The sequence below is a fragment of the Halichoerus grypus genome, chromosome 14, assembly GCF_964656455.1.
Source record: "Halichoerus grypus chromosome 14, mHalGry1.hap1.1, whole genome shotgun sequence".
Taxonomy (NCBI): domain Eukaryota; kingdom Metazoa; phylum Chordata; class Mammalia; order Carnivora; family Phocidae; genus Halichoerus; species Halichoerus grypus.
In genome coordinates this window covers 16,982,475-17,126,653 of record NC_135725.1, presented here as the reverse complement: position 1 = coordinate 17,126,653, position 144,179 = coordinate 16,982,475, and the positions used below count along the sequence as shown (strand labels likewise).

Here is a 144,179-nt window from a genome sequence, read left to right as displayed (position 1 = left end):
TAGAAACTAAGTTCAACATGAAACACTGGCATTTGAGGAATATGAGGCAAAGGGAAGAGAGAATAGAACGTTCAGGTGTGTAGGTGAAACGGCTCCTGGGTCCTGGTGTGACTTGCCCAGCAGCCCACCATCATTCACTAATTGGCAGAATTTCCTTGTTGGTGTGCTCGCTCCATTGAAAGTCCACTGCGGGAGGCAACCTGCTTGTCAAAGCCTGGCTCCCATGATGCAGTGGTTCTTCACCCTGAACAGCCTTTCTGCCTGGAAACCGGTGAGTGCACCAGGACACTGTACAAAACCAGATCATCAAGCACGGCATTCAGCGAGGCAAAGGATCTTACCTCCATTCAATGGAGCCTTGTTGACAAGCCCCTGCTTTGCTGTTTCAAATGATGGGCAGAAAAACCACCACAGCACAGCTCTGAACACAAAGCTTTTCTTCTTGTAAACACAAATTGAAAGAGTCCATTTCTTAGAAAACTGCTCTGGCAATTTGTATGATATTTCAAAATCAGCGGGTGATTTGTTAGGGAGCAACATTTGCTATTACTTTAATCTATGTTGCATGAAGGTGACTCTTATATTCGACTTTGTACATATTTTTAATTTAATTATACATATGCTTTGACCTTCAGTCCCATATAACTCAACATGTACTTTGGCTTCCAGCCTCATCTACCCAATCGTTTACTCACCCCTTCCATTTGGATGGCCAAAGGGCATCTCAAACTAAATACATCTAAAACCAAACTCTTCCTTCCCCATACACCCCTGTCCCACCCGTCCAGCCAAACCTGTCTTTATCTCACTGATCAGTACCTCCATTCATTCTGTCGCTCAGGCCAGCACCTGTGATCAAGCCTTATACTCTGCATATGACCAATCTTTGTCTGGAAGGATCCTCATCAAGACATCTGCATGCCTTACTCCTCTAGGTCACTCATGTCTCTGGACAAATGTCACCTTATCAGAGAGGCCTTCTGGGACCACCCTATATCCCCTACCTTGTCATTTTTCTCCTCTTTATTTTTTCATAGCATTATCACCATAGGAGAGGTTATGCATTTGTCGATTTACTTCTTGTCCATCTCCTCTTATGAAAATGTAAGCTCTCTGAGGGTAAAGCCATCCTTTGACTCATTGTTATATGCATAACACAGGAGGGTACTTATACATAGTAGGTTCTCAGTGAATATTTGCTGAATCAATTAATGAACAAATAAATAAAATAATTGTTTGCATGTAGATCTAAAAGGTGACTATTCAGGGTGTAGTATTTACCTGTGGACAAATTGAAGCCATGCTTTGAGGAGACACAGTAAATGACATTCAAAGAGCATCTCCTCAGGAGAGTGTTTACATGATGATTTCTTGGGGTGTTTTCTCTCTGGCTATTCTCAGATCTAAAGGAAAAATAGAGAAAAATGTAACATTGTATTTAAGAAACATTTATTGAATATTTGCTCTGTGCATGGTGTTAAGAGGGATATAAATGTAATGCAGACACAGTTCTTTCTTTCAAGGATACTGCAATTTTACATATTACTACAACCCTAAATTATTCCACTGTAGTGAAAAATCCTCAAATGTCTCACTGTTCCATTTAGCAAAAACAAACTATTATTATTATTTTTAAGATTTTATTTATTTATTTGACAGAGAAGGAGAGAGAGAGCACACAAGAGGCAGAGGGAGAGGGAGAAGCAGACTCCCCACCGAGCAGGAAAGCCCGATGAGGGACTCGATCCCAGGATCCTGGGATCATGACCTGAGCCAAAGGCAGATGCTTAGCGACTGAGCCACCCACGCACCCTAGCAAAAACAAATTATAATCAAGTAATTACTTCAGTGTCATATTAAAAAATGAAACCTATACCATAAATAATTCAAACAACACAGAAAAGTATAAAAAAGAAAGCAACAGATCCCTTCGAATACCAACACCACAAATAACCAGTGTTCCTGTGTAAACATCTACAGAGACAGAAGAAATCACAGAAAATGTATAAGAAGAGAGAGGAAAAGAAACTGGTTGATAAAAATGGGATAAGGCTATACATGGAGTTTTGAAAATGAAAAGTGATTCATTTTCCTTGACTCATCAGAATAAAAAGAATATGAGGTAAAACAGAAAGAATTGTTAATTTTTACAAAAAAAAATCTTTCTTCACTACTCTAGGCATTGATTTCTTAAAAATCCTTTTAAGTTAAAAGTCGCATTATGAAGACCACTAAGACGCTGGTTATGTGTGTGTAGCTAATTCATTGCTGACAGTGCCCTGCTAGGAAATAGGGGGTCCATCAGTGCTGCTACCCTCTCCCATCACACCTGCTGTCTGTTGTGTTTTTTCATTTTCAGTTGGTTGTTGGGGGTGGTGGGGAGGGTGGTCAGAGCTTATAACAGTAATTTTCTGTTTCGTGACCATAGTCTTCCCATTATTATTATTCTTAATTCCATATTAAATGGATTCCGTGCTCTTTACAATGACTTCCCGATACCTGGATTCTTTATTTTTTTAAAGTTTTATTTATTTAGGTAATCTCTACACCCCATGTAGGGCTCGAACTCATGACCCTGAGATCAAGAGTGGCGTGCTCTTCTGACTGAGCCAGTCGGGTGCCCCATCCCCCCACCCCCATATCTGAATTCTTTACTCCATCTCATTGGCTGGATTTGAGCATCCAGATTTTTTTTCCCTACTCATGAGTGCTGTTTCTAGACTTCTCTCATATTTGAGAATTCCTTTTGTCTTTGAACTTGAGTGGCAATATGACTGGGCCAGACTTGGATGGGAAACTTTTCTTTCTTGAAGAACTATGTAGTTATTGCTGCACTGTCTCTGATAGTGAGTTCTGCTGTGAGATGTCTAAGGACCACTTGATCTTTTCTCCCTCTTTTTCCTTCAGAGATCTTTCTTCATTTTTTTTTTCTTTTTAATGGAAGGAGCCGAGATGCCCTTCAACAGACGAATGGATAAAGAAGATGTGGCTCGTATATACAATGGAATATTACTCAGCCATCAGAAAGGATGAATACCCACCATTTGCATCGACATGGGTGGAACTGGAGGGGATTATGCTAAATGCAATAAGTCAAGCAGAGAAAGTCAATTATCATATGGTTTCACTTATTTGTGGAACATAAGGAATAGCATGAAGGACATTAGGGGAAGGAAGGGAAAACTGAAGGGGGGTAATTGGAGGGGGAGACGAACCATGAGAGACTACGGACTCTGAGAAACAAACTGAGGGTTCTAGAGGGGAGGGGGGTGGGGGGATGGGTTGGCCCAGTGATGGGTATTAAGGAGGGCACGTATTGCATGGAGCGCTGGGTGTTATATGCAAACAATGAATCATGGAACACTACATCAAAAACTAATGATGGAATGTATGGTGATTAACATAACATAATAAATAAATAAACAAATAAATAAATAAATAAACTTTATGGTTCAGAGGAGTTTGAGGTTCCCAGCAAAATTGAGTGGGAAGTACAGAGGGTTCCCATAAACCCTCTGCCCTAACAGACTCACAGCCTCCCCTTTATCAACATGCCTCACCTGAGTGGTACATTTGTTACAACTGAGGAACCTGCACAGACACACCATTATGACCCAGAGTCCATAGTTTACATTAGGGTTCACTCTTAGTGTTTTACAGTCTATGGGTTTAGACAAATGTGCAATGACATGTATCTACCATTATAGTTTCAAATATATATATATATATATAGTTTCAAAAATACATATATTTTATATATATTATGGGCTTATAAGATTATAACCCATAATATAGCTATATATATATAATATAGCTTATAATATTATAGCCCATATAATAATATTATAAGCCCATAATATATATTTTTATATATAACTATATATAGTTACAGAATAGTTTCCCTACCCTAAAAAGCCTCTGTTCCCTGCCTATTCTTCCCTCCCTCCCCTCTAGCCCCTGGCAACCACTGAACTTTTTACTGGCCCCATAGTTTTGCCTTTTCTGGAATGTCATATATTTGGATTCATACAGTATGCAACCTTTTCAGATTGGCTTTTTTCTTTTAGTAATTACATTTAAGGCTCTTCTAGTCTTGTCATATCTTTTTATTGCAAAATAATGTCTTTCTTCATTTTTAAAATTCAAACAATATAATCAGGAGTATCTGAATGTTATTTTTCTATATGTCTTTTTTTCTTGCTATAAAGTGTGTCCTCTAAATGTTACAGTTGTAATATTTGGCACATGGAAACATAGTAATAAAATAAACTCCTCTAAACTTTCCACCTCTCCAAAGACCAGAAATTTTCCAGAATCACTGCTTTTATCAATATTCTTCTCTGCTGTCACAGCCCATTGTCTATCTTAACAGAGATAAACACCGGCTTGAATTTTGCATTTATCATTCCCTTGCTTTGTATGTAGAAGTTTTACCATATAACCATAAATACATCCCTCTAAACTATATATTGTTTAGTTTGATGTGTGGGTTTTTTGTTTGTTTTATAGAAATGAATTTATGAATTTATAATATATAGTCTTCTAGAACTTGTTTTTTCACTCACTATTATGTTTTTAAGATTCATCCATCTTGTTGCATAATATTCCATTGTGTGAATATCACCTAATTCTCTTCTCCTGAAGAGAGGCACTAAGAAGTTTCCAGTCTGTTCTTTTATAGACAGTGCCACCATGATCACTCTTACTTCTGTCATGATGCACACATTCAAGCTTCTCGGGGACATGTACCTAGGAGGGCAATTGCTGGACGGCAGGCCAATGGAAACATCTATTTTTACAAGATAATGCCAAATCGTTTTGCAAAGGGTGTTGACTAATTTGCATTCCCACCAGCAGTGTACAAAATATATGTTTATCCATATTCCTGCTAACACTTGGTATTTCAGACTTCTTACTTTTTGCAAATTTAGTAGAGGGAAAATCGCACTTCATTGTGGTCTTAGTTTGCATTTTTCTGGGTTACTAATGAGGTTGGGCAAATGTTTGTTGGTCATTCAGTTTTCCTCTGCGAAATACCTGTCATTCACCTATTTTTCTATTTAATTGTTTTTCTTTTTCCTTTTTTTTTTTTAATGTATAGATCTTTTTATATATTGCTTATATTCATTGCAAATATTTTCTTTTTGGGGGGTTAGTCTTTTTACTTTTTTATCATATTATTTGAAAGAAGTTCTTAATTTAATTTTTTTAAAGATTTATTTGAGAGAGAGAGCACTCGAGTGAGTGCGGGGGGCGGGGAGCAGAGGGAGAGAGAGAATCTTAGGCAGACTTTGTGCTGAGTGTGGAACCAGACGAGGGGCTCCATCTCATGATTCATGAGATCATGACCTGAGCTGAAATGATGAGTCTGATGCTTAACCAACTGAGCCACCCAGGCACCCCAAAGTTCTTAATTTTAATATAGGCAAACATCAATCTTCTCTTTGATGTTAGTGCTTTTTGGTTTAAGAAGTTTTTCCCTTATTCCAAAGTCAAACAGATATTCTCCTATATTTTCTTTGAAGTACTTTACAGTTTTTCCTTTCACATATAAGCCTTTAATCCATCTGAATCTTGTATATACATGATCTTGTATGTGGTATGAGGTAGGGACACGATTTTATTCTTTTCCACATAGATAACTGTCTCAGCAACCTTATCAAATAGTATCACTATAATATATCAAGTATTAATAAGTGTGTGTGTGTGTGTCTTCTCTAGGCTTTCTCTTCTGTTTGTAACAGAAGCTACACCAATACCACATGTCATAATTAGTAAAGCTTTATAATAAGTATTGATGTGGGGTGGGGCAAATCCCCCTGCCCTATTGTCTATTCTTGGTTTTTTGTTCTTTGATATACATTTTAGAAACAACTTTTTAAGTGTCTCTAAAAATCCTATTGAGGTTGGTTTTGTTTCTGTTTTTTGTTTACACTGGAATGCATTGAATCCATAGATCAGATTAGGAAGAATTAAAATCTTCTGATATTGGAACTTTTTACTTGTATGCCTGATAAATTTCACAACTTACATCTTCTTTAATGTCTTTTCATAAAGTTTTATAATTTCTTCAAACACATTCTGCACAATTTTGGTTAGATTTCCAAGGATCTTATATGTTTTCATTGCTATTTTAAATGTCATGTAGTTTTTAAAATAACAACGTTTAGCTGGTATTTTAAAAATGCAATTAATGTTTGTATCTTTATCTTACATATTTCCATTTTGCTTTATTCTCTTGTTTATTCTAATAAATAATGTAAATCATTAATCTTTAAATAATGAGTGTCTTATTCCTTAATTTTTTTCTTCTTATAGAAATGATTGGCCTTCAATAAACGTGTGTATGTGGTGATAGTGAGCATCCTTATTTTGGTCTTAATTTTAAAGGGAGTCCTTCTAATATTTTTCCATTAAGAATTAAGTTTTCTCTAGGTATTTGTAAATAATATTTATTAGGTTGAGAATATTTTCTTCTATTCCTAGATTGTTAAGGTATTTTTAACCTGAATAGCTTTTGTATTTTATCAAATGATTTTTCTGCTCTCGTCGGATTGGTATATGGCCTCTCTTCTGTAATTCTTTAATGTGGTAAATTACATTTATAATTTCTCTAATGTGAAACCCCTCTTGTCATTCCTGGGATCAACTCATTTATATATGTGATGTAATAGCTTCTTTAGATGCTGCTGATGTTTGCTTGATATTATTTTGTTTAGGTTTTTTACATCTATTTTTACACACACACACACACACACACACACACACACCACACAAACACTAATATGGTTATAAACAACCTACCAGGCTGTGTTTTACAGACTATGTATTGTTGGGTAACTATAGGATTTGTATGATGACAAAAAGTTAATGATGAAAGTAATAGAGTTGACAGAGTGTCTTTCTATGTTAGAAAAATGCCACTTTAAGACTCTGGTTAGGCAGATAAGGGAAAATCTCTGATTACAGAGTCCATCATGGGCCCTCGACTTACAGCCAGTCCACATGTGTCCAAATAATATCTATATAGCCAAGAAAGAGTAAAAATATTTTCAAAACAGGATAATATTTCTAAGTTTCTGAAATACAACAGTGAACATTATTTTGGGGGAATGGGATGTCCTTGTTCATGGAGTAGAATTTTCCGACTTTAAATAGAATAGCCTGTCTCTCCAAGAATACATTTCACCAAGAGTCCCTAATGCTGTGGTGGAAATTCAAAGGGACAAGATACTTGATTCAGTACTCACTCAATTCAGTATGTCATTTGTTACTACAGTAATTACATTCACTGTCCTCCTTAGAGTCCTTGCCTTCCACACCTTGCCTTAAACATCAGAATTTATATTTATTTTTTAAAATTGATTTTAGACATGAACTACAACAAGAATCATCTCATGTTAAGGTCTTAGTTATAACACTTACTATTACACCAGTCTTTCTTCATTTTTTTCTTTGATTTGATCATCACTTCAGGCCTTGACATAATTGTTCTCTCTGTCATCACTTTTTGTACTATGTTATGACATTCCTTTATAACTTGCTTTCATATACCAAAATATATGCAATGAATCCAAACTCAATACTATAAGATGATAAAGCAACTCCAAAATAGATAAATAAGTAAAAAGCAAAGAAAATATGTAAGGCAGAAAAATAAATACACTTGCAGCCTGCATGGTAAATACAGTCTGAGGACTCAGATTTTTTTACAAGTAACAGTGACCCTGAAATTAGGAAGTGGCAAGAAAAATCAAAAGAGCAAATGGACCATGAAATGTTGTCTCTTACGAAAGGAGAGAATTTCTCACATTAATGTCCCCTCGATGTATTATTTTTATACTTCAGCTCATATGAGAATTAGGGAGGCTAACAAGTGAACTGCTTGCTCCATGATAAAAATAGAAGGGGAGCTGCATGGCAGGAACATGTCTGGGGCTGTTACTCTGATGAAATGACCTAATCCCAGAGATATCAGTGAACATGGAACATGATGAAAATCATTTAAATTCTAGTACCAAAACAAAGGCTAAGAGCTAAAGAGATAAAGAGAAAGCCTTCAAATGAGCTGTAATGTAAGGGTCGATTTTCTTCATTTCTGAGGTATACCATGTGAAGAGACATGCCACATGGCAGGATTTGTCCTGATCGACTGTCATAGGTAATTTATTTTTAAGAGTCTCGCACTGTATCTATTCAAGGATGTGAGTCACTATATGGCAACTCCAGCCCTGGGTGCTAATAACCCACATTTCTGTCACTGATATGTTTTATCAGTCATTTATCCAACACGCTCACTCCTCTCTGACTGAAGGGGAGAACAATGAAGATTATTCCAGGGAGTTACAAGTAAAAAACAAAACAAAACAAACAAACAAAAACCCCACATTGTTTTAAAATACTGAAGGCAGCTTGAGGCATCCAACAGAAAGCTCCCTGAAAGATCATTTACTTTAAAGAACCAGCTCGTGTTGAAGTAGCTTCTTTTACTTTCTGCCCTTCCAGAATAGCTTTGGAGTATTAATAAGACTTCATGGAGAGCCCATGACACTCAACAAAGGAAAGGACTTTCGAAAGAGTCCACACATTTAAATTAACACTGGCCTTCTAACTCCACAAGAAGCCACAGAATTTTAAGTGAGACTTTATCGGTTTGTTCTGTGCCCTGTAAAATTCCCCTGGATTTTAATGAATTATTAGAACTAATAAAACAGTGAAGAGCATATGACCTAGAAAGAATACTGGAAAGTCCACTTTTATATTTCGTATTGGTAATACGCCTTTAGTCACCTCTGTTTTTCATTAATATTTCAGTGAATGCCCCTGAGGACATAGTACAAAGACCAGGGAGAAGATATCCCTACACACTCCTGATTCTATGCCACTAGGTAAGCCATTATCCACCAGGCACAGGCGCCACTCTTAGGCAGATGGGAGAGTGAGGAAAAATCCTGAATTAACTGAGTTAAAATCTGAAGTTACTGAATTATTCCAGAATGGATTAATGTTATTTTTTCCCCATAATCAGACATAATGAAATTTAAGATAGAGATTAAGTTGGGTTATGGAAAAATACGGAACATTCTTTTCTTTCCCACACCTGAGTAAGTGACCACAAAATTAATACCCATCACATTTTTCTTTTGACTTGTATATTGGTTATCTATGGCTGCATGACAAGTTATCTCCCCTCCCCAAGATGGCACCTGAAGACAGCTATAAACATTTACTTCACAGAGTTTCTGTGGCTCAGGAATTCCAGAGTGGTTCAGCTGGATGCTGGCTGGTTCTGGATCAGGGTCTCTCGTGGCTGCTGTAAATACGATGATTGGGATCGCAGTCATCTGAAAGACTGACTGGCATTGAAGGGAATGCTTCCAAGATGGCTCATCCAATCACTGGCCAGTTGGGGCCAGCTGTTGGCAGGATTCAATTCCACACCATGTATATTTTTCATAAAGCTACTGAAGTGTTTGCTGACATGGTGGCTGACTTCCTCGCTAGTGAATAATTGCAGAGAGGGTAAGGTGGAAGCCACAAGTCTTCTACCATCTACCCTCAGAAGTCACACACCATCATTTCTATAGTATTCTGTTGGGTACAACTGGTCCACCCTGCTTAATGGGGCAGGTGGGAACTGGGGGACCCCTCAATTGGGGGACCCCTTAGAAGATGGCTACCACAATGTACAAACTAGAATTACATGTTTAGGAGGCATTTCATCAGTAATTACAGACATGGAAACGGCATTTCAAAGAATGGACGTTCAGATCGGCATACCCAGGCAAACAGTGTGAGAACTCAGTTTTGTATTGTTTTCTTGTTGGCACAACATCACCTGATAAAAATACCAGGATTTTCCATGGTGCACAGCTCCTTTTCTTCCCTCTCCATAGTGTAGTGCAAATGAGATTTTACCAGCCCTTATGTCATGCTTAAGCACAGGTTCCTTGTTAAAAGTCACACCATATATTAGATGGCAGTAATTGGGTCATAGTTCACTAGTGGGTGGGGTCGTTGAAGTTATTTCACTAGTGGGTGGGGTCGCTGAAGTTATTTCATACACATGAAGCATTTCATCTACATTTTGTTGTTACTATAAACAAGAGCCAATAAAATAAGAGGGATGGAAATAAACATCTGAATAAATGAAAACATAAACTAGTCGCAACTGGTTGGCAGTATTATATAGACATCTTTTTTCAAGTAAGGTAAGTGGAAAAGAAAGGTAAAGAAAGATGAATAAACCAAAAATGGACCTTCCATAGGGCCTTCTAGTTTACCCCCTCCATTTTACAGATGAGGAAACAAAGGCCTAGCAAATTTAATTGACTTATCCAAAACCGCACAGTAGATTAGCCAGTTATATATTCAGAGGTGATTTCACAGGCCCGACCTTTTTCCTCTTAATTAATTTTGTATTTATAAAACATCAGATGACAAGTCAAAAGTCCAAAGTTGAGTGAAATCATCAGTTATTTAGGATCACCCAGACAAATAAGAAAAGTGATTGCTTGGTAGATTTCAACTATTCGCAGTTTTTTAGAAACATCAATTTGGTCCAACAGCTTTGTAATGTGTAGATGATGCAAGCCAATGGAATCTTTCTTTCTGACTCCCAAACTTTGAGGTTTTTTGTTTTTTTTTTTTTTAATGAAAGGAACCTTTTGGCACTCTTGGGAAGACACTGTCATGAAAAAATAAATATTTCTGTTTCTTTTTCCTTTTAAAAATAATCTCATTTTTTATATAATTTTGAATATAAAGGATACTTCTTTCATGTAGGAAGCACACTAATCATAGAAGATAATGTTACATTGTGCCAAAATTCTGATCTGATGGAATTGGTATGCTTTAGCTGAATGTCCCTTTTGTTGGTACATTACAAGTATGTTTTAGGAATTGTTTTCCAAACCAGGTGACTCATTGCTTCCAACCAATTCTGCACGGTCTGCTCTTCCTTAGTGTGCAAAACTTTCTGATTGTAACTTTATGTTCATGCCACATTAGCCTAGAAAACGTTCTTCTAAACAAATAATTGCTGTAAAAAGGCAGAAGATGCACTATTCATCCTGGATTCTAGCAAATGAAAATAACTCCTAGTAGTCTGTGGCTTGGTCTAGAAACATGGCCACTGCACAAGGAAACTGAATTAGCATATGCCAAGTGGCAAGTCTTAGTTGCTAGGACAAGGTAGAAGAGGTCCTTAGTTTAACTGAGGAGAAAATGTGAACATTAATGGGCTCTGTAGATGAAGAAATGCAGTGATGAGACACAGGCACCTAAATTTCCTTATAAAATCAAACATTTATTGAGTACCTACCACTGATCATGGGTGATGCTGGTGTTAGGGTTTCAAGGTTGAGTTTGTGTGTTAGGGCTCAAATTCAATTTCTCACCTCTTCAATCCTCCAGGTTGGATGCGAAATGTATTAAACAGAAAGAAAAATGGCCAGATACCTTAGAAAATTCTTGCTAATCAGGGCTCTTTGAGATGAAAAGCAGTAAAGGAGAGGGGCCTTGGCTTCCTTCTACACGGGAGAAGCCCTGGTCCCGCCTGCCTCTCTGAGGTGTGTCAGGAGCACTGCCCAGATAGCCCTACTGTTTGAGAACAGAGAGCCCCGGGGAAGAAGCAGGAAAAAGAATCGTGAACAAGGGGCCTGCCCTGCGAAGACGGCCATCAGAAGCAGAGGAAAGCATTAGTCATTCATGGGTGTTCAGCCATTCTCAATGCAACGACCCCACCCACTAGTGAACTATGACCCAATGAAAGTCAGACTCAGACCAAAAAAAGACAGAGAGAGAGAAAGGGAAACTTTCTGCAAAGGAAGTTCCTTCTGTAAGCCTCCAACTAAGGAAAAGAAGCTGGGGCAGAAATTCTGTTTTCTTTTGAGGTGAAGTCTATGGGAGAAGGAATTTCCTTTCCTATTAGGTACCAACCGGATTCTTAAGGCCTCCACCATTGCCCCCACCATCACCACCATCTAGCCGGATAAATGTCAGCAGCTATTTATCACCCTGGAATCTCAAGTCCCTTCTGCAAAATGTGTCTCCCCACTAGCTGGGGGTAATAAAGACATACTCCCTGTAGGTTTACCCAAGGAATTCTCTGGGCCAATCCTGAGTAGGCCTGGGAGTCTCTTAGAAGTCTCTCACCCGCTAAGGGGTGGGATGCAGTGGAAAGGTCTAGAATTAGTCATGCAGCAGGAAGACAGTGTGCCTGGGGCAAGCTATTGACTTCAGTGGGATCGCTGAAGTCCTCCTAGGATTTCCCCAGGACTGGCTTCTACCCGATCCTTTAAGTACGTTCTAGTTTTCTCAAGTGGGAACCTCTTGTCACCGTGGTGTGACTCCTCTCGTGGCTGGAAGGAAGAACCTGTGTTTCCCTTGCAGTCGCTGATGGGGCCTCGCTGAAAAGACAGTGCTGCCGCTGACTAGGCAGAGCAGCGTGTCTGCCAGGAAATATTACCATCATTCCTTCAGTGTCAGCCCCAAGTTCACCACAGCCCTGGTTTAGTGTCACGTGCACTGTGGGTTAGTTTCTTTTGGGGCCACCTGCACATGGCCCTGTTGGCTCTGGCCCACATGTTTCCAGCTTTCTCCCTGATTTCTATTGCTATTCATGCTATTGAAGTTCTAGCATGCCTCTTGTTTCCACAAAACTGCAGAGTCCGCAAAGGTGATGGGCCCTCACATCATAAACAACCCAACAGCAGTGGTCAGAGAGCGTCAGCAGTGGTTTTATTTAGGCTGTGCCCTCTGCCTGAGTGCAGTGTGGCTAAGACATGTGTGAGGCTCACTCTAAAAAAAAAAAGAAATTGAAGGTTCCTCAAAAAAGTTAAAAATAGAGCTACCCCAGGACCCAGCAGTTGCACTACTGGGTATTTATCCAAAGGATACAAACATAGTGATTCAAAGGGGCACGTGCACCCCAATGTTTATAGCAGCAATGTGCACAATAACCAAACTGTGGAAAGAGCCCAGATGTCCACTGACAGGTGAATGGATAAAGAAGATGTGGTTCATATATACAATGGAATATTACTCAGCCATCAAAAAGAATGAAGTCGTGCCATTTGCAACAACGTGGTTGGAACTAGAGGTTTATTATGCTAAGCAAAATAAGTCAGAGAAACACAACTACCATATGATTTCACTTATATATGGAACCTAAGAAAAAAAAACTGATGAACATTGGGGAAGGGAAGAAAAATTAAAGTAAGATAAAAACAGGGAGGGAGGCAAACCATAAGAGACTCTTTAGCAAACAAACTGAGGGTCGCTGGAGGGGAGGTGGGTGCGGGTGGGGTAACTGGGTGATGGAGATTAAGGAGGGCACCTGATGTAATGAGCCCTGGGTGTTATACGCAACTGACGAATCACTAAGTTCTACCCCTGAAACTAATAATACACAATATGTTAACTAAATTGAATTTAAATTAAAAAATAAAGAATGCAAGCTATTTCCTCTACCAGGAAAGTTCTTGACCCCTCCCAAGAGCAGGTGTACACCTCCTTTCTATTCGGCTCTCCCAAACAAAAATCTTTGTTACTTTCTTTGTAACAAGTACAAATACATATCTCTATTGTTTCACTGATCATACCATATTGTAACTACTGCATTTAAGTCTATCTCTCAATTTTGTTGCAAGGTTCATAAAGGCCAGGACACAATATTAACCATCTTTGTACTATCATGGCAAACAAATGTAAAAGATCATTATATGTCCATCCCAATGTATCATAGTACTTGAGAGACCTTTGACATATCTTAATGTACTAGGCAAGGTGTTAGTTCTAAGACACAGATTTTTTTCCCCCATGTTTTACGTCTTTGAAATGGGTAGCCACCTCCTAATTTCTGTGGGCCAGGAGGCAGTCAGGAAAAAGCAGTCATGGTATATGCTGGTGCATCCAAAATAGTAGGGTGGGTATTAGGGGTTTGGAAAGAATTCATGGAGATGATGGAGGATGGTTTTGAAGAAATGCAACATTACCAACATTTCTGATAACCACAGAATACAACAGTATGTGGAAAATCACAGTATCTGCTGCTTTGGGTAGAAAAGTTTTCAGAAGAAAGAGCATCTAAATGTAAAGAAGTCTTAGGAATACCTTAACCAATTTAATTTGCTTCTGTTCTCCTTTTTACGAATGCACATGAGTACTATATCATAATAAGCTATGTCTAAATAACTCTAAAACAGATTTCACTAAGAAGAAAATGAAAACTCTAAGTGAGAGAAAAATGGTATGTAAATCTAATTGATAGCATTTTTTTTCTTTCTTAGCAATCTATAAAATAATAGTGGTTCCCATAGTCACTGACATTATATTCCATGAAATATGGGGTACTTGCTGTAAAACTAGTGATTTTTCCCCTCTTTTGAGAAACAAATGGCACTAGTAAATTGCAACTGTTACCTCTTTCACTGAAGTAAAGGGACAGGGAGATCTGCATGTACTTTTCTTACCTAAGTTTCACACTGTTGGAATAAACAGAACAGGGGAATGCTTGCAAATTCCCAGGGAGCGTTTCTCTGTTCAGATTGAGGTTTTGTTATTGTTTAATGTTACTGCTGAAGAAAAGAGAGAGACCCATCGAGGGAAGCCACATTAAAAAAGTCAATAGCACTGCGGATTACTGCCATCTTCCACAATCTCCACCCCAAAAGGAAGGCAAACAAAAGGGGACAAAAGGCCCCGATTCTCACCCACCCTAACTTTGAGGCGGATAGGAATTTATTGCGAAAACCCTCTCTTCCCTCAAAAGAAGGTGGTCAGTCCACATCTTAAGTGATGAAAAATAAAAGGAAAATGACAGGAACAGAGGAAAGAGTCTTGTAAGCAGAGAGCTAAACAGTCAAAGAGAAGTAGGAAACCCTTTGGATAATCACAAAGTCTCTGCCGACTCTCTTTATATCCTGAACTTTCCACTTTGCTGCTTATTTTAAGAACCAAAATCAGGCCTCACCCAAGTGGACTCCAACCCTGATATTGTGGTGAGGGCCAAAACCACACACAAAGGTGCCCACACGAGGTGCATCATCCCTACATTTTCTTCAGTGTTCCCCACCCACGTGGGCCCACACACTCCGTGGCTTTCGAATTCTTCCTACCCTCCACTTGCCCTCCAAACAGTGGGAAGCCGGAGGAGGAAGGGCGTAATAACCATGACTCTGCTCCGCGGATTGTGCACTTGACAGCATCGGTCCTGGATATAATGTAGGCAGCACAGAGCCCAGTTACGGCCCATCCAAACAGAGGAAAGATACAAGCAGAAGAAGAAATAAGAGACTACCTCCCGCACCGAGGTGCCCCAGCGTGCAGTCAGAGCAAAGCCTGTAATTCCCGGCAGTATCATTTAAACCCTTGCCTTTTCAAGCTCTCACGGTAGACTGCAAAAATGCTGAGTTACCACCTTTCCCGATGAGTTGTCTTTGGAAATGCTCAGCCTCCTCCACCCAACACTTCTTCAAAAAACACAAAAGGGTTATAGGTTCATCTCCAACTTCTGTATTGGTTCCTACAAGAAAAAAAGAAGAAAAAACCTAGCATTTGTTGTTCGGGGTCCAAAAAATGAAAGCAGAAAAGGAAAAGAAAATATTTGATATTCTAGGAGTGCCAAGTCCCAAAGCTTCAAAATTCCCTCCAACAGCATTCCTCAACATCTGGGATCCCTCTAGCGGGGGGGGGGGGGGGGGGGGGGGGGACTCGGAGCAGGTCCCCGGCTACTGTCTGTAATTGCATAAACATGCAATTTGGTGGTTTTAGAGAGAAGCGGCTATCCATGCCCCTTTTTAGTTGTTTAACGGCTATATCTCTTCTCTAAAAACATGCCAGTTTCGGGGGGGGGAGGGGGGTTGGCCACCACCCTGGGCAGGTTACCCACGGCAGGCAGCCGCTCCGAGCCAAGGGGAGGGCGTGTGGAAGCCGTGAGGTAGCGTCTGGTCTGAAGGAAATGAAATCCTGCATGCCGAGGCCTTATTAAATGCTTAATGCTTGAAAAATCCATAGTCAAGGCAAGTCTTGGGAAGCAGACGGTTTCCCCTTTTGCCGGTCGTGTTAACTTTATGGTTGGAATTTTGAATACAATTTTGACATTTGTGTGGACTTCCAAAAAAAAGAAAAAAAGATAGTGAAGCGTGAAGCCATTTCTTTATTGAAAAAATATGCCCAAGAACAAAACTTCGCAAGTCAGCACTTTGCCAGCGAGAAGGGGCAGCCTGGCCTTCTGGGGCTCTGCATGCCACATGGTCAAGGCTGCAGGAAATAAAAAAGCCAAGCAGCGTAGGGACCGCGGGGCCCGGGGCTTTCCTGCACTGCTCTGACCAAATGGCTCTAGAAATTTCACCACGACACTTGGGGACATCATACTCCTGGTAGCAGCAACACAGCCTCCCGTGTTCCCCAAATTTTACTTAAAAAAAAAAATTTAGGACGCCTGTGTGGCTCAGTGGTTAAGCGTCTGCCTTCGGCTCAGGTCATGATCCCAGAGTCCTGGGGTTGAGCCCCTCATCAGGCTCCCTGCTCAGCGGGGAGTCCGCTTCTCCCTCTCCCTCTGCCTCTCCCCCTGCTCGTGCTCTCTCTCTCTGTATCTCTCTGTCTCAAATGAATAAATAAAATCTTTAAAAATAAATAAAAATAAATAAAATAAAAATATAGATGCATCCCAAATACCCATACTTGATGAATTACAATGTGAGGATATCTCTTGCTCTTCATTTTTCATGAGATTGTGTCTTCCATCAATGTAGCTTTTTCTCTTACCCTGCTTCATTATGATCTTGACACATTCTCTCTGATGTTCATCAGCTTGGTTTTCTTTAAAATTCTTATAGTAATTTTTTTAGGGTTTTCTAGATAGAAATGGCAAAAATCATGATTCTATTTTAAATTGGCCAGTAGAAATCAAATCGCTTTACCTCTGGCCACCCAAGGCTGATCACTCACTGCCAACATGAGGAAAACGACATTACACTGGAAAGATCTCATACCTGGGGTTTAAGGAGATTCTGATCTATTCATTCTAACTTTATGAGCATCCCAAACGCAACCAAGTCTTCAAATCTCTCCAGCTTCCTATTTCCCTTTTTTAATTTTAATTTTTTTTTTTTTTTTTGTAAATGAGGGGAAATCACAATTAGAGATTTCCTTCTTAAACATTCTATTTCTTGTCTGACATTTTCCAGTGTTTTGCTGATATGTATCTAGTCCTTAAGTCTCAAATTGATCAGGGCAACAAGCTTTCCTTAAGGGTAAAGGAAAAGGATGGGCATGATCACCTTGAAATTTGCTAGCTGTAATGGAGTGAATATTTGTGTCCTCCCACAAGTCATATGTTGAAGTCCTAATCTCCAACATGATGGTGTTTGGAGGTGGGGACTTCGAGAAGTAATTCAGTTTAGATGAGGTCATAAGGGTGGATCCCAAGGTAGGATTAGTACCCTTATAAGAAGAGAAAGAGACCAGAGCTCTCTCTCTCTCTACCATGTGGGGACACAGTAAGGAGGTGGAAATCTGCAAAGCAGCATCCAGAACCCAACCATGCTAGCATCCTGATCTTAAACTTCCCAGCCTCCACAACAGTGACAAATGTGTATCTGTATTTAAGCCACCTGATCTATAGTAGTTTGTTAGAGCAGCTCAAGCAAAGACTCTAGCTATTTTCCTCATTTCTCCATAGCAAATAGTTGCTAAACCATACAAAGGTATGGTTTCAACTGATGCCAATTCTTCTTTGTTCCAATTATATAGACCCTTTCAACATTAGCTCCTCAGAAGGGCATACTTCATCCTGAATACACCTCAGGCCTTATTTTTCTACAGGTGCTGGCCACTGGGCACATTTCCAGCCTCTGGGTCCTGCCACTGTCTCGCTGAAAACTAAGACCTTGAGTAGGACTGTGACATCTACCCAAACTCCCCTCAACGAGCAGCCTGAATTCTGGGTGACTGAATGGAGCTGGGCTGTGTGTGAGGACCAAAGCCAAGATGGGACAGTGGACTACAGAGATTGGAACTGAGAGACAAGGGCAAAACTCTTTCCAGGGGTTAGGCCAAGGTCAGGAACCACAAACCTGAGCTTCTTAAGGAGTGGAATAAGGTGGAAATCAAGTATGAGGCAGCATCTATTTTTGTTTTTCTAATTGTTACATTTGTAACTTTGAATATGTGTTTCACCCAACAAATTTGGACTAAGAGCAAATTATGTGCTAAGCATCATTCCAGGTGCCAGCCATAGAACAGTAAAGAGACCTCCCCCCTCCCCAAAAAAATGGTAAAAAGGGAAGAAATAAAAAAAAAAAAGATAAGGGAAGAAATTTTAAAAAAAGATAAGAAAAGAAAGATCCCCGTCCTCACAGAGCTCATATTCTAATATGTTTTCCTAGTTCTGCTTCAACAACCTTGTTAGTGTCTCTAACTCCTTTATTTAACATAAGAATATTGCTGTTCTATTCTTCTTTTATAGTTGTACTTTTATTTTGTACATCATCAGGATTTTTAATGTTTCCAATGGTTTTCAAATATAAATAGGTCTTCCATTCTTTGTCTAAGTAGGTTGATTCTAAAAGTAAAAACCAAAATCTTTAAATGGATTTATGTTATCATAACTATGTAAACACCAATGACTACAGAGCCAAGTGATAGGCTAGAATTATATTTTTTTCTCTTAGAAGTCTAATGGCATAACTCCTGAGCCAACTAAAGGAGAATATTTTTTTAAGTTGTATTTAAATTCCAGTTAACACACAATGTAATATTAGTTACAGGTGTACAATGTAGTGATTCAACAGTTCCATACAACAGCCAGTGCTCCTCACAACAGGTGCACTCCTTCATCCCCATCACCTATTTCACCCATTCTCCACCTCCTCTCCTCTGGTAACCATCAGTTTGTTCTCTATAGTTAAGAGTCTGTTTCTTGATTTGTCTCTCTCGCTCTCTTTTTTTCCCCTTTGCTCCTTAAATTCCACATATGAGTGAAATCATATGGTATTTGTCTTTCTCTGACTTATTTCGCTTAGCATAATACTCTCTAGCTGTATCCATGTCTTTGCAAATGGCAAGATTTCACTCTTTTTATGGCTAAGTAATATTCCTTTATATATATATATATACACACACACACACCACATCTTCTTTATCCATTCATCAATCACTGGACACTTGGGTTGTTTCCATAATTTAGCTACTGTAGATAAAGCTTCTATAAACACAGCGGTGCATGTATCCCTTTTCCTTTGAATTAATGTTTTTGTATTCTTTGGGTAAATACTTAGTAGTGCAATTGCTGGATCATAGGGTAGTTCTGTTTTTAACATTTTGAGGAACCTCCATACTGTCTTCCACAGTGGTGGCACCAGCTTGCATTCCCACCAACACCAACAGTGCATGAGTGTTCCTTTTTCTCTACATCCTCACCAACACCTGTTGTTTCTTGTGTTGTTGATTTTAGCCATTCCAACAGTTGTGAGGTGATAGCTCATTGTAGTTTTGATTTGCATTTTCCTGAGGATAAGTGATGTTGAGCATCTTTTCATGTGTCTGTTGGCCATCTGTATGTGTTCTTTGGAGAAATGTCTGTTCATGTCTTCTACCCATTTTTAATTGGATTATTCATTTTTGGGGTGTTGAACTTAGTAAGTTCTTTATATATTTTGGATACTAACCCTTTATAGGATATGTCATTTGCAAATGTCTTTTAAAGGAGAAAATTTATATTCTAATTGTTTGAGTCAAATGAATGGTCTGTTCTTAAATCAAGACAATTAAATGCTTAAAATTACGACATGCCACACACGCAAAAGAATCATTACACATTTTACTTTATGTTATAATATCTGAACAGTAATTTCTTCCATATGTTTTTGTTTTTCCTGAACTTTCTAATTGCTTTCTTTTTTTCTTGTTGATAGAAGAATGATGCACCTTTACTTTATCCCCAAGTGTACCTAGATTATCAATCATGCTGTCCAGTATATGGAGTTCATCTTTTTCCCCAGAGATGTCTCTTCCTGAACTCTGCATTTTCCTTCTCCAGTCAGGAGTAGTTGCTGCGCAAGCCCATTATATAGATTTTATCCTCATCTCTTCGCTGTCTTCCTGGACCTACTGTTTCTTAAATACTACCTCTTCCTCTTTCTTGATTTTTCACCCTTGTCTTCTTAGAGGTTATCCCTAAATAACTTTATAAGAATGAACCTTAGGAGATCCTGAGATACGTAATTCTAAAAAATGTCTTTTTTTTTTCTTCTGTACTCATTGGACACTTTGACCAAATATAAAATTCTAAGTTAAATAAAGAAGTGAAAAAGTAAAGCTTCACACTAGGGAAAAATAATTGCAATACACATATCTGAAAAAAAAAAAAAAAACAGTATCCAGAATTTATAAAGAACGTCTGAAAACCAATAAGAAAAAGACAAACAACCCACCTTAAAAAAAAATGGGCCAATACTAAATAGGAATTTCACAAAACAAGATGACCAAATGGCTAAGAAGTATGTGAGAAGTTGCTCAATATTGATGCTCATCAGGGAAAATCAAACTCACAGTGAGATATCACTGGACATTGACCAAAATGGCTAAAATTTAAAAGACTGGTAATACCAAGTATTGGCAAAGATCTAGAGCATCTAGAACTTCAGAATATATTGCTGATGAGAGGGTAAAATTTTCTGAAATACTGTATAGCAGTTTCAATTAAACTTAAGCACACACCTACCTATAACCAATCCTGGGTATAAACCCCAAAGAAATGGTCAAATAGTTCACATGAACTTGTATAAGAATGTTTGTAGTAGCTGTATTTATAATAATTTCAAACTAAAACAATGCAATGCCCACCAAAAGGAGAATGGATAAGTAAACCATACCATAATAATACAATGGAATTTAACTCCTCAGAGATAGAAAATAATGAACTTCTGTTATATCCAACAACTTGGATGAATATTAAAACAGTTCTATTGATTAAAAGAAGCTAGACATAACAAGTATATACAATAGGATTAAATTTACATAACTTGCAGGATCAGGGAAAATAAATCTATGGTGATAGAAATCAAATACTGATTATTTGAGGGAGGAGGTGATATGTATTGACTGGGAGGAGCATGAGAGAACTTTCTGGGGGGATATAAATCGTGTATACCTTGATCTGTATGATGACAACACATATAATCATCAGGCTCTATACTTAAGATTTATGCATCTCATCATGGGAATTATATCAGTTTAAAAAAAAAATCGTCTTCTTTCAGTACACTGAAAGTTTTTCCTCATTGACTCCTAACATCCGCAGGTGATGATAGGAATTCTTGTGCTAGTCTGATTCTCATTCCTTTGAAGTCCAAGTTTATTCTCTCTGGAAGCTTAAGAACTTTTCTTTAAACCTCTTGTCCTGAAATTCCATGAGGATGTCTCTAGGTAGGAATCTTCTTTTCCATTCATCCCACTTACCCTTCAGTATGCCTTGTCAATTTAAATACGTGTATCTATCTTTATCTCTGGGACAGTCTTTCTATTAATTTTTGAAAGAATTTTCACTTTCTTGTAAGATCTATGTTCTTGAACCTCCCTGAATCAGAAGACAGACTTCTTAAATGTAGCCTCTCTGTCACTTTCTTTCATTTTTATCTTGTTTTTGTCTTTTTGCTCCATGTGTTGTAGCTTTCCTTTGCATTATCTTCCAGCAATTATACTGAATTTCTGAGCACTCTTACTTATTCTGTGTTCCTGTTGCACAGCAATTTGTTTTTTTGGGACATAGCGTCGTCTCAGATCTCTTTGAGGATACTCAACGGTTTTGTAAAAGCCCCCTCTGTTCTAAATTATGTCTATTGTCTCTGATAGTTGTGGCCTTTGTCTTTCATGTTACTGTTTTCCTCATGTTCTTGATCCTTCTTAGAGGATACAAGTTAATAATGAAGGTGTGTGCTTCTTCCTCCTCTCAGTAAGCAAATATATTTCCTGAAAAAACCTCTTCTTGCCTGGGCATCTTTCTAAATGATCTGTGTCTAAGGGGAGGGCAAGCTGAGAGACCAGCTCTATGGTAAGTGGGCATGGAGCTCCCTGACAGCTCAGGGAATGAGAAACATCTCCTGCTGAGATGTCAACACTCCTGAAAGCTCCTTGCTTTCCCTGGTTTATTTAGTATCTCTAGAGGAGGATCCTAGAGAAGGTCCTAGGCACTGACCTTCATGCAACCTTCCCCTTCTGCTCACCCCTTCATGTGACCAAGCCATTATCCCCTCCAGCCAGGTGGATGCCCTCCTTCACTGCACACCCTCATAGCACACTCTGGGCTATGGTTTTTCTCCTCTGTTTCATTGGTCTACAGGCTTCCAACCACTTCCCATCTTCTAGAAATCTCACCAAGTCTGTCATCTTTTAGTATCTTTCTCCCCATTCTCTTTCCAACCTTAAAAGCTTTTATTGTCATTTAAATGTAGCTTCTAGAGGGAGAAAGGTGAATATGTATGTTCAGTCTATCTTGAATTGAAATGCACATTCTCTCTTTTTCTTGAAATGCACATCCTTTTCCTTTTTTTCCTTAAGTAAATTAATTTAGATAAACCTGATAAGATCAAGAATATTACCAAAAAAGTTGATTTATTAAGGTATCAACTGACCCTTTAGTTCAGGTGGTTCCCACATCTATACTCCCACCATCTTTCCATGTTTCCATGACCTGTCCATCATTCCCACTTTCCTATGCTACTGTTACCTCATTTACATGAGTCCAAGCTCATCTCTACTGACTCCATCTCCATGAAGATCCTCTTCCCCGCCATGACTGGCCCCCTCGGTCTTTCCACAGGTTCCACCCACACCCAATCAGATCAAACACTTCATACAAGTCTTTGACTTTTTTTTTTTAAGTCTTTGACTTTTCAGGGCACCTGGGTGGCTCAGTCATTAAGCATTTGCCTTCAGCTCAGGTCATGATCCCAGGGTCCTGGGATGGAGCCCCACATTGGGCTCCCTGCTCAGCGGGAAGCCTGCTTCTCCCTCTCCCGCTCCCCCTGCTTGTGTTCCCTCTCTCGCTGTGTCTCTCTGTCAAATAAAAAATAAAATCTTAAAAAAAAGTCTTTGACTTTTCTTCACTCTGGCCTTTATAGTCAATGAGTGTTCAAAGCCTCTCAGTTCTTCCTGTCTATTTTATTCTAGTTAGGAGTAAATTTTCTCCTTTCACACGTCTCTGCCCAGAAAATAAAAGGGACTAAAGGTGGTAACAGGGTTCCTGCCAGGGAAAGGAAAAAGGAATCATCGTTCCATACCCAGTGATACCTTTTCCCTCTACATAGATGTACACAATTCATACCTTAGCTGAACAGGAAATGCGTGCTGATTAAACATTAAAAGAAAATAAATGGTGGGGGTGCCTGGGTGGCTCAGTTGGTTAAGCGTCCGACTCTTGATTTTGGCTCAGGTCATGATCTCAGGGTTGTGAGAGAAAGAAGGGAGGGAGGGAGGAAGGGAAGGAAGGAAGGGCAGGAAGGGAAGGAAGGGAAGGGAAGTGAGGGAGGGAGGAAGGGAGGAAGGAAGGAAGGAAGGAAGGCAGACAGACAAAGAAGAAGAGAAGAGAAGAGAAGAGAAAAGAAAAGAAAATGGTGTTTGTCACAGAGAAGAACTTGTAAACGTCTTCTAAGGGTTGACTGTCAAATGCATATATTCTTAGACCTAAAATTAGTTTCGAGTCCAGTAGACCGATTCCAATCCCTCCTACTCTGCAGCCATTCTGATCAAGTCCCAACCCCATCTCATTTGTGTCCTTTCTTTATGTAAATAAGACACCACAAGTGCATACAGTATCTGAATCACATATTAGCCAGACAGACCTGGGAACTGAAATGTATGTGGGTAGAAATCACCCTCAGACTTTCTCAAATGCATTGTGCTCATATAGTTTTAGTGCTGGTCTGATGTTTGCATCATCGGCTGCAATTAGAAGCATTTAAAATTGTTACTGGACTGAAATGTTAATAAACCTGGTTTGGGAGTTTAAGATTGATCTGCTTGAGCTCCTACTCATATCGCTGCTGATATATGATTGTAAGATTGACACTTAGACACTTGAAAAATTCAACTTGCCTTTAAGTTGCTACCTGCATGTCTCTTTTGTAGAAATGAATTGATTAGAGAGCAACCCTGAGGTCTGCTGGGAGAGCTTGGTGGGGTGAGGGTAGGAATGGTGATGGGAGAAAGCGGGTGTTTATATTCAGTAAGGTTTTGATGTCAAACAGAAAGGCAATCACAGATGGTGTCTGATTACTGTTGGATTATTGCCAACCACTCGCAGGTAGCTGCTGCAGAAAAAAAAAAAATGTGGCACCCATGGGAACTTCATTCTCAAGCCCCAGTGCCCTTCAAGGGCTCAGGCTTATGCCCTGTGTCACTGTTGCTGATTATATATATATATATATATATATATATATATAAATTAAAAATATATATATAAAATAAATTTGTATATATACGTGTGTGGGTGCATGTGTGTATCTTTTATAATTCATTTTAAGAACCCCCTTCATACCAAAACTTGAATGTACTGAATAGGTACATTAACCAGAACACATTCCCATTCTATAAGAAGGCTTCATTACACAAAATGACTTTCCAAAGAAGGAAATTTCTCTGTGAATTTAAAATGTGATTTCGATTTCTTTACAATATTAATTTCCCATGCAGCTTTCAGTTAATTCACTCAATCACTCATAAATATTTACAGATGACCGTCCCGTTCACATTTACAAAAACACATCAATTAATGTAGAATAAGACTAATGTGGAAATCAGGACAGGCCAAGGACTTGACTTAACATGGTGTCCCTTTCTTGTCACCTACAAAGGTGACAGTGACTCATTTTTGGTAAGTAAAGTAAAGGGTGCCGATTGGTGATGTTTAAGCTCACTGACAGCCTCATAACTCTGGGTTTGCATCTTGACGATCTGTGATTCTCCAGCTTGGCAACGTCTCCACAATTTCCCTGACAACCTGATGAAAATTGAAAGGACTTAAACAGCTAGTTGTTCGTCCATCCCTGTAACTAAATCAGCAGGTCTCTGTTGGAACCCAGTGGACTTAAATTAAATAGCATCAACCTTACGTGTGTTGGATTTCTTAGACCGTGAAAAGAAAGGGCATTCACTGCAAAAAAGAAATCCAGAGTCCTAAGGTGCTCTCTCTCGAATTCGTGGGAACCATGTCTAAACAAAAATAACAATAGCAAAACTCCCTTTCATTTCTGTGGGAAGAACAACCCCACTGTTACTACAGGTAGGGGAAAATGAACATTAAACCATATAAGATTCTTCTAAAGTGAAGAGCACCAGTCTAGAAACTGAGAGCCAGGACCAGACTGCCTGGGTTTGCATCTTGACTCTGGGTCTTATAAGCAGGTGTGTGTTTTAGGGCAAGTTACTTAACTTTGCTGTGCCTCAGTGTCTTTATCTGTCAAGTGGTGATAAAAATAGTACCTATGTCATTTGGCCGCCTCAGGATTAAATGAGTTAATACCTAAAGCGCTTGGGAGAAAACCTGGCCCAGCAAAAGTACATAGCAGTGTTTGCTACTGGGATTATGATAGGCCAGGTTCTTTATATTCATGATTGCAGTCAATCCCTCCAGGTGGATAGTGGATATTATTATCCTCATTTTCCTGATGAGAAAATGGATCTCCAAGGAGACGAGTAATTTTTCCAAGTCCACACAGTGGGTAAGTGGTTGAGCTGCCATTCATACTCAAGTCTTTGTTGTACTAAAGCCGTCTGTCCCCAGCTGGCTGACTTTCTCACTTTTCAACTAGTTCTCTATCAGAGGGTCCTGGCCAGACTTGGACGGCCGCCTCAAAGATGCCCCATTGGCTCCAGGCCCCTTTACAGCCAGGGAGGATCCAGGGCAGTCACCCAGCTCAGGAGTCACCCAGCTCGGCGGGGGGGAAGGGGGGGGTGGTGCAGGGGGGCGTGCAGCCAGCTCTGCAGGGGAGCGGGGAGCAGATGCAGTGATCACAGAGCTCCCCGTCCCAGACCACTTTCTCTTCCCTAGTATCACACAGGCTCCCCGCCGTGGTTGCCAGTCAGGCTGTGGGATTGGCTTGCTCTTTCCCTTTCAGAATGTTTTCACTTTTTCATATCCTAGTTAATATTTTATTGTTTTTTGCGGATGAAAGGAGAAAAGCTTGTTCTGAAAAATAGATCATTCCTCCTTCCCCAGAAGAGATCCATCCTGGAGCAGTGTTCACAGCCAGCATTTCCAACTTCAAAAATAAATGGTTCTGATATCTTCAGAAACCAGATTTTCATATTTGCTCTCCAAAGAGCGGAGGGTGCATTTTTAATAAATATCGAGTTGTGACAAATCACAGGCTCAAAAATAGCAGAGGCTGGGGGAGCCCCGCAATTTGCCTATATAAACAGGAGTACTGAGGAGGTCTTTTGTAAGGGGCTCAGCTCATTTTCGCTGGGTGACTTCCTTTCCCATGATCAGCTCTGATCTCAGAGAAGGAGATTTGTTTGCAATCTAGATCTGGCAGACTCTGGCACAAACCTACCCAATCTAACCTCAAATCTAAATCAAAGAGGGAGATACTCATCTTCTTAATCATATCACAGTATGTTAAGTATGACATTAACATAGCCTGGACATATTTATTTGTGACCAGACACAGACCTTGGAAGTCCTTCTGGTTTAATATCTTATGCACAGTGACTAAATACAGATTAATTTTTATGACTAAGAGAAGCATATACACCTAACGTCAAAAGCAATCTCTTACTGCAATAGTTAGGGCTGCTTCAGTGGGATCTGGAGCAAGAAGAGCTAGAGGAGTTAAGTTAGCTATAATAGAAACTAAAAGCCAATTTCATTATCTTACCTCTCTGAACTCATCCATTATGCATTTAGTCCACTGTAGGTGATGGGAGCAGACGGTCTCAAAAAGAACCCCTTAGGTAGGTAATTTTTTTTACTGAACTGCTGCTTAAACCTTCGGAACCACAGGTGAAATCCTCTGGGGTCCTCCTTCATGTGGAGGAATGCAAGTGTCTCCATATCCCAAGAATGGATTAAGGAAAAGGGACGTGTGACACACCCACACAGTGTCCATCACAGGGGCTCTGGGTAGGCAGACAACGGGAGAGGTGTGAGGGTGCTGTCCTCCCTCTTGGGGGTATTGTTGATGGAATGTCAAACTCTTTTCCAGCCAGAGAACCTGATGTACAGAAGAATGTGGAACAAGGGTCCTAGTTCAATCCTCTCTGCTCTCCTGCCCCTTACACATTGACTGGTTGGAACTCTGGGTGTATTCCGGGCACATTCCACTGAGGTGCAAAATGCTGGAAGGTCCTTCTTAGTTCCCCAGCCCTGAGAAAGGAGGATGGGCTGGATATTTTCTTTTGACCTTCGAGATCTGCTCTTCAGCTTCTCTCCTCTGCCCTGTATCCTGGAAGATGGACACTGTATGGATTGCATGGATGGGCTTCCTCACCCTCTGGCTTCCAGCTGGGTTCAGTCAATGGGAAGCACCAGGAAGAGAAAAGAACAGAAAATAAGTGAGATTAGGCCCTTTATTTCCTGAACTCTTCTTGGTGGGATCACTACAGTTTGGCTACATCCTTCAACCCTAGGCACAGCTCCTGTCTGCTCCATCTTGTAGGCAGAGAGATTAACCTCAGAAAGAACACCTTCTGAATCTTCCACTATGACCAGAGAAGAGAAAGCAGAGATACATATGGATGCAGTCTTGAGTAGGAGTGGCAGGAAATGGAGAGTTCTCACATGATGGCATCCTCTTACTGCACATGTACAAAGGAAGGACCTAAATGCACTCCTGAAGCACAGGAAGAAAAGGTAGTGGTAGGGAGGGCTGGAGAGCTGTGGAAGAAGTTGGAGAGCATTGACTCAGAAAATGTATACATCTACAGAATCTTTGGAGACTGTATGAAATTAGAGAACAGGAAATTGCAGTGGTGCCAACCTTCACGTGTAGCACAGAGAACTCTATGAATGGGAGCAGAAAAGGCAACTCACTGGAAATCTGTAAAATTAGGAGTCCCCTGGGCACATAGATGAAAGGAGACATCAAAAATTGAAGACTTTGGCAAGAGAGTGACTGAAGAAATTTGCCTCGTGGTCATGATGGGACCAAAGATGATGTGAGGAGGACAGTTGAAGGAACAGGGAGAAGAGATGGCAAAGAAACTGAAGAACAGATGCAGGGAGAAAAAGAGACCGAGGGAACAGGAAGAATATGTGACAGACCGGAAGTGGGAGATTTGGTTAGAGGGAAATCATTTCTGGTGATGACAAGTTTTGGGATATGATCATGGAAATGGGGTGGAGGTCTTTAAACTTGAAAAGTTCACAAAACGTGAAGGGATTTTCATCGAAAATGATAATAAATTAGATCAGAAGACTCAACCCATGCCCAAGTCTTCAGTAACTTTGAACAAATGAGGGGTAGGGGGTTATTGGCAATGAGAGGAGAGGGTGGATGGTATTAACTTCAAATAAACCTGTTTTGTGCATAAAAGGATGGATTAATGATCTCCGTGCAATTGTGGGGAGTAGGAGGATGCCCACACTCCCTCCTGACTCTAAGATATGTGGAGAACGATCAGCTACCACTCAATAAAGCTGCCAGGGAAGCAGCATTTTCAGGGGAGGTCAGGTTGCAACATAGCCAGGATGTGAAAAAATATTTAATGATGAGGTCAAGAAAAGAGAAAAATCCATTTGCTACAAATCTGGGGGACATTACAAAGGATTAGGATAGAGGGGGTTAGGGGAAGTTGGACTGAAAGATGACCAGAACAACATATATTTTGCCAACAGTCTTTGTAGAGGTGCGAGGCATGATGGGTTTGGTTAGGCTTAAGTGGCCCAAATGACCTACTTAGAGCAGTATCCAGGTACTGGAAGAGGGATAGGGAAGAGGGAACATGCCCAGTTTTCTCTGGAAGAATATAGGATTGGTTGACTTTTGAGGAATTCCTAATACCAGTGAGCCTGCAGACATGGGGCTTAACTAATTTCTTAAGTCCTTACCACAGTGGTTCTCAAAATTTTTGGTGATGGGACCCCTTTATACTCTTAACAATTATTGAGTCCCCCAGAGAGTTTTTGTTTTTATGGGATTTATCTGTCTACATTATATCTATTTACATCAGAAATGTAAAATGAAAAATTGTTAAATATTGATTTATTGTGTTATTTTAAAATAACAATAACAAACCCATTTCTTAATACAACTAACATTTTTTTTTTAAATATTTTATTTATTTGACAGAGAGAGGTGCAGCAAGAGAGGGAACACAAGCAGGGGGAGTGGGAGAGGGAGAAGCAGGCTCTCCGCCGAGCAGGGAGCCCGATGCGGGGCTCGATCCCAGGACCCTGGCATCGTGACCTGAGCCGAAGGCAGACGCTTAATGACTAAGCCACCCAGGCGCCCCACAACTAACATTTGTTAATGAAAATTAATTTATTGAGAAAAATGTATTTCAATATGAACCTATGCCTTGTCTAGAGGACATCCTTTCTGCATTATCAAACTCTAAACATTTTTCTTTAAGCTATTTAATAACTGTAAATTATAAATGTAGACATGCAAATTCTGACCTTTTTGATAAGGGCTAGATTGGAAAAAGCTGTCTTGCCTCCATTTACAATTCATTTCAACATATCTTTACTCCATATAAATTTGAGTTTAACTTATGTTTTGAACTGTTTGTCCTATGTGTCTGGCTCCATTGTTGATTAACAAGTAGAATAAGATCTTTAACCTGTGTTCATTTCCACACCTGTATGAAAGTCATGATTTTACTTCACTTTTTTTTGAAAATTATTTTTTATTTTTTGTTTTTTTTAAAGATTTTATTTATTCATTTGAGACACAGAAATAGAGAGCATGAGCAGTGGGAGAGGCAGAGGGAGAGGAAGAAGCAGACTCCCCGCTGAGTCAGGAGCCTGACGTGGGGCTCAATCCCAGGACCCCGGGATCATGACCTGAGCCGAAGGCAGACGCTTAACCATCTGAGCCACCCAGTCGCCCCTGAAACTTATTTTTTAACAAAGTATATTTTCTAAAACAAAAAGAAATTAGTGAGAAGAGTAGAGTTGTTTTATACTTTTGCAAATCTTTTTAATGTCTGGCATAATAGAAGGCAGCTGGTTTCCCAAATCTGCTTCTGCATTCAATCTGCTGTAGATCTGTTGTTTTAGTTGAAGTATGAAGAAAATCTGGCCTCACACGGATATGTAGTTGGAAGAGGAAAGAGTATTTTAATACCTTTTTCAGATAATTGTGGGTATTCTTGTTAATACTCTATCAAAACTCACCAAGTTGTAGTTTTTTAAAGGTTAGTTGCAATGTGGAATCTAAAACCATTTCAATGAACTTTTCTACTCTGTGAAATTAAAAATTCACTTGTCTTTCACTTTGAAAGGATCTTTTACCCATGAATGATTTTCCAACATCATGCATTGGTCATTGAGAAAACACTGGTTTCCTGAGTTCTTCAGATCTTCCAAATGTTGACACATCTCATATAATATTTTAAAAAATCACATTGTTAATATCACCACCATTCTAGAAAAAAAATCCTGGAATACTAGGAATCTGTCAAACTTAAAGGTGAATATGTTTTCCAAAATTCTCATTTTCACTTGCAAGCTTGAATTTTATCATTAGCAAGAAATACAATCAGCGGTTTTCCATAAGAGACAAGCTCACTCACTCATTTTTTAAAAAATGTTTGCCAAATACCCACATAAGTTTCAATAACCACAGCTTGCTCATCAGTCAGGCTTTCAAGTAAAAATGGCATTTCACAGAAAGGGGGGCTACTCCAGCTTACAACTCAAACAGCTGCACAAGTGCTTTCCCTCAAGACAACCATCATACTTCAGTATGCAGCACAAGTACCTTATGTGTACTTCTCATTTTCTCACACAGACTATTAAAAATACTTATACTCAAGGGTTGAGATTTAAAATTAATAATTTTGGGGCACCTGGATGGCTCAGTCGTTAAGCGTCTGCCTTTGGCTCAGGTCATGATCCCAGGGTCCTGGGATGGAGTCCCACATCGGGCTCCCTGTTCAGCGGGAAGCCTGCTTCTCCCTCTCCCACTCCCCCTGCTTGTGTTCCCTCTTCAGCTGTGTTTCTGTCAAATAAATAAAATCTTTAAAAAAAATAATAAAATAAAATAAAATTAATAATTTTTACTGATTCAAAAAGGACCTTCTCAAATGAAATTGGCATTTTCTTCTACAGTGAGGGGGTAGAAGTGAAGAATCCAACAACTGCTAGTTTACTGCTACTCTCTTGGTTCATTGTAAGGCACCATGAAATTTATCCACGATTGCTTTTATATCATTAGTACAAATATCAATATGGTAGATAAGCAAATAATGTCTTAACATTATTATGAAAATAGTTTTTCTCCTGTGGACCCCCTGAGAGAGTATCAGGGACCCCCCCCCCCAAGGAGTCCACAAATCACACTTTGAAAACCATGGCCTTACCAGATGCTCTTGTGTGTCTCCTTTACCAGAGAAACTTGTATTTCTCTGCTGGTGTGTGAGCTGCTTTCATTTCTCTTTCTCTGGGACTTGACATAAAGTATATTATCAATAAATGTTTGTTGGAAGAAATTCACCAGAGTGGAGCCAAAAGACAGAGTGATCAACTGTACCTGAAAGAATTGGGCAAGGTTTGAAGAAGATGACATTAAAATGGGTTTTGAAGGGTGAAAAGGATTTTGACATGTGGATCTTGCAGGGAACAGCACTATGGGTAAAAGGAAGACAATACATATATGAGGATTTTGCCATGTTGAGGTGATTTGACAGAGGAAGACATTGATCATGCTGTTGGAAATGTGGTCCTGGTATTTGACACACATTTGGGTTAGAAGAGAATTGAGAATCATCAAAATATCGGTATCACTTAGAATCATGGCAGTAGATATGATTCCATTGGAAAAGTCTGTGGAGTGAAGGACAATGGAGGATGGGGGGATCTTGGGGAGGGAATGATGAAAACTTTCACAAATCTGCTTTAAAGGTGGTCAGAGAAAAGAAGCCAGAAAAGGTATCTGAGAAAGAATAGCCAGAGATCAGGTTTGGGATTTAGGAAAGTCGTGTCCTGGAATTAAAAGAGGAAAGAGTTTAAGGAATAAAAGTTTAAGAAATAAAAAACTTTTTTCTAGATAGTTCCCCTGAGGCAAGGGAAATAAATAAAAAATAAACTATTGGGACTACATCAAAATAAAAATCTTCTGCACAGCAAAGGAAACAATCAACAAAGCTAAAAGGCAACCTATGGAATGGGAGAAGATATTTGTAAGTGACACATGCAATAAAGGGTTAGCATCCAAAATATATAAATAACTATACAACTGAACACCCCCCCAAAAAATAATCTCATTAAAAAATGGGCAGAAGACATGAACAGACATTTCTCCAAAGAACACAAACAGATGGCCAACAGACACATGAAAAGACATTCAACAGCACTCATCATCAGGGAAATTCAAACCAGGACTATAATGCAATATCACCTCGCACCTGTCAGAATGACTAAAATCAACAACACAAGAAACAACAAATGTTGTCAAGGAGGTGGAGATAAAGGAACATTCATGTACTGTTGCTGGGAATGCAAACTGGTGCAGCCACTCTGGAAAACCGTATGGAGGTTCCTCAAAAAGTTAAAAATAGAACTACCCTAGATTGAGCAATTACACTACAGGGTATTTACCCAAAGAATACAAAAACGCCAATTCAAAGGGACACACGCACCCCTACATTTATAGCAGCATTATTTACAATAGCCAGACTATGGAAGTGGCCCAAGTGTCCACTGACAGATGAATGGATGAAGATGTGATATATATATTGGAAAGTATATATATATATATAAGTGTGTGTATATATATATATATATATATATATATATATATACACACACACACATATAATGGGATATTATTCAGCCATAAAAAAGAATAAAATCTTGCCATTTGCAATGACATGGATGGAACTAGAAAGTATTATGTTAAGCAAAATCAGTTGGTAAGAGAAAGACAAATACCCTATGATTTCACTCATGTGGAATTTAAGAAACAAAACAAATGAGCAAAGGGTAAAAAAAGAAAGAGACAAACCAAAAAATAGACTTGTAACTTTAGGGAACAAACTTAGGTTAGCGGAGGGGAGATAGCTTGGGGGATGGGGGAAATAGGTGATGGGGGTTAAGGAGTGCACTTGTGATGAGCACCGTGATATTTGGAAATATTAAATCACTATGATATACACCTGAAACTAATATTACATTGTATGTTCACCAACTTGAAAATACAATAAAAACTTAAAATTAAATTAAGAAGAATCTGAGGGAAATTAATATTGTAAGCTGTCCATTAGAGTTGGTAATGATGAAATGTTTGGTGGCCTTTGCTTGGATGGTTTCATTAAGTGGTAAGGACAGAACATACAGAGAAGGATCTCTAGAAAAGAAGATGGTGAAATTAAAGAAAGGAGGACATTCTAATGAATGGGTCACATCTCAGTCTTGGAGGAAGGAGGAGGATAGGCTCCAAAGCACAGTGGAAGAAATTAGATTTCTATTAGAGAAATGATACCTTTTCTCTGAGACTGGAGACAAACATAGGGACAGATCGTTAAGTTTACATGTATAAAGAAAGTTGAAAATTTTCACACCTAGCATCCTCTATTCTCTCTATGAAAAAGAAAGCAATTTTTCTTTTGAGAATGAAAGTAATTGGGCAAAGAAAGTATTCTAGCCAGTGTATCCAGCACACAGAGCCTAGAGCAAAAGCTTCTTTTCTAATACTTGACTGGGGGTGGTGGTGGCACAATTCCAAGGAGGTGGGAGGGAGGGGAAAGGGAAGCGAGACAGGGATGGAGTAAGAACAAGTATGAGAAGGCATGTTACTGAGATGATTGCTGCTTGCTATCAAGTGCAACTGATTATGTGACACCAGAGGTCCATCTGCAGAAGGCCATGTGCAATACTGCACTACAGTCCAGGAAAGGAATGAGAACAGAGAGAGAAGAATTTCTTCCAGTAGCTCCTATCTCCATTGATCAGAGTTTTGCCCCAGGGAGTGTGAACTCCCCTGCACTACTGTTCATGAATATCTAGATGCCTACCAGGTCTCCAGAGAAGCCCCAGGGCAGGATGTGAGTTACTGCGACCATATGAAGATGGCAGGTGAAGCATTACTTGGAAAGAGTCCATAATAAAGCAGATCTTTGCATGGCATCTGGGGCAAAACTAATGGTTGAGGGCCCACACGAAAGGTAAGGCCAGGAAGTTCTGGCATTTTGTGTAAAAGTTGTCTGAAGCAGGAAGTTAACATAATGCTAAGACTTTAAAAGTCAACAGCTCCTCAAGAACGAGAATTTTTTTAGTAGCACTGAAGGCATATTGGATACCAACATTCATACAAGCAATAATTTTGCAAGGCTATGTTACTTTCTCCAACAACATTCAATGGCCCCAATATAAGAGGAATATAAATGCATTGTAAAGTTTAGACTGAGGATTTCTGGGATAGGATTAGTAGAAAGTGAAAAGAGGTAAGGTTGTGGGTGAGTAATGAACTGAAGTGACCAATCATAAATTTGGACATGGTGAAGAAAGAATCATATTTAAGGATAGGCCAAAAAGGTCAGAGAAAGGGATTGGAATTCCTAACATATTTGGAATCTGGTGTGGTGGGAATGAAAGAATAAACATGGAAGGATATGAAATTGAGATCACAGAACAGCCTATTGGAATTGGCTGTTTTGGAAGGGGGATATTTTGGCAAAATGAAGAACCATTCTTGAGTCCTGGGAATGAATTCATCAAGTTGAATTGGGATGAAAATTCCATTTGACTTCATGTCAAAGATCTTGGATGTATCAACCCCATGGAAGTGTCTCAGGATAATAAGAGAAGAGGAAGTGAAATGAAGAAAAGATGCCAGATGCCAAAGTTATCGATGAATGTAGGAAAGTGAACTAGAGGTTGGTAGACCTAGTGACAAGAAGGACTAGGACGTAGCATTCATTCATTCTATGGTCTAGCAGTACTGAGTATCAACAGCTTGCTGGGCACTGTCCTAGGTTCTCTGTCCTAGGTTCTAAGATCACAAAGATGAGCAAGATAGTCCCACAGTCTAATAAGGAGACAAACAGGAAAACCAACATGATTAACACAATAAGGTATGTGTTTTAATGAAGTTACGTACACCATGCTCAGGAAGTCATAGCAGCTGACACTGAAATTAAATTTTGAAAACTGATTTAGAGTTTTGTAAATGAAAAGAGAAGGAAAGGAATTCAAAGTAGAAGGAAGAAGATAGTCATAGCCACTCACTGAGAGATTCAGCAGAAAGAGACAAAGAACTATAGATGAACTTGATCTTTCTGAGGACTTTTAAAATATATTTAGTATGTGTTGTATAGAAATTCTTCTTAGCTTTTAATTTTTATTGCAATGTATAAATTTATATATGAATGTGTAACTTAATTACAAAGATAATTCACACATTCAGGTTGTTGATTTTCTCAGTGTTCATATTTTTTAGCTCCCAGGAGATTAGAGAAGATTTTACAGGAGCAAGTCATTACAAGATCATCCATATTGCCTCCAACCTGGGGGGTGTGATAGGAGATCACAGGTCTCTGCAAGACAAAGACTGAGCACTCTGGTCCAAGATCAATAAATTATAAATGCCCACTCTAGAGTACTGAAGACTAGCAAAAGAAAGTTGTAAATGAGAATCAAGAGTATTATTTTTAGAATCGTCAGCTTACTTTAAAGGATATATTCTGGTTGCTTCCCCTTTCTTTTACTACTTTCGAAGGAAGATTAACTCATTTTATTTTTATGGCACTGGTTGCACTTCCAATTTTTAGAGAAGCAACAAAAAAGGGAAATAGCCTCATAAACAATCATTAGCCCTTTAAAATGGTCCTGTGGATAAATGATAAAATGATAAAGGCTCTGAAGACTTTTCTCCTGCCTACAAACAATCACTAGCTGATGTGTTACCCAAGATCACTCTCCTACATTCAGTTCTAGAGAAAACAGCGAGGGCAGCATAGGACGGGTGATAGAGTACAACTGAGTTAAAGTCATGAGCTAGATACTGGCCGCATGGCTTAGCTAAGGATTGGGTGTGTGACTAAGCTAGGTACCAGCTCTAGGCAAATTTTTTTCTTCCCAGAAATTTGGTTTCCTCTTATGTAAAATTAGGCCTGTGCATAGTTCTGTTGGGGTAGATCTGGAATCCCCAAGATCAAAGGACTCAGTCAGCAGGGACACTCATACAGAGCTTTGTTGCTCTTGGAGCATCCCCTGGAGCTATACCCTAGTCCTGCAAGGACCTTCCCAGCTTGCTCCTTGATTGTGGTTTGCCTGGTCCTGGATCCTCTTCTTAGCTGCCATATCACCTGCCTGTGTGTCCCTCTATCCCCTTCCCCCAGGAGGCTCCAAGGCTTTCATCATATCCCCAAAGGGGCCTGGGATCCATCAACACAACAGGTTTCCAACCTAGAAGCATGGGAACAGGTGGATGAGAAATGTCTATTTAGTCAGACAATTTTTTTGGAGGACCTTGAGGATACTTGAGGTCAAGTTAAAAACAAAGAGCTCTCAATTATGAGAAGTTAGGAATCTTGTTCATTGCATTTCACGATGTACAAAAACCAAATGTACTATTCTCAAGAATGTTGAAGAGTTATTTTGTTACTAAATCATAATCTCTCAGTAAATATTTCTTAATTCAAGGAAAGACTTGGAAATAATTTCCTGTAATGCAGAAGAAAATTGAAAGGATATTCATGCATTGGACCTCGTATCATCATTGGTCAAGTGAATCCAAAATAAGGAGAGTATTTTAGGATGTGATTGTTAATGTACTTTCTCAGGGATGCAATCTCTCATCATAGGAAAGTAGAGGAACACTAAATGATTCAAGGAAGGCTCTCCAAGGACAGAAGTTCTAACAATTTCGCAGTAATATTTCGCTTCAGACAAGCCACTGACATTTGCACCTCTGTTTCCTTGTCTATGAAACAAGAAGTTTGGACCAAATGAGTACTTCTTAAAGTATGGCCATGAACGCCCTGCACAGAATCTTCGAGAATTTCTATTTAAATTCCCATCTCAAAAGCATTATACTAAAGGAGAACAGTTAAACACAGAAGGCTACATGCGGCATGATCACATTTATATGGAATTCCAGAAAAGGCAAAATTGCAGGAAAGAAAGCAGATTGCTTGTTGGGCGGGGGAGGGGGCGGGGGGTAAGAGGTAAGGTAAGGGAAGGAAAAGGAGATGGATTGCAAAGGGGCATGGAGAAACTTGGTGGGGTAACACAGCAGTTGTACATTGTGATTGCAGTGGAAGTTATGTGTCTGTATACAATTACCAAAATTCATCACGCTGTATACCTCAGGGGAGTGAATTTTACTATATGGAAGTTATAACTCATCCCCAAATTTTCAAATTCCTGGGCCTTATCAGAATCTGAATTTTTAATAAGCTCCCTCCGTGGATGTTTTATTCACTAAAATTTGGGAGCTACTGAGTTCAGTAATTTATTCATCCCTTACAAATTTAGGATTTCATAAAATTCCAATCTGGGTGACAGTGGCAAAGTGTTTCTTAATGTCAAAGATATATGGCAAAGGATAATTTTAGCTGTTAATGTAGAATATGAAAAATATGAAAGACTAAGAACTCTAGAAGTTAAAAATTTGGGGCGGGGGCGCCTGGGTGGCTCAGTCGGTTAAGGGGCTGCCTTCAGCTCAGGTCATGATCTCGGAGTCCTGCACTGGGTTCCCTGCTAAGTGGGGAGTCTGCTTCTCCCTTTGCCCCTCCCTGCACCCCCCACTCATGCTTTCTCTCTCTCTCTCAAATAAATAAATAAAATCTTTAAAAAAATTTTTTTAAGCTTAGCAAAAACCTCTATCTGAGAAACAGATTTAGAAGATTTAGAGAAGGGATGTCATGTGTGGGTTAAGTGGTTATTAACACCGGGCCCAAGCCTGGGCAGAGAGTCCCTTTGCCCTTGGCTACATCTGCTCACTCTTGTAATTCACAAGAATGCAGGCTTTGAGAGCAAGATGAGCCGAAACAGGCACTAGTATAATTTTGCTATGCCTACCAGCATCGTTCTCATTCCTGCTAGTCTGAGTTTTAAATAATCTTAATAAACAAATGAATCCCTTTCCAAATCTCCGAGGCCTATTTTGCTGCGAGAGAAATATCACACAATGGCCTGCTGAAGTCCTTGGAACACTGCTGATCACCCTCAGAAGAGCTGAGCGAGGAAGGGGCTGACACCCGCTCTTCTGCAGCTCATGCGGATGATGACATCATCGACGTTCATGGATTGCATTGCTATGTGCCTTTCCATTTGGGACCACGTGGTATTTGGAATATATATGTGTGTGTGTGTGTGTATTTATTTTATTTATTTATTTTTTTCTGTTAATCCAAAACAGAAAGTTCTCACCCTCTGGAGTGGTGCCCTGGCACGTGAGATCACGTTCTTGCCGGCTAACTGCTGTCAACCACTGGGGAGGGACCACCGGCCATGAGGGCATGGAAACAGCTGTTGCCTGGAAACAGCCTCCATGTGGGCAGCAGAGGCCATGAGAAGATCCAGAAACCCAAGAGGATTTCAACACTCAGACGACAAGAAATGAATGGGTTCCTCAACAAACAAATAATACAGAAAGCAAGAGTGCGGGAACAGGAACGCTAAAATGGGCAGCGATGAGCTGGGAAGGACCAGGCTCACAGGCAGACATATTGCAAGCTTCTAAGTTCAGCAGAGGGAAGAGGGGTACTGGAGTCACTCTCTCCTGTCCCCTTTGTTGCCTAACTGCTTGCTTTTGTCCCCCTTCCCTCTCCAGCCCTCGCTCCTTGCCTCCCTCCCTCTCTTCCCTGATGCAACATTTAAATGAGCACCTTTTACACAGATCCTAAAGGGGGCTGGAGAAATACGGTGAATACGAAAGACACAGTTCCTTTGGAGAACCTTGTGAACTAGGGGGAGCCTGAGAGCCAAACAGTGACAATCGGGCATAAAAAGGACTTTAATGAAACTGAGCGCCGCAGGAGCCCAGAGGAGCAAGCACCTCTCTCTCCAGAGGGACGCTTTCTTACCTTACACCTGTGGTCCTCATCCACGGGAGATGTGGCCTCTCAGGGGACATGTAGCAATGTCTGGAGACATGTCTGGTAAAGGACAAGGCAGCGGGAGTGGAAAGAGAGAGCCTTCAGAGGGTGATGTGGGTCTGAGAGCAGTGAAAGGAGAGAGGGAAGGAAGGTGGATAGAGCAGGATGAGACAGAGACCCCAGCACTGCCCTGTAAAAGCCGCGGTCAGGCTCAGGAGTCGCTGAGCACCTGCTGCCCATCAGAGCAGGCCTGTGTCAGGCCCCCAGCTAGTGTGCCCACCACGCTCACTGGCTGGGAGCTGCCTGGGAAGACCGTGGCCTTGGCACGAAGGCCGCAGTGGATGCGGAGGTACGGCGGCAGAAGCTGTCAGCTAACAATGCTCCTCCCAGGAGGTTCTCCCTAGGACGGACCGAGCGTGCTCTCCACGGCCACCACAAACAGACTGTGGCTCTGCGTCTGTTGCTACGCAAGATTTATTAGAGATCACCATCTTGCTTCCAGAGAGAGAGGCTGCCCGTCGGCACCGAAGGGGGAGAATGCGCAACTGCCGATTTTCTCCCTACAGCCTTTCTGTCCTTAAAGCTGTGGGCCTGAGCTTTTGTCCGGTGTATCTGTGATATCGTGGTACCTACACAGTCCTAGAAAAGAGACTTGTCCTTTTGTGTCACAAATCAAGTGAGGAAACGTGATTTTGTGCCGCTATGAGACCACAAATTATGCCCCTGGATGTTAATGAGAGGGATCAGAACACACACACACACACACACACTTTATAATGCCTATTACATCCACAGGACATTGGCCCTTGGTTTCATGAACCGCTTTCTGTGTATGGCCCATCACCAAATAGCAGCTTCAACTCCAAGATTCAGATCTTTCAGATGTTTGAAGATTCCTCTCTTGGCAAATAATGTGAAGCGCTCCAGGATTTGTCTGATATTTTGTGTCATTTAATTTGGAAGAATACAATGAGGCAGTGAAACTCCTTGACTAGTTTCAATGTCTCTTGGCATCTTGACTCTGGCAGGCGGAGAACAACATCACATGGAGAGCCATCTGCCTTCTGTGCTTGCCCCGTACGAAGGACACGTGATCTTCTGTTACGTTGTTCATCGTACTGGATCCTAACGGGCTCCTCAGGAAATGATGTGAACGTACGCAAAACCAAAATCTGTGGTCTCTGCAACCAGTCAGAGCATGCTGTCTCTGGGATGAATGCTATGTGCATTCAGTCACAAGGAAGACCCCTATTGTCAACAGCTCTTCGCTGTTGGACCACCGGGAGCCACCCCCGCGCTGCGGATTTAAGAATCAGATGTGGAAGAGGATGGAATTTCTTAAAACCCAAGTGCCAAGAGTAACTCCTCTGAAATAGAAGGGGGAAGGTAAAAGGAAGAAAGAGAGGCTGTGTTTATATGAGCTGTTTTGTTCACTTCTCATTTTTTTTTTTTTTTTTTTTTGTGACATTTTGAGGAAAGTAATCCTAGCGTGAAACCTCACAGTGAGAATGCTCTGCTTCACACCCAGCTTCAGGAAATCGGAAGAGAACAGAATGTAGTTTTGTCAGCAAGCTCATGGCATTTAGAAAATCCTATCACATTAATGCATGAAATTCTCAAAGGGAAATGACCCCATATCAGGTGCTTTCCTTCGGGGAACACCACACACGGGGTAGTTTAGAGGAAAAGTCCTCAGTTTCCAGCTCTCGTGTACCAGAAATAGCTAGAGAGCTGAGGAAGTGGGAGCTTCATATAATATTATTTTTCCAGAGGATTCAGCGTATTTATCTTATCTGGAGATGATTTCAGAGAAAAGACAAGTTAGTGCACTATGCCTCGTCAATGTCAGAAGACCTATCACACACAAACACTCAATAATGACTTTAAAAAGTGATTATGAACTAGTTCATTTTTCAATGCAGCACACACTCTAGTAATAATCCAAATTGCCTGTGACTTATGGGTATATTTGGCAACAACCACGAGTTCCCACTGTAGTGTGAAATTAACACCACAGACTGTAGCTGTGGTATTTATTGAGCACAAGGGAGCTGATTATAGCCTCATAAATTCAAAGGCAACCTCTGCTATTACTTAATTAGAATCAGTATCTATGCATACATTACAGTAGCAACAACCAGTACTGTTATGGTTAAAGATTTGTCAGCTTCCTTATTATAGGACAACCCCTTATTTTTCCACGTAAACCTATAATTTAGGGAGGTTGTAAGTTGTCTGTAAAAATGGTTCAGAGGGGGAAATGGGCACATGGTATCTGGGAGGCCACTGGTGCTTTGTTTCTAAGTAAATATTTAAAATATTAATCTTGTGCTGTTGCTTTAAAAAAAAAAAGAATAAAATCACTAGATCCCTAATATATCCCTAGTAATAAATCGTTCTAGCTACATGTGCATGTTTTTATAGTACAAAACTTTATTTGAAAATAAGTGTTGTCTTGGCACTTTTCCTCCTAGAATTGCCTTATTTTTTTTATATATATATATGGTTTTTTTCTTTATTTTTAAAATTGTTGTAAACCGAGCTTTATACACATACCTACACTCCTAATGAACATTAGATTATTACCCTCCAAATCCATGTTTATTCTTTGCTAATGTGTATAATACTTTTATGTAGTTGTAATCAATGTGCACATTTTTTGGGGGGTCCAGCTTTTTAAATTTGGGGCTTAACATTTTTTTCAAATGCACATGAGCCTCATCAATATAGTCCATACATGCCTCAGTATTCTAGCAGATTCATCTTCTAGAATATTTCAGAAAGATAAAATCATCACAGTCAAATAATATCTTTGCATCATGCAAATATATATTCCAACCTAAGAGGTAATTTTTAGCCATAGGAAAAACCAACTGTGATAAATCTATTAAACTATAAAACTATTTCAGGGAAATTGTTGATTGAGAATATGGAAGAAGTCCATAAAATAAAATGAATTCATTTTTTAAATGCTTTTCCTGTGTTTTTAAGTATTGTTTGGCTGAACTAACAATTTTTCAACTGGATGTTTTTCTACTCTGTAGATGTTACCTATTTCATTTACAAATTAGAGCTGCATCATTTATAAAATGGGAAATTGCATATAAAGAAGCAGGTAAATTTCTTTCTACTTTCAATTACAGTCAATAATCTTTTTATTCCCCAAATGGATATAGTCTAGCCTTTAGCAGTGCAATATTTTTAAAAATTACATTTTAAAATTTTTCTCTGTACAACCTTTTTTTTTTTTTTGAGATTTCATTTGAAGTAATCTCTACACCTAACGTGGGGCTTGAACTCACACTCTCTACTGACTGAGCCAGCTAGACACCCCTGTACGATTGTTTTAAATTACATTAGACTACATCTTCGTTATCCATTCATCTGTTGAAGGACATCTCGGCATACGATGGAATATTACTCAGCCATCAGAAAGGATGAATACCCACCATTTGCATCAACATGGATGGAACTGGAGGGGATTATGCTAAGTGAAATAAGTCAAGCAGAGAAAGACAATTATCATATGGTTTCATTCATATGTGGAACATAAGCAATAGCGCAGAGGACCACAGGGGGAAGGGAGGAAAAACTAAATGGTAAGAAATCAGAGCGGGAGACAAACCATGAGAGACTCTGGACTCCAGGAAACAAACTGAGGATTGCCAAAGGGGGGGTGGGGCAAGGTGATGGGTATTAAGAAAGGCACGTGTTGTGATGAGCACTAGGTGTTATACACGACTAATGAATTGCTGAACACTACATCAAAAACTAATGATGTACTATATGTTGGCTAAATGAACATAAGAAAAAATACACTGGGCTAATAATTTAAAATATGGGATATATACTATTGCTAATATTAAATTATTATCATTATTGCTGTTATCATCCATCCCAACAAATGCTTTCCAGTCTGCCTTTCCTTGGTTGTTGTGGTATGGGTGTGGTGTGGGTGTTTTTAATATGAAGAACATAAAGTAAACAAACTTTTTTTTTTTCCTCCACACCCAAAAATAATCCTTATTTATTCGGGGCAAATGAAAAGGTAAACAGCTATTCTGAAGCCTGGACTTGATTGCCACCAGGCATAGATTATACAAAACTTAAAAAAAAAATGTCAGGGGCAAGTTTGAGCAAAGGAATCCAACTATTAATATCACAGTTCATCTGCTTTGCTATATAGGGTGTCTATCTGCTTCCAAAACTTAAAACTAGGCTGACCCACCCACACAACATACAGATGACAACCAGCAAGAATGGGCTTCTGGATATTGTATCCCTATATACTGATGCCTGGACTCATGAATTTGGCAGCTGACATGACAGAATTGGGTTGGCTCTGTTGAATCCCATCAAATACTTATAAGCGGTTATGATGATGAGTGGGGGAAAATATTGCTGGACAATAGCATCTGTAATAAGTGCGCGGGTACAGAAATGCAGAGAAATTACTGTAGACAAGCTCAGTTTATCCAGAGGGAGGGCAGAATGTGGAATTCTGCCTGCATGGAATAATTTTGGGATTTCTGGTATGACCTTGCCAGTGAAAAAGAAGAGAGCTTTCTTAGTTCATATTTTATGTTAGAAGTCATCACTTAAGACACTGAAGGACAATATCATTGCAAACAATGCCGAGGGGGGTTATATTTTAAGAAATTAAATCATCTTAGTTTTAGAGGGTGAGTTAGAAGTTTAAATTTCATCTGGCTTCCCGGTCAATGAAATAATTACAAATGTTTCATTGGTAGTAGTGTGTGGTGTATGTATAAAGGGTAGGGTATGTTAATATAAACCAGTACCCATAGAATTTCCCCCTTTTACCTCCTCTTTTCTCCAGGTCTGCTGGGATACGTATGAGGACACCAAAGGCAAATGCCCTGAGAAGATGAGACGACTGAACATAATTGGGATGGGACAGGGGTTGGGAGGTCCTGGGGAGAAAGAAAGCAAGATTGGGAAGAAATTCTTCACAGAGTAGGACTTTGGAGAGACACAGGGGAAAGAAGTCATTCTCGAAGCAGGTTTATTGTGTGATGTGCTATGTAACCTCAAGGGACTGCCAGGAAAGATTTTCCTCCCTTAAAGGCTGGTTTCCAGGCTAATTTGTGTTCCTAATGGGAATACCAGCAAGCTAAGATGGGCCATAAGGACTGCATCTGGGTTTATACCTTAGAATGAATGGGTTTGGGATCTTTTGCCTTGCACATATTTTAGGAGGAAGACACATTTAAAAAGAATATGAGGGCACATAGTTTTGGAGGAGTCAGGTAATGCCCTTTATTATGGGGTTGCCAGAGTTAGCAATTAAAAAAATATAAGATGTCAGGCTAAATTTGAATTTCAGATAAAAAACAAATAACTTTTAGCAAAAGTCTGTTCCAAATATTGCACGGGACATACTTATACCAAAAAAATTGTTGTTTATCTAAAATTCAAATTTAACTGAACATTCTATATTTTTATTTGCTAAACCTCATGATCCTACCAGAGGGTGGAATCAAAGGTAAGCACATCAAAGATAGACAGAAAGGGTATACACTGGGCAATATCTGTCTTCTCTGTTTCTAAAATCAGAATGTAGGGGTTCCCGGGTGGCTCAGTTGGTTAAGCAGCTGCCTTTGGCTCAGCTTAGGTTGTGATCCCTGGGTCTGGGGTCTAGCCCGTGTTGGGCTCCCAGCTCAGCCGGGAGTCTGCTTCTCCCTCTCCCTCTGCCCTTCCCCGCCTCATGTTCTTTCTTGCTCTCTCTCTCGCTCAAATACATAAAATCTTTAAAATAAATTTAAAAAATTAAAAAAAAATAAAAAATAAAATCATAATGTAATTCTAGCAATGTTACCAGTTCTCTCTCTGGTTTGAAAAAATTAGAACTTTTAAAGTAGGGAATATGAATGTTACTAAGTACTAGGTGTCTGGTAAGAAGGATAGCATGTTAATCTGAAATGATGAAGGCCCGCATGCATATAATTTAGAAGAACAAAAATCTATTTTTTCAAAAGCTGATTCAATACAGTTTATCACCAAGAGCCATAAAAGCTCCAAATGACTTTCTAATTTATATAAAATTCTTTGTGAATTTGCCTAAGTATACATCTGCATTTATTGAATTTCCAAATCCACAATATACTAGGAGAACTGGTTGTCATGTCAACTTTCATGTACTTTACTGAGAGATTCTCTTATTTTTCTTATTTTTAATAAAGCCAATTACATAATGAAGTCAAATAACCATTGCTGCAGAAAATGGAGAAATAGAGATATTTTGTATGTCTTCTAATGTACATGGATTAATACTCACTAACCACAGCCAGAAATATCCCTTCTGGTGCCTTATTAGTGAAGATATGACATAGAAAAAATGAACTATTAAAAGATATTGCCTTCGCTCCCCTGGTTCAAGAATCATATTGAATTCATATTCATTAAGTAGCCACAAAGTGCACCAGGGATGTGAGTGTCTTTTAGGTGAGGACACTGTTTCTAGGAGCAGTTGGCCCATGATATTTCTGCACATCTAAAACATTTTTTTGGGGCACCTGGGTGGCTCAGTCAGCTAAGTGTCTGCCTTTAGCTCAGGTCATGATCCCGGGGTCCTGGGATCGAGCCCCATGTCAGGCTCTCTGCTCAATGGGGAGTCTGCTTCTCTCTCTCCCTCTCCCTTGATGCTCTCTCTCTCTCCCAAATAAATAAATAAAATCTTTAAAAATAAAATAAAATGTTTTTTCATGAAGCTTCAACCCCAACTAACACTACTATTTTTACATGGGTAATAATGCTTGCCATAAGTTAGGAACAAGGGGATACCAATTATATATGCTCTCGTCAGAGACAGCAGCTCAATTTTTACTGTCAAAGGGATGAAATACTACTACCTCTTATGAAACCCATTTCCCTTTGCTTTCAAAGGTCCCCCTGCCCTGAAAGTCAGTGTGGCAGCCAATCACTGTTATGCGTATACTTCCTGCAAGAGTAATAATAATGATGATCATGATGGCTAATAATAATAAAAAATAATATAAGAATCAAGGTGATGATGAGGAGGAGGAGGAGGATGATATCAATAGCAGATACTTACTGTTTTGGTCTACTCAAGCTTCCCTTCCCACCATTCTTTTGGCGATTATACCTCCTATCCTTTGGGAACTGCTGTCTTTCTCCTTCTACAGTTTTAGTGAATGTATCAGTTACACTGCGCAACACACACACGCATATACTCACATGTCTCAGAGATTGGCTCAGCAATGATCAAGTGACTCAAACCAGATCAACCTGAGTTTTAGGTTTTGTGAGTTTGCCTTTCAAAGACATGACAAGACATTTCATAGACACTGAGAGGAAAATACGTCTTCTCTTCCTTCTGGAGTTGCTAAGCTAAGATTATGAAGACTTAAAGTTGTCTCTAGTCATGGCCTTGTCCCCATTTAATCACTCACTTGCAGTGGGATCATAAAGCAAATGAACATTCGGGAAGCAGAGATGACACCCTCAGAGTTCCTGGCATCACCAAGACCAGTTCTTTACCTCAGTGCCCCATCCTACCCCCATGACACATGAACCAATAAATTCTACTTTTTCTTAAGCTAATTTAGGATGATCTGATATAGCTACCATTTATCAAGAATGAATTTAGTGCTCTAAATCATATACTGATATGACATATATATGTAAACTTGCAGCTTTCTATGCATATCCAAATTCTAGGTTGCAAGTAGCAGGACACAACTAAAACCACTATTCTCAAAATACATAACACATTGGGGGCGCCTGGGTGGCTCAGTCGTTAAGCATCTGCCTTCGGCTCAGGTCATGATCCCAGTGTCCTGGGATCGAGCCCCGCGTCGGGCTCCCTGCTCCGCGGGAAGCCTGCTTCTCCCTCTCCCTTCCCCCTGCTTGTGTTCCCTCTCTCGTTGTGTCTCTCTCTGTCAAATAAATAAATAAAATATTAAAAAAAAAATACATAACACATTGGATAAAAATCATAAAAAAATTCTTTTTTTCCAATGGCCTATTTACAATGTGCTAATGAGCCATCAAAAGGAATGAGATCTTGCCATTTGCAGTGACGTGGATGGAACTGGAGGGTATTATGCTGAGCGAAATAAGTCAGTCAGAGAAAGACATGTATCATATGACCTCACTGATATGAGGAATTCTTAATCTCAGGAAACAAAATGAGGGTTGCTGGAGTGGTGGGGGGTGGGAGGCATGGGGTGGCTGGGTGATAGACATTGGGGAGGGTATGTGCTATGGTGAGCACTGTGAAGTGTGTAAGACTGTTGAATCACAGACCTGTACCTCTGAAACAAATAATACATTATATGTTAAAAAAAGAAGAAGAAGAAGAAGAAGATAGCAGGAGGGGAAGAATGAAGGGGGGAAATCAGAGGGGGAGATGAACCATGAGAGACTATGGACTCTGAAAAATAAACTGAAGGTTCTAGAGGGGAGGGGGCTGGGGGGATGGGTTAACCTATGATGGGTATTGAAAAGGGCATGTTCTGCATGGAGCACTGGGTGTTATACACAAACAATGAATCATGGAACACTGCATCAAAAACTAATGATGTAATGTACGGTGATTAACATAACATAATAAAAATAAATAAAAAATAAAATAAATAAAATGTACTAATGAAAAGAAAATCCCTTTTTGTGAATTGTTTCATCAAATTCTCAGGGAAGATTTTATTGGCTAGACATGGGTCATACACCCATACACAGAACTCTGGCCCCCTAGGTAATGAGGCCATTCCTATTGTCAAGTCACATAGAATAAGAATAGAAAGAGTGATTCCCTAAAGAGATGCTCGGCAGACCAAGAAAATAAGTGTATCACTACAACAGTATCATTTCATTTATTCATCTTCTCAACCTTATAAAGTAGATTTACTCTTTTTTTTTTTTTTTTAAGATTTTATTTATTTATTTAATTGACAGGGAGAGAGAGAGAAACAGCATGAGAGGGAACACAAGCAGGGGGAGTGGGAGAGGAAGAAGCAGGCTTCCGGCTGAGCAGAGAGCCCGACGCGGGGCTCGATCCCAGGACACTGGGATCATGACCTGAGCTGAAGGCAGTCGCTTAACCAACTGAGCCACCCAGGCACCCCAAAGTAGATTTACTCTTATTTTACAGATTAAAAAAACAAAAATAAAAACATCTTCATAAAAGTTCAGTCATTTGCTCAAGTAACTCAGGTAATATGAAAAGTTGGATTTCAAACTCAGGTCTATCTGATTCCAAAGCTCCCTCTCTTTTCCACCACTGTCCAGGGGGGCAATGGAAGGAGGGGCTGGGCTTCACTGGTACCTGATTGCCTCTGTGGTTGCAGCAGAGAAGTCAGCACATGATTGCATGGTGGCATGGAGTGAACATTCGAGAAGAATCTGCTCATCAGATTTGGAATCAATCATTTTCTGCCCAGAAAATGACTGAGGTCATTACATGAAAGAAGGATTTTACACTGTCCTTCTGCCCTAATGAAGACAGGCAAGGAGAACAGAGGGTCAGGGAGAATAGGTCATCAGATAAATAGTCAAATACCAAATTAATGAAGAGAATCGGTAAAGAAAAAGGAGTAGGATGAATCTGGGCAGCCTCTAAGGAATTTAACTCAGGAGGCAAATTTTAAGCACAGTGCTTCCTAGGATGATCCAAAACAATTATTTCCTTTCCTATTAGTTCCTAAAGATTCTCTAAGCATTCATTTCCTACAAAAGTCAAGAGTGATCATCCAAAAAGGTTTCCACCATATTTAACTAGAGATGGAACTCAAGACCCACAAATCAAAATGTTAGACCTTTAGTTGCTGGAGGCATGAGAGGAACCTGTGAAAGGAGTCAGACCACCAGGGCAGAGGAGTGGGTGGAAGACGTGGGGCAATGGCTGTTTACCAGTTAGTAGGGTAGTAGTCCCATATTTTAACAACCAGTAAGACCATCCTGGGTGCTTGCCTGCTGACTAGAGTCTTTGGCTTCAGCCCTCTCCTCATGAAAACCAGGAACCAGCAGCTACTTTTCATTGCAACCCCCTCCTTCTTGCTGCCAGTCCTCTTGGGAGTCGGTAGACTAGAAAGAGGTTGGAATCAAAATACACAAATGTTCATCTGTGACCAAAGCAGGTTCTTAATATTTTCTAGACATGAAGGCATTTCTCTGATGTTTGTCCTCATTAATCTTGCCTTTTTCTCTTTTGCTCAGAATATCTGTGTCCATATTTCACTAGGGGCTGATGTTGAACAAAAGGCTTGCACCAGATGCTCATGCATATCTCAGCTTGTGTAGTTGAAAGAAAAACCTTCCAAAGGAAGCAGTCTCTACCAGGCCAAGCGTGGGAGGACAAATTGAAGCCTGAAAGGTTGAAATGAAGGACAGAGGTGTAGGCAGGTGCCAGGAGGAAGACTTAGGCTAAAAGATGGAAAGACTTAGGATAAGACTTAGGATAAGAGATGTTGATTACAGTTAGTTGGTACAGGCAACAGGTCATGCCTGAGTAGATTAGAAAAATCAGTAATGTAGAGAATCTGGGATGCAGGAAAGTATCTAGAAACCATATTTCTAGGTCTTAAGTGGAAACAAAGAGGTAGAGATATTGCACCAGTGCCATGATGTTTTATGAGCTGAGCTGGGGACAACCTGGTGTATCAGCCCCCAATGCACTTAAATTCTTTTTTAAATTATTATCATGTTGTGGTATATATATACAATGGAATATTATGCAGCCATCAAAAGGAATGAGATCTTGCCATTTGCAACGACGTGGATGGAACTGGAGGGTATTATGCTGAGCGAAATAAGTCAAACAGAGAAAGACATGTATCATATGACCTCACTGATATGAGGAATTCTTAATCTCAGGAAACAAACTGAGGGTTGCTGGAGTGGGGGGTGGGGTGGGAGGGATGGGGTGACTGGGTGATGGACACTGGGGAGGGTATGTGTTCTGGTAAGCGCTGTGAATTGTGCAAGACTGTTGAATCTCAGATCTGTACCTCTGAAACAAATAATGCAATAGATGTTAAGAAAGAAAAAAAGAAGAAGAAGAATGTAGCAGGAGGGGAAGAATGAAGGGGGGGAAATCGGAGGGGGAGAAGAACCATGAGAGACGATGGACTCTGAAAAACAAACTGAGGGTTCTAGAGGGGAGGGGGGTGGGAGGATGGGTTAGCCTGGTGATGGGTATTGAGGAGGGCACGTTCTGCATGGAGCACTGGGTGTTATGCACAAACAATGAATCATGGAACACTATATCTAAAACTAATGATGTAATGTATGGGGATTAACATAACAATAAAAAAATTTAAATAAAAAAAATAAAAATAAATTATTATCATGTTATGTTAGTCACCATACAGTACACAAACAATGAATCATGGAACACTACATCAAAAATTAATGATGTACTGTATGGTGCACTTAAATTCTTGATGTTCATATAGGTCTCCCCCCCAAAAAAGGTGGATGAGGTCAAATTGGATTAGATTGGATTGGATTGGAATGGACTTGACTAGACTGGATTGCATTGACCTCCAGTGGCTGAAGAGACAAGCAGTTCCCAATAACCAAAACCAGAGAGTCAGAGAAGAAAAATCATATAACTTTCCACACTCTGAGAACAGGTTGGAAGGAGAAAAAGAAAACATTTGATTTCTTAATCACAAGATTTGGCCCCAAGCATCTTGTGTTAATGTCTGAAAAGACTATCTGGTTTGCCAACTTTCTGTTTTGCACGACTGCCCAAATGGGTTACAGCTGTTCAGTTTAAAAGCTCCTGACTCTAAACCAACTACATATCTTGTTCTTACGATTTGAATGCCATATGAATCTTTATGTTCTTTTTGGGGGAAATTTCATTTCTTCCCTTTCAGAAGTTGACTCTTCTTCAATGAGCCAGAGTTGCGTGTGTCCCCAGATTCACTCTATGACTACAGGAGCAAGTCACGGTAGAATCCTTTAAGGCTTCCCCTCCTAGGGCCTGCAGAGACATTTTCCCCAGGATCTCAAAGTACGTCTGCACAAGGACAATCCAACCATATGTCCAGGAATGAGCCGAGGTTCACCAGAAATAGAGTGGAAATGACTTTTCTGTTTCAGTAAAGGTTATTTTTGCATTTCTTCTTTCATTTTTTGCTTTTTTGTCCCTATATACAGCAGTCTTCTGAGATTTCCTTACAAGTCTTATGAACTTGAGATGACTATACATTGACCGTCTACCATATGAATAGTGTTAGAGCTCAGCTGGGCATGAGACATGAAGTTTTATGGGTCACATACAATGAAATATAGCTAGAAAGAAAGGAAGGCTAGAGCAAGATCTTTATAAAGTACCATTCCAGGTCCAGGGACTGAAGAGTTGCTGCTGTAGAGGTCATCTGCAGTGAAATGTAGGGTGATTACTGCTCTAGAACTTATTTTAATGGCTATCAGCCCATTCCAGTAGTCTGGTGGACAAATGGAATAAAAAAGCATAGGAAACTCAGATATATGGGAAAACCAGTATCAACAGAACCAGTGGGTGGCATCATCATCCAGTTCTGTGTATGGATTCAGAACTCTTGCCACTTTTTTGAAGGAGAAATATCATAAGCAAGGAAGTCCAACTGCCCCCACAACCATTCTTTTGGATTCAGAGTAAGGTTCTAGTTAGAACTAGCAATAGAAACCAAAAGAGAAAACCATGAGAGGCAGAAGGCAGGAGCAAGGTCTTAGTGTTAACATTGATGCTTAATCTAAAGAATAAATAAACAGGATTAACATACTAAAATTTGTTCAGGATATGGATGTCAGCAAAGGACACTAGATTCTATGTAGCATCCTAGCAACATTCAAATCCCACTTGCAGAGGGCCAAGGATATTTATAATTATTATCAAGACAGGAATTGGCACTACAGGTCTTAAGCATTAGAGCACCAACTCAGAGCAATTAGAGAAGTCTGAGACAGCAAGAAAAGCGGGTGCTGCCATTTGACTCATTCCAAATACTGTGACGTAGATCAACATTAAACAAGAAACAGTTAAATATTAAAGAAGCAGTAGACACCAGAATTTAAGAGTGTGTATCTTTGAAATCAGTGATTTGCACAAGAATTATCTGCAGACCTTGTTACATGGTAGATTCTGATTCTGCAGGTCTAGGGGAGGGCTTAAAGTTCTGTATTTTTAAGAAATTTCCAGTGGCTACTATTGCTGCTTGTCCACAGACCACACTGAGAGTAGGAAGGGTCTAGAGCAATGGTTCTCAACTTTGACTGCTCATTAGCTTTAAACAATGCTGATGCCTGGGTCCCATTCCCAGAAACTCTGATTTAATTGGTCTGGATTAGACTTTGTTTTTGGGTGGTCTAAAAGCTCCCCCAGGAAATTCCTTTTAGGAATCCAACTGAAGAGTCACTTCAGTTCTCCTGTGGATATTAGCATAATGTTCTTCTTTATTTCTTTTATTTTTAATCCTACCAATAAGTTCTCTATTCAGAGTTCCAGGGGTTGTGTGTATTCAAAGTTCTAGGCACTGGGTATTTTTTTCAATCATGAAACATTTCAGACTAATAAATCTTGTTTAATTCTTTGTTTGGAAGTGATAGCATTGTGTAACTCGGAAATTTTTTGGTTCCATTTAACTTTTTTTTAACCTTACTGCTTAAAAAAAAAAAAAAAAGACTTTTCAAAGTCTTTTCTTGGAGTAATAGGTAGTTTGGATATTTATATTTTCCCATTCTTTTAAAAACCATTTCTTGTCTTCAGCAGTCTTCCCAGCCCTCTTGTGTTCATTTACTTGGGCTGCTTGGATTGCGTCCTAATGATGTGTTTGTTCTCTCATTACCCTCATAGGCTCCAGCCAACTCCAATAGCACATTCTTAGGAAGTTGATGTCTTTGTTTAATTCCGCATATTTCTCCTCTTAGAGAGAGAGGGCAAATGAGGACAGCTATCAGTTACAAGATGTGTGGAACACATAGATAATCTAGCACTCTATTGAGAAGATCATTTGTGTGAAGAAGATCCAGTAACTTTCCACTTACATCACCCATTCTCTTAAATCTTGCTCCTTCCCAACCTCCCTGCGTCCTCTAACCCCATCCCACCCCTACTTTCTCTCATCCCAGAACAGAAGGTTTACATCAATTAAAAGGTTGGCTGAAGAGACCTTTGATTCTCTATTAAGCTATTTTTTTTTTCTTATTTACTGTTGTTCTGGAGCATTCCAGAGGCTATTTCATCCTAGATGTTATACCTACATTTGGGGTGGGCTGCCACCAAAAGAATCTTGGTTTTGTCCTTGGAGTATGAACAGCTTGGTTTCTCCTAAGCAGAGATGAGTTAAATATGAGTGTTCTTTTCTTTACAAGATTGTTTTAAAATAAAGATTTAATACAAAGATCTAAGGTTATTTCTCAGAGGACCTTTCAGCAATGTTTTCCAGACTACAGCTATTCCTCATTAGTGGATTGTGAAATAAATTTGGTGATTCTTGACCAGCACTGTTTTTAATAGATGGGAAGAATGGAGGAGAGAAGACAAAATATCAGAGAATATCTCACATTCTAAGTGTAATCTTTTTCTCTTTTTTTGACAGAACTCCCATTTCAATTATATAACTGTAAATTGTATTACTGTGAGTTGTGTTTAAAAAGATTGAAAGCCACCATCCCAAAGCAATCATCTGTCAGCCCACCTTTAGTGAGAATCTTCTAAAAACGATTATAATTTAATGATAATTTATTATGATTTTAAGATCTTCAGATAAGACATCAGCCTGCTGTTTTGGCACAAAAAGACATTCTGCACAAAAATAGCCCTCTCATAGATTAAAACCTCCAATTTCCATTTTTAATCAGATTGGAACATTGGATTTTATTTGGTTCACTTTTGTGCAGACTCCTCAGGGTCTATCGGGCTTCCTAACCACAGATATTTTTCTTGTCTTCAGTTTACATTTATTTTTTTCCCCAAGCACCTCGAGACCCTCTTTAAAGTTTTTTTGAAGCTGCTGTGTCCTTTTGAGGAGAAAGGAAACATCAGTGGTTGTGAAAATCAAAGGCTCAAAAGGAACTGAAATCCCATAGTTCAGCCATGTTCCGGACTGCTGCTAGCCCTGGGAGTTCACAAAGCCTTCCCAATGGATAATATGGTTTGAAGGGAATCACATTGGGTCTTCACCCTTCACATATTTTCCTTCCTAAAATTGAATAGACTGGGAACATATTACAGTCAAGCCATCCCATTTACAAACATCCTCTTCCACTTTACAAAAGAATGGTATACATTCTACTGCATCCTAATATGGCGCACTGCTCCAGGGCGTAAAAACCCATAAGACACCATATGAATTCAAACATTGGGAAAGTGAGTGCCCCTAAGGGCTGAGTAACACATTTGTGTGCCAGCAGGTAGTTTTCACAGCATGCTTTCAAAAAAAGTGAACAAATAAAACTGTGTTGTTGGATTATAGATCATTAAAAATAATTTTTCAAAATATATCGTGATTTTTGACAAATAGCTCAAAAGGAGTTCCAAAAAATTAGAAAAAACTCTGTGTATGTGAATGGGGCTTGCCGGCTAGAAGGTTTTGCTTTAGGCTGAACAGATAAGGAGCCAGTCATTATATTTGGACAGCCCCAAATTTCAGATAAGAAGGACTTTGCTCTAGGGTCTTAATAGCCATGGTTAGAAGGTAAATTGAGAAAATTCCTAAGAATATAGAACAAAGAGGTAGAGACAGAAAAATATGAGGGTAAAGAAAAATGACAATAAGGATTTATTTATGGGGCCCAATATCTATCTGATGTAAGTTCTAGAAAGACTGAATAGAGAAAATGGAAGGGAATATTTCAAAGAAACAGAAGAAGTCAATTTTCTACAGCTAAAGAAGAACAAGGATATCTATACCGAATGGGCCTCTTGAATGCCCAGCTGAATGAATAGGAACAAACCCACAGATGCACCATCATGATATTTCAAAAGATCAAAAATAAAGAAAAGATCCTTAGAAGCTTTCAGGTCAAATCCCCCCCGACCAAAAAAAAAAAAAAAAAAATGTGGCCCATCAACAACTGAATGCTAGAAAATTAAGCAATGCTTTCAATGTTCTCAAAAGACTATATTCAAACTATCAATCCTGTGCAAAGGCAGAATAAAGATATATAGACAAATCTTACCTTCTAGTATGCTTTCTAGAAAGTAATTTGAAGATATGCTTGTGATATTGTGATTTATAATAAGAAATACATATTTGGTTTTTGTCCTTGTTTCTAGCACAGATTTCTAAAACCCCTAAAATTTCCTAAGTGATGAGAGCATAAAGGTGTCTTCTGTTATGTGAATGAAGTGACTTCTGGAAAGCACTTAAGGAAGGGGGCTGGTTGCCAGGAGAACTAACCATGTGATTAGAGAGTTGTAGCTTTCAGTCCCCACCCCGACTTTGCAGGGAAAGAAGAGGGGCTGGAGGTCAAATCATTTGCCAATGGCCAACGATTTAATAGCTCAAGCCCATGTAATGAAGCCTCCATGAAAAACAAAAAGAGAAGTTTGGACAACTTCTAGGTTGATGAGCACATGGAGATTTAGGGAGACCAGCACACTCGGGGGAGGGCATGGAAGCTCCACACGCTTCTCCCATACCTTGCTCTGTGCATCTCTTCCATTTAGTTATTCCCGAGTTGTATCCTTTTATAATAATCTGATAATCTAGTAAGTGAAAATTTTCTCTGAGTTATGGGAGCTATTCTAGCAAATTAATCCAATCCCAGGAGAAGGTTGTTGGAACCTTTGATCTATGGCCACTTGGTGAGAAGCACAGGTGACAAGCTAATCTTGCAATTGACTTCTGAAATTGGGGTGGGGGGCAAGCTTGTGGGGCTGAGCCCTTAACCTGTGGGGACTGATGCTATCTCTGAGTAGACAGTGTCAGAACTGAGTTGAATTGTAGGACACCCAGCAGGTGTTAGAGAACTGTTTGTTGGTGATGTGTGGGAAATTACCACCCCCCGCAACACATGCACACACATTGGAAATTGCCTCAGAACATCTTTTATACTTGGGAAAAATGAGAGAGCAAACCCAGAAAGAAGAAAATATGAGATCCAGGAAAATGATAAATCTAATCCAGGAGAGCAGAGAAGGGAAGTCCTGGGGTAGTAATTTTGCAACAGAAATAAAGCAAACTTCAGATTCTAGGAGATCTCTGTGGGGGGAAATAAAATGTTGGAAGTTTTCCAGTGCCTCTCAACCTTTCTCATATCATGGCACGAATAAAAAATGGTGATATATAATATACATCAGGTACACTGAAGTAAATGGAGGAGGCTACATGCCCCTGGAAGCCAAACTCTCTGTGCACCTTGAGCCTTGGGTCCCCCTGGCTGACCTGGGGGCTGAGAGATCGAGAACCTGGCTGACCTGGAATCCATTCACAAAATCAGTTGTTGGGAAGCTCTCAATTACACAATGTGATTAACAGCTTGGTATGACTTGATAATATAATAAGACAATTGGTGTCTTATTTTAAAAAAGAGAGAGAATCCAAACTTTGAGCCAGAATAATTGCCTTGTAGTGACACTGACTCATAGAGGAAAAACATGTAATCTGGGTACACTATTTGAGTCTGCAGCAAAAAATATTTACATAGTCATAATATATTATTTATTGATTTTCACCTTTTTAGAATCAACAATGGTAAATCAAGGGAAAGGATGTAAAATGTAAATATTCTTAATATTGACCATATTAAAAGAAATACATAGCTAATGGAGGTTGACGGGTACAAGAGGCTGAGGATCACGGAGAGAGGACTAATGACTGTATCTTATGAATTGGGGAGCCAAGAGATACTGTTCATAAAGGGAGAGCCTTCCCTCAGACTTCTGCCATCTGCTTCACTACTGGGTTCTCAAAGAAATGAAATATCAAGCCTTTCACTCTTTGGATGTCCTTCACTGAGAAAGAAGCAATGTGAAAAGAAGTCCCACCCCAAGGCACCAAAGGGTGAAAATTAAAAGCAACTAAAAATGGCATTGGAAAACTCCCAAGGAAAGAAGACACGAGAAAGATTTCATATTTCTGTTGACAAACTGCTATTAGGAATTCGATAAATGCTAAATGCTGAGAGGGAGAGAGAATGTGTATGAGTGTTCGTCTGTGGTTTATTAAATAAGAAACAAAAAACAGGTTTAAATTCCTATTTGAGGGGAGCCTCGGTGGCTCAGGCAGTTAAGCATCCTACTCTTGATCTCAGTTCAAGTCTTAGTCTCAGGTTCATGAGTTCAAGCCCCACGTTGAAAAAAAAAAAAATCCTATTTGAAAATTCACGGAGGGACTATATAATATGGAGAGAGGTAGGAGAGATGTGTAATGATATAAAATAGCTAAATTTTTATGATTCATGGCAGGAAGGGGCACCTGGGGGACTCAGTCGGTTAAGTGGCTGCCTTCAGCTCAGGTCATGATCCCAGGGTCCTGGGATCTAGACCCGCATGGGGCTCCCTGCTCAGTGGAGAGCCTGCTTCTCCTCCCTCTGCTACTCCCTCTGCTTGTGCTCTCTCTCTCTCTGTCAAATAAATAAATAAAATCTTCCAAAAAAAAATGATTCATGGCAGGAGGTCAATAGACAATGCCTAAATTTGTTATATCAAGAAACTGTACCATAAGCATATAATTTAGCATATGGAGTAACCACCAGAAGAAGTAAAAATTGAAGAGGTTTCCTACTATGTGGCCAGTACTTAGAACAGTGACTGGCTTATTGTACAAGCTCAATAAATATCTGCTGAACAAATTCATTTGCTGAATAATGTGCAGTAATGGGGGAGGGGCTTATGTGCCTTCTAAACCTGGAGTGATTTCATTTTTGTGCCTCTCTCCTTCCAAACAGAACTCAGATTTCTACTCCTCAGGGAATATGATCCTATCTCTAACTAAGGGGGAAATCCCGATTAGTCTAATGAATCATGGTAATCCTAGGACACTCACCAGTGATTGGATTAGAGGATGTCATGTGGTCCAGTTCTGCCCAATGAGCTATGAAGGGAGGATTCTTAGGAGATTGCTCCCCTCTCAAAGTTGACACGTCTGAATTTGATGCCTGGGCTGATATAATTATCTCAAGACAAAGAGGAAGCTAGTCTGAGGGAACAAAACCGACATCCACAGAACCGCAAAGCATGGAAAGAACCTGAGTCCTTAATGACGTCACTGAGCTCACGGTTAGACAATCCTATCTCGACATGATTTTTATGTGACATATTAAATTTCCCTTTTTGTTCCAACTAGTTCAGCTGGGGGCTACTGTTATTTATTCTCTAGGCATAACAACAGATAAGGGTCTTTCTGTATCCTCTGATATCAGTAAACATATGCCTGTGAATGTTTATGAAAATAAAAAATAAAGCTGGGAATAATTCCATCCTATTACAATAGAAGAGTATTTTTAAAGATCTGTGTTTAAATCATCATGTCCTCTAAATTTCGGGTGGCTGGGTTTCCAGCCCTAGTAACCCTCCCCTTATTTTCACTGTGATTCTTGTTTTCCAAGACAAATTTTACAGAAGTTCTTTCCTCCAACCTGATAACCTCAGAAATTTCACCACAATAAACTCTAGTTGAAAGGGCAAACCTCTTCCTGGAAACAAAGAGGAAAACAGAGAATATGGCTACATTTGCCTATTTAGTTTTCTTATCATGATATTTATTCTTTCAACAAAGTGTGAGACAAAGTCAACAGCTGAGAGGGAAAGAAAGAAAACGCATACAAGATACAAAGTGAAAGGAAAAGGCATAAAATAGTCATCTCAAGGACTAAAGGAAATAAATTACAGATGTAAAAGGATTTTGAATGGGATATTTCCTATTATTTCAGAATTTCACTTAGAGTCCGAAAGCTGAGAGAAGTTGAAGGGTCTACGAGACACTTGTATGAAGGGTTTACAAAAAGTAGCAAAATGGCCTAGTAATCATCATGTTATACAGCCCATATAACCATGGTCAAAGAATTCACAAAGGACGATTGTTTGGAAGGGAATTTAGAGAAAAGGAGTTATAATTAATCCATTTAGGTTAATTTTACTGCCTTCCCCATAGACAGTAGAAGGTTTGTAGGGCCCCAAGGGAGCCATCAGAGGGAGTTCAAGAAAAAAAAAAAAAAGAGAGAGCCAAAAGCAGAATGTGTTTTGAACAAGTGCTTACTTCTGGCTTTCACCTGTTCACGATGAGAGCACAAGAAAAGAGTTCATCCCGAAATGTGCTGATCCAGCAGACCAAGGGTTGTGCTGTTTACTGGAGGATGAGTGGTCACTCTAGAGGGGGGTCAGATATGAATATTCGTATGGAATTTTTGCTCAAAGAATTCTCTGCCTTTAAAGCACAGTGCACTCAAGGCTTAAAGGGGCACCTGGGTGGCTCAGTTGGTTAAGTGTCTGCCTTTGGCTCAGGTCATGATCCCGGGATCCTGGGATCCAGTCCCACATCGAGCCCCACATGGAGCTCCCTGCTCAGTGGGGAGCTTGCTTCTCCCTCTGCCCCTCCCCCTTGTTCATGCTTGCTCTCTCCCTCAAATAAATAAATAAAATCTTTAAAGAAAAAAATAAAAGGCTGTTTCCTCACCTCTTGTCATGGAGGTGGTGGAAGTGGTAGTGTGTCGAAACTGAGGTGGTGGCCTGAGGTGGTGGGTTTCCCTTCGCTGGGGGAGGGGGTCACTACAGACAACAGAAGAGCTGGCAGTTTGAAGACCTGACCTGACAGAGGTCAACTGACAGACAAACAACATCTTCCATTAGCCTTAGCTGAGTGATAAGCTTTCTCCCTATTTTCAACTCATTCCTCCTCTCCTGATCTTGAGCCTCTAGGAGCCAGAAGAAACCTAACAAGGTGGGGGTGGGGGGGGTAGGGAGTAGAGAAATGGAAGAGCAAGGAGAAGAAACATTGAAAATACACGCTATGCTCTTCTTCCCCACTGAATATCCTAAAATTATGGGTTAGTCCTGAGCTGGGGAATAGGAGAAACTTTGAACTAGGTGATGAGCTTGAGTTGTAATTTAGACAGGACTACACTTTTTCCTTTGACCTGAGAATGTGTCTGCTTATGGCTGAAAGTGGTCAGAGAGCATAGAATATGCCTGAGATGATATCAGTGGGTAGGGAAGAAAGATCTTACTCACTAGGTTGGAAAATAGCAGCTGGAGAAAATTAAAGAGTTTTCTGCTTTGTCCCTGGGAGAAGCCTATTCATTAAGCCTGCCACGTTCCATGAAGGCATTGTAACTGGAGTGCCAAACAGTACCCATTCGGGGTTTCTAGTCATGGACTTCAGGTGATGCCAGTCAGCCATATTGTGATTTTCCCCCCAAAATATTCTGCTCCTCCAGGATAGGCACAGAAGTAAAAAAGAAGTAAGCTGGGTTTGACCAAGGTTGAGATTTTGCTATATGAATACATAGGAAGGGAGTGAGGAGAAGTGAGCTGAAGTTGTTTTCAAGGAAGTAACTATAGTGAGGGATGAAGGATAGAATCCAAGTGGAGTGAGGAGGAAAACAGAGACAGCAGGGAGAGGCATAGAGGAAAGGAGGTGGAGTTATGGGGCAGAGGAATCAACAAGGCAAGAACTGTTATAGTTAGGGAACTACTGGAAATAACTGGAAGAATAAGTTGTGCTGTCCAAGAATGATTTGCTTGACATGGAAACTTCACAGCCTAAACAACTTGTGATGGTGGCAAGATTTAGGATGAGGTTGGTTGGAGGAAAAGTCATGGGAGATGAGGCAGTTAAGTAACTGAGTGGTTAAAAGTGTAATTTTATGGATTGGCTAGGACTGGTTTGAGTTAGTTTTAACTTTAAAAGAGTGACCAGGTTTTCAGTTTAAGTTTGATCCATCTGAACCAATAGATTTATCCATTTGTAATTGTATACCTCATTGGTTTTATCCACCATGATAAAAATACCTAATTTAATACCTAATTTAAAAATACATTAAAAAAATACTTACATTAAATTATGTAGTATATGAGTATAAAGTATTGTTTTTTACTTTGATTAGTAACTTAGAAGACTAGATTAGATTGATAGTGACCTTGACTTTATTTAGAAAATCCATGCAAATGTTAAGGAATATTCCCACCAGTTAGAGAATCCTTTTGAAGAACATACAAAATGGTTTCACCAAGTGGTTCAATCCATTATAAGGATAATACAAATCATAAGAATCTATAGTGCTTTCTTCTCTTCCAAAATATGAAAATTGTCCTGTGGTTTGAATTTACCCCTGCAAGTTTTGACCATTTTTCTTAGTATGAAAGACCCTCTACTCAGACTATTCCTTATAAGCCTTATATCTCATTTGGTCCGTTTGATGGTATTGTTTCTCAGCTATAAGCCTATACATTTGTGATTACCTTCACATAGACAAAAAATACCTTCCTTATAACTAAAAGAACTTGTTTGTAAACAAACTGAAGCACTGTCTACTAGTGAAAACATATTTCCATCAACACTCTGAGTATCATTTAACTCTGTCATCATTAAGTGAAAATGTGCAAGAGATTGAAAGGGATATAGTTGGATCCTCCTTTCCCTCCTTCCAAGTGAGGTAGGCCACAGCTCTCTGACCATCCCAATTGTGGGTCCTTCACACCCATTCAAGCCATGAACACTATGTTTTAAGATCCAAATACCCATGCCTGATAGTTATAACCACACGGTACTAGAACATCCTCTGCTTTATTATATCATAGCCATGAATACAGCCTACCCAACAATCATAAATTACAAAGACCAAAAATGAATTTTAAAACATATCAGTTTGTTATAAATACACTTAACATCTGGATGTTTCGTTCCTCATATTATTGGTGCTTTGACATAAACCAATATTCTTTTCAAGTATAGTTTTAGAATCCTACATCTGAAGCATCTGGGATTATTTTCAAAGTGCAGAATCCAGGATCAAACCACAACCCAAATGATTTAGACTCCCTGAGGGGGAAGGAAAGCCTGGGAATCTGCAATTTAAAAAAATTCCCTAGCTAGTTTTTACACAGGAGACAGTTTGGGAACTGTCTTTTAATCAAGATAAAGTATCTTTATCCCAATAAATCAGGAAAACCAGGCATTTAAATTACAGATTTTAAAAAGCACATATATTTAAGTGCATGCATGAACTCAAAATTAGATAAATAAAGGCTCTTCAACAATTGTCCTTTGAAGTATTGAAGTAGGCTTATTTCTATAAGATTTATGAATGACCTATCTTTATGGACAAATTCAAATGGAGAATGGAAAAAAAAGTTGGATAATTCAATCTCCCTTTCTGTCTTTTTCTGTCACAAATTCAAATCCCTTTATTCTTACCATCTGAAGGTTTGGGTCTGAGTCATCCAAAAAAATTTCCTTAATTCTGATTTTTCATTTCCCTATGTAAACTTTGGATCAAAAAAAAAAGAACTAAATTATTTCAGATTCCCTCTTGCTGAGAAGTGAAAAGTTGTACTATAAATTAGAATTCAAGTACATTTTTTTAAAAAATTTATTTATTTATTGGAGAGAGAAAGATAGAGAGAGGGAGCATGCGAGCATGGCTCCCTGAGCGTGGAGCCTGATGTGGGGCTCGATCTCATGACCCTAAGATCATGACCTGAGCTGAAATTAAAAGTTGTAGGCTTAACCCACTGAGCCACCCAGGTGCCCCAGAATTCAAATACATTTAAGGGCACTTTTTCCCCCCTGCATACTTCAGTTCAAATGATCCTGATTGTCTCCTGCCTCCTCAGTCTTCCTTAGCTCTTCTCAACCTCTGTTACCTGACCAAGTGAAGTCATGAGCATTTCAGCTTTTTCTCCATTTTTGGCTCTTACTAACACTTATCTTCCTGCCCACATCATTTTTAATTTGCATAGACCTATTCTACTTGCAGAGATTAGAATTTTTTGCTGGCTCCTTGAAATGCGCTTTCTGTATTCTTTAGTGTTTGTCTTTCAAGACTTTGTAGCCTCATTGGTTCTCCCCCTGAACCTGAGCAAAGTAGATCAGCTACGGAGGGAACATTTGCAGTCAATTTAGAGATTTTTAAGTTTGGTTCTCTATGTTTTTTAGAGGAGCCATTCAGCTTTTCCATCTTTTCATTTAGCTAGTTGCTCCAAGAAGAGATGGCAAAGTAATTAGTTTTAGAAATTGACTCATCAGAAAGTGGAAAGACTCAATGGCCATTTATATCATCTAAACCAACTCACCTCTCCCCAACAATCTGTGTGTGTGTGTGTGTGTGTGTGTGCATGCGCACACGCATGCCTGTGCACATGTTTATAAACAGGAGAGAGAGAATATGACAGTGAGAGAGAAAGAACATCTACTTCTTGTCAAGCACCATGATGACTGCCCTGGGATACACAGAAATAATTACAAAACACTCTGTACTTTCAGAGGTGTTTTCAATATAAATTTGGAGGCAGATACGTCCACAAACGCTAAGAGGAAACTAAAAAAAAGAGCCCCTAGTGGGACCGCTGAATCTAGGTTTTCCATGCATAGCCGCACAGAAAGAGCCAAGGGTTTAGGGGCAAATGCACCTGATTTCACATCCCAGCTCAGCTTTCCTGTGACCTTGGGGAAGTGGTTAACATTTGCTGAGCCTGTTTCTATGTCTCTAGAGGACAGCAGCACCTAGCTCCTGGGGTGCCTAAAAGGAAGAGAGAGCAAGTGGGTAATGTGCCTAGCGTGTGGAGGGGCTTCGTAAAGAGGAGTTATTATTATGGAAATAGCCAGCAGGTGCAAGTTTGCAAATTGAGCTCTCTGCAACTGTACCTGGAATGCAAAATCCGACAGCCCCGACACCCAGATGCAAACCTATTTTTATTTCAAGAGGTTGGCTCCAAATTAGAATGTAGGTTTGAGAGCAGGGGTCAACTTTCAATGCCACTGATGCAGCGTGGCCCATGTTAGAGACTGAGGTTATGAAGCAGGTGAAAACAAAGGGCCAACTAAAAACCCTATACTTTAAAATCAGCTTAGGCTAAACAGATGAGAGGAAGGTCCAGGATAATTTTCCTTGTTCAGGAAGGTTTTGACATCTAGTTACTTCATCCATACTCAGAAAACATTGCACCTTATTTAAAGGCTAGATCTGTATGTGCCATAAATGAAGGTCCATGACACACCGATGCGTGAAAAGTTATAACGTGTACCTGAGGTTTTTGTTTTACAAATCCATTCCCTCAGCTTCTGGTCATGGAAATATATTTTGTCTGAAGACCATCCTTCCCCTTCTGCAGTCAAGGTACGTTGGCCAAGAGGTAGGTTCGTGACTCAGGTAAAGCAATCGGATGCTTTCCTGAGAGTTTGAATCTCAAATGATATTGACACAAGCCTGAAAAGGGACAGAGCTGACGCATGCCTATGACAGAGTCCTGAAGAGACTCCTTGGGCTCCTGCCACCATAATGCCCAGAACTACTGACTCCAGTCTTTTCCAGAGGTCTTTACCTAGCTCTCCCACCTTTGCTTCATTGTTTCCTTAAGGAAGAAATACGCTTTAGTACATTAATGGGCTTTCTTTTGTGTCCCCGACATACAGATCTAATCCCCTGAAATTGTTTCCAATAAACGTTTTTCCTTTTTTTTTTTTTTTTTAAAGATTTTATTTATTTATTTGAGACAGAGAGAATGAGAGAGAGAGAGAGAGAGAGAGCACATGAGAGGGGGGAGGGTCAGAGGGAGAAGCGGACTCCCTGCCGAGCAGGGAGCCCGATGTGGGACTCGATCCTGGGACTCCAGGATCATGACCTGAGCTGAAGGCAGTCGCTTAACCAACTGAGCCACCCAGGCGCCCAACGTTTTTCCTTTTAAGTTAGCCAGAGGAGACTTCTGTGGCTTTCATACAAGAGACCCTAAAATTCAGTGATACAGTAATAAACATGGCATTTAGTTTTATATGTATATTTTAATCCATTCACTTTATAAATTTTTGGACTAAAATTTTCTTGCAACGTGTATTTTTGTAAGTAAAAAGCACTAATAATTTTTTTTGTATTTTTTTTGAGTTTTTTTTCTTTTATTATGTTATGTTAATCACCATACATTACTCATTAGTTTTTGATGTAGTGTTCCATGATTCATTGTTTGCGTATAACACCCAGTGCTCCATTCAGTACGTGCCCTCTTTAATACCCATCACCAGGCTAACCCATCCCCCCACTCCCCTCCCCTCTAGAACCCTGTTTGTTTCTCAGAGTCCATAGTCTCTCATGGTTTGTCTCCCCCTCCAATTTCCCCCCCTTCATTCTTCCCCTCCTGCTATCTTCTTTTTCTTTTTTTTTTTTTTTAACATATAATGTATTATTTGTTTCAGAGGTACAGGTCTGTGATTCAATAGTCTTGCACAATTCACAGCACTCACCATAGCACATACCCTCCCCAATGTCTATCACCCAGCCACCCCATCCCTCCCACCCCCCACCACTCCAACACCCCTCAGTTTGTTTCCTGAGATTAAGAATTCCTCATATCAGTGAGGTCATATGATACATGTCTTTCTCTGATTGACTTATTTCGCTCAGCATAATACCCTCCAGTTCCATCCACGTCTTTGAAAATGGCAAGATCTCATTCCTTTTGATGGCTGCATAATATTCCATTGCATATATATACCACATCTTCTTTATCCATTCATCTGTCAATGGACATCTTGGCTCTTTCCACAGTTTGGCTATTGTGGACATTGCTGCTATAAACATCGGGGTGCACGTACCCCTTCGGATCCCTACATTTGTATCTTTGGGGTAAATACCCAGTAGAAAAGCACTGATAATTTAAAAAGAAATCTAGAGAACTGGGAGTGTCCTCTGAGATGGAGATAAATTTCTCTTGGATCCTCTTGTCAAGCTAGGAGCAGTTTTCCCTGGTATGGTGGGGACAGCGTTTATAGCAAACTGCCGTGAAGCCCCAGAGGGAAGTGGGGAGCAGTCCTGATGGGGGAGAGAAAGGACTGCAGTGGGGAGGTTTGTGAGTACCAGTTACCCCATACTTCATCAATATTTATGTATGAAAAGGCCATTAGATCAAGAGACAACTGACACTGAAAAGAAAGTTGTAATAATTATAGATCCCAAAAAGAGCATGAATATCACACCATGGGGGTGCCCACATGGAAAGAACTGGGGTGGACAGGAGGCAGGGGGACAGGATCTGTGAGCAAGAGCCCTTATTGTGGTTTACCTTTAAAAGACACATTTATGGGGGCCTGAGTGGCTCAGTTGGTTAAGCATCTGCCTTCAGCTCAGGGTCCTGGGATAGAGCCCCATATCGGGCTCCCCTGCTCAGCCTGGAGCCTGCTTCTTCTTCTCCCTCTCCCTCTCCCCCGTCCCTCCATCCCGCCCCCGCTTGTTCTCTCTCTCTCTCTCTCCCTCTCAAATAAATAAATAAAATCTTTAAAAAAATAAATAAAAGACACACTTATGGGCAAATTGCTCACCAGCTTTAGAAATTGGCTAGCTCTTGGAGGGACAGTCCCTCCAGGATCAGCACGGCCTTGGATGTCAAAGTATCAGAATTCGGAAAATAAAAGACATGGTTTATACACCTCACAGTCTAGATAAGACTCGAACTCCTGCCCTTTCCACAATCCATGGAAGTTCAAAACCCTCCCTGGGAGTTCTGTACCTTTTCAAGAAAGCTAACATTTTATCCTCAGAGAATCTCTGGGCTTCTGCCTTGTTGCATGTTGCTTCTGTTCTATACCATATCACTGCAATGTAGAATGCAGTATATGCAGTCAATGCATCGTTGAACACGACCTCAGAAACTAATGACACACTGTATGCTGGCTAACTGAACATAATAAAAAAATAAAAAATTTAAGAAAGATTAAAGAGAATTGTTAACCATTAAAAAAAAAGTATGCAGTTCTCTCTTCAGTTTTGGGGTAGAGAAGCAGCAGTCACATTAAACACACTTTTGGAAAACTAGCCCTCTTTACTCAGATGGGTGCCAAAAGGGGTCACATCATCTTGGGTCTATCATCTTACTGGCTCTTCTCTTCTTGTCCCCTGCTCCTTGCCAGATTGCCACCCCCCCCCGACAACTCCAAATGTCTCATCTTCTCTTGTACAAAGTAATTTCCTTTCCCTATCATGTTTTTGCTCTAGCCATTGGGTCTTATACACTTTCTTGTGTAGACCAAAGTCGATTCTCATGGTGTCTTTCCAAAAGAAGACAGTTCCTCTTCCTAAGAGGAGTTCTGGTACCACCTGTTAAGAATAAACTTTCTGCACCTCCCAGATTCACATGTAACATAGAACAAGATATTAAGCTTTGTGAAGGAAATATATACTGTACAGTGTCCTTAGAGACTAAGCAAGAGGAAGGGACCCTTGGATTTTGAGAAGAGAGAAAAGATTTACTGGAAAATTGCCTTAGCCAGAGAACTTCCATAACTGCATATCCTTTGTTGATGAATTCCACAAATATTTATTGGGTGCTTACTTGTGCCAAGAGGCAATCAGCTGCATGCTGGGGAATTTAAAGATAAATAGGTCATGATTTGAGGAGCAAATGTCCGGGAGGAAAGATAGATACATAAACAGATAGGCAGGAGACAGTGTTTCGATGGAAGACCATAAAAAGTTGGAGTGATTTGTACACACAAGCCCAAGCCTCTCCCAAATATTTGGAGCCTAGGAAGAGTACAAATGGAGACCTATGTATCCTCTCTCTCAATATTTCAAATATATAAATTTAGCTAACAGACTGCTAAATAAAACATGTTCTACTCTTCTCATGTGACAAACAGAACTTCATAAGACCTGAAAGGTCAGGTCTGAATTTGGAATTCTCAGAGTTCTGAGACCAAATGGCTCCCAGTCCAAGGCCCTTGGCATTTTCTCACCTTTTTATTGCCCTGATTCCTTTTCATACTTGCTCCCATGCATGTGGACACCAGGCCATGTGTAGAAGTTCCAGCCTCAGTCTCCACAAACAGCTGTCCTTAGTCACCACTTAGTCCGGGCTATACCCACCAGGGGAGCCATTTTTTCCTTAGGAGGAAAGCCCAAAGGAATAGACCCACCCAGGCTCTGAAAGTAGGGCCAAGGCCATTTAGACAGAAATTCCAGAGTCCTAAATATCAGGGGATGGTCTAGAATGGGGGTGCATCTTTGGACTGACCTACCCTACTGGGTCCAGGGACTCTAGCCTGCAGTATGAGGCACAACCAGATGAGGGCTATCATGAGGCTTTCTGAATGAAGCATAGTCACTCTCTTTCCTGGGTCAAAATGAAATACTGATTAGCTGTTTCATCATATTTTCTCAAGATAAATCACCCTAAAATTCACGCAGCATCCCAGTTTTGGATGCACTGGCTTTGTGCGAGGGTAGAACCAGTGTGCTGATTTGATTTTTAGTTCCCACCTGATGGATCCTTGAAGACGTATTATTTCTGGAACCGTGAAATATTATGATTCTATTTTCCAATGGCTATGGCAGCTCATAAGTTCCCATCAGGGAAGAGAGAATAGGAAGAAATTCTTTTTGGCTGCAAATCCCAGTTTAGAGTCTAAAGTATAAGAGGGCCATCTTCAAAGACAAAGGACCATGCGTTTCTAAGCATTTCTTTCAACCAGGCATTTTCCTATCAACTACCTGTTTTCATTTACGACCATCTGCAGGCTAGACTTGTTCTGAATTGGTTTGTCTCAGGGTCACAGGGAAATAACGCAGCTCAGATAGAGCCAGAGCAGGGTGATTCCTTCACTGCGGGTGTGCTGCACCTGCCCCCCCCCGCCATCTTGTCTTCACCTCGATTCCTGGTTGTGGTTGGCTTTCTGCTTATTTTTCAATCATTCTTTTTATTTTTCTCTCTCAGTGTCTACGGGTCTTCCAGTTGCTTACCATCCCTATCAACTTCTGGCCACTTGCCATGTTTTGTTTTCTAGTATTTATATCCTCCTGGCTTCTGTTGGCTCCCAGGCCTGATATCGCTGTCTTGACCCCTAAGTTTCTTGTCATTTGTGAAGATCTAAGGCAGCCTCATCACCCTACCCAGTTCCCTGACCTGTAGCTACCCACATATTACCTAGCAGAGTGAAAGCAAACAAGTCAGGTCTTGAAGCAAAATCCCCTCCTTCTTTCTTAATTCTCTTCTATCACAGTGGCAGGAATGAGAAGATTTTATCTCTCATTTATTTGGCTGCCTCTTTTCCAATAACCTTTTCCTCCACTCAACCCCAAGAAACCCATCTCCATCCCATCATACTGTGGATGTTAATGTTATGTAAGATCGCTCTGTCTTTACATCATGAATCTAAGCATATGACCCCTTGACCATGACCTCACAGTCCCAACTATTCCCACTTGGGATTCATCAGAAACTCTAGTTTATTGACCCCTCTCTGCTAAGCAATCCTCCAGCCTGTTAATTTCTTCACTTCCCTCCTTATAATCCTTTATTTCAAAACCATTCTCATTGATATCCCAGACTCCTTCATGCCTTTGCATTTTGTCACCAACCTGATCCAACCTGGGATCAACCCCCCTATCCGGCTAAGCATCTGACAATTGCTGGAGAAGAACACCACAAAGCAAATTGTTATCACTCTAAATCCATAATCACTAACCTCAAGTGAGCCCTCAACACTGCCCATCAATCCTACCTATTTCTTCTAACCAACCGGCCTGGCCCTCTCACTTCACAATTTTTCCCCAAACCAGGCTACACAGCCTGACCCTACCATGTCTAAACAGCCATCTTTGTTCCTTCCTTCACGCAGACAAGGGAAGCTGTAAGAAAAAAAAATCCCCTCAATTTTTAGTTACCAAGTCTACAAACCTCCCTAATGTTCTCAGGATAATGACCAAGACACGACACAGCCTGCCCCACATCCCACAAGCCCTCAGGCTTCATGCTTCAGCCACATGGGCTTCTTTTAGGCCCCCTAATGTCATGTCTGAACTTCCCTGATGACAAGAATCACTCAAATTATCTGATAAGTTAAAATTTCCATGCCCGCTAGGTAATACCTCAAGGGGAAGAGGCTAGAGAGTGGTATACTTAAGAAGAGTTTCCGGTAATTCTCACTATCAGGAAAGACTGAAAAACAGCACCTATAACCTCTCCTTCCACTGGGCTTTTCAAATGCTTTTCACAGTCCTGGGAATCTCTTCCTCCCTTTCTCCCCCTGTACTTCTTCCCACCCCACCAGACTTACTCTTACTCATCTTCCAACTTTCTTCTCAAACAGCATACCAGCAGGAAAGCCTTTCTTCACAACCCCCAACCCCACCAGCACCAAGTTTAGGAAGTGTCCTTTGTCACATACTCTCATTGGACCATATCCCTCCCTTCATCACACTCGTCCCAAGTACTCATTGTGTGATTATCTGGTAACTGTCTCTCTTCCTACCAGACTGTGAGGTTAGGTACCATATCTATTGTCATTGTCATCATTTCTACAATTATCTGGGCAGTACATAATAATTTCTTAAGAATCATTAGTACTTGAATGAATGTGGAATAAATTAATGAATTAATTGGCTCAAAACTGACAAGAGATATCGGAGATTAACAAATTACAACCTCAGCGGAAAGTATTCTAGCCTCTACTTGGATATTTTTAATTCTGGGAAGTCTGTTCCATTGTTGGACAATGCTAGAAAATCCATTTTTCTATTAAAATCAAGCCTGCCCCCATGTAACTTCCCACACCAATGCTTACAGTTCAGCCTTGTTGGAAATATGATCTGTCTGTTTCTTCTTAATGATATTCCCTTCCAATATTTGAATACTTTTAGCATGTCTCCCCAACATGAATAAATACATTTGCTCCAGCAGTTCTTGATTTGAGATAGTTCTCAGACTTAACTATCCCCTGTCCAGTTTGAGCATACTCTAATAAACACAAAAACAAGATAAAGACCACAGAGCCATGAAGCTCTCGTGTCTTCAGTATAGTAGCTTTAAGTCATTACTTTGAGACGATGAGGCTGTCTCCTTCCTTCTAATGGCCACAGTTTAAATTACAGTCATTACAAATTACCAAACTTCATATCTCCAAGAAGGATGGTATTTATAAGATGATGAATCCACAGGACACATGGGATTTATTACCAGTACTTTTATTGGAGCAATTTGTTGACAAATGCCCAAAGAGAAGGACAGAGTGATCAGTAATAATAAAACGTTATGAAGATTATTTCCCCAAATGCTGGCTGAGAGAGAAAGTGAGTCAGATTCCTTAACCAAATCTAGGTTTTCTGTACCTTTTTGCTAGTAGTTTTTATATGTCATCTCTGGAGAAATTTCAGATGTTTCAAATCTAAACCTTTATCAAAGCTGTGATTTATAAAAATAGCAAAGAGCTTCTATTTATCTCTATTCACTAATCCTAACCAGCTGCTGAGAAGAATTGGAGTTTAAATCCTATTACTCTCCTGTGGCCCCCACCTCCCAGGCTATTATGTCAAGTTGATACAATTACTTCTGGAATGAAGGAGGAGGCTGTCACACTGACTGACTGTTTCCAGTGCTCAGGAAAAGGAGATAGTTTGGTCTTCCAGATTAAGAGAATTATATGTCCCCCCCTAATAGCTGGAAACCTTTCCCAGGGTCATTCTTTCAGGCTGCCCTGAAAACCAGAGGCAGAAAGGACCATGTCACTGCTTGGCTTGGGCCCAGGGGGCCAAATGCCACTTAAGAGAGAGTGTTGAGAGCTACTTAACATGGTATGGTTTAAGATAGTGACACTACTAACTTAGAGTAAAATATGGCAATGAATGACAGCCTGCAATTGGTCCCTAACCAAATTGCTCATTGGGTCAGGATGATGCAGGACAATACTGATGCAGTATTTTTAAACTGAGAAAATCAGGGACAGACCTGGGGCACTTGCTATGGGACTGATTTATAAGAAAGAGAATCCACAATCAGAATTGACAAAAATTACAATTGTGTCATGCTCTACAAACTTCACACTGCCCCATACCCATCCAACCTTCCTTCCTTCTTTCCTTCCTTCCTTCCTTCCTTCCATTTCTTAATTTCTTTCTAAGAAATTTTAAACAATTACACAATTAAAAAGTCAAAACTAAATAAAAAGTTATTCTCAAAGAGATCACACTTCTATTCCAATCCTATTCCTCGATGCCCACTCACCTCCCATAATCATTTTCATTTGTTTCTGGTTTACGCTTCTTGTATAACTTCTTATCAAGAAAAAAATACATGTTTATATTTCACTTATCAATATATCCTGGAAATCACTCTATCAGCTCACAGAGATTGTCCTCATTCTTTCTCGCAACTGCAGAGTACCACATCGTGTGAATGTCCGAACTTTTATTCACTTAATCTCTTAAGAACGGACATTATGTTGTTTCCAATATTTTGTTTATATAAATAATGCCACAGTGATTAATCTTCTGCATGTGTTTTTGTTTTTCATGTTTGTGGAGTGTATCTTCCGGCTAAAAATCCCAAAGGATGGGGTGCTTTATAAAAGAGCAAATGCATATGAACTTGTGTTAAACACTGCCAAATTTTTCATCATGGGTTTGCACCCCTTCACGCTCAAGAGAAGAAATGCTTTTGAGTGGCAGAGTGTTTGGGAAGGAGTGGGATGGGGATGGAGACAGGAGGCGAACTCTTTTGATGGCCTTTACAAACCTCTTTGCCCTGTCCAAGCTGGTTCTGTGGTTAAATCTCTTTTGCCAAGAACGTTTTCCCCTAAATTTGCTGTCTTACCTTCAAGAAGCCACTGATAGATAGCTGGACCTAAAAGTTGGTGATCCCAGGAGTCTTCCCTCTGACTACAGACTCCTTCCAGGCGAGGCCAACACAGAGATGAGGAAAAGCCCCTAAGAGCCTTCACCACCAACAGCACCTATGTTTACTGGCCATTCACCATGTGCCGCCTGCTGAGCTAAGCTCCTCTGCGCTCCAGACCCCATCCTTTCTCACCTCACCAACTTCCTTTCTCGCAGTTCCCTGTTCCATGTTTTTATAACATCAATTCCCACAACACCACCCTCTCCCCCACGCCCATGGGCCATTTACCATCAGTAGACCAACATTGTGTAACACCTTCCAATTTCAAAAAGGAGAAGAAACCCTCCTTGAGCTCCCCTCTGTCTTGTTACTGCCTAGTTTTTGCTCCCTCCTTAGCCTAACTTTTCAGAAGTGTTACTCCCACTGCCTCATTTCCCGTGGCATAACTCCGTCTATTCCAGAGTGTCTTTCTCCTCCAATTTCAGTCTTCTCTTGTTTCAAATGACCAGCAAACACCACGCTGCCTATTCTCATGGATGTTTCCCTCTCTCTTTGAAGATCCTTTGGCCATGTTCGACGCTGCTGATTCCCATCGTTCTTGAACTGCTCTTCTTTGGTAACTCCTAAAAGCACACTGTCTTTACTTCCTCTTCTGTTTCGGACTCTTTCTGAGGGTTTTTCCTGTGGGACCTGCTCTTGCAACTTCCCAATCACAGAGTTCCCTAGGACTCAGAACTATACCATTTTATTGTCTCTTCTGTCTCTAGGGATCTCACGTGTTCTTGTGGCCTTTCCTAACGATGCCCATATTTACTTTTCTCCAGCCAGCCCTCCTTCTTGAGCTCTAAATTCACTATCTGACAGCTCTGCTTTGTTGCTTTACCAACATCTCAGTACCGGGTGTCCAAAAGGGAACTCCCGATACTCGCTAACCCTAAACCTATGTCCCCAACACAGGGGCCATCCTTAATTTTGCCATTTCCTTCAATTCCCACAGACAGTTCATTAGTGAATTCTGCTTTTTCTACCTTAAAGATGCTTCCCAGCCAGTTGGATCTCCCCACTTTCCCTGCCTCCACTGTAGGCCAGGGGTCATGATCTCTTGCCTGAACTACTGCAACATGCTATTGACCGACCTGCCCTTCAATCCATGCTTCATCAAATCGCTGGAGAGATGTTCTAGACATAAATCAGGTCAAGTTCAGTAGCTTTTGCTTGAACTCAGAATAACCAAACTTAAGGCCCTTGCATGTCTGGCCTTTGAATATTTCTCCAGTGGTCATCTCATCCTACTGCTACGGCTATTGACTTTCTTTCTGTTACTCAGATGCACTTAGGCTCTTCCCTGCCTCTCTACATACTTTCATTTTGTTCTTAAGATTCAGCATAAGTGTCACTTTTATAAGAAAGCCTCCCCTGAGCTCCTTATAAAGGACATAGGTCCTAACTTACTATTCTTTCATTTTCATGTTTGTTTCATACATAATACTTATTTCTGTTTGTTGTGGCTTTTTGGCCACCTGCTCCCCACTCTATACATATTTTCTGATGTATCCCCAGGACCTACCACACTGGCTGCAGATGATAGGAACTCAATGACACTTTTTGAATAAGTGAATGAATTAATGGATGAATGTAAATGCCATGAGAGCAGGGACCATTTCTGCCTTGTCCACTCCAGCATTCTCATTGCCCAGCACAAGAGGAAAACTCAGTAAATATGTGTTGGATTAATTCTGCAACTCCCTCTTACAGCCAAGGAAACTGAGGCTTAGCAACCTTGAGCAACCTCCTCCTGATCACTCCGGCAGTAAAGAGGCAGAACCAGGGCTTAAGACTGCATGTCTCACAACTCAGTTCTTGATACATTAGCGCTGGAAGGGAATTTGGAGATTATTTGATCTAACAGCTCAATTCTATAAATGGAGAAGTTGAAGTTCAGGACAGAGAAATGAAATGACACATTCAACTCATCTGGTTTATCCTATTTTGTAGGACCAGCTCTACGACCAGCTAGCGTGGCAAACCTAGTTACATTACCTTCTCTGCCCTTCACTGTCCCTATCTGTACAAGGAGTTGGGAGGGGCTCAATGGCATTGCAGCATTCCTAGATTTCAGGGTTCTTTCCAGCTCTGAACTTCTGACTCCCTTTTTCTCAGTTTGCTCCAACTCCTCCCTCACAGTTTCTGTCTCATTTTAAGGTTAAGGAGAAAATTAAGTTGCATGACACATGCTTTGTTCTCTACTTCAATAAGACCATGAGAAAAAAAAGGTAAAAAAAAAAAAAAACTGTCATAAAGTTTTCCAATCTTTATGTACCTTAGGTAGAACAAGAGTGCCACCTGAGAACCACCTAAAGGAAAGATGAAATATATCTTTCATATATTTGAAAGATATATTTCAAGTTTACTGGCTGGGAAGGTCAAGTTCAGTAGCTTTTGCTTGAACTCAGAATAACCAAACTTAAGGGATATATCTTCCCAGCCAAGTAAATATGGGCATCGTTAGGAAAGGCCACTTTGAAAAATAAAAGACATATCTCTTTTAAATCCAGGGCTTCCAGATCCTTTACCCTTGAATTTAAGTAAAAAGAAATGGGTTGACCAAAGCACTATCACCTATTACCCTCTTAACAACAAGGAGACTGTAAAGATTGTGTTGTCTTCTTAAAGGTAATAAGACATAGGTGAAAACAGTCCCACACACAGGTGAAAAAGTCTGTCTATAATAGTCACTCAGAAAAAATATCATTATCAATTCCTATAATGAGACAATAAATCGGAAAAGCAAAGGGTAAAATGATGTTCATGGCAATAACCGAATATAAAATTCCTCAGTGTGTATGCAAGAAAATGAATAACCCTACATTTCTGTGGTTTTCACTTTATTTTCACTGCTGGTGAGGAGTGACTTATACTGCAAGAGGACAAACCATTCTTATTTACACTCAAAATGTCAAATCCATTTGCACTCAAAATGCCATCACCTTGCATTACTCTACCAATTTAACCTGCACAGAAAATAAGAGCTAAAAGCAGAATAAGAGGAGACCTGGAATATTAAATCTGCTCTCTTTTCTTGCAGCCTTGATCAAACACCCTGATTTGCTGCAACCATTCCAAGATGGAAGTGTTTTGAATTCTAAAATAGCTTAGCACCAAATGTGTCATAATTATCTGAACCTATATTTAGAATGATGAAATTTGCCATGAAATCTGAAATATGCTTCAAATGTCAGTCTTATTTTTAATTAATATGCCAATCTACCTTTGCAATAATCAAGTTTTACAGTCTCCCAGTGCTGGAGAACTTGGACGCTGTTTGTGTGTGTGTGTGTGTGTGTGGTTTTTTTTAATCTCATAATTATGATAATGTAGTTCTCCAACAGATCCTTCCTTCTCTACAGATTGTCAGAGGAAATCGGATTTCATCCCCATGGTATATTTTATCTATAAAACCAAATGATATGAAGTGAAGTATCCTGTCATCATGGTCACCAGTTAACAAAATCACTAACACCATCACATCGACCATCCTTATGATCTGATATTTGTTGTAAGAGGGTAATAGGTGATAGTGCTTTGGTCAACCCATTTCTTTTTACTTAAATTCAAGGGTAAAGGATCTGGAAGCCCTGGATTTAAAAGAAATATGTCTTTTATTTTTCAAAGCGGATATGGCTTTTGAAAACATGATCAAATATAAAATGTGACAATTCATTTCACACTCCTTTTTAAGTTTCTTCAGTATTTTTCATTGACTTTTTGAATATTTCATATTTGATAGAAAATTTTAAAAAACAGTCATGTGGAGCCCTAAACTGTAACAATTCTGTTACCTTCTCAAATTGCATTGTATATATAGAAAGCTTATGTGCTAATACAGATTTTCTTACCTTTACAGACTCATTTGGTGAGAGAGACAACAGTTTTCCGGAAGTGTCATACACATCTTGAGACTCATCTGCCACTGCAAACAGTAAAATATTATAGAACAAGTAAGGTTGCCTGAAAAACAGAAAAAATACATGGTGGAGAGTGTCTAGAAACTTTGTTTTATCAACAAGACAAAGTCATTTTATGTTTGTTGTACCTAAAAATATTTAGGCATATATATATAATTTCAGTTTAATAGTAGTTTATTGTACTTTAAAAGCTATTCTTTGACAATTTGGAAATTCAAAAACTTGTACTTACCCAGCAATGGCTTAAAAATCACATCATAGAAGATGTCTTACTTTACTTTTTACAAAGAACTATGTCACTAGGAATAGAGATTACAAACAAAGCCCAAAGCCTTTAGTGCATATGAGAAGCTGAGTATGCTGTTGTGTCAATGATACTTACTTGGTTCTTGCTCAACTGGCCTGAAATGGAACATGCAAACTTTGGATTCAGGTATCTTGAGGCATCACAGTGTTGCCAAGAACAGAAACTCCAATCATTCCATAACAATTCTCAAAATCGTAAGGCTGGAAGGCTTTACTCTGTTCTTAGGTCATGATGTAGGCTTCATATTTCTCTGATGTGGATGAATACCTGTTCACCCTTTATTACCTTTAAGAAGACAACACAATCTTTATTAGAAGAGTACAGTAGTATTTAAAAGCACCCCATTGGGGAGTTTATGCTTATAAATTTATTTATCAATCAATATCCAATTTATATGTAGCAGATAAGACACTAGGTGGGAAAAACCTTGCCCTCATGGAGCTTGCAGTCTGACCGGGAAGACAATACTGAGCAAGCAACTCCATAAATACACCTAAGATTAAAACTGTGATAAATGCTATGCAAGAAAGGGAAAGGATGAAATTTATTGCAGAGAGGACTCTAACCTAGTTTAATGGATTAGGAAAGACTTGCCCAGGGGATACGTTCTTTAACTGGGACCCAAGAATAACTAGGACAGCAGTGAAGAGTAGCAGGGTGAGCAGTCCAGCAGAGGAAAACTAGGTCACGTCTTGTTGCAGCCACAGAACCTGTTTTATTGTGTGTGTATTTACTTTTCAGTGGAAAACACTGGCTTCATATAATTATACTTTAATCATTAAAACCTCGCTCTTAGATTCTACATCTTCCTTGAAGTTTTTTTTTTTTAATATTTCCCTTATTAATCCCCATGCAGCTCTATAATTCTACTCTCCACCAGTGCTATACAAGCAAATATGGGCATGACTAGGGTACTCCTTTAACCTATGCAGCTTCCAAGACTTGTGCTTCCACTAACCCTCTTTGCCTAGGTTTTCAGTCACTGCCTCTCAAATTCCCCCGGGAAGTTCTTAATGTGCAATTAACATTAGCCTGGCAGTTGCCATCTCCTCAGCTCTTGCTTCATCGTTCCTAGACACAGGGGTGGACCCTACAACCCAGGCTCCGCCAAGTAAGCAATGCACTTTCCTGATCCATTGTGATAAGCTTATGAGAACCAACCAAAAAGATGAACATTTCCAATGTAGTAGAAAAAAAGAGATGGAGAGAAATAATTTCTCATTATGTGGTTCTGATCCTCAATACAGACTTTCTTTTTTTTATTGCTATATATTTGTCATATAACATTGTGAAAATTTAAGGTGTACAGCATGTTTATATACATTTATATAAAGTACATTTATATATTGCGATATGATTGCCATTGTAGCAATCATTAACACCTCTATCACATCACATCATTATCATTTCTTTTTAGTGGCTAGATAAGTAAATTTTAGTCTCTTAGCAAGTTTGATGGTTATAATACAATATTTTTGTTTACATTCACTACACTGTGCATTAGATATGTAGGATTTATTTACTATTCGTTGCATGACTGTACCCTTAAACAACATCTTTCCTATCCCCCCTCCTATCTGCTGGTAATCACCATTTTACTCTCTGTTTTTACAAGTTCAGCTCTTTTAGATTCCACATATAAGTGATATCATATGGTATTTTCCTTCTCTGACTTATCTCACTTAGCATAATATCCTCAAGGTCCATCCATGTTGCTGCAAATGGCAGGATGTCCTTTTTTGACATAGACTTTGTTTCTTTTTTTTTAAGATTTATTTATCTATTTGAGAGAGAGAGAGCATGAGTAAGAGGGGCAAAGGGAGAGGGAGAGAGAATCTCCAGCAGACTCCATGCTGAGTGTGGAGCCCGACATATGGCTCAGTCCCATGACCCCAAGATCACGACCCAAACCAAAACCAAGAGTCAGACACTCAACCAACTGCACCCCCCAGGTGCCCCTGACACAGACTTTCTTAAAGCTAGACATATCCCTGGAATTTTTCATTAGATGAGATAATGACTTTCCCCACCTTATATCATTTTCTTAGTGAGTTTTTGGGTTGGTTTTTTCATTTGCAAATCAGAGTCTATATATATATATATATATATATACATACACACTATATATAATTTAGTATATTTTATATAATATAACCTGTGTCAGTCTTCTATCTGATTTGTGTCTTGAGCACTAGCTATGTGAAAACCTCTGCCTAAAATCCTGAAGTATTCAACAAAAGGCAAAATTATTATACTTCAGCAACAGTGGAATGTCAATTCACTCCAGCTGAAGGCCACCAAGAACACACCTAGGGATGACTAAGCTGAGGGGTTTATTAGCAAGGGGAAGTGCACACCACGAGGAACTGTGGGTATCCCAATAAGAGACTGTTAGAAAGGACTCATGGTCACTTGAAGGAGAGACTAAGGAAGCAGGAACACTCTCAGGATTGAAGGCTATCTGAAAATGGTGACAGTTCTACAGTTGGCTCTCTCAATAAAATAACTCTTATCTCTAGGGAGGGCAGACTAGAATGACGATCAAGCTGTAATTGCTATAAAAGAGGCAGCTCCTCATATTAGCCAGGAGAGGGGCTGTTTGGTATTTTGTGGGTTACACAGTGACTTTATTTTTCTCTGTGCCTGACAAAATTACAAAGTCTTGAACGTTCTCATTTGATCATAGGCTGAAAGGGATCTTGCCTGATGCTGGTATTCACTGAGATGGTTTATGTCCAATAGGAGAACAACACAATAGAGCTGTGAGCACCAGGCCAACGTCTAACAATACTGAGGCATGGCTGTGAGCATCAAACTAGTTCCTGGATTTTCATGGTTGCTGTTTTGTTGTGTTTTTTCCTTTCTTTCTTGAAGGTTAAGAGATGTAGAATCACAGTGAGAGGCTCCAGATCCCTTTTAGGTTGAACCTGGCACTTGTGTTCCTAGCAGCCCATGCACAGGCAGAGTAGGAAGACGGCCTCCTGATTCTGTTTGGGAAGGGCTAAGAAGGCCTTGGTAAAACCCCTTAATTTGTCTGTGGCTCAATAATGATGCCAGATTCCCATTAACAGAGATCAAAATCTCTCATTTCCTAATGAAAGAAATGCCATAAAATACAAATTCCCCCAGGAAAGGCAACACATTATTTACCTCTTCGCCTCTCCCAATAAGGACATGGTGACCCACAAGGCAGAGCATATTGTGATCATCATTCCAGAAGGAAGCACAAAGGAATTTTATTCCTTTACTGAGCACAGCATTGATAGAGGAATCCTAAGTTCTTTCCCACACAGAGGGCGACATAGTTCCCCTTGATGATTCCCTGTTCTCTCCCATTCACCACTGAGAAAACGACCAAAAGGCAGAGGAAGGGCTATTCTGGATCCAAATTAGCTCACGTAGGAACCAGGAAGCTGAACTCTTGCCTCAAGAAAGTGTGGCTCCATGATCTGTACTACAGAGCTGGGAGGAAATGCAACAGACTTGCCAAACCCAGAACCTTTCTCCCACAAAATTTAGGGACCTGTCCTTTACTTCTGTGCATACAGTGAACTGATCTTTTTAATTTCCACTAGGCACCTTGACTTCTTTCCTTCCTGCTATAGAATACATCAGCACGCCCTAATAATTTCCCTCCTGAATCATCCTTTGCCCTCAATAATGACATCAGGCCAGAACAGGTGGGAAGGTATTAAAGGAATTTGATTTCTACCAGAAGGTTCTAGTTATCACCTGTCATTATTTTTCTCCTAAAACAGGTGTCAATTTTACTTAGCCACTCTCTTCCCACCTGCCTGCTGAAGGAAAGACTGGGGTTGCAAGATGGACGTGTGATTTATTTTTTCTTTTATTGCCAAAAAGATCTGTTCATACCGAATGACCCATTTCACCCTCTTTAATCTTTCTTTCCAATTAGTCTCTCCAAACTGGAATAAAAATGATTCATTCATTCATTTATTCATTCAGTAACAAAACACTATTGAGAGCCTCCCACCAGTGAATGAAACTGATATCAGAGAGCTTCCTGACAAATAAAGGGAACAGAAAAGAACTCTCTGGAGGGGATGCCAGCAGGATCTCATGGAGGGAGACAAAGGGCAAAGAAAGGAGAGCATTGTCTTTCATCACTTCCTCAATGAAGTTTGGGTCCTATTGGGATGCTCAGTGTCAGACTTTCTATCACTCCACTGTGAGCCAATGAATGCAAAACTTCTAGGGAAAAGATCTAACCTGCAACCCTCAGGACGTGAAGACCTTGGCCCCAGCCACTTTGGCAGTGACTTGGGAGAATTTCAACATTCTCATTCGAGAGCAGAGGACAGTTACTGTGCTACTGTGGAAATCAAAACTAAACACTAAAAAAATGTAGCTCTGAAATAATGTGGTCCAAGAAATCACTGAGGTTTGGAATGAAATCTGTTTGTTGTAGGACAAGAATAGGTATGTTAATCTCATGCAATTTTATCCTTTGGGTTTCTCCGGCATTTTTAAGTGAAGTGATCTTATTTTCAATAACCTTAATAAAATTTGAGTTTGAGAGAAGCGCACAAAAATCCATACTTCATCCCAGGTCAATGTTCTGCTCTGTCTATTCTAATTTTTAAGGCAATGTAGGAAAAAAAAGTGCAAACCATAAAACAAAGAAAGTCTCTGCTAATCGTGAAGATGGACGTGCAGTGCGGTATGTATTTGGAAGCACATTCACTTCCAACCTGAGTGAGGTTTTTGTGGCTTGCTCCAGGTGGGAAAAATGTCATTGTAAAAATTGCTTACGTTGTCCTCAAAATTATGATATATTTAGAAGGGAGAAAATGAAATTTGTACTATAAACTTTGGTGGGCTCGACTGGTATGTTATCTGTGTGCTTTTTTCAGTTTTATATTCTTTATTTTTATAGAAAATTATAGCATTTTCAGTATCTGCAAGGGAGAAGCCACAGAGAGCTAAGGTAAGTAATACCCAGCTATGTAAATCAGTTTCAATCTGCCGTTTGCATATATCTGCCCCATTTTAGTCTGCCCATGTTTCTGTTATTCATCTAATGTTGAAGAAAACTCCCACTGGTATCGTACACAATGTCCATAGGTATTATAAATATCCTTTCATTTTTCTCCACTGAGGGATAAAGCATGGGGTCAATTCAAAGTCAATCTTAAATTTTTAAGGCAGGCGAGTATATCATTTGCATACAGATCAGCAAGCTGTCCTTTACTTAGAGAGAGATTTACAGATACTTTAAAATCAGGCCTAATCTATAAAACAAACAAGCACAGAGCTAAAGCTAAGCCAGAGAAAGAGAGAGAGAGAGAGAGAAATTGAGAGAGAGAACACATCAGATTGTAACAGCTTTGAATGTTTGTCACAGAAGAAATTTCTTTCTGTAAACTGCTTTTGATTCAGATTCCAGAAGCCCCAGTGTGAACTAAACTGGGCAACCTGTTCTGGGAGGGCTCACGAGTGCCACGCATCATTTATTTGCCACTTAAGTTACCACCATAAAGTGTAGGTTTCAGGCACCCCTTGGGGTGGTTTGGGGTTTTGTTGTTGTTATTGAAATAAAACCTCTTTTTTTAAAATTTTTTTCAATTATCTCTGGCTTAATCAATGCATGCTTGCAATTTGCTTTGGTCAAACAGAACTTAGCCATAAAGGTCATCCTCTGAAAGTCATTTGTGTTCCTCTGCCCACCCCCGAAGGGAACAGCCAGGCCAGATGGCCAGGACCCAGGCACGTGTCCTGTTCCCAGGACTTAGTCATGGAGATGGGTCTCTCAGATCTGGAAAAGGGGCTGCCTGCGTGGCCCCAAGTCAGAAGTTTAGGGACAGAAGAAATAAAAGGGCTGAAGAGAGACAGCGACAAGACAAACCGAACTTAGTGATTATGTGGGTGTTTGGGAGCCAGGCCAGACCCTGGAGACTGGAGATGTATTGCTCTCATAGAACTTTTCCGCCTGCGTTCTCACCTCCCATCCCCCACATCACCACCTTGAGGCTGACCCTTTCCCTCTTCTCTGGACACATCTTAGTCCTGACTTAAACCCATTGTGCAGAAAGGATCAGCTCTCCACACTTTCTAAGGTGTCAGTGAGGAATCACAGCCTAAAGGGCAACTTCCCAAAAGCAAATTATTAGTCTTTTAACCACTACAAAGAAATACCCCCCAAAATTACAACGACAAAGTTAATTATGAAAACTTGCAGTATTATTTACAATTACCCCCCAAAATCGCATAATTACAAAATTATTTTTAAAATTACAAAAAAAGAAAAAGGAAAAGAGCCCTGACAGTTTGGTTTTATATGAGGAAGGGGTGGAGGGTCTTTCCCAACATCCTGCAAATATGATCTGCGTTTCCCACACGTGCTCGGGAAGCACCCTTTTGCTTGAGCTGTTAGTATGTAGTTCACAAAGACAAAGACGGTTGAAACTCTAGGGGAAAGAGAGTGAAGAATTTCCCTGAGCTGTCAATATGCTTACATGGACTTTGGATCTCTAAATTACAGATAGTATGTACATCTTTTCCAAACCTATTTATCCACAGAAACTGTTTTGATGCATATATCTATGTATAACCCTTTTTTCTGTGGCCACATCAACTCAACCATGAGATAATCAGACACAAGTATTCTTTCAAGAGGGCGCCTTTAATTTTTCAAGACCCTTCCTTGAACACCTCGTCACTTGCCCTTCCATTCCTACCCTTTTTCCATCTTCCTCTGATTCCCACTCCCGGCTCATTTCAGCTGGTCACTCCAGCTCTGCCTTTAGGATTTCATTCAGGCATGATCTCTTCCAGAAGCATTCCTTGACTTCTCCCAGCTTCCACCCTGTATTAGTTTCCTAGGTGACTGTAGCAAATCACCAACAACTGAGTGTCTTATTGCAACAGAAATGTATTCTCTCAGAGCTCTGGAGACTGGAAATCTGAAATCAAGGTGCTGGGATGGCCACACTCCCTCTCAAGGCTCCAGAGGACAGTCCTTCCTTGCCTCTTCCAGCTTCTGGTGGCCGTAGGCATTCCTTGGCTTTGGAAATAAAACTCTGATCTCTGCCTCCATCTTCGCATGGCCTTTTCCCCGTGTGTCTATGTCTTCTCCTCTTACATCCATTCTAGGGACACTGTCATTGGATTAAGACCCACCCTAATCCAGGATGATCTCATCCCAGATCCTCAACTTGATTACATCTGGGAAGAGCCTTTTTAACAAATAAGGTCACATTGACAGGTTCTGGGCGGACATACCTTTGGGGGGCCATCATCCAACCCACTACACACTCCAGGCTCCTTCACTTACCTTCCCCATGCTTTCTCAGTACCTCTGGCATGTGTTTATCATGGCATTTACTGTACTATGTTGTAATGACTTGCCTCCCTGACCCCCCATCACACCTCTCTATTCTGTGAGACCCCGGTGGGCAGCATCAGTGCCTTCTTTGTCTTTGAATCTCTATCACCTGTGCAAATGGAGGTTTTATAAATGTCTGAATGAACACAGAACGACCCTTCTTGCAAACAGCTTTCTGCTCTCTTAAGGCTGTTGCTATGTATCTTACTTCCTTTCCCTGTATAGTTGTTACATGATACTCAAAGATCTCTAAATCATAATTGTTCTCACATGGTTACCTTCTTTATTTTTTAATTTTTTTTTTTATTTGAGAAGAGTTGGCACACAACTTCACATTAGCTTCAGGTGTACAACAGGGATTCAACTTTTCTATATGTTATGCTCTGCTCACCACAAGGGTAGCTACCAGCCATCACCATATTAGTTACCTCTTTAAAAATTTACAAGGGAGTGGTGCCTGGGTGGCTCAGTCAGTAAGTGTCTGCCTTCAGCTCAGGTCATGGTCCCAGGGTCCTGGGATCGAGCCACGCATAGGGCTCCCTGAGGGGCCCCCTCCCACTCCCCCTGCTTGTGTTCCCTCTCTCGCTTTGTCTCTCTCTGTCAAATAAATAAATAAAATCTTTAAAAAAAATAAAAAATAAAAATTTGCAAGAGATTGATTCATAATTTTGCCATTTGGTGGGAAATGTTTGCCCTGTCATAGAAAGGCTGGTATTAATGCATCTGACATTGCTATGGTAACTGGCATCATTATTATTTTTTTTAAAAGATTTTATTTATTTGTCAGAAAGAGAGAGAGAGCATGTGCAAGGAGGGGAGTGGCAGGCAGAGGGAGAAGCAGGCTCCCCGCTGAGCAGGGAGCCCGATGCGGGGCTCAGTCTCAGGACTCCGGGATCACAACCTGAGCCGAAGGCAGACGCTTAACCGACTGAGCCACCCAGGCATCCCTGGCATCATTATTTTTATTAATGTATCAAAAAGGCAGAGAAATGCCTTGAAATATGCATTGTTGTCCAAAGAACCAATTACCGCACTGTTCACCTACCGTGATTATTATCCACCAATGGCTTGGAAACCACAAAATGTTGGCAAGTTTGGCGGCTGCCTTATTTTGAGGTGACTAAGGTTTTTGCCTATGTGTCTTTGCCTGGGTTCTAGCCTTGACATAGCAGCCCCCAGTAGGTTATTTTCTACTGGGAAATACAGACATTTACAAAAACTGTTACTTGCCCTTCAGAAATTGATCATTGATTTGGGGTGAAGGCAAATATAAACAAATTTTGGTGCCTTGAAGTAACTGAGAGGTGCCATGTGTGTGGTGTAGACTTTTTTCCATGGAATCCACATAATGCAAATGTTCTAAACCTGTCCAGAGTGGAGGCTTCGAGACTCTTTGGTGCAATTCAAACACTTTCGCATGATATACAAGGGTCTTTCCCTTATCTCTTCAGCCTCATTTCCCTCCTCCCAGAACATACGTCAGCCACACTGCATTACCTGTTACTTCCCAATGTGCTCTGTTTCTCTTTCTCCTCCAGGTTTCTGAACATGCTGTGAGCTCTTCTGGTGCCATCATCCACTGCTTCCTCCCTGCTCCCCCGCCCCTCCTCTTCTATCCATACAACTGGGGTGTCACCTGGCTTATTCATCCTTTGGATATCAACCTAGATGTCACCTCCTCTACAAAGCCTTCTCTGAACTCCCCAAGTCAGAAGTGAATGCCCTTCCTGAATATGCTCTTAGAGTTCTTACATGTGGTACTGATTATCGGTCTCTTCCATTAGATTGTCAGCAACCTGAGTGTTGCCACACCTACCTCACCTTCTTGTCCCCAGTGTTAGTAAATGCCCCTGACACATAGAAGACATTCAGTACAGACTTGTAGAAGGAAGAGAAGGAAGAGAAGGAAAGAAGGAAGGAAGGAAGGAAGGAAGGAAGGAAGGAAGGAAGGAAGGAAGGAAGGATGGAAGGAAGGAAGGGAGGAAGGAAAGAAAATAAAAGAGGAAGGAAGTGTCTTCCAGAATTAGCTGAATGTTTGCCTGTTCTGCTTGGAAAGTGGCCAACCCAGCCCTCAACCTCTTCTCCTCCTCCCTGCAAGTTTGAGTTCCCAGCAGGGTGGTGGATCGGTGTTAGAGAAGCCCCCAGCAACACCCAGCAGAATGCAGCTACTCATCTGCTTCTGTGTGCTTCTAGCCATGAGAAAAAGATGATCTATTTTCTGACTTTGATGCTTGTTGCATTTTAATGAAAATAAAAATACCATTTCCTTTTCTCACACTAACGATGAGAGGAGGCTTCCGGATAGGCAGAGATGCCAAACTTTCTTTCCTGATTTCTTTGCCTCCCATACCTCATTTAGACTCCATTGCTTATTGCATCAGAATAAATCATCAGAGCCTGCCCAAATTTGAGCAGCTGCTAGCTTTACCTGGTTTTTCCTAATGGCTGGATAGGCTTTCGGCAAAGGTGCCCTCATATGGAGAAGGCTACTTCGAGATGTGGTCTAAAGGCCTGCAGAATGTGGTTATGCCACCTAACTGGCATTCCTTCATTTGTTTATTCAACAGAAACTTTCAGAATGAGTGAATGAATGGATGGATGATGTCTTCCAGAACTGGGTGCCATCTATTTCTTTGCCCCTCCAGTAATTAGCAATCTGGCCTGTAGCCTGTTCTGGAAAAGGCAGAACAAGATATCTATTAATCTTCATGATCCATCATTTTTAAGAACTAAAACTTAATCACCCTGTTCTCTGACCCTTTGAGGACTAGATAGTATCTGTAGTTAGTATCCAAAATTTTGTTTCATAACCGAACAAGTTTTTAATTCTCTGGGCCATAAATCAAATTATCATAGATTTTTTTAAAAATCTGGGTTTATTTTTTAAAGACTATTCTTAGAGCACATCCTTGCCAGCATCTGGTGTGGTCAGTGTCTCAGATTTTGACCATTCTGGTGAAGTGGTATCTCTTTGTTGTTTTAATTTGCATTTTCCCGATGACATGATGCTATGATGCATTATATGATGCACACATTTTTCAGGGAAGATAAGTCTTCCTGCCTCCGGACCCTACGTAGAAACTCCAGAAGGAAGGTTACCTCTTCAGTTCTCAGCTGCCTGCTCTGAGGGTAAAAATAGGAAAACGGTGATAACAGGGATTTTAGATCTGTTTTTTTTTTTTCAGGTTCAGATCCTGACCGATAATTCCCCCAGGAGCAAGATATCCTTTGACACCTGCCATAATGTTTCATCAGATGATTCTTCTACATTAAGAGAAAATTTTTGTTTTAAAATATAAACCAGAAAAAGAAATGTTTGGGAATGAGAGAGAATGACTACAAAACAAGGTAACTGGCCTCTTTATTGCTGTCTCTGGATAGCTGCCCAGAGATGAAAACATCCCATAGGGCCAGAGCTTAAAGTCAATTTATCGTCCTGGTTGTCTGGATGGCACAATAGATTTCCGACTTTCTACTCGATCTGTGAAAACCAGATGGTCCTAACTTAAAGCCAGACTTGACTAAAAATCATTCCAATAGACTACCTCCCATGATCCCAAGTGAAATGAATTTAGAAGTCATAGATAAAATGTTTTGTGAAAGCCTACGATAATTAACCATCTCATGAAAATGCAATATGACCTACTGTTTTCCGTAGTCTACTTTCTGTAGAAAGATGCGTTTATGTAGGTCTTTTGGTAAACAGTACTTTGGTTACCACTCTTAGTGTTAGAGATCTTTATGAGATATATTGAAATGTATAACTACAGTAAATATCTATCTGCATTGGCGAAGATGTGTTTTTAAGCCTTTAACATTCATTTAACTTGGGATCGGTAGGTTTATACCACTTAGCTTTACTTTATGTTCTTCACCAAATTTCTCACCAACTGGCCCCCCTTTTTTTTTTAAAGATTTTATTTATTGACAGAGAGAGTCACAGTGAGAGAGGGAACACAAGCAGAGGGGGTGGGAGAGGGAGAAGCAGACTCTCCGCTGAGCAGGGAGCCCGATGCGGGGCTCGATCCCAGGACCCTGGGATCATGACCTGAGCCGAAGGCAGATGCTTAACGACTGAGCCACCCAGGCGCCCCCCAACTGGCCCCTTTTAATGGGCACCTTGCTTTCTCCAAAGACAAGTGATCTAATCCTCCCACTAAGTTTCCCTTTGGGTGAAGAGAAAATTGCTTCAACTGCGTTTACCAGATATCCCTAGGCTTGTCCCAGTGCCATTTGTTCAATGAAGTCCATCTTTACACTATTAGACGGAATTCCTCTGAGCGCTAAGAGACATGGTACAATGGAGTGGTGACCTCCCTAGCCAGGGTTCTTTAGAATATAATATTTTCACAAGCTAGTAAAAAAAAAAAAAAAATCCTTATCAAGAACTGACTAAGAGGAAACAGGCCACAAATGAGATAATCCACAATATTCACCATATTATTCTGAACGGAGGGAGAAAAGCATTCCAGCTTCTGTCATGGATAAAAATGAGAGTACTCTTTTCAAAATAGAATGCTGAACTCTCCACACTAGAACCAGGTTTTCCACTGGGGACTGACAATCTCTGACTCAGAAAGGAAAGCTAATCACCACCCCTTAGCTACAGTTCACCAGAAGCCAGACCAAAATCAGCTTCATTTCACTCCCACTGTCCTAAAATTAGACATATAGCCACTGAAGACAAAAGTTCATCTTCTTTTGGCTGTGCTTGAAGGCTCTCAGCCTCGTGGATTTCACTAGTCCACCATTAGCTGGCAGGAAAGAACTCTCAGGAGGTTGCCAAATAAATAATATAGAAGTTACTTGCAAAGAGTTTTAATACATCTCTTGTTGACAGGCTACATGGATACAGATATCAGAATCATGCCCTATCACCCATTCTCAATGGTCTTCTATATGCCAGGCACTTAAAGTTGCTGCAAACAAAGGTATTCTTCCTGCCCTCAACAAGTTGAAGGACCAATGGAAAATAGATGCAAACAAAAACTACAGTAGAAGACAACAAATGATGTAATAGAACAGATTCTAATGTCTATGGGTACCCAGAGGAAAGAAGATTAATGTTTCCTTCTTCAGGAAGAAAGGCATTCACCACCAGGTTAAACTCTCCAAACTACACATATCCATAGCAACCAGGACACACAAAGCCTTGCTATTCAGAGCATGGTGCCCAGGCTGGCAACACTGGCATCACCTAAGAACATGTTAGAAATCCTCCAAACTTCAGGCCCCTCTTACTAACTCAGTCTGCATTTTAATGAGGTCCATGGGAGTTTCACATGCCCATTAATTTTGAGAAGCACTAGTCTGGAACAGTGTTCCTCAAACTTTAGCATGCTTCAGAATCACCTGCAAGGCTTGTTAAAGACAAATTCCCTTATGCCAACCCCAGCATTTCAATGCTGTAAGTCTGGGTAGGGCTCTAGAATTGGCATGTCTAGCAAGTTCCCAGGGAATGCTGATGCTGTGATCTAGGGATCATCTTGATAATCACCGATATAGATGATGCTTAATACTGAATCCAGAGAAAGAAGAGAGCATGGAATATCTCCTAGGCAATTTAAGAAAACTACCATATGACTCTGGTATCTTGCATACTCAGGAGCAAATCTGCTCATCAGTGGCTCATCAGATTATATCACCAGATTATAAGATGTGCAAAGGTAAAGGACAATGCCTCTTTTGCTTGCCATTTTATCCCCAGTCCCTAGAGCAGAGTAGGTGCTCAATTATATAATCCTTTCTTTTTCCATGAGTCAAGCATGGAAGATCCCATTCTCTGATAGACTGTCTATCCTTATCTACATCACTGGTTGGAAAAGCAGACACTGAGTCTCCTGGAATAGGCCACATGTTCAACTTGCCAGAAAGGCCCTGCAATGAGAAGACATTGAACACTTATCCAGCTATTAATAAAATAACCCTGGGTTTCTCGTTTGCTTATGGTGAGCATACATCTTCTAACACACACCAGAGAGGGCAGGCCACGAGTTAATCATGGAAAGTCATCTCAAATGCTTAATAGTATGGACAACAGCTTAGGTCAAACCAAAGTAGTTTAAATTCATAATTGTTCAGGCTAAACAAATTGCCAAGGATTAGAGTCCACTACTTAGAGTGGCCCATCAAAAGTTCTATGACCTGGAAATCACCCATAGATGTTTAATTTATGTTGAATTTTCAGGTCAACTACATTGTCTAGTAGCAGATTACAATGGTCTGTGTACAGGAGAGAAGCTAAGAGAGCTTTCTCCACATCCTCCATAGCCATCCTCCATGGCTTTTCAAGGGTATGATCATTTCTACATTAATTTGTTATACTGAAAATTTCATAAGAAATACAAATCATGAACCCTTGAGTGTACCACTACCCCGTGGGGTGTTTATTCATTGATCCTACGTATCTTGCCTTTTTCTCCATTTCTGCTGCCTGTTCTAGTCCACACAAGCTCCAGGAAAAAAGAGGCTATGTTGCAGAACTTCCACCTGGCATTCTGGATGTGTCTACTTTGATTATTATTCAATAATTCCAACCAGTCACACATAATGTAATATGATTTATGGCATGTTGAGTGATAATGTTGAAACATGCATTTATCTCAGCAGTTAAAAATCAGTAAAAATAAGAACAAGAAAATAATATCCTCACCCACATGAAGTAAATCCATTACTCTAAATACTGTATGTATTTCCCGTGCCCTGAAGATAGAGTCCATCTTCCTTATTTTGTTGAAGAAGTACAAAGGCGGTTTTTTTTTCTTCTCAAAATGTTCCAGAGCTGTCAGTTGTAGTACAAAGCCTCAAAAGCGGGGCACCTGGGTGGCTCAGTCGTTAGGCGTCTGCCTTCGGCTCAGGTCATGATCCCAGGGTCCTGGGATCGAGCCCCACGTCGGGCTCCCTGCTCCGCGGGAAGCCTGCTTCTCCCTCTCCCTCTGCCCCTGCTTGTGTTCCCTCTCTTACTATGTCTCTCTCTGTCAAATAAATAAAATCTTTAAAAAAAAAAAAAAAAAAAAAAACAAAGCCTCAAAAGCTTAAGTTGTGAGGGAGCTTTGAACTCCATTAAGACTTAGTTATTCAATATAATTGGAAAAGGCAACTGACTTTTATTCATATGTCCTATCAAACCTTCAGGACCACCATCTTTGAAGGACGTGCCATTGTCTTAACGGCATAAGTGGAAAAAAGAAAAAACTAAAACTGCTCTGGCTGTAACTCTTGGGTAATTGCTGACAGACTTGTGTCATCACTGACTCCCTCCTTCCAATATCAGAAGGGAAATGCATATGATAATTAGGGGGGCTTGTATACAATATGCTCTGCTTGGGGTGCATGGGTGGCTCAGTCGGTTAAACGCTGACTCTTGATTTGGGCTCAGGTCATGATCTCAGTGTCCTGGGATGAAGCCTTGGGTCAGTTCTCTCTCTCCCTCTCCTTCTGCCCCTCCCCCCACTCACGGGCATGATCTCTCTCCCTCCTAAAAAATGATGATGATGATAATAATAATAATATTCTCAGCTTGGCCATCACAAATGTATACCCTACCCATCCTACGCTTAATATCATGGCAACAATAGGACTAGATATATCCAGTCTATATGAGTATACACACACACACACACACACACACACACACACTCAGGCAAGATGGATGTTTGTGGAAAGGAAAAGTTAAGAACCTACTTTTCTCTTTTTTTTTCCCCCTAAAGGAAGAAATCAAGGGCTGAAGAGAGTTTTTACATTATCCATAGAATTACCTAACCTGCCGCCTTCTTTTTGCCTGGGCAGAACTAGCTATGTGGGACCAAAGAATGATAGACCCTTAAAGCCTTAATTGGTATCATATTGCCAGAAGTTGCTGCTAGTTGTTAAATGTTACTGCACTCACCTTCTCTCCCTGAAATTTCCTTTTCTACCACTGCTAATTGCCAAGATAAGTTTTCTCTAATGACACACCTTTGTCCTTCACCTTACTCAACAGTGTGAAGAAAATAGAGAGGAGACCCATGGAAAACAGGCGAGACACTGCACACTGGAGGTTGGTAATATATGATACTGTCACTTCAATTCTCTCATGACCTTTGTGGTACATTTTATGCAAAGAATAATGAACAAAAATATCTTAGAGAAATTTCCTGAACTTCTTGTCTTATATACATAGACATTTTCTTGCGATATTATGAGAGGTGAGAAGGGGGTGAGAGGCGGTGGGGAAAATCAAAAAAGAGACTAAATTCTGGGAAGTGTCCTTATAATGGAGTCCATTTGGCAATTTAGCAAATAAATCTCTTTACCCAGATCCAAAAAGAAGCTGGAGTATGGTGAATTCTGTTCTGTGGGTAAAGTATTAAAATGAGCTTTTAAAGTATGCTCATTTTATACAAATCTATGAACTTGAGTCAGCAGGGATATAAGCAAATTCCAATCTTTCTTGGCCCTTCTGTCTTGGGAACCCTTCCTAGGAATTACCAATTTTCACTGACTATGATATGACCTATTTGGCCACCTGCCTTCAGTTATACAAAAACAGTGATTAAAACTTGCCCGTGAACTCAGTCTGCAGCCTTTATCTGCTCCCTGCTATCCCACGGTGGGTAGAAGGAGAAACTAGAAAGAGTCAGAATGATCGGGAACAGTCCACAAAGGAATAGGCTGAGGGGCGCCTGGGTGGCTCAGTCATTAAGTGTCTGCCTTCGGCTCAGGTCATGATCCCAGGGTCCTGGGATCGAGCCCCACATCAGGCTCCCTACTCAGCGGGAAGCCTGCTTCTCCCTCTCCCACTCCCCCTGCTTGTGTTCCCTCTCTCGCTATGTCTCTCTCTGTCAAATAAATAAAATCTTTAAAAAAAAAAAGGAATAGGCTGAAGTTTGAAGAGCTGACCCTGGAGCCATCCTGCTCCAAGGCAGCAAGTGATGTGTAGAACGTGGAGAGAAATGGATCATAACCTTCTATGCCAAATTTGCTTTGTAATCTCAGGTGTTCTTTAATTTCCAATGGATCTATGGTGCTCTAGAGACAAGAACAGGGAATGGTGAATCTCAAGTCCTTCTACTATTTATTAACTATTATGACCCTGTTGCCTCACTGAAGGACACCGTCTTTATCTAGAAAAGGAAATTAATATTGCCCACCCTAACTGGGCAATTGTAGAGTTCCAAATTCTCTATGGATATGAATGTGCTATTCATGGTGCTATCAGTGAACTGAAGTAAACTTTTGGAATGCAGAGATTTGCAAGGATTTCCTTTTTTCTCTGAGACTTTCCTCAGAGAAAATAAAAGGAGATAATGAATACATTGTGTTCAGTAGCCATAAAGTAGACCTTCAATAAAATCGCCTTTTACTGCTACGAAAGCTATTCTGGGCCAACACTACTCTAAGAAACTACAACCCACAAACAGAAGAATTCATACAGGGAAAAAAAAAATCAAGGCTGGACCCTAGCATACATATTACTTTTGAAACATCAAAGGCCTCTGAAAATTTAAGGTGGTGAGTTATGGCACATAAGGATTCTTGAATCACTCAGATTCCCAGGAATTCTCTCTGGACCTTGCACTTTACTCATTAATTACAAAAAATATGGCATTGCACGCCGCAGTAACTGCTCCAGAGATGTCTTTATTTGATGTGTGAAGAAGAAAAATGATCACTGATATAGGTCTCATCTGTCCGTTTCCTCTCATATAATGCAATCCCTGAATGGGCCCTGCAATGTTCAGTGGTGTCGTTTTACATCTTATTTATGCCCTATACAAAAAGGGAATTCAGGCAATGTGATGTGTGTGCCGAGCAAAATGACAAAACTCTCAGCTTTATACAATAATTCCCGTAGTCTAAACAGTATATATCAAGACATTTTGTCTCTGTGAATTATATTATCAAGACCCCCCACCCCCATGTGGTCTTCCCTTTGTCGTGGGCTTGTTCATAAAGCTTTAAGCTGTTTGTGCTTGCAGAGGAGAGAAGATGAATAAGATATTAGAGTTGTATGGGAAAATTCTTACTCTCAGCAAAAACTAGCCTATTTATGGGACGATCTTAAAGGGCAAGGTATTTTTCATTCTGACCTTTAACGGCACAAGAAAAAAAAATCAATGTAGATGGTTTTTCATGGAGGAAAGTGTAGATTTTCACTTTAGTGACAATTTGGACTTGTGTTTGCATCTTTTCTTATTTGAATGAGTCAAGGATAATGAGTTTCTAGTTTCACCTTTGTACCATGTTCTTACCCACTTACTCCATTTTTTTAGGCAGAGGATGTCACTCAAAGGTGCATTGAGATCTTGACAATGAAAACATTGCCCAGGTCCTTCAAGGGCATAGGGCCAAGGTCAGAACATGCTGCATCACTTTCTAATGACAGCAGAAAGCTAAGAAAACTGTTTTCTCCCCCATTAAATGCAGTACTCTTAGGACCTAGCTTAGGTTGGGAATTGGGTAGGGGGAGCCTGAATGAGGTAAAGTAGCAGACAAGTTAATTTATTTATTTAATGTATTCCTTGTTATTTCTAAAATGAACTATACTTCAAATTATCAATGAAATAAAAATAAATAACTCACACTCAGCAGCAAAATCTGCTAAATTAACCCACCTACTTGGAAATAGTAATTGCCATTGCTGGTGAGGCTGTGGGGAAAATGGCAGGCTCATTCATTGCCATAGCAGCAGCAACTGGGAGGGCCATTTATGATTTCTGACCCACTTCTAGAAATTTATCCTATGGCAGTAATTCAAATTGCAGCATAAAGCTATAAATGTTAAAATATTTACTGCCATTATTACCTCTGGCTGTAGAATATAAATGAACTTGTGAATCCAACAATAGGGGAATAGTTAAATCAGTTTAGTAGTTTAACTGCATAGAATACTATAAAGTCATTAAAAATAATTATGAATAGTACGTAACAGCATGGAAAATATTTATGATGTACTATTAATTGAAAAAGCAGAATATAAAGTTACTATGATTGCTATAATTACAATTACATAAAACGTGTTCGAAGACTGAAAGAGGACATAACAAAAGTGATAAAAAGTGTTTTGTGGTGACTAAAGGTACAATTTTCAACATTTTACACTTATTTTAGTGACTTTAAAATTATTAAAAATTTTTGGGTTGGGGAGAGATTTGAGTCAGCTAAATGACCCGTGGATGCAGTCCAGCAGTTACTTAAAGAAATCTCTCTCGGGCACCTGGGTGGCTCAGCTGGTTGAGCGACTGCTTTCGGCTCAGGTCATGATCCTGGAGTCCCTGGATCGAGTCCCGCATCGGGCTCCCTGCTCAGTGGGGAGTCTGCTTCTCCCCCTGACCCTCCCCCCTCTCATGGTCTCTATCTCATTCACTCGCTCAAATAAATAAATAAAATCTTTAAAAAAAAAAAAAAAAAAGAAATCTCTCTCTCTCTTTCTAACTTTCCAGCCTCTGGGACAAGACTATCTGCTTTAAAAACTGGACTCTACCCATCTCGCCAGAAATGCTGGGCAAGTCATTTAACCCTGGGGTCCACCTTAAAAGGGAGATGATATCCATTCCTATCTCATAAAATTACTGTGAGGATTAATAATTTTATACAAGTAAATAGCCTGATACTTAGTAACTGCTTGATACAGGTTAATTATTATTATCATTTCAATAGAGCTTGCGCTTGAATGCCGTGGGGACCTTGGGACTAAAGTTAGCACAGGAAGTGACTTAATTTAATTTTAAATTATGAACGCTCCTTCCTTTAGAGTGGTGGGATGCTGTAGGAAGTGGAGGGTAATTACATGGAGGTACTATTCGTAAAATGTCAGCAGTTTCTTACACATTTGTAAGCCAAAGGTAGTGTGGATGGACCAAATAGTCAAGGAAACTTTTTGCAAGGCTAATTTAACCAAAAGCATGATCTATGACAAGATAAACAAAAACGGAAATCTCTTTATACTCCACCTGGGAGCTGCTGAATAAAATTACAGATGCAAATTATGCTCACAGTCTGAAAATGCACCAATCTGTTCTGGTGTGCCCTATCGCGCTGCTTCTATCCCCTCAAGTTGCCATAATGTGTGGCCTTTTTTTGATGACATTGATTAACCTCATTGATTAACCTGTATAATGCATGGCTCTGTGTGTAGAAACAGATTCACACCAGAGATTTATCGTCAAAGCAACTGGACAGTGCTACAAAATTGTTCTTTCTCCACCATTTACAACTTGGCACTTTTTTATAGTTCCCACCACCAGATGGGTGTTTTATTTCTTCCTGGATTTGTAGGATACAATGCTCAGGTCTGGATGGATCGTGTCCTTTATCCCCTTGTCCCTAAACAGGGGGCTTCACACAATGAGGCTTTTTTTTCCCCCTGAACAAGTAAGACACTGCACTGTCTTAGGCTAGTCACCTCCTTCATTTATTCACTTAGAAGAACTCTTGAATGAACGAATGAACGCAGGGTGCAGAGGAGAGAAGAAAGGGGAGAAAGACACTGATATATAAACAATTATATAATATACAATTTTTTTACCTCTTGCTTTGGCAAAAATCTAAAATGTTGATGCTATGCTCTGTTGGCAAGGCTGTGGGGAAGCGGGCACTTACATATTTCTGGTGTGAATATAAATTTGTACAATCCATATGGAGGGCTTTTGGCAATAACCACAAAAATTATAAATGCACATACCCTTTCAGTCCATAATTCCATTTATGGGAATTTATTCTACAAGGAAGCTTGCCCCCATGTGACATGATGTATATGCAAAGTTATTCATCGCAGCATTGTTTATCATACAGTAGATGTAGGGGATAAACAAATGTCCATCAATACTATGCAGCTTAGTAAAAAGGAAGGAGAAGACAAAATAATAAGGAAAGATTTTTAATATACATTATCAAGTGGAAAAAGCAGCACGAAAACAATAAATGTGACATTCCTGCTATTAGAGAAGGGGAGGATAAGAAAATATATTTGAATTTGCTTACTGTTACAGTAAAAACTAGAAAATACATAAGGACCTAATTTTTAAAAAAAAGTTGTTACTTTGTGTGGCTAGAGGCAGAATTGAATCGTTGAAGGACAGGTGTCTGAGGAGAAACAACGTAATCGGATTAGTGTTTAAAGGAAATTTGAATAGCACTATTCAGAAAATAATATATGTATGTGGAGCTAGCATTTATTCTCAAGTAATGTGATGGGGCCGCCAAAGTATCCTAAGCCGCTCTTCGTTGGCTGGCCTAGATCATTTTTATTAGTTCAAGGATTCATCCCTCTGCTGGTTTTTTGAGACCTTCCTTACTAAGTGTCTACTGCATGCCCTGCACTGCTATTAGCACCGAACATGAACCAGGTCATAACTGACATTCCCTTTCTAGCCCCAAAGCGCACCCAGACTCTGGATCCTATTACTCAAGCAAACTTCACTTGCTGATCTCAGCAGAGCTAAACAGAGCACGTGGAGGCCCCTAGACTTTTGCCTCCTCCTTGAGGTCCAGGAGCACCTGGAGATAAGAATCACCAAGAGCGGGGATTTCTGGATCTGGGAAGAGAACAGGAGGAACCATATCCAACATTCCCCAAGTCGGGCTACCGAGTGAAGTCTGGGAATGCTTTAGAGTCGTTTGTTGAAATAGAGGATGCCACAGTCTTCCCACCCTTCAAGAGCCAGGAGGCAAATGGGAGCAGGTGCGCGGACCACAGCAGCCGTGCATCCCAGGCCTGTAGGAACCAGGTCTTCCAGAGTGTCCCATCTGCATGGAGTCTACGATTGTCCTCATCTTTGGTGGCTCTTCCCCAGTAGAATCTGCTCTGTCTTATCCAGGGGCCATCTCATGGTCCTCAGTCCTAGCACAGGTTAAGGGATCCCTACCCCCTCTCACTTCCCAGAGCTTGCCCCACCCCACAGCCACTCTACAAGTTGGCTGACACCTGCCTCCAGCCCAGCCATGACCAAGGTCCAGCTTCAATCCTGTTCTTGCTTGTCCTCCTTCTTCTCCATTGTAGATTACGGCCCATGAAGTAACCTTCTCTGGAGCACTGAACAAGTTATGTCAATCACTCCCACCGAAAGTGAGCATCTAAAGTAAGTTCTTATTGCAAAAGATGTTACAGAGTTCATGGAATGTATTGCCTATTGTCTACAAATCTCAGGAATCCTTGGGTCTTCTCCTGGTAATGCCTTGCCTCCCAGACCTGTTTGCCCATTTCCATCTTCCCAGACATTTTACAACCAGTAAAAACCAGTAGGTATGGCAAGCAACTAGAACACCACCCTTTAAAAAAGCTGTGTCCAACACCCATAGGGCCTGACCATAGGGCTTGACTATCCCTGGCCCCAGTATGGCCCTGAGGTGAATTATCAGGAATAACGCCTCAGCCAAAGGGCAGACATGTGTCCTTGGGGCCATCTGAGTTTAAAGGAAGGCCAGAGCAGCAAGGATCTGGGGGAGATTGAATTGTCACCCAGGAAACTTTCATGTGAGGGGTCCAGAAAAGTTTCATCTGAAGACACATGGAAGGGTCTCAGGCATGGCCTAGGGAAGAATCTAACAAATTATATAACAAGAGGCTCTACATGCTACCTAATGATAAGACTGGGGCTGCCCCTGAGAAGGAGACAAGTGAATGGGTGAGTCACTCAAGGAGAGGCTGAGGGAATGAGTTCTCAAGGGGCAAAGGGAGAACCTCAACCAGAAACAACTGGATGATGCCCAGGTGGTCCATGCGGCAAGAGATAGAGCAGATCCACCAGGGATGGACCTCTGTGCTGAGCTTTGTCGTGGCTAGCTGCCCACTCTGTTGTTAGCCTCCAAGGAGAGTAACCAGCAACCTCAGGACGCTGTCTCCATCTTTGGGGATGTCTTTCACTGTCAACCAGAGAGTTCTCCTCCAACCCCAGTGGACAAGAAGAGTTTTCTTCGGCTTTGAGAAGGAAAGATCAGCTTCAGTTTTACCAGAATGCCTGCTCTGATTTCTAAAGCATGGCCAAGTGCATAGAGGGAGGTTTAGAAGGGCCTGGCGTACCCATCACCACCCAGGACCTCTTCATTTCTACCTGCTCACATGACCTTGGAGAATTTTCACCTAGAAATTCCATTAGCTCTGGTAGCCTGAGCCCAAATAAGCCTGTTATTTTCTTGCAGCCACATGGAGAGCTTTGGGTTTCTTTAGGGATGCCAAAGGGCTGTTGGGGGACTTGGGACAGTGGCATCCCCACCCTTCCCCTGAGCATCAGGGTCTGATTCCTCCTTCTGTCGGAGAGGCTTGGGAAGGTGCAGACTATAGTGGAGCTTTGGGAGTCTGGCCATTCTCCGGTGTGGGATGGGGTTTAGGTTGACAGGGATGGGAGGTGGTTATTTCTCTCTGCAGGTATTTCTCATCTACCTTAACCTGCTCCAGATAATTTACATTTGTTACAGGTCAACTTCCCAAACTACAAATTGCTGTCCTGAGTCTCTGCAGAGGGGACTCCAGGAGGATGAAGAGCTCACTTTTTGCTTTCAGTTGCTAGAAAGTTCTGGGCTTCTGGATTTAAGGCTTATTCATGGTGTTTCTTTCTTTTGGTCCTAAACAAGGTATTAGGCACTTGTTATCTACCCATCCCTATCCCAGGCTCTCTGGTAGCTGGGTGATCCTGAAAGGAAGGTGGTGGAATCGGGCTTGAGGGGTGGGGTGCTGGGTTGAAAGAAGGAATGATACCCCGGGGTTGGCAAGAGCTCCAGGGGCTTGAGGAAGGCTTGTGGAAAGGAGTTCCACAGGCAGAAGGGGCCTAAGGAGGCCACAACAGTTCTGATAGGGTGAGTGGATGTTTTTGCTGGATTAAGTGAGCTGGACAATATCCATTTTATCCCCAAATGAAAGGCACTGGAAAAGTAATGGTGTAAATGTATAAAAGCACCAAGTAAATGCATTCAGGAGGCTTCTGCGAGCTTTTGAGGGGGCCTGAGACCAGTCTCCCCTGAGCATCCCTCTCCAGGGGTGTTATTGAACTGGGTCACATTTCTAGAAATACAAAGACATTCCTACCGAAGCCTAGATGCCACCTCAGAGTCTGCTCTGATGTTCCCATGGGGTGTCTGGGGTAAAAATGCGTTGGAAAGACCACACTCATTCAGCTTGTACTTGATGACTGTGTTATTCCTCATTGGTTTTTTAAATAAAATGTTTGTGGAGGATCTATGGCATGCCAGGCGCTGCCAGGTGCTGGGGCAAGGCCAGCTGCATGGATCGCAGGGCCCTGTGCAAAACGAGAACGTGGAGACTCTTACTCAAACAGTGGGAAACAGAAGTGTGGCCAAAAGTACTAAAATAGAGACATTTTCCTTTCTTTGTGGTCTCTCAATTTTTTGGGGTGTCTTTAACTTCGTTATTTTATATTGTTCTAAGTAAAGAAATATTTAAAATGCTGTGGTAGCATGAATGTTGCCATTTGTCTTTATATTTTGCAATTCTGTCTTCAAGGCAGACCCGAGCTTTGAACCCACACGCAGAGTCGCAGAAATCCCACATGTATTTGGTAGCTCCTCTATGCCTGTGTATTTTGTTCTTACTAGAATAGTGGTCAGGCGTCACAAAAGTCCCTTGACTGTTTCTTATTTTGCTTTTTGATGGGCTTACGTTCAACCACAACTGTACCAGGATCTCTTTAAAAAGTTCACGTTAGGGCGCCTGGGTGGCTCAGTTGGTTAAGCGACTGCCTTCGGCTCAGGTCATGATCCTGGAGTCCTGGGATCGAGTCCCACATCGGGCTCCCTGCTCAGCAGGAAGTCTGCTTCTCTCTCTGACCCTCCCCCCTCTCATGCTCTCTCTCTCTCTCTAATTCTCTCTCTCAAATAAATAAATAAAATCTTAAAAAAAAATAAAAAAATAAAAAAATAAAAAGTTCACGTTAAACGCAGTAAGACTTGAGTATGATAAAGTTGGGTTAAAAAAAAAGTTTAAATTGGAAATTGTAAAAAATACATAAATATCATAAACTTCTTACTTTGAATTTAAAGTATATAAATCTACATTCATTGGCAACCTTTTGATATAGGACCATGGTCTTTGAGTAGGAAAACTCTGCTTGGAGTTCCAAATCTTTCTCCTATAAATCACAGCCATGATTCATATTCTACTATTTGCAATCAACTACTAACTCTTTTGTATCAGTTTCTTTTTTATCTTTTAAGATTTTATTTATTTGAGAGAGAGATACAGAGAGAGCAGGAGCAACAAGCAGGGGGAGGGGCAGACGGAGAGGGAGAGGAGAGATAAGGAGATGCCCTGCTGAGGGGGGGTGGGCGGCAGGACACGGGCCTGGGCTGGATCCCAGGACCCTGGGATCATGACCTGAGCCAAAGTCCGATGCTTAACCGACTGAGCCACCCAGGCACCCCGTATCAGTTTCTTTAAAGTGATACAAGACACTTTAATGGAAATACTTATGGAGATTTACATACCATTTTGGCACAATCTGAGTTCAGAATCTTTGTAGTTTTATAATCCCCTCCCCGAGCTGATAGAATTGTTGTCCATATATAATTAATTCATCAGAATATTTTTATTTGGTGACTGGTCTTGATGGAGTCTTTTCAAAGCATTCAATTGTTTTACAAGGAATAATGACTTTTTTTACTTACGTTTCATTGATTTATTTAATATTTAATTAAAGTCCTAATTACATAAGTACAACGGGCATAAATATTTAATCAAATTATATCATTTGCTAAATATAGCTGCCATATGAAGTTTAAGAACAAAATGAACTGACTTTGATAATCAGGTGACTTACCTGGTGGGAGTCTGGAAGTGCTCAGGCTCCAAGAGATTAGCCCAAGAGACATGAACAAACCGCATTGCATGCACACCAGTCAGCATGTCTTAACAGCGGAAAATGGAGAATGTCGTTTGATTTGGAAATGTGGTTCAGAGAGAAATGGTTTCAAAATATTTCCATTTCAAAGAAATGCCCCCAAAAGATCCCATTTCCTTAGTTTCTTTATGCAAAACGCAGGCTAACCAAGGCCCCTGTTTATTCGCTGTCCTCTTAAGAGTCATTTCCTCCGCTAGGCTTTCCCTCCTCCCCCCTGTATGAAATTACTCCCTGCTTTGTCCTCTTATAGTCCATCTCAGCATTGGTCACATTGTATGGAATGATTTGCCTTTCTGTCTTACTCCTTACTTGAGAAGGTGCTCCAGAAATACTCCATGACATACATGTCTGGGCTCCCTGCAGTTGTGCTCTGAGAGTCTCTTTTCTAAGCTATGCAGCCTTACTTTATTGAAAAAATTTGATTCTATTATCCGGCATTCTTTGAATTGACTCTTCTTCATTCAGTGATATTTTTATTTTTATTATTTGTTTTTTTAGAGAGAGAAAGAGAGCACAAGGGAGGGCGAGGGGAGAGGGAGAGGAGAGGGAGAATCTTAAGCAGGCTCCATGCTCAGCACAGAGCCCATCACAGGGCTCGATCTCAAGACCCTGAGGTCATGACCTGAGCCAAAACCAAGAGCCTGACGCTTAACCAACTGAGCCACCCAGGTGCCCCTCAGTAAGTGATACTTTGAAAACTTGCCAATGTGTATCCAGTGTTCAGAACAGCGTCTGGCACTGATAAGTTCCTTATGTGTTTGGTATTATTATCTTTTCACTTCTATATTAACTTTGATCTTATGTGTCTTTTTCCATGTATTTTCACTTCTAATCAGCTCTTTTTTATCTTCTGGGATTGATTTGTAAGCATAAATTCCACTGCTAACTTGCTAGTACTCTAAGCACTTAGTTTCTATTGTAACCTATTGGTACAGTAGCTACTGTAAACCTTTTGATTATGACTTATCATTTTAATGATCACTTTTATATGTTGGTGAGAAAAGTAGAAACGGCAATATCACCAACAGAAAAAAATTGAAAGAATGCAGCATATGCAGTTTACCCAAAGTACATAATGAATCAAAACAGGCAGCTGGATAAAGAATTCCAAGTAATCTTTTTGTTATTAGATTCTGATTTCACAGGACCAAATATTTCCTTTATATTAAGTGGCACACAGAAAGTCATTCAAGCTCTTTATTTTCAGTACCAATATTATGAGAAGAGCTAACAAATTGTAATTTGAGCTATGATCTAGAAGGTCTAGAAGTATACATCCAATTGATTGCATTTCACAGCATTATAGCTCAGCATCCTTCACCCTCATGCACATCCTACATATGCTAAACCTTGAACCACCCTCCAATCTGTGTTTGCACCTTCCCCAGGCCAGTTCCTCACTCCCCTGGCATCATTCTCTGATTTGATATACGGTCTCATCTTGACCACACTTCAGGCTCCTTAGCCTGGAAATACTTCCCCAATGACCCCAAATTGACCCAGCTGATCAAAATGATCAAACTATCACAAATCCTTATGAGGACAAACCTCCTACCACAATCTACAAGCTCTACAACCATATATGACAGCCCTGGGTACAGTGTGCATAGTGCAATAGACATACAGTTCTTGTCCTTTCTGGTGGAAGCCAAAAATGCTGATTTGTGGTTTGTTCATTTGTTTTTTACTTCTCAGAGCCATCATTACCTGCAAGAACTATTGGGTTGTGTTAAGTCTTATCATCAGACATTAATATTAGCTTGCATGTCCACGAAGTCACAGTAGAAGGGAGAACAGGGACGGATGAGGGTGACACAGCCTAGTCAACTGGAAAGGAAGACATGGAGTCAAGAGGGAGAACATGGTCCACAGAGTAGGGACCTGCCCTCAACACACTTGGTGCGGTTACCACCCATCAGTCCTTCTTTGGCACTTCAGTGAATCACAGTATCCTTATTTTCAAATCAAAAACATGGGGCAACTTGCATTCCCACCAACAGTGTAAGAGGGTCACCTTTCTCCACACGCTCTCCAACATTTGTTGTTTCTTGCCTTGTCAATGTTTGCCATTCTAACTGGTGTAAGGTGGTATCTCAATGCGGTTTTGATTTTAATTTCCCTGATGGCTAATGATGATGAACATTTTTTCATGTGTCTGTTGGCCATTTGGATGTCTTTGGAGTGTGTCAGTTCATGTCTTCAGCCCATTTATTGACTTGATCATTTGTTTTGGGGGCTTTGGAAAACAGTGTGGAGGTTCCTCAAAAAATTAAAAATAGAGCTACCCTATGACCCAGGGTATTTACCCCAAAGACACAGATGTAGTGAAAAGATGGGCCATATGCACCCCAATGTTCATAACAGTAATGTCCACAATAGCCAAACTGTGGAAAGAGCCGAGATGCCCTTTAACAGATGAATGGATAAAGAAGATGTGGTCCATATATACAATGGAATATTACTCAGCCATCAGAAAGGATGAATACCCAACTTTCACATCAGCATGGATGGGACTAGAGGAGATTATGCTAAGTGAAATAAGTCAAGCAGAGAAAGTCAATTATCATATGGTTTCTCTTATTTGTGGAACATAAGGAATAGAATGGAGGACATTAGGAGAAGGAAGGGAAAAATGAAGCAGGGGAAATCAGAGGGGGAGATGAACCATGAGAGACTATGGACTCCGAGAAACAAACTGAGGGTTTTGGGGGGGGATGGGTTAGCCCAGTGATGGGTATTAAGGAGGGCACATATTGCATGGAACACTGGGTGTTATACACAAACAATGAATCATGGAACACTATATCAAAAACTAATGATTTACTGTATGGTGACTAACATAATAAAAAATAAAAATAAAAATAAATAAAATCAGTACCAAACTGAAAAAAAAAAAAAATGGGGCAGGAAAATCATGTAGAGAGTAGGACAGAATATTTCAGTCCCGATTGGTCTAGAAAACTTGGTGGCCATACATTTGGGCCATTTACTTAATGCTGTAGAGCAAAATGAACACTGGCTGGAAAAGAGATAATTCCTATTTGCATGTTGGTGACAAACTTCTCCTTGCTTTTGTTGATTCTGATCCACAGTTATGTGAATTACTCTGAGTTGCCTAGTAAGTACAACTTTTCCATAAGTTTAGTGGGTTGAAGACACAAAAATGATTATCTGTATAAGATTCTTCTCTTGATGCTGTAGGTTTCCTGTGTGTAAAAAGATTGTTAAGACTCTTGATCTGACACTGGTAAAATAAATGTGTGCCCTGATACATAATATGGAAACATCGTGGACCCACAGCCAACTAGCAAAATATTCAAGTAGAGGGTATGATAGGTATGGGGGTGGGGTGGGGGCACCAATGAACCTCTTTCTTTTTTTCAGTACTTTGATGAGAATGAAAACTGAAGTTGCCCTTCTTGAATTGCCCAGTGGCAATAATTCTATCATAACAGCTTAGAATCTTATAATACATTATCCTTCTCGCAAATCTATATTTTTCTGAATTTTTCCATTCCTCCTCCCCCACCAAAACCTAAAACCTTTATACCACTCATCACATTAGTTATCTGAACTGTCCCTTCATGAGTTTACAGGAGAATATACTGTTGAAGCTGTTACTCAGATATAGAACGTAAGTGAGAATAATTTTCCCATGGTCTCATGGAAAGAAGGTGATCAACTATTCTTATTTTCCAAGGACAGAGGGGTTTTCTGGAACACAGGACTTTCAGTGCTATACTCAGCAAAGTCCTGAGCAAACAGGAAAGAATTAATCAGCCTACATCAGAAATTTAAACAGGACACTAAATCAAGATGGCAAGTGGATCCTTCCTCTTCACCAAAATCCCACAAAATAACAAATAGTATTTTAAAATGACGGAATAAATCTATAACTCTTTAGGAAAACAAAAAAAAAAAAAAAGAGAGGAAGAGGAAGGAACTACTGGAAGATAGCCAAGATCAGGTACAAAGATAAACAGAAATAGCTTCAAAGGAGAAAACATATGAGGGTAAGAGAGGCTTGGGGGTAATCCAAATCCAGAATAAATGGAGACAAGAAATTAGAGAAAATTCTAAGACAATAAATAGGGACATACACTCAAAAAAATCTGTCATTTTTCCCCTTTGCACCTTTCCCAATTTATATTAAACATTGAACAGCAGTCCTATATCACAACTGGCTAAAGAAGAAAATATGGGCACTGAGGCCAGAGGGAAAAGTCTGTGTTCCAAGAAACAACTGAAGAAAACCTCACATCATAAAGACAAATATAAACTTAACATAATTATATATATACACACACATATATGCATACATTTATCTATCTATCCACCTACATACGTGTGTGTGTGTGTGTATGTATATATATATATATATACATATATGTATGTATCAGAAATCGAGGATGTTACTTAATGGGAAAACAATGGAAGCATTCCTATCAAGGTCAGGGACAAGGTAAAAATGCACATTAACTCCAAGACTATTTAATGTGATATTAGGGTTATTAGTCAATGCAATCAGAAAAGAAAAACAATTAGAGCTATGACAGAAAATAAATGATCTGTATTTGTAGATGGCAAGATAATATACCCAAGAAACCCTAAAGAATCAATGATAAAACTACTTCAAAAGATGGAAGACATAAAATAACATGAAAAAATAGCTTGCACATATAATATCTAAATAGAGGAAGTGATGGAAGAGAAACTCAATCTACATTAGCAAAGAAATGAGCTTAAAAATAAATAAAAAACTTAGAAATAACCTTGAATAATGTTCAAAATCTATGTAAAGAAAACTATAAAACATCCTTCTTCCTACCTTGTTCTCTTTTGGACATCGCAACATCATCAAGATACCTGTTCTTCAGAGTTAAAATACCAAGAAGTTGCTTTTTAGTGCTGAACAACTAAATTAAGTTTATACTGAATTATAAGCATGCAAGAATATAACTACAAAAATGTTGAAAAAGAAGAGCTATGAGAGGGGACTAGCCTTACCAGATACTAAAATGTGATAACTAAACTATAACTAAAGCAGTGGAGTGGTACATGGAGAGACGACCAGACCAATAGACTAGAAAGGAAGGTCAGAAGTAGACTTAACATTGTATGGAAATCTAGTGTAATAAAGATGACAGCTCACAAGATAAAGGTAACCATTTGCTATGGGGCAAACACAGACTTTCAAAAAATTATGTTGGGACAATAGGATAACCATTTGAAAAAGATAAAACTTTAAAGGAGATCTATTCTTCACATCACATGCAAGAATAGAATCTAAATCAATTAAAGATCTATATGAAAATCCTCTATAAGTAATAGAAGAAAACAGAAGTTGAGTCTTTATAATTTTGGTGTAGGAAAAGGCTTTCTAACCACGACTAAAAATACAGATGGAATGAAATACTGATGAATTTAACTACATAATTTCTTAATGCATAGCAAGCAAAACAAACAAAAACACTACAAGCAGGGTCAAAAGAAAAATGGCAAATTTAAAGAAGATATTTAAAAGATGTATCATAAAAAAGATACCCCCAATATATCAAAATTAAGGGGGAAAGACCAAAAATGATTTAAATATGAGTAAAAGACATGTACAGACACTGAAATGGCTTTTAAACATATGAAAAATATATTCAATTCAAACTATACTTAGATGCCATTTCTCTCCCACCAGATTGGCAAAAAATTAAGAACATTGATAATGTATTCTATTGGAGAGGCCATGGGTAACAAGCACTTTCGTGCATTGTTGGTAGAAATGAAAAATGGCACAATTTCTATAGAGAGAATTTGTCGATATCTACAAAACTACGTATGTGTTTACCTTTTGAACCAGTTAATTCTACTTCTTGGAATTTACTCTGAAGATACACATCAAAAAGCATGAAAATACATATGTACATAAATTATTCATTGCAACATTGTTTCTAATTGCAAAATACTGGAAAGTACCTAAATATCCAAACAAGAGATGAATTAATACATACTGATATGTTATGCAGTTAAAGAAGAAAAAGAAATGAGGAAAATCTCTACAAGTTTTTATGGCGTGTTTTCAGGCTATATTAAGTGAAAAATAGAAAAGTGAGAAAAAAATTTAAAGGAGGAGAAATAGGAAGAACTTATAAATCTGCTCAATTTTTTTTTTTCTCAGAAAGCAGCACAGGAAGATTAAACAGGAGTAAATAAAGTTGGTTACCTACAGAGGTAGTTGTTATAAGTTCAGTTGTGATCCCCCCAAATTCATATGTTGAAGTTCTAACCCCCAGGACCACAGAATGTGACCTTATTTGGAGTGAGGGTCTTTATAGAGATAATCATGTTAAAATAAGGTTACTAGGATGCACTTTAATCCAATATGACTGGTATCTTTGTAAGAAGGAAAAATTCGGACACAGAAACATACACAGAGGGAAGACAATGTAAAGAGCATGGAGAAGGTGGCCATCTCCAACCCAAGGACAGAGGTCTGGATCAGATCCTTTCTCACAGCCCTCAGAAGGAACCAACCTTGTTGACACCTTGATTTTGGATTTCTAGCCTCCAGAACTATAAGACAATTTTTGTTGTTGTTGTTGTTGTTGTTTAAGCCACCCAGTCTGTGGTAGTTTATAATGCCAGCCCTAGCAAACTGATACAGTGATGGCGGTGGTAGTAGTAAGAAGGATAGGGTGTGCTATCAATTATCCCTAAACAAACCACCTTTAGTGGAGTAAAGCAACAACTCTTTGATCTGACGAGTCAAGAAGTCCTGCAGGGAATAGTGGGCAACAGTTCATCTCTGTTCCACAGTATCTGTGGCCTCACCTGGGATGGCCTCAATGATTGGAAGGCTGGGACAACTTCAATGAGGCAATATGTCTGGATTGTTCTTCCAGTGGCACCTGCTGGAGCTGGAGTATCCAAGATGGCTTCTTCATTCACATATCTGGCACCTAGAAGTGGATGGCTGAATAAGGGGGCTAGCAGCATTGTTTTCTCTTCATGTGACCAGCTTGAGCTTCCTCACAACATGGTGGTCTCAAGGTATTTGAACTTATTACATGTGACTGGCTTCCCTCAGAATGAGCATTCCAAGGGGCAGGAAGTAAAGCATTACTTCCACCATATCATATTGGTCAAAGCAGTCACAAGCTAGTAACAACCTAGATTCAGGTGAGTTAGAGAAGTATATTCCATCTCTCGATGAGGGAGTAGCAAAGTGTCTTTGCAGAAGAGCATGTGGGATAGAAGACATTGTTGTGACCATTTTTGGAAAACATGAGAAATCAGGGAGTGGAAGAGATAAGACAATAAGTATCATTTCTCTGAGTATGTGTATGTATATATATATGCTTTGGAAAGCATTTTAGTCTTCTAGGATGGGGGTTGGAAAACACCGCATAGGGAAAATATAGCCTGCTGTCTGTTTTTGTAAATAAAGTTTTATTGAAACTTGGCCATGCCCATTTGGTTGTGTATGGCCTATGGGTGCTTTCATAATAAACCAGCAGATTTGAGTAGTTGCAATAGAGACTCTATGATGCATGAAGCCTAAAATGTTTACTACCTGGCCTTTTTATAGAAAAGGTTTGCTTACCCTGTTATAGAAAGTAAAAATAAATAAAATACACAGAGATTGGGAGAAAAATAAAATATAACTGAATGCAAATGGGAACACATGAACCCAGCTGCATTCCGAATGAATAACATAACCACACTGCAAGGGAGAAAAAAAGAACTAATTAAAGTGTCTATGGAACTTAATAGTTGGACTGTAGAGCCTCGGGCTGCAGAGAAAAAGACATTGCAAACTGATCTCAAACTCCTTTTAAAGGTTTGTGTTTCGTGATGATATTGGTGCAGAAATTCTGAAAGTAATGTCTGTGTGTTGTGGAACTGAGGAAATGATGGAGAAAGTGTCGCTGATGTTAGAAGCGCCAGGTTACCTCTACAGAAGAAGGAAGCTACAGAATGGAATGGAAGAAGGCCAGGAAGAGCCCTGCGGGGTTGGACTGAAGCTGTGGGTACCCATCAGAGTCTCTATCCATATCTGATCTTTACCTCCTAACTGCAGAAAGGGTCTAGAATCAATGACATCCCAGTTTCAACAAGCCGATTCAGTGCTCACATACTAGTTTCTAAACACCACTTCTAGTCAAGGGAAGAGGGGCTTTTTGGAGAAAAGGCAAATTGCAGTACTGGGGTAGGAGAGTAACAAAATGAACCTGAAACATCTGGTGCCAGAAAGTAGAGAAGTACCCCCCAAAATAAATAATTGGGCATGTCAAAATGACACAGCATAGTACTCTTCAAAACTGTCAAGTTTATCAAAACAAGGAAAGTCTGAGAAACTGTCACAGAGCAAAAGAGGCTAAGGAGACATGACAACTCAATGTAATGTGGTATCCTTGGTGGGATTTTGGAACACAAAAAGGAGATTGGGAAAAAGTAGGGCAACTTGAACACATTGTGGAGTTTAGTTCAAATTAATGTATCCATGTTGGTTCCTTAGTTTTTACAAATGAGTCATAGTGATATAAGATGTTAACAGCAGGGCGAAATGGGTGCAGGTAGGCAGGAAACCTGTGTTATCTTTGTAACTTTTCTGTATAATTATTTTAGGACTAGAAGTTTTTAAAAATGTACTTCAAAGAAACAAAACCACCACCAACAACGATACCCGTCCCCACCTCTCCTGCACATACACATACATAAGAGCTTGCCTCAAGAGGAGAGGCTCCCACAGGCCAAATCTAGAAAAAATTTCAGCATAAAAAATTGAGGATAGTGATGGATTCGAACCCATTGAATAAAACAGGAATCCATGAGTCCAACTGATGATAAATAAATATTCTTAGGGGCAAAGATAGGGCTCTTCCTTGCAGTAGAATGCCAATGGACAAAGTGTGGAAGGAGTGCCCAAACTGGAAACTCGCCACCCTGCAAACCATAAGAATCAAGATTGCATCAAATGAGAATCATTAATGGATGTTAAATCTATTGGTAAGGCAGAGGGGTGGGTAGTTTGATGAAGATCATTATATTTACATGGTCTCAAGTGTCTCCCCAGAGATTGCATATGATTTTCAAGGTGGAAAAATATTAACTTTACAATGAAAAAAAAAACCAGTATCTCAGGTGGGTGATCGATATAAGCATCTCTAATGATTGACAGATGGACATACTATACATTCAGATGTGATAGCCTAGAAAGGACACGTGTACTTTCGCAAAATTCTGACCAGGAATATAGACTTAAATCTAATTGGGGGAAGTATTAAAAAAACACACAAAAAACCAAAACCGAAACCAAGGAACATTTTATAAAATAACTGGCTTATATTCTTAAAATATATCAGCAATGAAAGACAAAAAAAAAAAAAAAAAAAAAAATGAAAACAGACAAACAACAAAAACAAGCCTAAAGAAGATGGAAGAGACTTGGTCATCAAAATCCATACTAGATCCTGGCCTGGAGAAACAAAGATGCTACAAAAAATTACTGGGATAGTTGGTAAGATGGGAATATGAACAGCAGATTAAAATGTATCAACATCAAATTTCTTAAATATGATAACTATACTATGAATATATAAGCAAATATCCTTGTTTTGGGGAAAGACAGATTGGAGACTATTGGAGGTTAAACTTGTTGAAGGCTAAAGGAATATTAGGTACACAAGCCACTTTCAACTGGTTCAAAAAAGTAATATGAGAATGAAAGAGAGAAAAAAATATATTAAGAGTGTATGAAAAATTGTATGAAAGAGAATTTAAAAAATATTATGAGAAAGAAAATTATAAAGCTTATTTGGTCAATTAGAATCTGGGTGATAGCTATTTGGGAGCTTTCTGTACTATTCTTGCAACTTTTCTTTAGGCTTCAAGCTATTTTAAAATGGAAAGTCAAAAAATAACTTTCAAAAAGATATATACGAACATACCTAGCACAAGAAGGAATTCAACAAATGTTAGTGAGGTTTTTTTTTTTCCTGTCCTATTAATTTGATCAATTGAAATTCATTGTAGAATGTGATTGTACTGGAGAGAACATGACTGTCAAAATTTTCTACATTTAGAAGGTGAGGAAAACAACCATTTGATATCCCAGTTTCTCCCCAAAGAAAGGAATATAAATATTTGAGGATTTGGAACAAAAACCATGTCTATATTGGCTCCTTTTCCTTGGTAGCTACCAGCTTAAAAATCTTTGGAAGGAAATATAATAAGGAAGCTTATGGTTTCTTAAATAAATGGGCAGAATAAATGGATTACTCAAAAAATGTAAAGACTGATGAACTGATAGGTCAATAGAACTAAATGCTGTTTTAGAATAATCTATGACTTTGATGCAAAAGAATATTATATCTGCATTTCTTTTTTCTTTTTTTAAGATTTTATTTATTTATTTGAGAGAGAGTGAGAGAGAGCACAAGCTGGGGTGGGGGGAGGGGGCAGCGGCAGGCAGAGGGAGAAGGAAACAAGCAGACTCCCCCCTGAGCAGGGAGCCCAATGCAAGACTCCAGAACTTCATCCCAGGACCCTGGGATCATGACCTGAGCAGAAGCAGATGCTTAATCCACTGAGCCACCCAGGCACCCTAATCTGCATTTTTAATACACACTCTGCATTAGAACTCAGCTTCTCCTTATCCTGAGAAATACCGGGAAGAGACTGCTGGTAATTGAGTTAAGCACCCTTCCTCTCCCTACAGAAATCTAGGGGAAGTTTACAATGTTATTCCCTTAAAATACACCAATTTATTTGAACTCAGATTAAAAGATGCAGCAGAAGTCCACTTTTGTTTGAAGGGGGAACAGGATCTGGGGGATAAAATCAGCCAGAAAAGAAAAATCTCGGCTGAGATAAAAGTTTACCACTAGGTTGACATGGGTCATATGTTCTGAATATATGAGTCTTTAATAATCCTTCCACACCAAATAAACTCTTCCAGGACATTCTTAGGTGAAAGTCAGCTTAATTATTTGCTCTTTTTCTTTTTTGGTCCCATGCAAATTCATAGGAAACTATTAGTTCTAAGCAAGGCATTATGACTATTAATTCCATGATCCAGGGGGGGATAAAACACAAAAACTTCGTTTTTTTCCCCCATAAACGTTAATTGGGTAACAAAATGCCAGGCTCTCAGTCTTCATTGCCACATTCATGTCACTATTCCTGGATTTGATGCCTCCTTGATAGCTTATAACTCTGAAGTTCTTTTAATACCTTTATATTTTGCACATACTGGGTCAGTAGTGAACACCAACTCAGTACCACACTTAGCATGGTTAAATGTCATTTTTGTACAGTTTTATTTTACTCACACCAAGCACGTTCAAGTAGGATCTACATTTCCACTGAGGCGACACTACTGCAAACCACCATTTTCTCTCACTTGGGCTAAAAGAACAACCTTCAAACTGATCTCTTGCTTCCATGCTTCCAATAGTCCATGCCTTTTAGAGCAGCCAGGGTGGTCATTTTGAAATATAGATCACTTTCCTTCATCAAACCCTACAGGGGCTCCTATTCCAATAAAACTCAAACTTGTGGCCTCTCTACAAAAACTAGAAACTCAGGCTCCTGTCTGCCTCTCCAACTTCTTCTAAAACTCCCTCCCTCTTCATCATAATCTAGTCACACTGTCCTCTTGCTGTCCCTCAAGCATGTCAAGCCTATTCTGATGTAAGCCCTCTGCGCCAGCTGCTCCTTCTACCTGGAATGCTACTCTGCTAAATCTCTGGCTGCCTCCTGCTCATTTTTTGGTTCTCATCTTGAATATCACCGCCTCAGAGACGTTTTCCCTGAACATGCCATATAAAGTATTCTTCATATGGATTCTATTCAAGCTCATTCTCCTTCATTCAAGTTCTAGTCAAGCTCATGCTCCTAGTTTTATAGATTTCAAAACTTATCACAAGCTAAAATTGCATTTACATATTTATTTTCTTTCCCTCATTTACTAGAATATCAGCTCCACGAGAGCAAGAATTTCATGTGAATGATTACCACTGTATTTCTAGTATTAGAATTGTAAGCAGTTGGTAAATACTTGCAAGAGAAAACCCATACAATCCAATGTGCAATCACAAATAAAGCAATCATCTGCTAATATCCCTCATAGAAATAGGATTTGCTCAAGATTATCTGATTTCTAGAAACTTTTGCTCAGTGACCTAAGTTGGGCAAGGTGGGCCCATTCTTGCCTACACACTTCTCTACCTGTTTGTCCAAAGTCTGTAATCACTTAAGTTCTGCTCTATTTCTTCCCCTCAACTTAATAAAGCGTTTTTCAACTTCCTGGAAGTCACTAGAAGGTAGGTATATGGGTTGAGTCCCTAGGACCTATATTTCTTGATGCAGCCCCAACTGGTTAAGCTTTAAACCTACCCTCTTGTTTCCATAGTCTCTTGAGCTTTGAGTTCTGCCTTGAGTTTTTTGTTTACTCAATCTTCATAGAAGCACTTGTTTCTTTCATTTCTTTCACCTGTTTTTGAAAGTACATCTTAATTTACATGTAATTACAAAATGACTATTTTTATATTTAATTTTAACATCCAGAAAATAATATACCACTATGGGAGTGCTCATTGTCTGAATTAAATATCAATATGACATTCAATGTTTCAGGGGCCTGACAGACTCCAGAATGGTTGTCAACAAGACTAGCCTCTGCTATGGGGACTAAAGCAGCAGCTATAGAAGAAATGGAAACCACCAAAGGTGGGGGTTGTCCATAGATGCAAGGGATTCAAAGTTTGACCTCAAATGCTGGTCTGAGTTCTCACACTTGAAAGAGGCTTTAGGCATGTGTGATATTGTGATTTATAATAGAAAATATGTATGTTTATATTTGGTCTTCTCCCACTGTTCTTGGCACATAGCTCCTAAAACCCTTCCTTGGAATTTCCTAAGTGATGAGAGCAGTTAAAGTGCCTCATGTTATGCTAATGAGGTGAGTTGTGAATCACAGTTAAGGCTCAGGGTTGGTTGCTGCAAGAAACAACCATGTGATTAGAGGGTTGGAGCTTTCAGTCCCACACCCTTGACCTTCAGGAAGGGGAGTGGGGCTAGGGGTTGAGTCGATCATTAATGGCCTACAATTGAATCAACTGTGCCTAAGTAATGAAACCTCCATTAAAAACCAAAAGGATGAGGTTTGGAGAGCTTCCAGGTTGATAAACTTGGGGATAGTGGTGCCCCTGGGCAGGACAGAAGATCTGCAGCCCTTCCCACATACCTTGCCCTATGAAACACTTCCATCTGCCTGTTCCTGAGTTATATCCTTTTATAATAAACCAGTAATCTAGTAAATTAAATGTTTCTCTGAGGTGTATAAGCCACTCCAGCAAATTAATCAAACCCATGGAGAACTGGGTTCCAGCTGTTGGAACCCCTGATCTATACTTGATCAGTCAGAAGCACAGGTGATGACCTGACTTGGAAGTGGCATCTTAACCAGGGGCGGGGGGGGGGGGGGGGGCAGTCTTGTAGGACACAATCTCTGGAAGATAGTGTCATAATTATGTTAAATTTGTTAAAATGAAAACAGAGACCAAACTTGAAAATTCCCTGAGCAGACAAAGCTAGTTTAGTCATACCACCAAAGTTTATTTAGCTAATCTTGCAAGGCTAACTTGACCTGAGTCATTTCTTGCATCCGCCTCTGGAAATCATAAGCAAACTTGAACTGTTTCACAAGGTTGATATGGGGTAACCACTGACTGATTTCCTATCATTTATTTTTTTTTAAGATTTATTTATTTTTAGAGAGAGAGCACAGGGGGGAGGGGCAGAGGGAGAGGGAGAGATAGAGTCTCAAGCAGACTCTGCGCTGAGCATAAACCCGATGTGGGGCTTAATCTCACGACCCTGAGATCACAACCTGAGCCAAAACTAAGAGTCAGGTGCTCAACCAACTGCACCACCCGGGTGCCCCCAATTTCCTATCATTTAAGAAAATTCTAATATTATAACCAATCACTGTGAAGAATAAACAGTCACTGCCTTTTCACTGTATAAGCTGCTTTGTAGCAATATGCCCCTAAGCCCATCATGTTCTTGTTTGAGTTCTCCATATTTATAAACTGCTTTGTTGTTGTTATTATTGTTGTTGTTTTGGTGTGTGCATAATAAGCTTTTAGTCATTTCTACTTTGGTGACTCAATGGTTTTATCTGAGATGCTTCTGAACTTTTGACATTTCATGGTGTCAGAAGTGGGATACAAAGACGATGGACCAAAGACTCTGAGGGTAGTGAGCAATCAGCTGCTGGTACCCACAGAACCCACTGTGGGTTCCTGACCTCGCTGATTTCTTGCTAACCCTAGAGTTTGAGAGTCAGTCTCTCTTAGATCTGAGCTCTGCTGCCTTTGTATCCTGGGCTCACCAATTTTATTGTGCACGTTTACTTTCTGTTTGTCAAAACTCTTTGTTGAAGCTTCTTGGTAAACCAAACTATTCTGTTCAAAGGAGGGGAAAACACATGATTCCCTGTTTTGAAACTGCTGTTAAAAAACAAGGCCCCTCATACTTAAGATGTCTTAAGGAATCTAAAGGCAAAGATGGGTCCCACCTGCTCTGCAAACCAGGATCTTGGGTCTTTCTAGGAAAACGTGCCAACTTTTGGAATTGTAGTGGCCACTCTGGGGAACTCTTGAAAAGTCCACCTTAAGGGTACCCTGAAGAGAGACAATACCAAATCTCTGGAGACAATACCAAATCTCTGGAGACAATGGAATACATTCTTTGTGATATGCAGAAGCTTCTAAAAGATAAAATGACTCCAAATATAGCTCTAAAGGGATCCTTACAGCATGCAAATAAAAAGTCTTTAGTAAAAAACTCCGGCCATCTGAGCAGGTAACCTTAGTCTACCTGCCAGAAACACAATTTAGATCCAACTATTCTTTTAAGTTTTGTATTACTGTACCTGAGACATGGCTAAAATTTTTAAAACAAAAGCTATAAGATCTCTATTTGTATTTGTCTGTATGTTTAATGTATGTGTGCATGTCTATGTTATAGATATGTAATATTTTTCTGCCTCTAGATGGTATTGCCAAAATTAATTGGTAAAGAGCTCCATTTAATTGGCTTAAAGAACATTAAGGGGGGAGGAGCAAGATGGCGGAGGAGTAGGAGATCTAAATTTCATCTGGTCCCAGGAATTCAGCTAGATAGGGATCAAACCATTCTGAACACCTACAAACTCAACAGGAGATCAAAGAAAAGAATAGCAACAACTCTCTGAACAGAAAAGCGACCACTTTCTGGAAGATAGGATGTGTGGAGAAGTGAATCCGAGGTGATATTCGGGAGGATAGATAGCAGGGGAGGGGGCCTCCGTCAGCCGCTACTGGCAAGTGATCAGCAGAGCACAAAATCGGAACTTTTAGAAATCTGCTCCGCTGAGGGACATCATTCCAGTGGCTAAGCGGGGGGTGGAACCCTCACAGGACAGTGTGGTCTCAGGACCCTCGGGGTCACAGGAAGACCGGGGGTGCCTGAGTGCTGCAGAGCTCCCAGGTATCGGAGCTGGGAAGCCAGCTGCAAAGACAGAGCCGAGGAGTGGGCTCTCAGCTCGGGGTTGCCATCAACCGTGATCTGCGGCACAGTTGGGCCCCTGCTCTTGCAGCAGGGACCCAACAAGCAGCAGATCCGGGAAGACTCCCCTTCCTCCCCCGGGAGGAGCGGCGCAGGAGCGCACCGCAGGGATCTGATGTATGTGTGCATGTGGGTTTGGGACTCCACATGGGGTCGGGTGCCAGAGACAGAAACGCTCAGTCACAGGCCAGGTGAGCACGGAGTGCGGCCGGAGACCTGGGAGGTGGGAGTGATTGACTGCTTTTCTCTGGGGGCTCACTAAGGAGTGGGGCCCCGAGTTCTCAGCTCCTCTGGGGCGGAGATTGGGAGGCCACCATTTTCACTCTCAGCCTCCAAGGCTGTACGGAGAGCTTGCAGGGACCAAAGGCTCCCGAGAGCAAACCCAAGCAGATTACTTAGCCCGGACTGGCAAGGGTGGGGCAATTCCGCCTCCGGCAAAGACATTTGGGAACCACAGCAACAGGCCCCTCCCTCAGAAGATCAGCGAGAACAGCCAGCCAAGACCGAGTTTACCGATCAATGAGAATGGCGGAACTCCAGAGCTAGGGGAATACTGCACATAGAATCCATGGCTTTTTTACCATGATTCTTTAGTCTTTCAAAGTTATTTTTTTTTCTTTTTTTTTTTTGAATTTTTCTTTCTCCCTTTTTCAACCAACATCTTATCAATCCTTTTTTAAAAAATATTTTTTATTTTTCATTTTTAGAGTCATATTCTATCCCTTCATAGTAGTTAACCTTATTTTTGATAAATATATATATATATTTATATATATACATTGTCCTTACATTAAAATTTTGGGATAAATTGTCCTCACTTTAAAATTTTGGGATACGGTTTCTTCTAACAGATCAAAATATACCCTAAATCTCTAGTATATGGCTTTGTTCTAGTCTCCTGCCTGATCACATTCTCTCTTTTTTTTTTTTGAATCCTCTTTTTTTTCAACCAAATTCTTATCTTATCAATTCCTTTTATAAAATCTTTTATAATTTTATCTTTACATTCATATTCCATACCTTCATCATATTAACCCTTATTTTTTTTTTTTTTTTTTTTTTAAAGATTTTATTTATTTATTTGACAGAGAGAGAGGTAGCGAGAGCAGGAACACAAGCAGGGGGAGTGGGAGAGGGAGAAGCAGGCCTCCCGCCGAGCAGGGAGCCCGATGTGGGACTCGATCCCAGGACCCTGGGATCATGACCTGAGCCGAAGGCAGACGCTTAACGACTGAGCCACCCAGGCGCCCATATTAACCCTTATTTTTGTACATATATAAGTTTTTCTTTCTTTAAAATTTTGGGAGGCACTTTCTTCTAACAGACCAAAATATGCCCAAAATCTAGTGTGTGGCACTGATCTATACACCAGCTTGATCATATTTGATCATATTCTGGTTTTTTGTTTGTTTGTTTTTATCTTTTTCTTTTTTTTTTTTTTTTTCCTTTTTTCTTTCTTTCCATTTCTTTTCCCCTAGTTTCAGGTATCTTCTGATTTGTTTAGTGTATATATTTCTGGAGACGTTGTTACCCTGTTAGCATTTTCTTCTCTCATTCATCTATTCTCCTCTGGACAAAATGACAAGACAGAAAAAAATCACCTCAACAAAAAGAACAAGAGGCAGTACTGACTGCCAGGGACCTAATCAATACGTACATTAGTAAGATGTCGGATCTAGAGTTCAGAATCATCACTTTAAAGATACTAGCTGGGCTTGAAAAAAGCATGGAAGTTATTAGAGAAACCCTTTCTGGAGAAATAAAAGAACTAAAATCTAACCAAGTTGAAATCAAAAAGGCTATTAATGAGGTGCAATCAAAAATGGAGGCTCTAACTGCTAGGATAAATAAGGCAGAAGAGAGAATTAGTGATATAGAAGACCAAATGATGGAAAATAAAGAAGCTGAGAAAAAGAGAGATAAACAACTACTGGATCACAAGGGCAGAATTCCAGAGATAAGCGACACCATAAGAAGAAATAATATTAGAATAATTAGGATCCCAGAAGAAGAAGTAAGAGAGAGGGGGGCAGAAGGTATATTGGAGCAAATTATAGCAGAGAACTTCCTTAATTTGGTGAAGGAAACAGGCATCAAAATCCAGGAGGCACAGAGAACCCCCCTCAAAATCAATAAAAATAGGGCAACACCCCGACATCTAATAGTAAAACTTACGAGTCTCACAGACAAAGAGAAAATCCTGAAAGCAGCTCGGGAGAAGAGATACGTAACCTACAATGGTAGAAACATTAGATTGGCAACAGACCTATCCACAGAGACCTGGCAGGCCAGAAAGAACTGGCATGATATATTCAGAGCACTAAACGAGAAAAATATGCAGCCAAGAATACTATCTCCAGCTAGGCTGTCATTGAAAATAGGAGAGATAAAAAGCTTCCAGGACAAACAAAAACTAAAGGAATTTGCAAACACGAAACCAGCCCTACAAGAAATATTGAAAGGGGTCCTCTAAGCAAAGAGAGAGCCTAAAAGTAACATAGACCAGAAAGGAACACAGACAATATACAGTAACAGTCTCTTTATAGGCAGTACAATGACACTAAATTCATATCTTTCAATAGTTACCCTAATGTAAATGGGCTAAATGCCCCAATCAAAAGACACAGGCTATCAGATTGGATAAAAAAACAAGACCCATTGATATGCTGTCTGCAAGAGACTCAGACCCAGAGACACCCCCATATTGAAAGTGAGGGGATGGAAAACCATTTACCATGCTAATGGACACCAAAAGAAAGCTGGGGTGGCAATCCTTATATCAGACAAATTACATTTTAAACCAAAGACTATAATAAGAGATGAGGAAGGAAATATATCCTACTTAAAAGGTCTATCCAACAAGAAGATCTAACAATTGTAAATATCTATGCCCCTAACATGGGAGCGGCCAATTATATAAGGCAATAACAAAAGCAAAGAAACACATTGACAACAATACAATAATAGTGGGGGACTCTAACACCCCCCTCACTGAAATGGACAGATCATCTAAGCAAAAGATCAACAAGGAAATAAAGACTTTAAATGATACACCGGACCAAATGGACTTCACACACATATTCAGAACATTCCATCCCAAAGCAATGGAATACACATTCTTCTCTAGTGCCCATGGAACATTCTCCAGAATAGATCACATCCTAGGCCACAAATCAGGTCTCAACCAGTACCAAAAGATTGGGATCATTCCCTGCCTATTTTCAGACCACAATGCTTTGAAACTACAACTCAATCACAAGAGGAAAGTTGGAAAGAACTCAAATACATGGAGGCTAAAGAGCATCCTACTAAAGAATGAATGGGTCAACCAGGAAATTAAAGAATTTTAAAAATTCATGGAAACCAATGAAAATGAAAACACAACTGTTCAAAATCTTTGGGATGCAGCCAAAGCAGTCCTAAGAGGAAAGTATATAGCAATACAAGCCTTTCTCAAGAAACAAGAAACATCTCAAATACACAACCTAACCCTATACCTAAAGGAGCTAGAGAAGGAACAGCAAATAAAGCCTAAGCCTGGCAGGAGAAGAGAAATAATAAAGATCAGAGCAGAAATCAATGAAATAGAAACCAAAAGAACAGTAGAACAGATCAACAAGACTAGGAGCTGGTTATTTGAAAGAATTAACAAGATTGATTAACCCCTGGCCAGACTTATCAAAAAGAAAAATGACCCAAATAAATAAAATCATGAATGAAAGAGGAGAGATCACAACCAACACCAAAGAAATACAAACAATTATAAAAACATATTATGAGCAACTATATGCCAGCAAATTAGATAACCTGGAAGAAATGGATGCATTCCTAGAGATGTATCAACTACCAAAACTGGAACCAGGAAGAAATAGAAAACCTGAACAGACCTATAACCACTAAGGAAATTGAAGCAGTCATCAAAAATCTCCCAACAAACAAAAGTCCGGGGCCAGATGGCTTCCCAAAGGAATTCTACCAAACATTTAAAGAAGAATTAATACCTATTCTTCTGAAACTGTTCCAAAAAATAGAAATGGAAGGAAAACTTCCAAAGTCGTTTTATGAGGCCACCATTACCTTGATCCCAAAACCAGACAAAGACCCCATCAAAAAGGAGAATTACAGACCAATATCCTTGATGAACATGGATGCAAAAATTCTCACCAAAATACTAGCCAATAGGATCCAACAGTACATTAAAAGGATTATTCACCACGACCAAGTGGGATTTATCCCTGGGCTGCAAGGTTGGTTCAACATCCGCAAATCAATCAACATGATAAAATACATTAACAAAAGAAAGAACAAGAACCATATGATCCTCTCAATAGATGCAGAAAAAGCATTTGACAAAGTACAGCATCCTTTCTTGATCAAAACTCTTCAGAGTATAGGGATAGAGGGTACATACCTCAATATCATAAAAGCCATCTATGAAAAACCCACAGCAAATATCATTCCCAATGGGGAAAAAATGAAAGCTTTCCCCCTAAGGTCAGGAACAAGGGAGGGATGTCCACTATCACCACTGCTATTCAACATAGTATTAGAAGTCCTAGCCTCAGCAATCAGACAACAAAAAGAAATAAAAGGCATCTGAATCGCAAAGAAGAAGTCAAACTCTCACTCTTTGCAGATGATATGATACTTTATGTGGAAAACCCAAAAGACTCCACCCCAAAACTGCTAGAACTCATACAGGAATTCAGGAAAGTGGCAGGATATAAAATCAATGCACAGAAATCAGTGGCATTCCTATACACCACCACTAAGACAGAAGAAAGAGAAATTAAGGGGTGGATCTCATTTACAATTGCACCCAAAACCCTAAGATACCTAGGCATGAATCTAACCAAAGAGGCAAAGAATCTGTACTCAGAAAACTATAAAATACTCATGAAAGAAATTGAGGAAGACACAAAGAAATGGAAAAACGTTCCATGCTCATGGATTGGAAGAACAAATATTGTGAAGATGTCAATGCTACCTAGAGAAATCTACACATTCAATGCAATCCCTATCAAAATACCATCCACTTTTATCAAAGAAATGGAGCAAATAATCCTAAAATTTGTATGAAACCAGAAAAGACCCCGAATAGCCAGAGGAATGTTGAAAAAGAAAAGCAAAGCTGGCGGCATCACAATTCCAGACTTCCAGCTCTATTACAAAGCTATAATCATCAAGACAGTCTGGTACTGGCACAAAAACAGACACATAGATCAATGGAACAGAATAGAGAGCCCGGAAATGGACCCTCAACTCTATGGTTAACTTATCTTCGACAAAGCCGGGAAGAATGTCCAATGGAAAAAAGACAGTCTCTTCAACAAATGGTGTTGAGAAAATTGGACAGCCACATGCAGAAGAATGAAACTGGACCATTTCCTTACACCACACACAAAAATAGACTCCAAATGGTTGAAAGACCTAAATGGGAGACAGGAGTCCATCAAAATACTAAAGGAGAACACAGGCAGCAACCTCTTTGACCTCAGCCACAGCAACTTCTTCCTAGAAACATCGCCAAAGGCAAGGGAAGCAAGGGCAAAAATGAACTATTGGGACTTCATCAAGATAAAAAGCTTCTGCACAGCAAAGGAAACAGTCAACAAAACCAAAAGACAGCCGACAGAATGGGAGAAGATATTTGCAAATGACATATCAGATAAAGGGCTAGTATCCAAAATCTATAAAGAACTTCTTAAACTCAATACCCAAAGAACAAATGATCCAATCAAAAAATGGGCAGAAAACATGAACAGACGTTTTTCCAAAGAAGACATCCAAATGGCCAACAGACACATGAAAAAGTGCTCAACATCGCTTGGCATCAGGGAAATCCAAATCAAAACCTCAATGAGATACCACCTCACACCAGTCAGAATGGCTAAAATTAATAAGTCAGGAAATGACAGATGTTGGCAGGGATGCCGAGAAAGGGGAACCCTTCTACACTGTTGGTGGGAATGCAAGCTGGTGCAGCCACTTTGGAAAACAGTATTGAGGTTCCTCAAAAAGTTGAAAATAGAGCTACCATACAATCCAGCAATTACACTACTGGGTATTTACCCCAGATACAAATGTAGGGATCTGAAGGGGTACCTGCACCCCAATGTTTATAGCAGCAATGTCCACAATAGCCAAACTATGGAAAGAGCCAAGATGTCCATCGACAGATGAATGGATAAAGAAGAAGTGGTATATATATACAATGGAATATTATGCAGCCATCAAAAGGAATGAAATCTTGCCATTTGCAACTATGTGGATGGAACTGGAGAGTGTTATGCTGAGCGAAATAAGTCAATCAGAGGAAGACATGTATCATATGACCTCACTCATATGAGGAATTCTTAATCTCAGGAGACAAACTTTGGGTTGCTGGAGTGGTGGGGGGTGGGAGGGATGGGGAAGCTGGGTGATAGACACTGGGGAGGGTATGTGCTATGGTGAGCACTGTGAATTGTGCAAGACTGTTGAATCACAGACCTGTACCTCTGAAACAAATAATACATTATATGTTAAAAAAAAAAAAAGAAGAAGAAGAAGAAGAAGAAGATAGCAGGAGGGAAAGAATGAAGGGGGGGAAATCGGAGGGGAAGACGAACCATGAGAGACTATGGACTCTGAGAAACAAACTGAGGGTTCTAGAGGGGCCGGGGGTGGGGGGATGGGTTAGCCTGGTGATGGGTATTAAAGAGGGCACGTTCTGCATGGAGCACTGGGTGTTATATGCAAACAATGAATCATGGATCACTACATCAAAAACTAATGATGTAATTTATGGTGATTAACATAATAAAAAAAATAAAAAATAAAATAAAATAAAAAGAACATTAAGGATTTATGTAAATCAAGTATAATCTTAGAAATATAGAAACTAACTTAAATGTTTTTCAAGTTCACATAATTTGGGATAACCTTTGATAAATAAAAGCTAGTTTAATTTACTTGGTTTAGTAAAAGCAGGCGTATCCTTAAAATTTGTCAAGAAAAGTATAAGATGACGGTTAGCTGTTTGATGTCTAATCAAGCATAATTTTTAAAAGCAAGTAATTTAAATAAATATAAATAAGATAAAGGCTTATACTAAGCTAAACTAAATAACAGATATTCACTGATATCTAAATCATTTCCAAAAAAGATAAGCATTAAATGTTAAGCATCAGCTTGTCTACTTCTGGCTTTTCAGCTTTTTACAGAGAGACAAAAGATGTGTGGACATATGAAGAAGCATGTTTTATGCCACAATAAAAATTTTACTATGAGGAGGAAGCACAGAGATTAGAGAAGGTTACGCAGGTGTTCACTACTCTGCTAGCCTAGAGACTAGCCGACAGGTGGGAGAACAGAATAATACGTTGGAGACCTCATTATGCCATTTTGCAAAGCTAGGAGAGCCCAGGACGCTATGAATTAAGATCTAGGTGCTGGGGCGCCTGGGTGGCTCAGTTGGTTAAGCCACTGCCTTCGGCTCAGGTCATGATCCTGGAGTCCCTGGATCGAGTCCCGCATCGGGCTCCCTGCTCAGCAGGGAGTCTGCTTCTCCCTCTGACCCTCCCCCCTCGCATGTGCTCTCTCTCATTCTCTCTCTCTCAAATAAATAAATAAAATCTTAAAAAAAAAAAAAAAAAAAAAGATCTAGGTGCTTAAGACAAAGCCTGATTAGGATGCTAGAGTTGAAATCTCTAAGAAAGTAATGAAAATAAGATGAGGATATTATGGTGATTGATGAAACATCCCATGCCATCCAACCCCCAAGGCAAAGGAAAATTTTAAACACTGCAAAATGCCTAGGAGAAAATTCACATTTTTTTTTCCCTCTGTCCCCTGAAGTTGTAAATCTTATCATGTCTTTGAAATGTAAACACCCCAGGAGATAACCAAAACTTTGCTCACAAAGCCTGAAGAAAAAATATACCTTTGTGAACAAAGAAAACAATTACTGTTTCTCTCTACCTGAGCTTGCCGGAATTCAGAAACTCTTATTAAATATTCTTATTTTTCATGACAATCTATGTGTTTGCATAAATTCAGTAAGAATCTGTTCTCCTTGCAACAGGACACAATTGGACAAGTCCTTGGCTTGGCTTCCTAGCCAAGAGGCTTCTGAAATTCCAAACTGAGACACCTTGTGAAAATTTCCAGCAAAGCAAGACTGAAGAGACCTATATGGTCAATCACTGTTCTGGCTGCATTTATGTAAATAATCAGGCAAATTTATTAAAACTAGACTTAATTTACAAGCAAGCCAGTCTTAACCGTGGTTACCTTTGATGGAAATGGAGATGCTTATAGAAAGAAAAATTAAATTTTAGTAATACAACTTTGTGGACATCAGATTCTAGTGCCATTCATTATTTTTGAGGTTTGGTTTTCTACCTGTAAACTGGGCTGCATCCTGAATTCTTCTAGTTTCCCCCAATATTAGGCTAGAACTCTCCAAACTAACATTCCTAATTTTCTCCCACTCTTTTGACTTGGAATCAGTAGGAAGGAAACCCAAACTGCCCTTTTCCCAAAGCCATGCCAGCTAAAGCTGGACAACTTAGCATAAACTTCAGAGAAATCACCACAACAGCTCATGTGTGGACAATCCTCATGCCTGTTGCTATGCAGCGACTCGGAAAGATCACTAGAGACATTCACTCTGCAAACCAGGACAATCTGTCAGCTTGCCCACCACCTGCCCTCTCTCCATCTGAAGATGCCTAGAACCTGACATCCACAAATCTTCTCAGCTGGCTGCTCTCCAAACTCAGACACTAAATTTATAATTTGCTCCAACTATTAACTTTTGTTTTTCTTTCATTTCCACAGAAATGCCTCTCATTAAATTATCTAACTGCTCAGATCATATGGAGACATCGTATAGTAAAAAGTCACCTGCAACATCGCCTCTTGAAATAAAACATCCCTGTATTCATCCTGTCCTAAGTAATCCTGAGGATATATGATTGCTAATACACCATGTTGTGCCTGTGTAAATAACTTTTAAGAAAGTAGAACCCGTTTGATTTTTTTTTTGAGATTCTAACTATTTAGGATTAGAAATCATGCTATTTATTAATAGAACAATTATTTCCTTACTGTAATAGATTGTGTTTGGCTATTTAAAAAATATGTTTGAATATTATTTCTGCTTCCTTATTGATGAATACATCTATAATGATACTAAATCCAATAAAGTTAAGAAAACTATATCCCCAGATAACCCATTTGATTTATTTCATTGGTTAAATCTTGGCTCCAGGGCATCTCTGCTCTGGAGAACTTTTTAGTTCTTGGCCATTGTTCTCCTTCTAGTCAGCATATGAACCTCTGTAGTGTGTTGGATACTCCCAAGGGCTTTAAATGCCTGCTGGCAGCCACTCACATGCCAAATGGTATCCATCAGGATCAGACAACTGGATGAAATCAACGAAATCAACAAGAACCACATCAATAATGACGATGACTACATAGCCCCTCCGGCCTGATGACTCAACAGGAGAAACAGCAAATACGTGATTCTTCAGCCTCCCTGCATCAGTCGTGGTGACCAAGAATAATGGTTGGTCTAGCCTGCTGAGAGAATGACCAAAAAGGGGGAATTGGGAAAATCAAAAGCAAATGAAGACCAATTTTGAAAATTCCCCGAGCAGACAAAACCAGTTTAGTCATATAAGCAAAATTTAACTTTGCTCATTTTGCAAGGCTAACTTAACTTGCGTCATGTCTTGCTTGTATCTTGAAACTGTAAGCAAAACTTGAATTGTTTCCCAAGGTTGGTATGGGGTAACCACTGACCAATTCCATATCATTTAAGAACGTTCTAGGGGTACCTGGCTGGCTCAGTCAGTGGACCATGCAACTCTTGATCTTGGGGTCATGAGTTCAAGCCCCAAGTTGGGTATAGAGATTACTTAATAAAAAAAATTTTTTAAAGAAAATTCTAATATTATAACCAATCACTGTGAAGAATAAACAGTCACTGCCTTCTCACTATATAAACCGCTTTATAGCAATATACCCCTGAGCTTCATTCTATGTTTTGGTTTGAGTATGCTCAGTTGCAAATTGTCTTTTGGTATGTACACAATAAAATCTTACTAATTACTACTTTGGTGATTCATTGATTTTACTCCTGTTACTTTTGACAAATTTTAAGACACCCAGCTCATACTGGAGAACTGTTTAGTGTGAGAACCCCCAGCACCCCCACACCTCGAAATTGGTGACCGAGATCCTTAGCATGCAACAATGATTGATTAAACAACAACAACAACAACAACAACACTCTAGGAGTCCTTCGAACATGGAAAGGAAACCTAGGGAAAAGATACTGGACTCTGAGCTAAATTGGCAGGTTAAGTTCTCCGTGTCATTGTAATGTGGGTATTAAATAAAATAATGCCTTCCTTGGGGTCACAGGCAGGTAAGATAAAGATTTGAGGACTTCCCTTATATTTAGTAACAAAGTATATTTCTGATCGAAAACAAGGACATGGGAGAGGTAACTCTTAGTGAATGAATGAATTACCTTCCTGAAAATTATTGTATATACTGAAAATACATAAAATGAGAATAGTGAAAACATCTTTAATTCAAAGAAACATCCCTTGGTGAGATGTCCATGCTCTTCCCTGTCCTCTCACCCCACTGATCTTTATTTAAGTCCAAGTGCTCAGTAGGCTTACAGTGAGATTTCATAAGTCTGGTAACTCAGAGATTTGCAGTATATTAAACACTCCTGAACACTGACTTGCCACTGTTATGCATTATTCTCTCAGACATTAACTCACTCCCATTGTTTTTTAAATGCTCATTATATCATCGTTTGTTGAAATTATTGAACCCTTCTAAAGTGTGGGATTTTCAAGCTCTTCCTAAATGTTATCTTTCCCATTCCTATTTCCACTTTGTTTCACTTATTTTTAAATTTTTAACTATATTTTTATACATGGAAATAACAAACTACAAACATGCAAAAACACAGGCCCAGCTGCGCTGGCTGTAACATACTCCGCCGTGAGCAAAATTTGGAATAAGAAACTTCTATATTTGTGAGCTATAAGCAGGCACTGTATTTCCTCTTTCTTTGAAGTCAATTTTTTGCAACATACCTACACTTGAATATGTCTAATATAGAGAATTAAAACATCTTTAGTATGAGTGTATTCCAAATAGATTGAAAACAAGACATGGGGAGGTAGATCAGGAAGATTGGCAAGGTTGCAACAATGGGCCAAAAGTATAGTAGAAGAGATCAGTTTAGATAGTTGGTTAAATGATTATATTTTTATGACAAGCAACAGATACCCATAAGACTTTCTTGAGCTGGCAAAAAAAAAAAAAAAAAAAAAAACCACCTGGGGAAAATGGAGCTTAGTATATAAAAAGAGATTATATTCCATACCATAGAACAGAAAGTCGAAGGTGATGGTGATGTAGAAACATATGGGTTTATTTTCCTTTCATATAAAAGGAACCTAAAGGTAGGCTTTCCAGGGCTCTCCAAAGGTCCCAAGTTCCACCTCTTTTTCTAATCTACCATATTTGGCACTGGTACCTACCCTATATGTTACCTCATGTTCCGATATGGCTGCCAGAACTCCAGTTATCACAACTACATTCCAGGCAGCTGACAGAAAGAAAAGGGTAAGAGCAAAAGGACATGAGCCTTTGAAGACATTTCCCAGAAATCTTCAACTTATGTTTCATTGGCCTAGGTAAAGAAATATTGTGGTTGTTCTTATTGTTTTCCCCAGCTAGGTACACTACCCAGGAAGAAGGGGAAAAATGAATACTGGGTGCACACTTAGCTATCTCTGCTCAGTTAGAAATGGTAAATGACAAGAGTACACTTACTATGATAGACTCACAGAATTGATTTTTACAGGTGGAAACACAAATGTTACTGACTTACCAGATAAAATTTCAGTAAGGTATTATCCATTCTCTGAATTACCTATAAATATGTTTTGATTTGCAGGCAATTGGAAAATTACATTCCAAGAAGACTTTCAAAACTAATTATTGTCAATAAGCCAAGAAAATTGTTTGAACGTATTTTTAGATCTTTAACTTAGAGTTGCTTACTAAGAATATTATTAAAATAGTTAAAAATAATCAAAGAATAACATTTTGTTTCTTTACTGCTTTACAAAAGAAGAGAAGACTTTTAAAAAGCATAATCAAACCTATAGATACAGAGAACTGATGGTTGCCAGAGGGGAGGGGAGGGGGGATGGGCAAAATAGGTGAAAGGGAGTGAAACATACAGGCTTCCAGTGATGGAATGAATAAGTGGTGGGGATGAAAGACACAGCGTGAGGAAGAACATCAGTGGTATTGTAACAGTGTTACATGGTGATAGATGGTATCTACACCTGTGGTGAGCATAGCATAACATAGAGAGAAGTTGTATCACTATGTTGTACTCCTGGAAATAAGGTAACATTGTGTCTCAACTATACTCAAATTTAAAAAGAAGAAGAGCTTTGTTTGTTTTTAATCTATGAGTTCTTGGTTGCACAACTGTCACACAACAAAAATCAATGTTGATGGGGTATTTGCCCAAGGTCCGAGGCCGTCCTCCTACATGAGATGAAATTCAAATAACGTCCCTAATTAAAGCAGCACAAAAAATAAACACACATACACACTGGAACTTACGCATTCACGTGAGTGTCATCGTTCAAAATAAACCTAGAAAGTGGACATTTCCTTCTAGTCACACATACATATTATTTTAAGGGTTTTTGCCACTCTTTTCTTCCAGGGTGGTTGAGGTAGAGAGAGAAGGCAGGGCAGGCCACCGTCTCAGTGGTTGCTATGAGCTTCATGAAAATTTTTGCTCCAAGACCATTATCTAACGTGATCAATGATATATCCATTAGAACTAGCTCTAAATGAGTTTTCATTGTTTCTAGTAAAGATTTGCCACCATTGAGGACACTGACATGGACAAATTAAGGCAAATCAATTCACCCTATCAGTCTTTGTTTCTTCATCTGAAAAATGATGAAGAGGGATTAGACAGATGATCTCTAGGTCCCCTTTCAGAATGACATTCTGAGACTCTGTAATCTCCTGTGCTAACCCAATTCCTCAGACCCTACACCTAGAAAATGTAGAATTCATTATTTTAAAATCTTAACTCCTTTGATTTCAATAAAAAATATAGATTACCAAAATCGCACATTCGTATCATATCAACACATACGCATACACATATACAACATCCTATGTATGTGTATATGTGTGTATAAAATAAGTCATTATACATCTCTATTAAAAATATATAGGAAATAGAAAAGATCTACTAGTCAAAACATAAGTTAACTTGATCAATTTATGTTACTTCCTCGCTACCTTCTCTAAAATCAAGACCTCTAAGAGGTAAGGAAGTAGGAAAGGAAATTAACGTGTATTAAAAAGCCTCCTAAGAGCCAGACAATGGCTAACAACTGTTGTTTGTAAATCACCATGGTCTACAAGGTGTCCTGGAGTCATAAAGTCTACTAATTACGTCCCAAACAAAACAAAAATTTTTAAAGCAACTTTTAAACACCATCTAGCTTTTACCAACCCACTACTCACTCTGTGCCACTTAATTTTCCCTTTAGCTTACTCTGAGTTTCAACACCTCAATAGGCACACCTAATTCCCAGAGTTTGGTGGGTATCAAGTATCAGGAAACACAGCTTTCGGGCGCCTGGGTGGCTCAGTTGGTTAAGCAACTGCCTTCGGCTCAGGTCGTGATGCTGGAGTCCCTGGATCGAGTCCCGCATCAGGCTCCCTGCTCAGCGAGGAGCCTGCTTCTCCCTCTAACCCTCCCCCCTCTCATGTACTTTCTCGCTCTCTCAAGTGAATAAATAAATCTTTAAAAAAAAAAAAACAAAAAACAAGGAAACACAGCTTTCACTGTACTATGGGACTCCCTACAATGCCTTATCTGAAGAGACATAAGTGTATACAAATACATATGTTCTTTATAAATTCTAAGCTTTTATGTTCCAAATATTTCTTTGCCTATTTCCACTGAATTACGAACTTTATAAGCACAGGTATGTCAGCTAACCAAGTCCGTAGTACAGAGCGCTCCCCTGTTACTCCAGCTCAAAGCAGTATATTTTGAACATAAAAATCCTTGATACTTGAGATAAGTATTAAATTTATATGAGAGGTTTCAATTTTAAACCAAATCAGTGTTTCACTTCTCGCTTGCTGGATTTTTCTGACTGTTTACCGATGAAAGGAACGCTGTGTGCATTGAACCATTCAATCCATTTTGGTTGGATGTATGATAGTTTCCTTTCTAACAAAAGTGCCTGGAAATCCCAGGGCAGCCCCATGCTGCTTTTTCTTTAATGTAAATTACCGCTCTGGACTGCTACTTACAAAGTTCAGTCAATAGATAAATTTCCTACCTCCCCTCCAGTCTTTCTGAGGGTAATTTCTCCAATCTAGCAAAACCAGCTAGCTATAAGCGAGATTTCTATGTTTAAAACAAAACAAAACATACAAACAAGCTGATTTACACTGAAAACAATGGAACTCCGAGGGAATTACGGGCAGCCGAGCTGATGGCTCTGGGGGGAAACAGTTGTTGGTTCAATGTTGTACACATCCAGTTTTTTCTTATCTCTGAATTCCTGCTTATGTTGGTAAAGGAGGAACAAAGAGGAAAAAAAGATGGAGAAATACTGCATTGCTATATAACTACAGATCAGAAGAAGGGAACGATGTCAATGAGTCTAATAAGACATAAGTGAGCAAATATTTATCTGAGCCTTGAGGAAATGTGCAAAAAAAAAGCACATGGAATCATCATAAATTCATATAATCCTGGTGAAAGCAAACACTAGCTGTCTGCAATACTAAGTGATCTGCTCGCTCTTTCCATGTCTCAGAAATTCTTAGGACAGCGGCATCCACAATACAACTGAGAATCTTTAGAAGTGTGCTTGGCTCATCGTTGACAATTATGATGCCCACTTCTGCTTTAGGAGACATTATGCTTGTTTGTCTCATATACTTGCACTTCGCAGAAATCTCTTTTCAATGACAATATCTTAACAAAGTTAATGAAAGCAATGCAAAAAGAACATTGATTAAAATTCAAAAGAGACATTTTGTGAGCAATTCTTGTTTGCAAATGACAGTCTACAACAGTTCTTTAAGTCAAAATGGGTAATTTCCCCTCCCCCAATAAAAGGAAGGGTTAAAAAAGGGGGGGGCACCTTTTGAACACCCCCTAGCTAGCACCTACATGCTGTCCCTCTGTTCCGGTTAACTTTCCTTCCTCATGCATAGCATTTATCTGAAGAACTCAACTGAGGGCAACACATACCCATTTTTGGCTCTGAGGAAATGTGTGTATCTACCCCCCTCCCCAAATTTAGGATTAACACAAACCACAAAAAAAGCGAAGTGGGATAGGACTTGAGAGGGAAAGATACAGAGACAAATGGTGGGATGGGTTGAATTGTGTCTCCCCTCACCCTCAAAGTCATGTGTTGAAACCTTAACCCTGAATGTGACTGTATTTGATATAGGGCCTTGAAGGAGGTAATTAAGGTTAAATGAGGTCATAAGGGTGGGGCCCTAATCCAAGAAGACCCCTGTCCTTCTAAGAAGAAAGATGCCAGTGATGTGGTGACACAGAGGAGACAATGTGAACACAGAAAAAAGATGGCTGTCCACAAGCCAAGGAAAGAGCCCTGAGGAGAAACCAGCCCTGCCAGCACATTGATCTTGGACTCTCCAGCCTCAGAATCGTGAGAAAAGAGATTTTCTGTTGTTTAAGCCAGTGGGGTATTTTGTTATTGCAGCCCTAGCAGACTAATACAGATGAGGAAGAAAAAAAAAAAATGAACAAGTACAAAGAGAGGGGGGAAAATAAAGTGCATTTTTTTAAAATGACTGAATATGTTACAGTAAATAGGAATGGATATAAATCGAAGATAGATTTTGGACCGTGCTCTGAAAAATTGGGCTTCTTATAGAAGATTGATCAGAAAGCCTGAGGACCAGAAGGTTTTCCTTTTTCCCACACCTGTAATGGAAAGACGCTAGTAACTTCTTACCCCTAAACACACTCTGAGTTGCAAGGACCGAATGTTCCAGTGGAGACAATTCTCCTTTCACTCTCTTCCCTCTGTTGAAACTCTTGCTGCAGTTCGGGAAGTTTTGGCAGCTTGGCTCGTAGAAATGGCCTGAAGCTTGTCAATTCATTTCTTTAAATCACTGAACACCTCTTGGGAGGTAATAGAACCTGACAAACTGATGGACTCTAATAAAGCCCGGCTCTAGGAATAAAACTGATTTAATTATCGGTCAAGTGTGTATGGTTAAGATGAGGTATGTTCAAACTATCCTATAGGATTTCAGGAGCATGTCAGAAGTCATTTTCTCAGAGAAACAGTGTTACCAATTTGGGTTTAATACTTAGTATGATTGTAATATTCTTGTTTATAACTCTATATCCACTTTCTATGCTATGGGGCCATGTCCTATTTATCTTTCTCCTGTCCTCCCAAGGTCCCAGTACATCACTTATTAACAGCAGCTTTACTCACTTTTTACTCAAACTTTACTCAATTGAAGTTGGTGAAATGAGACAGTCTATCAATCAATCAATCAATCAATCACATTTAATGAGAACATCTTTGTGACAGTGCATACACCTGAGCCTTCCTTTCCTTCCTGCCAAAGGTGAGCTCCTTGGTGGTTCTGGGATGATTTGTTTAGCAAGCACACCGATCAAGGGGGCAGTCGCATGTGACTCATGCTTACGGGTTAGCATAGACCCATTAGCCCATCAGTTAATAGTGATATGATTTCTTCCTGCCATTCATTTATAGTAGCTTATTTAAGTTTTCCTTTTTATTTTTTTACTTTTAACGTGCAGATGCAGATTCCCATTTGAGATGTTTTAGTATCTAATTATTTATAAACTTCTGATGTGCGGATCCTGGAGCCAAGGCTGCTATAGGTAGATGAGGATGCATCACACAACCCTAGGTGATGCCACTTGCAAAATTTTCCACCTGACATTTATGTGAAACAAGCAGCTTTTTAAAATGTTAGTCACTATTTCATGTTTTATCTAATCAATTTTTGGGACTGGTTTATATTTGGGACACACGGTAGTATTCAATAATTAAAAATAGGATTCACTTGATTCCTCTGGAATGAATTAGCCTGTTTGTCAAATTACTTTTTTATTTCTGACAATTAACATAAATCTCTTAGATTTTTTTTGGATTACATGCATGTACTTTTGATAGTAAATGTGTATTTACTAAATGTGTATTAAAATAACTTTTATGCTACCCTGCAATCCAATAATTGCACTAGTGGATATTTACCCCAAAATACAAAAACACTAATTCAAAGGGATACATGCACCCCTATGTTTATTGCAGCATTATTTACAATAGCCAAATTGTGGAAGCAGACCATGTCCATTGATAGATAGATGGATAAAGAAGATGTGAGATAGATATAGATATAGATGCAGATATGATGGAATATTATTCAGCCATTAAAGGGAATGAAATCTTGCCATGTGCAATGACATGGATGGATCTAGAGAGCATAATGCTAAGTGAAATAGTCAGGGAAAGACAAATACTGTATGATTTCACTCATATGTGGAATTTAAGAAACAGAACAAACAAGCAAAGGAGAAAAAGAGAGTAAGAGAGACAAACCAAGAAACAGACTCTTAACTATAGAGAACAAACAGACGGTTACCAGAGAGGTGATCGGTAGGGGTGTGGGAGAAATAGGTGGTGGGGATTAAAGAGTATACTTATCATGATGAGCACTAAGCAATGTATAGAATTGTTGAATCACTATATTGTACACCTGAAACTAACACTGTATGTTAACTATACTGGAAATAAAATTAAAAACTTAATAAAAAAATAACTTTTCTGGTTTTTTTATGTTACATTCATATATTTTATAATGAATAAATTATTGAAAAATTGAAAAAAGGTCAAATAGTACAGAAAGTAAAAATTTTCTGAAATGCTACCATTTAAATTCCCAATCCCAGACACACTGCCCAATCTCCTACTAATGCGATCAACAATCTGTATGTATTTTCCATACATTTCTCCCTGCTCATAAAATCATTAAATAACATGACGGTAATGAGGAGTGGCATTTTTGTTGTTGTTGTTTCATGAAAATGGGGTCATATTATATATACTTCTCTCCCCTTATCTTTCATATTTGATGATACACCCTGAAAATCCCTTCAAATTGACTACTAAAAATCTCATTCCTTTCAGTGGCTATATAATATTCCTTGGTATGGATCAGCAAATTTTATTTCTTCTTCTACTGATGGATTTCATTTTTTTCCAGTTTTCTTGAGCACTGCAAACAATGCAACACTAAATAATATGCACACATAACCTTACATATATTGGTGTTTTTATTCCCAAGACTGGTACGTGTTTTTAATTTCAGTAGATATTGTTATGAATCTAATTCTCAAGCATATGAGGATCTATATCTAGGGTCTCGGTTAATGATTTATTTTTCCATAGCTATGTCATTACCACAAGGTTTTAATTCCATGAATTTATAGTATGTTTGTATATTTACTTTTTAATCAAATATTCAGAAATTTAATGAGGCAAGTATTACCTTACCATTCTTTTTCATACTTTTGTTGGCTAGTCTAACATTTTTAATCTCCCAAATAATTTTTAACATGCTGTTATCTAATTTCAACAACTACAAATCCACAGGTATCCTAATTAAATTTCACCTAACCCATTTATTTTACAAAAATATTTAAGAGTTATTAAGCCATCTCATGCAAGAACATAGAATTTTTTCCAAGTGACCAGATCTTGTCTATGTCCTTCAGTAAGATTTTATAGCTTTCTTCATTTAGACCTCATACTTTTCTTGCTAAGTTTTCATCTAAGTATTATATAGTTTTCAACATATTTCTTATATTTAGAAATAGCATCTGTTTTCTATAAAGCTAGGTCATCATTATAAACTTCCAAGAATTTTCAATTTCCTGCATAAGTAAAATTTCCCCCAAAAGCTGGGTTGCCAACTATTATGGTTATCAATTACTGTGGTGCAAATTATCTCAAAATATAGTAGCTGATGAATCACAGACCTGTACTCCTGAAACAAATAATACATTATATGTTAATTAAAAATATATAGTAGCTTTAAACAAGTACCATTCTATCTTATCTCATGATTTTGTGGGTCAGAAATTCTGGAGGGACTCAGTTGGCCAATTCTCCTGTTCTAGTGGTGTCCACTAACATCCTGCAGTGACTCACCTGAAAACTGGGCTGATTTGAAGGGTCTATGAAGGTTTCACCCACAAACTTCTTATTTTGACAAGAATGGCCATCAAGTGGGTCTCAGCTGGGCTTTCACCCTCTCTCTGTATTTGCAGACCCTCTCCACATGGTCTATCCAGAAGGATAGTTGAACTTCTTATACGATCGTCTGGGTCTGCAAGAGACAAGGATGGAAGATTCCAGTCCTCTGAGAGTAGGCTCCAAACTAGCATCAGTTCACATCTGTGACATTCTACTGGCCAGAGAGTTGTGGACCAGTACAGGTTCAAGGAAAAGGTAAACAAACCCTATTTCTCAGTGAAAAAGATGTCAAAGAAGTTCTGACCATCTTTAATCCACCACACCAACCCTTTATTTATCCAAATAAACAAAAAGCAAAAGCAGAAACTTACCTCCCATTTATTATCATTATCATTTCCTACAGAAAATATATTTTAACATGTATGCATAAAAGAAAAAAAAGAAGTAGGCTCAGAGAAAAAAATCAGTATTTTAAATTGGAGAAGTTAGATTTAGGGAAAACAGACTATTGTCCTTACTATTTATATTTTTCACACTTTGGTGAAATCTGTCCAGTTTGGGGAATGACTAAGAGATCTAGAATCATCAGTCCTGCTTCAAGAGTATTCTGGTGAGGTGAGGAAGAGATGCTTAGATTTCAGGTTCCAAATCTCCTAGTCCCAAATTTCTTCTGCCACCTCAAACCTGATGAACATTTTTCTAACCCATATATAAATAAAACCAAAATAAGGTAGCCAATTCAGTTTCCTTCCCAGGTAAGTACCTTTGTGGTTTTTGTGATAATCTGATTCTGACCTGACTGCCAATACCAAGTGCTAGCTCAATGCAAAATAAGAATTCAGCACAGGACAAAACCCTATTTCTAGATCCATCTTAATAGTTGTGTCTAGAGGAAGACATTTGTAGAGTCTACCACTGCTGCCTCACATTTTTACCTACTGAACACAGCTACAGAGCCTGGAGCAAGGATGCTGATTCCTGATACAACAAACACAAATTATACAGAAATAAAGCTCAAATAATGACTGGAGTGTCCCTAGGGTAAGTAAGATCATGGTGGCTGTGATTACATGAACATATGCCAAAAATCATTAAAAAATGGATTCACTGCCCTATCACTAACCCATAGTACAGGGAAATAAATATATCTAAAAATAATTCTAGGGACAGTTATGGTTTTAGTAAGGAACATATGGATAACAGCCTCAGCAGCTCTGTTGGCCACAAGTAGAATAAAACCCATTTTAAATAAGCTTATATAGTAAAAAGATTTTATTGGCTGATCTAACTGATAATTTGAGAAATAGTTTGGTGTATTAGGGCACTTTGGGCTACATGTAATGAAAATCCCAACCCAACTGACCCAACACCACCACCAAAAAACCCATTATCACTTTACATAACCAGAATATCAAGATAGGGTATCTCTAGGCAAGGTTAATTCAGTAGGTCCATTCCATCATCAAAAACAGGAGTTCTTATGCTTTGCCTCCCTCTCTGTTTTCATTTTATTTTATTTTTCCTTCCCTTCCTCTATGTTTATCTGTTTTGTTTCTTAAATTCCACATATGAGTGAAATCATATGGTATTTGTCTTTCTTTGAATGACTTATTTCACTTAGCTTAATACTCTCTAGTTCCATCCACATTGCAAATGGCAAGATTTCATTCTTTTTGATGGCTGAGTAATACTGCATTGTATATGGGTGATGGGCATTAAGGAAGGCATTTGATGTAATGAGCACTGGGTGTTATATGCAACTGATGAATCACTAAATTCTACCCCTGAAACTAATAATACAGTATATGTTAACTAAATTGAATTTAAATTAAAAAATTTAAAAAATAAAAAATAAACATACTTCTCTAAAAAGAAAAGTTGTTCTTTTTGTCTTTCCATCATGTATGTCATCCTCATCATCAGCATTCTTCTCTGCTAACTCCTTTTGCAGTCCCCAAATAGCAACCACAATATCCAGCAGTTACATGGAGATATTGGAAGATAGTTGATGGAGGGGATTTGTGACCACCTTGTGTCTCTGGGAGAATGAAGAAACCTTTACCAGAACTCCCCAGCAAATAACCCCTCCTCTTCCATGGAAACACTGGGTAACATGCCCAACATATATCAATAATTTGGCAAGGGGAAGAGGATACCAAGACAGGCACTGAATATTTGGGGTTTGTTCCTGAGCTGCAGTTTGGTTTATTTTCCTAGAGGAGTGGATGCCTAATTAAACTGAATTAGTTTAGCAAGAAAGAAGGGCTAAGGTGGTGTTTAAGGGGCCATCAAAGATAGTTTCTTTCTTTCCTCTCTGCTTTTCAAGGTGTAGGCTTATTTTCTATAAAGTTTTCCTTGCATTCTCAAGATAGTGACATACCTCTTTGGGCTATAAGCTTCTTCATTCATGTCCAATGATAAGAAAGAATATTTCTCCCTATAGCTCTTTTGAAAGCATTTATTTATTCGACAAATATGTATTAAGCACCTACTACATCCTGGATACTGTTCTAGTGTCTGAAAAAACAGCCAAGAACAAAGAAAAGAAGTCCCTTCCTTCAAGGAGCTTACATTCTTATAAGGAAAAACAGAAAATTAAAAATAAACATAGCAAGTAGTGGTAATTGCTATGGAGAAGAATAAGGCAGGAAAAGAAGGAAGAAAGTAAAGTTTGGGTAAAAGTTCAGCTTGCTATTTCAAAGAAGAGAGTCAAGGAAGGCCTTTCTGATGTGATATTTGACAACAGAACTGAAAGAAGACTACCAAATGATTGATAGATAGATGAAGAGAGAGAGAGAGAATGGGAGGGAGGGAGATGAATGGATGAAGAGAGAGAAAGTGGGAGGGATAGATGATAAATAGATAAAAAGATCAATCAATTGATCTGGAACAGCAAGTGGAAAGGGTCTGAGGCAAGAGCATTCTTGCTGTGTTCAAGGAACAGCAAAGACGGCATATAATGCATGAAGAGTGTTCAAGAGGAAGGAGGATAGGAAATGAGGTCAGAAAATTGTTGAGGAGTAGGGGGAAGATCATATTGGTCCTTAAAGTCCATTTTCACATTTTGGCTCTATGAGTGAAACAAAAAGCCTTTTGAAGGTTTTAAGTAGAAGGATGAAATGTCTGACTACTGTAATAAAAGGGTCATTCTAATTTCCATGTGGGGAATAGACCATAGGAAGTGGAGTGGAAGCAAGGAGACCAGATAAGAGACTTTATATATGAGAAACAGTGGTGGCTTGGACCAGCACAGTCAAGTAGGGATGATGAGAAGCAGTCAGATTCTGCATATATATTGGTAGTAGGGTTGGCAGCATTTGATAACAGATGAATGCTGGGTGTAAAAGAAAAAGAATAGATGAGAATGACACCAAAGTTTTTGGCCTAAACACTTGAAAGAATGGAGTTTCTGTCTTCAGAGATGAGGGTAAGTACACAGTGAGCAGGTTTACAGTAAATAAGCTCATGGATATGCAATCCAGTAGTTGGCTTTATAAATGTTTGAGATGTTTATAGACATCCAAGTGAGAATGTCAAGTGTAGAGCTCAAGAAAGATATCTGGGGTTGAAACAAATTTGAGAATCCTCAACAAATAGATACCATTTAAAGCCATGAAAGTGGATGAGATCACCCAGCAGAATGGTGTGGATGGGAGAGAGAAGTCTAGGAACTAAACTCAGGGACACTCCAATAGAGGTCAGGTGCATGAGAAGAAATGAGCAAAGGAGCTGAAAAAGAATATCCAGCGAGGGAGGAGGAGAACCCAAAATGAGTGGTTTCCTAAAAGAAAAAATGAAGTTCTTTAAGGAATAAGAAGGGATAAATTGGGTCAAACAGGATAATTGGGAATTGACCATTGAGTTTGTCAATGTGGAGTGGTTGAGAGAAAAGGCTAACTAACACAGAGAGGAGATAAGCAAATAGAAACAACCCTTTTACGAGTTTTGGTGGAATGTAAAGCAGAGAAATGGGGAAGTCCCTGGAATGAAATGTGGGTGAAGCAAGTCTGTTTCTAAGGTAGAAGATATTAACATCATGTTTCTATGCTGGTGTGAATGATTCTGGAGAGGGGAAATTTGACAACAAAAAGAGACAGAGGAGAATTACTAGAATGATATCCTCAAGTGGTGGGGGGAGGATGAGAGAAGAACTACGATCCAGTGCAGGAGCTGGTTTTCCAGATAGTTTATCCACAGCGATGAGAAGGAAAGCAGACTACATGGACACAGGAGGCAAGGTGGGGGAAGATGTGATAGAAGAGAAGAGAGAAATAAGGACAAGAAAATTCTGGCAATTTCAATAAAGAGGAAGTATGAAATAATTATCAAGGAGAGTAGAAGAGTTAATAGTCAGGGAAACACGGTGGAATTACCAAAGAGCTGAGGGTCAGTGAGGGGTTATGGTCATGATTTAAAACTAAATCAATCAGCAATTTGTGTTTTTGTTCAGCTATGTTCAGCTGTTTTAGTGCAGTCAGGAAGTAGACAAAATTAGGCTTCATCTACTTAGGGGTTCTGCAAGACAAATGCAAGGGAAGGGAAGGAAAAGTGGTATATGAGAATGTATGTGAGGAAGTAATTTTAATGCTGTGTCATGAAATTTAAATGGACATGGAGAAAAGTTATGATGTGTGCACAAGGGCAGTGGTAAGGGGCAACGGTGACCCAACATGTTCAACTTTAGGTCTGACTTTAATCAGTGAATTTTGGAAATGAGTTTATAGGACGGATTAAGCCAGAATGATAACAAGAGTTATCATAGAATGGAATGATTGAACGAGATGATGGAAGGGGTATACTTATTGGTAATGACAAAGTCTGACATCAGACATAGAAGTGGTATCTCACATAGAGTCAAGGAGAAGGGATGAAGGAAGTGTGAGTCCAGGGAATTAGATGAATTATCCATGTAGTTCCTGGGTTTGCCAATAACTAAACAGGAATAAGTTGGAGGACATGAGAGTGAACCAACTGTCAATATTCATACCTTCAAGGAATGAGAGGGCACCACTTTAAGAATGAGTCTTTCCATTGATGGGCATTAAGGAGGGCACTTGAGATGAACAGTGGGTGTTATATGTAAGTGATGAATCACTAAATTCTACATTTGAAACCAATTTTACCATATATGTTAACAACTAGAATTTAAAAACTTGAAATTTAAAAAATGAGTCTTGACCTGTGCCTTGAAGCTGGCGGAGGAGTAGGAGACCTGGATTTCGTCTGGTCCCAGGAATTCAGCAGGATAGGGATCAAACCATTCTGAACACCTACAAACTCAACAGGAGATCGAAGAAAATAATAGCAACAACTCTCTGAACAGAAAAGCGACCACTTTCTGGAAGGTAGGACATGCGGAGAAGTGAATCCGAGGCGATATTCGGGAGGATAGACGGCGGGGGAGGGGCCTCCGTTGGCCGCTTCTGGCAAGTGATAGAGCCGCGGAGCACAAAATCGGAACTTTTAGAAGTCGGCTCCCCTGAGGGACGTCGCTCCAGTGGCTAAGCGGGGGGTGGAACCCTCGTGGGACACTGTGGTCTCAGGACCCTCGGGGTCACAGAAAGACCGGGGGTGCCTGAGTGCGGCAGAGCTCCCAGGTATCGGAGCGGGGAAGCCGGCTGCAGAGACGGAGCTGAGGCGCGGGCTCTCAGCTCGGGGTTGCCATAAACCGTGATCCGCGGCACAGTCGGGCCACTGCTCCTCCAGCAGGGACCCAACAAGCGGCAGATCCGGGGAGACTCCCCTTCCTCCCCCAGGAGGAGTGGTGCAGGAGCGCACCGCAGGGATCTGCTGGGTTTGGAGACTCCACCCGGGGTCGGGTGCCAGAGATAGAAACGCTCGGTCACAGGCCGGGTGAGCATGAAGTGCAGCCGGAGACCGGGGAGATGTGAGCGATTGACTGCTTTTCTCTGGGGGCTCACTGAGGAGCGGGGCCCTGAGTTCTCGGCTCCTCCCAGGCGGAGACTGGGAGGCCGCCATTTTCACTCTCCGCCTCGAAAGCTGTACGGAAAGCTTGCAGGGAACAAAAGCTCCGGAGAGCAAACCCGAGCAGATTACTTAGCCCGAACCGGCAAGGGCGGGGCAATTCCGCCTCCGGCAAAGACATTTGGGAACCACGGCAACAGGCCCCTCCCCCAGAAGATCAGCGAGAACAGCCAGCCAAGACCAAGTCTACCGATCAATGAGAATGGCAGAAGTCCAGCGCTAGGGGAATACTGCATATAGAATTCATGGCTTTTTTACCATGATTCTTTAGTCTTTCAAAGTTAATTTTTTTTTTTTGAATTTTCTTTTTTCCGTTTTTCAACCAACATCTTATCAATCCCTTTTTTAAAAAACATTTTTATTTTTCATTTTTAGAGTCATATTCTATCCCTTCATAGTAGTTAAGCTTATTTTTGGCGTATTTATATAAGTTGTTCTCTCTTTAAAATTTTGAGATACAGTTTCTTCTAACAGATCAAAATATACCCTAAATCTCTAGTGTATGGCTTTGTTCTAGTCTCCTGCCTGATCACGTTCTCTTTTTTCTTCTTTTTTTTAAAACCTCTTCTTTCTTTTTTCAAACAACTTATCAATTCCTTTTATAAAATTTTTTATAATTTTCATCTTTACAGTCATATTCCATCCCTTCATCATATCAACCCTTATTTTTGTACATATATAAGTTTTACTTTCTTTAAAATTTTGGGAGACACTTACTTCTAACAGACCAAAATACACCCAAAATCTAGTGTGCGGCACTGATCTATGCACCAGCCTGATCATATTTGATCATATTCTGGTTTTTTTTGTTTTGTTCTGTTTTTGTTTCTTTTTATCTT

At 39.8% G+C, this 144,179-nt stretch overlaps 1 long non-coding RNA gene across 1 annotated transcript; it reads right to left on the bottom strand.

Moving 5' to 3' along the window:
• Positions 1 to 76,848: 76,848 nt before the first annotated feature.
• On the bottom strand, positions 76,849 to 137,473 carry LOC144380161 (uncharacterized). The gene is made up of 3 exons (XR_013443991.1): positions 137,311 to 137,473; positions 77,288 to 77,497; positions 76,849 to 76,948 (listed from the first exon to the last, which is right to left on the bottom strand). It is a non-coding gene; the product is annotated as an uncharacterized LOC144380161 (long non-coding RNA).
• Positions 137,474 to 144,179: the final 6,706 nt, after the last annotated feature.